At 38.9% G+C, this 141,042-nt stretch overlaps 3 protein-coding genes and 1 non-coding gene across 9 annotated transcripts in view; 1 reads left to right on the plus strand and 3 right to left on the minus strand.

Moving 5' to 3' along the window:
• Positions 1-39,694: 39,694 nt before the first annotated feature.
• SNX5 (sorting nexin 5) lies at positions 39,695-90,642 on the minus strand. Of its 2 annotated transcripts, XM_069075461.1 has the most exons (14): positions 90,124-90,312; positions 66,854-66,931; positions 60,025-60,129; positions 59,692-59,802; positions 57,706-57,827; positions 55,204-55,327; positions 54,252-54,347; positions 52,132-52,237; positions 51,953-52,028; positions 49,862-49,901; positions 49,675-49,761; positions 42,879-43,038; positions 41,466-41,551; positions 39,695-40,687 (listed from the first exon to the last, which is right to left on the minus strand). In XM_069075461.1, exons 1-14 carry the CDS (start codon positions 90,169-90,171, stop codon positions 40,637-40,639), a joined length of 1,290 nt encoding a protein of 429 aa, XP_068931562.1. In that variant the 5' UTR covers positions 90,172-90,312; the 3' UTR covers positions 39,695-40,636. The 2 variants fall into 2 exon arrangements, with proteins under 2 accessions (XP_068931562.1, XP_068931563.1); XM_069075462.1 differs by lacking the exons at positions 66,854-66,931; positions 90,124-90,312 and adding an exon at positions 90,512-90,642.
• LOC138152221 (small nucleolar RNA SNORD17) lies at positions 78,050-78,292 on the minus strand. Its single transcript, XR_011166054.1, has one exon. It is a non-coding gene; the product is annotated as a small nucleolar RNA SNORD17 (small nucleolar RNA).
• A 4-nt stretch (positions 90,643-90,646) lies between the features above and the next one.
• Positions 90,647-103,268, plus strand: MGME1 (mitochondrial genome maintenance exonuclease 1). Of its 4 annotated transcripts, none has more exons than XM_069075464.1 (6): positions 90,647-90,901; positions 91,194-91,315; positions 92,946-93,550; positions 95,424-95,643; positions 101,911-102,043; positions 102,474-103,268. In XM_069075464.1, exons 3-6 carry the CDS (start codon positions 93,037-93,039, stop codon positions 102,633-102,635), a joined length of 1,029 nt encoding a protein of 342 aa, XP_068931565.1. In that variant the 5' UTR covers positions 90,647-90,901; positions 91,194-91,315; positions 92,946-93,036; the 3' UTR covers positions 102,636-103,268. The 4 variants fall into 4 exon arrangements, with proteins under 4 accessions (XP_068931565.1, XP_068931564.1, XP_068931566.1 ...); XM_069075465.1 differs by having other exon boundaries at positions 90,741-91,024; XM_069075463.1 differs by lacking the exon at positions 91,194-91,315 and having other exon boundaries at positions 90,651-90,901.
• Positions 103,269-126,658: 23,390 nt separating this feature from the next.
• OVOL2 (ovo like zinc finger 2) overlaps positions 126,659-141,042 on the minus strand; it is a 55,729-nt gene continuing 41,345 nt past the window's right edge. For both annotated transcript variants that reach the window (XM_069075467.1, XM_069075468.1), the window contains one exon: positions 126,659-127,755. In XM_069075467.1, the coding sequence (XP_068931568.1) occupies positions 127,445-127,755 (311 nt within the window). In that variant the 3' untranslated portion in view covers positions 126,659-127,444. The remainder of the gene's footprint in view (positions 127,756-141,042) is intronic.

Genomic DNA, 141,042 nt, shown 5'->3' on the forward strand with positions numbered 1-141,042 from the left:
CACACACTTTCACAATTGACCTCTTCCTTCTCTTTAAATGGCTACCACCATGTGAGTAGTACCATTTGTATTTATTCATGCAATATATACTTTCATATATACTTTTCCCATTAGACTGCAAGCTTCTTGGTGCAGCTAGGTGGCAGTGAGTAGAGCACAGGCCCTGAAGTCAGGAGGACCTGAGTTCAAATCCAGCCTCAGACACTTGACACTTAACTAGCTGTATGACCTTGGGCAAATCACTTAACCCCAATTGCCTTGTCTTCTCCCCTCCAAAAAAAAAAAAAAGAATACAAGCTTCTTATGAATAGGGGTTGTTTCATGATTTGTACTTATATACCCAATGCCTAGCATAGCACTCATTAATAGGTGACCAATAAATGCTTGTTAATTGATAGGACAGCCTGACTGGGGTCCCCCCTACCTGGAGATCTTTAAGTCAAAGCTAGATGTCAACCTGGTAGGTATATCATAAAGGGATTCTTATTCACATCTAGACTAGATTGTCACAGAAGATACCTCCAACCTTGAGATTTATGTCTCTTTGGGAAATGACATGGGAGCTTTGCAAATCAGTGTTTGATATTATTATCCCAATGAGATTTGCATTTTAACTAGGAATCCAATCTTAAAGTACGAGGAATCTCAGTCCTGTACCAAAAGGCCTTTGAGGTAAACTGGAAGTCACTGCTTTATGGATTCATTCCTTCAAGTATTTATTGAGACCTACTGTGTGCATAGGTTTGTGCTAAAAGTTGGAACCAAATCCCACCAGGAGTTTCCTACTCCACCCACTGGGAAGTCCAACTATGAGAGTCTACTCCTACCAGGGTATAATGGAAAGAACACTGGACTTAGAACACCTTGGCTCTGTATCAACCCTACTGGAGAGTATAGTCAGCACTGTGGCTTTCAGTGTCTTCTTTTGTACAATAAGAAAGTGGGAATAAGGTATCTTCTTGTTCTAGTTCCTACATACTGGAAATGTAGGAGATGAAAGAGTTCAGAGTCTGAGTCTGAGATCAGAAAAGGTCTTTATTCTTTCTCATGAGAAAGGAGTCCCTCCCCCCCCCCCACCCCATCTCGTGGCTCAAACGGCGCCTGCCAGGGAGAGAGCAACAGGCAGAAGCAAGCCCATGGTTATGTATAACTTTCTAAGGCAGAAACCCAGCCCCCCAACTGGCTTTTGCTCTCATTGGTAGGGAGGCCAGCCCACAACCTAAGTGCCGGACTCTATCTCAGAGACAAAGGACACGGAAACATATGGGTGTCTAATGCAAGGCCAGGAAAGCAGTTTTGTCCTTATTTGGCATATCTTGTGCTGGGGTAGCACTGGGGAGGGTCTTCATTGCTCTAAGTCCCAGATTCCTGAAAGGTCAGGTGACTTCTAAACTTAGGCCTAGTGGATGCTGAAGCCATTCTAGATTTGATTTTTCAGAATGGGGAAACTTCACTGCAAATTATCCCTCAGGGAAAGAACACTAGCCCAAGAGTTAGAACATTAGTTCTCCCCAGAGTTACTTTGGGCAAGTCAAGGTTCTCACATGCATTTTAACCACCAGGTGATACTGGGGCCCAATGTTTGATCTTCAGTGGCCATTAGCCACATATTTGAAAGGTATAGTGGAACTATTGCTAGCTAAAGTGTCAGAGGACTCCAGTTCCCACATATCTCATCCCAAGAGGATCCGCCTCCAGGGATATAATATAAAGTATTTATTTGCAGGGCCTCTTTCAGACTCCTGCCCTTCTCCTTCCCCATTCCAACAAAGCACATTCCCCTTCTTTCTTCTATCCTCCCTCCTAACCCCCCTCCCCCACCCTCCATCTGCCCCAAATTTGTATATCCTCTGCCTGGCATGCAACAAGTGCATTCACATCAGACAGGGCGAGGAAGCGAAAACTATGTGGCCGACAAAACCAGACTTTAGAAAAAACACTGTGTGCAAACAGCCGCTTCTCAGGACAAAAATTGTTGTGATTTACAGTCAGAGAGTTTCCAGTGTTTTCTGAGCTGGGGCAGACTCAGGATTTCCTGTCCTCCATGGCAACAGCCGTGCACTCCCGGGGAAAGTAGACCAGGCCAATATTTGCTACAGAATCAGAGGCTGATTTTTCAGTGTTGACCTGTTTTACAGATTTAATTAGACCTTTCTTTTTTTCTTTCCTCCTTTCAACATTTTGGATGTTTTTGGTATACACAGATAGACACATACACACACACAATCTGCATTCAGAACGAGGAGAGTCTTGGCATCACGATGAAAATATAAAGATTTCAGTCTGGTTGGTATTTCAACTAACAGAAAGATTTCAGATTTAAAGCTGAGGCGCCCTGGGAGTCGGCTGGAGCTAGAAACCATTGCTCTAAAGAGAAGCCCAGAACTAAAGGCAATCAGAGGCTTGTCAATAAACATTTTATTAGGTGCCTACTGTGTGCCAGGCAACATGTTAAAAGTACAAAGAAAGGCAAAAGACAGTTCCTGTCCTTGTGGAGCTCACAATCTTATGTGTTAGATTTAGAGAAAATCTCTGGTTATCTAATGTGAAGAAGGTCCATCAGAATATCTCTGGTAATTGAGAATTGGCAGATCATTAGCATCAAAAATTTTAAATTGAATGAGAACTTAGAGGCCATCTAGTATGACCTAGTCCAACTTCATTTTATAGATGAGGACACCGAGGCCCAAAGGTTAAGTGACTTGCCTAAGGTCACACTGAAGTGGAAGAGCTGAAATTTAATTTGAGGTCCTCTGACTGCAAATCCAGTGTTGATGAATCACATGTATATAATATATATGCATGCATGTATTATTTGTGTGTTTATATACATACCAGTGAGTCATATATGTACAGGTAAGGAATATGTGTATTCATGTATATATAAAGATTGTATGTGTTAATAGATGAATATGTAAGGAATATATGTATATAACGAATATATGTGGTCATATATGTGTATTAAGGAATATATTCACACATGTGTATATAAGGAATATAATGTTTGCATTCATATATATATGTATATATATGGAATACAATAAAATATACACAAGTCAATCCTTTGATAATTCAGAATCCACTTCAGAAGCAGAGTTTCTGACCTGTTGTGGATACAAAATAGGGCCTAATGGAGAGAATGCAGGGCTTTGAGTCAGACCACCTGAGTTAAATTCCCACTCTGTCTCTCATCAGCTATGACTTAAGGCAAGTTCCATCATCTCTCTGGGCCTGAGCTTTCTCACTTCTAAATTGACTGATTCCATGAGGCAGCTTGAAGTGGTGAAAGTTGGAGGAGGCCTCAGAAGCATTTGGGTGCTATCAGAACAGAAATCTCTTAGAAACAAAACACATTTGCTAAGTTGGTCATCCAGCTTTTGTGTGGTCATTTCCAGCAGAGGGGAATCCATTACCTCCTGAGAGACACTATGCCCCTTTTGTATAGCTCTGGTGGGAAACTGTCTTAATGATACCAGTAATGACAAATTGTAACTGCTTCAAAGTTTGTGAAATTTCTTCGTTCCTTCAATAAACATTTATTAAGTACATGACAAACACTGTGCTAAGTGTATAATAATAATAATATTTCTATAACACTTTAAGGTTTACAAAGCACTTACCTCATTTTTATCCTCCCAACAAAACCTGAGAGGTGGGTGCTATTATTAAACTCCATTTATTAAATCCAGTGTTGATGAATCAAATATATGTATTATATATACATGTATGATCTGATATGTGTATATATGTATATGTATTATCTGATATATACATATCAGTGAATCGTGTATACATGTAAGGAATATATGATTATGTATATATAAGGATTGTATGTGTTAATATCTGTTATGTAAGGAATATAATTTATTCATGTTCATATAAGGAATATATGTGGTCATGTATGTATATTAAGGAATATAATATGTGTATACACCCATGTACATATGTAATGTAATGCCAAGGAAAGGCAACTTCCCAAGGTTCAGAATACCAGCATAGGTGCTCTCTATTTTATTCAGTGACAAACCAAGAACAGAGAAGATCAAAACATGACATCATTCAAAATACAGCATTTACTAAGTGTGATTAAATAATCTCCAAGTACTACCCCACCCCAGGACTTTCCAATCATTCAATCAATTACAAAGTCCCTGTTCTAAATACTACTCCACCCCTAGGCTATACCTTCATTTGGTCCACCACAAAACCCCTCTTCTCAAATGGAGATTAGTTTCCAAACATAGGTAAAGTACCTTCATTTGTCAATCACAGAGCACAATAAGGTCAAAAGTTCCCCACCCCTGGATCACAATTGAATCTACCCCAGAGTTACATCAAGTTTAAACACAGCACTTAATACCCAAATGGAGGTCTTTTCTTCATCTTGACACGAGGCAAGTTCTCAGCAATCTTAGTTCCTGGGGAGACAAGGCTTAGCAAGGCCACAAGATACATTGCCAGTCCCTTCATGAATTTATCCTCTGTCTGTAGAACAGTCCTAGAACCCCTGAACACATTAGCAAAGCCCTCTCCCAGGATTTCTGTAAACATACAACAAGAAAATCCTTCTTCAGGGCTTCTGAACCAACAGAAAGGCTCCCAGACCCCTGCAACAACAGCACTGTCCTTCACCAGTGGACAGTATTCACTCTGTCTGCAGGACAGTCTCCAGACCCCTGCAACAACAGCACTGTCCCTCACCAGTGGACAGTATTCACTCTCTGTCTGCAGGACAGTCTCAGGGCTTCTTAGCGAACAGCCAGGTTCCAGGACTTCTTCAACAAAAGGACAGTCTTTCACCAGTGGACAAATCTGGCAAAATAACATCAAAACATACAGACAAAGTACCAGCAAAACAGCCATGTTCTCCTCAGTCCTTGGCAGCTCAGAGGGCAGGTCTCAAAAGTCCAGGGCAATTCAAAGTGGCCCTCCGCAATTCTCTTAGTCTCTCTCTCTCTCCACGAGGTGCTGCTTCCAAAAAAATCTTCTGCCTCTCTCTTGTCTCTCCAAATCTACACCAGCTCCTCCCAGTTCAGGACTTTCTTTTCACATCAACAAGCCCATCCCACAGGTGGGATTAACAAACTCTGGGTTTTAACACAATCAATTTGAAAACCAAGCCAATACAGGGGAATCTTTAATTGCCATTACTATCACAACATACAAGGAATATAATGTTTGTATTCACCCACAGCAGTTGCTATGAATATGCAGGTGTATTCCCACTATACAGATAAGAAAACTGAGACAGAGGCTGTGACTTGCCCAGGGTCACACAGTTGGTAAGAGTCTAACACTGGATTTGAACTCATGTCTTCTGACCGTCCTGTCCAGTTTCACCTATCTGATTTGAGTATCACAACAATCCTATGCAGTAAGAGCAACAGGTATCACCAGTCCCATTTTATGGATGAGGACTCTTGTCATAATCAAAGCTTGGATTTGAATCCAAGCCTCCCTGACTTCAAAATCAACCCTCTATGTTTTATGTGGTAATTCCCACCCATTGTTATTAGTCTTATTTGTTACTGGATCAAGTAGAACAGGTTTAATCTTTCTTCTATGTGACAGACCTTTAAATATTTGAAAAGAGCTAATAAGTCTTCAAATACTAGAATTCAGGTATTGGCTGGTCTTATGACTTGAGCAAGTCACCCAAGTTTCTTTCTGGGTTGCTGTGGATATAATGTGGTTTAATGGAGAAAATGTAGGCTTTGAATCAGACCACCTAAGTTCTTCACATGTAAATCAGGTATAGTAATATCTGAACTCTACTTCAGAAGCTTATTATGAGGAAATGCTTTATCCACTATTAAGTGCTATATGACTATAAGTAACTGCTAAGAATTGGTTATATAGATGAAGCACTGAAGAGAGCAGGGGAGACTTGCTGTAGATTTGGGAAATCCATGACTTACTTGAAGTCACTTAATCTCTCCAACCCTCAGTTTCTTTATCTGTAAAACAGGGGAGTTAGATGACCTATAAAATCTGCATTTGGAGTTAGAAGACCTGGTGTTAATTCCTGGCTCTGATATTTACCTGGGGAAGGTTGTGTGAGCCCTCTGGGTCTCTAAACAAAGTTGTTAGACTAGGTGATCTTCAAGGTCTCTTCAAACTTCAATACCATGATTCCCTGATCCAGTTTCATATCACATGCTAGCCATCTCCCCCTTGGTGCCCCATAGGTATCTTAAATTCAGTATGTCCAAAAACACTCTTCATATCCCAGACCCAACTGTTTTCCAAATTTCTGTCAAGGGTGATGGCATACCTCAAGTCACCCAGGTCTGTATCCTCAGAACAAATTCAACTCTTCATTCTCCTTCACTGCCCATACTCAATCATTTCTTGAGTATTGATGATTCCAATTCCCATGACCTATCATAAATTAGTCCCCTTTCTCTCCACTCATAACTACTATCCCAATCCATCCCCTTATATTATAAATTTTAGTATATATTATAAATTATATACTAATTTATACCCTTATAATTTCTCACTTGATCTCCTAAGATGTTTTCTTGCTCCCAGAAACTCTCCTTTTGCTGCCATCCTCATATAGATTGCAGATACTCCTAAAGCATAATTCCAACCATGTCATTCAGAAAATGTCATTCATGAAACCTCAATGGATGTACATATATAACTATATCAGATTGCTTACTGTCTCAGGGAGGGAGGAAGGAAGAGAGGGAAGAAAGGGGAGAGAGAGAATTTGGGACTAAAAACTTTAAAGAAAATGTTAAAAATTCTTCTAACATGTAATTAGGGAAAAAAATTTTTTTAAAGAATCTTCAGTGGTTCTGTTGTGGTTTAAACCCAGGGATGCCAAAAACTTTTGAGGTGGGTCTCTGCCCACCCCAAAACTGTTGTAGTTTCATGATGTGTTGTGGTGGAACCATCTCAAAGAATTCAGAGTCAGTCCACCTCTAATCCAAGTACAGGCATTTATTGAGATTGATGCTTCTCACGAAGTGGGCTAAGTTCCAAGAGGAACCAGCAACTTTAGAGAAGGCAAGATGGAATTTTGTAGGGTAAAGATGCAATTATACAACAAAAATTTACATAGAATAGAGGAATATCATTAATATTAAAAAGGCAGGAGGGGTTTGTTAAAGGATTAGGTAATGGAGGAGGGGTCCCATCTATGGTTCTGTGGTTAAACATGCTGGTCATTCTGCCTTCCAACTGGCTAGCTCTTGTGTTACTGTCTTGAGCTAGATGGATGATGTGATTGTGATTGAATACAAGAACACACTGTTTCTGTGGGAAAGGGTCTGGGGGCAGTGGCTAGGCAGAGGCAGTAGCTAGGTTCCCATCATATGGACACACCTGCTTTTTCTGTGGGAACTAAGAGTTCAGGGACACACCTGTTGTTCCAGTGAGCAGTGAAGCATATACAAAGAAGTTAGGACATTGAGGGGAGGATAGATAGGTGCAGTGGGCCTGCTGTTCACTAGGGCCAGGCCTATAATGAAGTTAGAATATTGGGGCTGGGGGCAGCTTTATTAGGATCCCATCAGCTCCCTATAAGCTCTAGTATAAAATACAAACACTTCTATCTGGCCTTTAAATCCTTTCACAATCAGGCTCCAACTTCTTCATCCCAACTGATTTCATATTAGTCTCCATCTCATAGTCTGTGTTCCAGCCAAAATGGCTTACTTATTTTATTGCTTCTCATCCACGACTTTTCATCTCCCATCTCTCTCTTCCAAGTCATTCCTCAAACCTGAAATGTTCTCCCTCTCCATCTCCACCTTTTAAAATCTTTAGCTTCCTCCAAGACTTGTAACCTGCTGTACAAGGGTTTTTCTGATTTCCCTGGTTGTTAGTGTCATCCATTCACATTTCATATATTGTACATCTCTCATCTGCATACGTTTTGTCCACCATTTTTTAGAATGTGAGCTCTAACAGCTCAATCGTTAGCTCAGATATTAGTGTCGCCTCTCATTTATGTTGTATATATTGTGTACTGAGACTAATGAAAAGCCTGAGAGACAGTTTCTGGGTAATTAATAATCAATTTATTAATTGGGCTAGCAGATAATCAATAAATTGAGATCAGTGGTTCTCTCAGAAACCAAAGACCGGGAATGGAATGCTTGAATGTTTAAATAACTTTGGAAAAGGGGTTTTCCCTATGTAATGGGAATGTAAATTTTAAGATCTTCCCTGCCCCTAGGCTAAAGTGCACCTGGAGCCTGGGGTGGGAGGCTTGTTTTTCAGTAGATACTTCTTGATTGGCCAGTGAGTCAATAAGGTTATTACATTCTCTGAGCCAGGAGAAGGCTATATAAGCCCTGAAGTGTAGCTTTGTTTTGGGGCTCACTTTGAGAAGTGTTCTGTGATTTGATCTGGATTCTGGGAAGCTGTTGTCCAGAGTCCCCCAGCTTTGAAAAACCCAGATGTTGAAACCCAGATGTTGATTTGGTATGGATGTAATGGTTGGACAGTTTGGAAAGCTGTCTACTTGATCTGTTTCTGGCTTGATAATTCTGCCTGTATACTTTGAAGTTCAGGGTGCTGACCTTTTTCCCCTGAACAAGGTAAACAATATATGTTTGACTGATTAAAGTAAGCTTGTTAACCCATTTTGAGTTGCTTTCCTTTATCAAAGCAGATCCAAGAACCTGTGTGAGCAGCCACCCTGGGGACACTGGGGTGCTTGCTGCTACACCCTAACAGGTGGAAAGCAACTCTGATTGGTTAATAATTAATGAGAGATTGAATATTATAATGAGAGGTAGGCTTATTCCAATGGGGGGGAGGAGTGTAACTCTGATCATGTCAACACTCTTGGACAAAGAGACTCATCTCAAGCCAAACCACTCCAATCTCAAGCAATCTAGACAAAGGGATCCATCTCCACTCAGTCTTACTTGAGTAGAAAAATGGGTGAGAATTCACCTAGATTGGATTCTTTGTTGTTGTTTGTCCTTTATTCAGAGGACCATGATATCAGGGAGGTGATGTCATGACATGCAAGTGAATTGTATTTAAGTGAGGGAGGGCTGTGGAAAGTCACCAGCCTCCCTTTCTCCTCCAGAGCCATCTGAGTCCAGTGGCCAGATATAGATAGTGTAGTTGACCCTGGATGCCGTGGGAGACCTTGGCCTTGTTAGGCTAAGGTCTTTAACAGGGCCTTTACCCTTTAATCAAAAATAAGCTCTCCCAGTTGGGTTGGGTCCCACACAAGATTGAGGAGACTGTCTCATTGTCAGCCCTGTCCTTCACAAGGAAGCAAAAAGAGGAAAAAAAAGGGACAAATAACTGACCTGCTAACGACTGGTTATTTATAATCAAAAAGAGGATATTTGGGTCCCATATATAAAACTGATTATTAATATAAGAAAATAATCATTTTTCTCAGTATCTTCTTGTCCATGTATATGTTATAACCACCATGAGATTGTTAGATCCTAAAGGGTAGGGATGATTTCAGTTTTGCTTTCATATGCTTAGCATGTATAGAAGGAGCTTAAAAAATGCCTTTTGAATTGAATTGAAATGAAATGAATCTATGATCCTTTCTAGGTCTAAGTCTATGATTTATTATCAGATTTCTTTGCCTCAGTTTTCTAAGGGTAACCATCAGGGAGGAAAGCTGACTAATAAAGGACTGAGAGAACTATACAGGCCAAGAAGCAAGAAAATAATGCTAAAGGACTCGAGTTTCAGTTACCAGAAGACATCTTACTGATAAGACAATGACAGAAATTGGAGTTAATGCAACAGAGCACAGTGCCAGCCTGACAGATCCCATGTGGAACTGGGAGGAAGCTGATGCTGCTCAGAGCACACTCTGTATAGCCACGAAAGCCCTTCTTGATGGTTCTGGACATGTGTGTCAAGAGAGACCGAGGAGCTAGTAAGAAACAGATTTTACTGGCCCCACATCAGTGGATATTAATAAGTGTGTAACTTATGTCCAGGCAATAATATTTACAAAGTGCTTAGCACAGGGCCTAACACATAGCAGGTTCTAGGTAAATGCTTTCTCCTTTCCCCTTCCATATGGTGTGCAAAGAAAAGCACTGCCAACTTGTACTCCATATCTGAAGAACATAAGTCCCAGCAAACCTGACTGTATTATTTCTGGAAGGAGATAGTAAAAATATGCCATATGTTGGTAGTAACTGATCATTTTCATCAGATATACACAAGCATACCCAACCAGGAAGGAGAACATCTGTGGTTGCTAAGTGGTTTGGGGAAAAGTTGGGGCGTCTTACAGTATTTTTCAGTGTACTAAGTTCCAGCGAATGTTCATTCTTATCAAAGCAGAGGCTTTGAGAGTAAGCTACTCAAGGAAATGTTTGACAGGTATCAAAAAAATCGAAGACTATATCTTGTCACCCACAAAGAGGCCCACCATCCCACAGTACCACAATACCATGTTTCATCCATACGTTGTTGAACATATTGAGGACTCGGAGACCACAAGAAAATGGAGAGAGAGACTCAGAGACTCACTGAAAATCCAGACGTGGCATTTCTAGTAGATGCATACAGTTCCAGCAGGGAGGATGTCATAGGCTTTGTACCATATTTTCCTATGTTTCAGTGAGAACCACATCTACCCATTGCCTTGTGTTTCTGAGTTTCAGAAGAAGGAAATGAAATGAATATTCACAATGTCTTTCAACTGGGAGGGGAGCTGAAAGAAGTCTACAATTAGCTGTGACTTCTGCTCAAAAGAGTCACAACAGAAACAAACAACACAATCTCCAGGTATATCATCAACACCTTCAACAAGGAGACAAAATTTTGTTAAGAAACTTTGGCGCTCAAGAGATAAACAAGTTAGCAGATCAGTGGAAATGTAATCCATACAGAGATGTTGGCTTGGCCAAAAGAGCCACAGAGAGTGGAGGGGGTCCTATCAGCTAGAGGAAGACCTGAGTCCAAATCTGACCTCAGTCATTTACTAGCTATGTGATCCTGGGCAAGGAGCCTTACATCTCCCTGTCTCAGTTTCCTCATTTAATAAACAGGGATAATGATAACACCTACCTCACAGGGTTGTTGTGAGGATCAAATGAGGTAACACTTTTAAAGCAGTGTTTGGCACAGAGTAGATACTTCCTATCAAGACAACCACTTATTATCCATAGGAGAGTTCATCGACCTTTCTTATGAAGTGGAAAGAAGTGGCAGAGTCCAAGCAAAAGAAAACACCCAACAGTCATAGAAAGATTCTCAGAACCAGGTCTGAGCCTTCAAGGTGATGTTTCCAATGAAAGAGAAAGAGCATTATTCCCTAACAACCTTGCCCTAAAGAAAACAGAAACCTGTTGTAGACAAGGCAAGAGAACTGAATCGAGAAGTAAGTCCTTTCTTATCTAAAGCATCAGGTATAATAGAGCCGCCCCACTTGGGGTTTTCTAGTCAAAGATACTGGAATGGTTTGTCATTTCCTTCTTCAGTTCATTTTATAGATGAGGAAACTGAGGCAAATAGTGCTAAATGACTTGCCCAGGGTCACACAACTAGTGTCTGAGGCCAGATTTGAACTCATGAAGATAAGTCTTCCTGACTCCAAGACCAGTACTGTATCCACTTTGCCACTTAGCTGCCCTCCTAAGGTGTAGACACAACCAACAAAGCAAGAAAATACTGATAGCTAGCCTGATGTTTCAACAACCCTAAACTTCAAAGAGTACAGATTGGGAGAAGCAGGCCTACATCTGTAATGATGAAGATGGCTATAACACATTCCATTTAATAGCTTAGGTATAGGAGCAAAAAAGTCAGTAAGTTACAAAAGAGTTCAACCCATTTAATCAGTCTCCAGAGTCTAGACTAAGGATTCTTAATCTGTTTTGTGTCCTGGACCCCTTTGGCAGCCTGGTGAAGACTATGGACCACTTCTCCAAATAAGGCTTTTAAATGCATAAAAGAAAAGATTACAAAGGAAAATGTTTACATTAAAATAGTTATCAAAATGCTAAAAAAAAAAACTGCATTCCAGGTTATAAATCCCTGCTCTAGACTAATCTGTGATCCTATCATTGAACCCGAAGTAGTTACACACATATCCAGGTGACAATACTAGAGAAGGCCCATCTAAAGTGTGCCTTGCACATAATTGTACGTGTTTATTGATGTATAACTTAATTATGGCTCATTTTAGTATTTTACTGTTAAATTTATTTGCTTTTTTACTTGTGTTATTTTTTTTCCTTTTGGAGGGCAATTGCGGTTAAGTAACTTGCCCAAGGTTACACAGCTAGTTTTTCTGTGTTAAGTGTCTGAGGCCAGATCTGAACTCAAGTCTTCCTGACTCCAGGGCTGATCCTTTACTCACTGTGCCACCTAGCCACCCCCTTGTGTTATGTTTTAACATGTGCTTATTGATCGTTTCCCTTATTTATTTGCATATATACTAATGATTAGAAAAAAATTTTGTTTCTTATAGGTTTGTTGATATTGTTATAGCTAGCTGGTTTTAGTTTGATTGATTTGCTGTAAATTATCATTTGCTTGTGTACTAGGGAATGTGCTTGTATTATATCCTGCATATAATTTAGACATTTAGTCACTAAAGCATATTGTGCTAAGGGATGCTTTGTATAGTGCTATGCCTATGTATACATCACTGATGTATATTTGTTTTCAACAATGTAAGATGACAACTTAGGATGCCAGCAAATTATTCTTTATTTTTAAATTGTGATTTTTTTTTTAAAGCAATTGGGGTTAAGTAACTTGCCCAAGGTTACACAGCCAGTTTTTTTTTCTGTGTGGGTGTTAAGTATCTGAGGCCAGAACTGATCCTGGGTCCTCCCAACTCTGGGGCTGGAACTCTTACTCACTGCGCCACCTAGCCGCATCAATTGTGATGTTTTTACTTATGCTGTCTAATTAAAAATTCCAAGTATACTCCACCTGATTTTTGCAAGGGACTGAAAAATTTCTGGCCCCAGGGAAGACTGACTATAACCCATGTTGCCATGGAGACACAAACCTAGGATCCATCAACTTGTGATATTTTGGACCTGGAATGTCTGCAAAGGGTTTTGTGAAGATATTTGGGAGAAAGATGCTAGAAGGAGTTGAGCTGAGTCAGAATAAGAGTTCAGAGTTCATTCTCTATTTCAGAACCCTGTGGACATTACAGGGTAGAGCACTGAGCAGTATCTGTGGACTTGTACTCCTGTTATTTCCTACAAAAACCTGAAAGATGGCTATTGCTGTTGCTGTTTTTGTGGTTACCAATGCTGTTGATGCACTGCTGAGAGAAATAAGAATGACTGATGATCATTACTTCTTCCCTCACTTCCCAGTCACTGTGATAGAGACATCAAAACTTCCCTTATCTGCCCCCCTTCCACCTCTGGAGTGTTTGCTTTGACTAGTCCCCAAGAGGAAGAAGAAACATTAAGGAGGAAAAGCCAGTGCTGGCTATGTTAACTCTCTCTATCCCTTTGTTTTATTATTCTTTCATATGCTTTTGTTTATCCCCTTCTATATGAAGTATACACTTATCCTTGATTCTCAGTTAATATTAGCAGCTCAGACTGATGTTTGGGTAAGGGGATGAGCCTAGTTACAAACCTAGAGAAATATCCTACTTCAGTATGAAGCAAAGGAGGTGACAGAAATAGTGATTTCCATTGGAAAACAAAAATACTTTGGAGATAATTTAGAATAGTAGCTCTAAGTCAATTTAAACTGACAAGTAGGCATAGTTTTAACAGGAGAAATTAATAACCTAATGTATCAAAAGCCCCTAAGAATAGTAGAATGAATTTATGAGCCACCAAGGATCTGGGAAAGAGGGGAGAGAGTAAATATTTATTGACATGTAGACAATATGGGTTCTGTCTTTGGATTCTTCATAGTTGTTTTACATGAGAATATTCCTGTTCCTAATATACCACCCTACCCCATGGATTTCTTACCCCCTATTATTATTACTGGGAGTATAGTACATGAAAGTCAAAAAACCATCACATATACCCCAGCACAGATGTGGGTGACAATTTAGACCAGAGGACACCCCACATTACTCACCATGACCTGTGATAACCTTTAGTCAGTCAACTAGCCTTATTAAGGATCCATTATGTGCCAAGCACTACACTCAGCAGTAGCAATACAAAGAAAGGCAAAAATCTGTCCCTGCTCTCTAGAAGCACAGTGTAAAGGACCCCTTTGGGTATCCTCAGCTTTCAACTCTCTCAACCTTGTCAGGAGTGAGTATCTCCACCACCTTAGCATCTCTCTCTTCTTTCACTGAAACATTGTTTCTCCCACTCACTGCTACACACACACACACACACACACACACACACATTTCTATTTTAATAAGTAGTTCCATCCAACTGATAGTCAAAGAATATGAACAGGCAGTTTTCAGAGGAAGAAATTAAAGATATCTGTAGTCATATGAAAAAAAGCTCTAAATCTATTGATTAGAGAAATGCAAAACAAAACAACTCTGAGATATCACATCCTACCTGTCAGTGACCAACATGACAAAACAGGAAAATTATAATTGCTGGAGAAGATGTGGGAAAATCGGAATACTAATGTATTGCTGGTGGAGTTGTGAACTGATCCAACCATTTTGGAGAACAATTTGGAGCTACACCCAAAGGGCTATAGTAATGTGCATACCATTTGACCTAGCAATACCACTTCTAGGGCCTGTACCCCAAAGAGATCATAAAAATAAGAAAAGGATCCACATATACAGAAATATTTATAGCAGCTCTTTTTGTGGTGGCAAAGAACTGGAAATTGAGGTATGCCCATCAATTGGTGAATGGCCAAACATGTTGTGGTATGTGAATGTAATCGAATACTATTGTTCTATAAGAAATGATGAGCAGACAGACTTCAGAAAAACCTGAAAAGACTTATATGAACTGATGCTGAGTGAGGGGAGCAGAACCAGGAGAACACTGTACACAGTTACAGCCATAGTGTGCTATGACTAACTTTGATAGACTTAGCCCTTTTCAGCAATTCAAGGACCTAAGACAATTCCAAAGGACACATGATGGAAAATGCCAGTCTTATCCAGAGAAAAAACTATGGAGTTGGAATGCAGAATGAAGCAGACTATTTTCTTTTTTGTTTTATTTTTCCTTTCTCATGGTTTTCCCCATTTGTTATAATTCTTCTATGCAATATGGCTAATGTGAAAATGTGTTTAATAGAAATGTATGTATAGAACCCATATCAGATTGCAAGCCATTTGGGGGAGGAAGGGGGGAGAAAACTTAAAACTTATGGAAGTGAATGTTGAAAACTAAAAATAAATAATTTAATTTTAAAAAGAAAAGAAAGAAATGTACATACCCTTTGACCCAGCAATACCACTTCTAGGGCTATATCTCAACGAGATTGTACAAATGGGAAAAGGATGTACATCTACAAAAATATTTATAGCAGCTCTTTTTGTGGTGGCAAAGAACTGGAAATTAAGGGATGCCCATCAATTGGTGAATGGCTAAGCAAGTTGTGGTATGTGAATGCAATGGAATACTATTGTGCTATAAGAAATTATGAACAGACTTCAGAAAAACCTGGAAAGACTTATATGAACTGATGCTGAGTGAGGGGAGCAGAACCAGGAGAACATTGTACACAGTAACAGCTACAGTGTGCTATGACTAACTTTGATAGACTTTGCTCTTCTCAGAAATGCTTGAGACAATGTTCTAAGACAACTCCAAAAGACTCATGCCAGAAAATGCCGTCTACATTCAGAGAAAGAATTTTGGAGTCTGAATGCAGATCAAAACACACTCTATGAGGGGTGGCTAGGTGGAGCAGTGAATAGAGCACTGGCCCTGAAGTCAGGAGGACCTGTGTTCAAATCCTACCTCAGACACTTAACATGGAAAAAAAAACTAGCCATTTGACCTTGAGCAAGTCACTTAGCCCCAACTGCCCTGGAAAAACAAAACAAAACAAAACACACACTATGTGCTCTCTCTCTTTTTCGTTTTGTTTCTTCTTTCTTGTGGTTCATTCCACTGGTTATAATTCTTCTTTGCAATATGACTAATGTGAAAATATGTTTAATGTGAATGTATCTGTAGAGCCTATATCAGATTGCATGCTGTCTTGGGGAGGGGGAAATGGAGGGAAGGGGAGAAAATTTAAAACTCAAAAGCTTGTGGAACTGAATGTTGTAAAGCAAAAATAAATAAATTAATTAACAAAAAAATAAGTAGTTACAGTAATAGACAGGTTTAGGGTGGTAGGTAGAATTTAACACTAGAGGGAAAATATTTACTCTCTCATTTTGATCTTGTAATACCTTATCCTTGTTCCAGGGTTGCTATGCAGTCCCTCTCCACCAAAAATTCATTTTCTTCTCCTTAAAAGCCTAAAATTTTACTGCTTCCTTCCTTAATAACTTAAAATCTTGATCTTGAAAATGTAGATTTCAGCTAACATTTTAAGCTGGTATAAGATGTTTCTACCTTGGGGCAAATGAGTTTCAGAGCCTTTCCAAAGAATTGACTTTTAAATAATTGCTAGCATTTATATGGTTTTGCAAAGCACTTTACAAATATTATCTCATTTAATCCTGTCTACAATCCTGGAAGGTCTTCATTTAGCAGGGAGGAAACAGAATCAGCAGAGATTAAGTGACTTGCTTTTAAAGAGAGCAAAGGTGAGGAGGAAAAAAACAAAAAGCAGAATGTGGGATTCAAGACAGATTCCACATACTTTACCATTAGTTTGGTCTTGAACTGTCCATCCTCCCTTAGAAATTCAGAAGGGAGGGAGGAAGTTGGGGGAGGGGGGCAGGCAATAAGCTAGCAGGCCTATTAGTCAGAAGTCCTGAGATCTTTTCCTGTCACTGTGGGATCTTGGGCTTTGGTTTTCTCATTTGTAAAATAAGGAGGTTAGAGTAACCACTCTTTAAAATCTCCTTCAGATCTAACATTCTATCATTCTATAAAGTATGTAGCTGGGGGCTTCTGACTTTCAGTCTGTGTAAATCATTCCACAGAAATATAATGTTCTTCTTCTTATTAGGATTCAATAATTTAATTCAACAAGCAGATCATAACTGTGTATTATGTACAAAGTACCACAGTGAACTGGGTATTTCTTTTGGTCCAGAATTGTGATTTCATTGGTTTAGGGCATCCATTAACAAAATGATGTTTAGAGATCCAAGGGGATCCTCAAGATCCATTCAAGGAGTCTTCTGGAGTCATACTTTTCCTAATAATACTAAGATGTTTTCATTTCTAATATGCTATTTATAACTATAACCCACATGAACTAAAGCTCTTTGGAGGGAGTGGTTTTTAAACATCTTTAAGAGTACTAAGGGGCCCTGAGACCAAAATACTTGAGGACCATTAGTATGGGGAAATTTGGGTATAGAAAATCCCTCCATTGACACATTTCAGTAAATTATTTGCAATTCATGCTCTTAGCATACCTATATTACTCAAGAGATAAGAGTGTTGAACCTGAAATTAGGAGTATCTGAGTTCAGATATGATCTTGTGATCCTCTGTAAATGATTTTATGTCTACTGCCTCAGTTTCCTCAACCTGTTGTGAGAATCAAATAAGATATTTGTACAGTGTTTAGCACAGTGCCTAGAACATAATAAGTGCTTAATAAATTTTCCCTTCCCCTTCTTCCTGGTTAGTTGCTTGGGGTACAGAGAGGTGAAGTCATTTGTCCTGGTCACATAGCTAAAGCGTCACAGGCAGGGAGGTACAAAGACAAAAACAAACAACCCCTTCCACTGAGGGGCATATGACCCTCAGGGGATACAACAAAGAGATAAATAAATACAAGATAATTTAGGGAGAGAGTACCAAGAACCCATCAAGGGGATCAGGAAAAACTTCTCCACAGAAGATCACTTCCCCTCAGACTGAAATCAAAGAGGTTACTTTGGTGTTTTCCACCCAGGGCTAGTAGGGAGCAATAGTCCTCAGGCCCTCTTGCTTTGGTACTCATAATCAACATAAAGCCTGCTGAGAAGATACCTTCCCTGAGGTCTCATCCTAACTTTTATTTTTCCAGGTTGACTCAGGGCTGACCCCATAGGCTCGCTCTGAAATTACATCTCTCCTTAGCCATCAGACACACCAAACCTCCAAAACACATTTCCATAACAAAATAAGCAACTTTGAAAGTATGAAGTTATGCTTTGAGTCACTGTATTTTAAAAGTCAAAAGAATTCTGTGAGATTCCTGTTGTATGAAGATGCCATCTGGAATTACTTGAAATCTCAGTAGGAAATTTCTTTCCCCTGCTACCATAGGTACATAAAGGTTTTGGCTACAAGCAAATTATTTTAGCAGTGAAATCGTACAGGAATGTTCAGGTATGGATTTCATTAATGGGTGGAGAGCCCATGAGCCTTGGCAAATGCCTGAACTAGGTTGCCTTGGTGTGCCACCTACAGACTGAAAGTTGACAGTGCAACCAATCCCTTTTCTTTAAATAGACTTACTAATGACAAGCCTCTAGTTTAATTTCCTATACTACGTTATTTAATGAACAGATCTAGGATTTAATCAGTGTCAATATTCCCTTCATTGGTACAGATAACCACTCATCCTCTTTGTGCTGTGTTCTTGTCCCTGTTCTCCCATGTATCTTCCACAAATTATACACTAGACTTGGCTCTTTTTCATCATGGATGCTAGCATACACGCCAACTGTTCATCTTTATCTCTTCCTCTAAGCCTACTGAATGGTATTAATACGTAGCGCGGTACTACGAAGCAATGAGGTGGTTTTTTAATTGTCTCATTATTATTCCCACCAATACAGTAAAGATAGTTCAGAAAAAGAACAATATGAACTAAATGATCAGATAAAGAAAAAAAGATGGAAGAGAGCAAGTATTTAAGTGCCTACTATGTGTCAACCACTTTACAAATATCTCATTTGATTTTCAGAACTATGCCACTTTATCTGCCTTAAAAAACCATAAGAGAAAAAAATTTAAAAAATTTTAAAAACTGTAATAGCTAGCATTAATATAATGCTTTAATATTTACAAAGTGCTTTAATATGTTCTCTCATTTGAGGCAGGTGTTATTACTACCCCCATTTTACAGCTGAGGAAACTGAGGCAAAGAGAGGTTAAGTGACTTGTCCCCGAAGTATCTGGGGCTGGAATATAACTCAGGTCTTCCTGACTCCAGGCTCTGTGCTCTAGCCACTATGCTACTTAGATGTCACTGGAAGGGAATAGGAAAATCGGAGAGTTCCAGAATTTGGAGCAGAAGTTAGAAGGATCTTTCATTTATGCCAATTAATGCAAGAATTTTTTAATGATATTTTACAATTTTAATTTATTATAATTTCTCCCACAGATGCATATGTACTTTTGTGCAAATAATTACAAGCAGATACTATCATTTTATTTTGAAATAAAAATTCTTATCCTATTTTCTATAGTATGTATAGATTCACCATTAATTGACAATTTGATCCTTCAGGATACTTTAAAATTCTAGTCCTTCTAGTTAGCAGAAGATAGAGAGAACAGAGAGTTGTGCAATTTGTATTTTCTTCATCTTCTCCAACAAGGAGAATGATCTTAAAACTGAGAAAGGCACAAAAAGGATCAGGGAACTGAAGTCCTAGACAAATCAGCAGAGAGCTGGAGAGCACCTAACTGCATTAAAGGGTCCTAAATGAACTTACTGATATGATCACTGATCTACAAGAAGAAATATTTAAGGAATCATAGACTATGGGAGAGGTTCCATAATTTGAAAGATGGGTAAATATTGTCCCAATTTTCATAAAGAGGACAAAGTTAGATGACTCATAACAATTTAAAATACATTTTCTTCCCTTTTTAAAAAAAAAGATTTTTATTACTGTTTTGTTTTTATGTCACCTAGATTTCCCCTTGTATCCCTTTGCCTTCCATCTTTAAGAGAGCCATCCTTTGCCATCCTTTATAACAAATAATTTTTTTTTTATTTTTGGAGGGGGGAGGGCAGAGCAATTGGGGTTAAGTAACTTGCCCAAGGTCATACAGCTAGTGTTAATTGTCTGATGCTGGATATGAACTCAGGTCTTCCTGACTTCTGGGCCAGTGCTCTATTCATCATGCCATCTAGCAACCCTAACAAAGGATTTTTTAAAGTGATTTGCCAAAGGTCATACATCTACTACCGTGTTTCCCCGATAATAAGACACTGTCTTATTAATTTTTTTGGAAAGAAAAACACCAGAGGGCTTATTTTCAGGGGAGGGCTTATTTTAGAGGAATCTTACACAGTAAGGGGAGGGCTTATTTTCGGGATAGGTCTTATTATCGGGGAAACACGGTAAGTGTCTGAGGTCAAACTTGAACTCAGGTCCTCCTGACCCTAAGACTGATGCTCTATAGAATTTTTTAAAAAATGCCACAAAACTAATCAATAGATCACAAAGAAAATCAGACTTTATATTCAATATTCTACAAACATGGACTCTAACACTGTACAAAGGTGTAACGGGAGTTACCTTCAAATATCTCTTTTTTGGGGACTAAATTTGTTTACTATCACTCCGGGTACCTTCTGACACCTTTTTCCCCCTTCCTCTTTTTAGCTTTCTTTTGTGTATTATCTTTTTGCTATTAGAGTATAAGCCTCTTTACCAATTAATTTACCAAAAAACTACTTTATAGAGCTAGAAAAAATGGTAACAAAATTCATTTGGAAGAATAAATGGTGCAGAATATCAGGGGAATTAATGAAAAGAAATGCTAGGGAATGTGGACTAGCTTTACCAGATTTCAATCTGTACTATAAAGCAGCAGTCATCAAAACTACTTGGTACTGGCTGAGGAATAGAGGAGTGGATCAATGGAATAGATTAGGCACACGAGATTCACAAGTCAATGACTATAGTAATGTATTGTTTGATAAACCTCCAGACCCTGGTTTTTGGGATAAGAACTCACTATTTGACAAAAACTGCTGGGAAAACTGGAATATAGTATGGCAGAAACGGGGCATAGACCATTATCTAACACCATATACCAAAATCAAGTCTAAATGGGTTCATGATCTAGGTATAAAGGTTGATACTGTAAGCAGTCTCCTAAAACAAGGAATAGTTTACCTATCAGACTTGTGGAGAGGGAAAGATTTTATGACTAAACAAGAATTAGAGAACATTATAAAGTGTAAAATGAATAATTTTGACTACATGAAATTGAAAAGTTTCTGTACAAACAAAGCCAATGTAACCAAGATTAAGAGGGAGGTGGGAAATTGGGAAAGAATCTTTACAACCTATGTCTCTGACAAAGGACTCATTTCTAAAATATACGGAGAATTGAGTCAAATTTATAAGAATACAAGTCATTCCCCAATTGATAAATGGTCAAAGGATATGAACAGGCAGTTTTCAGAGAAAGAAATTAAAGTTATCTATAAGCACATGAAGAAATGCTCTAATTCATTATTAATTAGAGAAATACAAATCAAAACAACTCTGAGGTACCACATCTCACCAGTCAGATTGACTAAGATGACAAAACAGGAAAATGACAAATGCTGGAGAGGATGTGGGCAAACTGGAACACTAATACATTGTTGGTGGAGTTGTGAACTGATCCAGCCTTTCAGGAGAGCAATCTGGAATTATGCCCAAAGGGCTATAAATACTTTCATACCCTTTGATCCAGCAATACCACTCTTAGGGTTATATCCCAAAGAGATCATAGAAATAGGAGAAAGACCCATATGTACAAAAATGTTTATAGCAGCTCTTTTTGTGGTGTCAAAGAATTGGAAATTGAGGGGGTGCCCATTAATTGGGGAATGGCTGAACAAGTTGTGGCATATGCATGTTATGGAATACTATTGTGCTATAAGAAATGAGGAGCAGGCAGTCTTCATATTTACCTGGAGAGGCTTAAAAGAACTGATGCTGAGTGAGAAGAATAGAACCAGGAGAAATTTGTACACAATTACAGATACAACATATGTGTGATGACCAACTTTGATAGACTGGACTCTCCTCAGCAATGCAGTGATATGTCAATCCCAAAAGATGCATGATGGAGAGAAAAATGTGTATCCAGAGAAAGAACTAGAAAGAACTAAGTTTATATCCAGGTGGAAGCAAAATACCTGATCTTTTTCATTCTCTTATTTGGTTTTATGTCCTCTCTACCATTTTTTATTCCAGCTGGTACAATCCGTCTGTATAACCTGACCAATGTATAATGTGAAAGTATTTACAGATCCTATACTTGACTATAAGCCGCCATGGGCGGGGAGGGGAGGGAGGGGGACAAAATGTGAAATTCAAGGAATTGTAGAATTGAATCCTGTAAACTAAAAGGAAACAAACAAATTAATAAAAAAAAAAAAAAGAGTATAAGCCTCTTGAGGGAAAGCACTTTTTCTTATTTGTATCCTCAGCCTTTGCCATAGTGCCTGACACATAGTAGATACTTAATAAGTGTTTATTATTAACTAATTGATAGATTGGGGTAGCTGCCTAGGACACTGAGAGGTTAAATGATTTGTCCCGGGTCATATAATAAGTAATAGAGGTCAAACTTGAACCCAGGTATTCTTGGAGCAGAGAAAGTTCTGGACTTGGAGTCTAGAAAACCTGAGTTTTAGCCCTGCCTTCAGACCCTTACTTATTAGGTGACCTTGGAAAGTCACTTAACCTCTCGTGCTTCAGTTTCATCTGTAAAATGGGCATACAGTAATATATCATAGGGTATATGTCTACCTCACAAGTTTGTTGTGATTCTCAAATGAGATAACATATGTAAAGCACTTTGTAAACATTAAAACACTATGTTAATGCTAGTCATTATGTTTTTTTTAGGCAGCTAAGTAGTACAGTTCATAGAATATTAGACTTGGAGCCTGAAAGACCTGAGTTCCAATCCAACTTCAGATACTTACTAGTTGTGGGACCTAGGGAAAGTCCCTTAACCTCTCTCAGACTCATTTTCCTCAACTGTAAAATGTATATAATCATAATGCAGGTATTTTTGCACCCTGATCCAGGGTTTTTGAGAGGATACAATGAAATATTTGTAAAGTGTTTTGAGAAACTTGAAGCACTATATAAATGCTATTATTATTATTATTATACCCTCAATTTCTTTTTCCTGGTTTATTACTACAACTAACATTTCTACTACCATATCAAATAGCAGTAGCAATAATGGATAATATCATTTTATCCCTGATCTTCCCTGAAGTAGAAAGGCTTCTAGCTTATCTTCTTTATGTATAATCCTGGCTCTTGGTCTTAGATAGATATTACTTCCCACATTAAGGAAACTTCCATTAATTATGTTTTCTAGTTTGGGGTTGGGTTTTTTTTTTTTGACAGAAACAGGGGTTATGTTTTGTCAAAAGCTTTTTCTGCATCTGTTAAAATGTGATTTTCATTGTTCTTGTTATTAACATTTTCAATTGTATTTATAGTTGTCCTAATATTGAACCAATTCTACATTCCTGGTATAAACCTAACGTGGTCATAATACATAATCTATATGCTATGTTGTTATAGCCCTGTTACTAATATTTATTTAGAATTTTTCTATCAGTGTTCATTAGGGATATTGATCTATAGTTTTCTGTCATGGCTATCCTTGGTTTAGGTATCAAGACAATATTGTATCATAGAAAGAATTTGATAGGGCCTCTTCTCTTCCTATGTTTTTCAAACATTTTATGTAATATTAGAATTAGTTTTCTTTGAATGTTTGATAGAATTCATTAATAAATATATCTGTTCCCCTATATTTTTCTTTAGATGCTCATTTATGGCTTGATTAATTTCTTTTTCTAAAATTTAGCTATATAAATTCCTTGGTTTTTTTCTTATTAATCCAATATTCATTCATTTTTTAAAATTTAAGTTGTTAATTTATTGGCATGTAGTTAGCCAAAAGTTTTCTAATACTTTGCTTCTTTTTAATTTTTGATACTGATAATTTGATTTTTCCTCTTCCTTTTTAAAATCAAATTAGCTAATAACTTTACTGTTTTATTTATGTTCTCCCTCAAAAAAACCCGTTCCCAGTTTTATTTATTAATATAATTGAGAGGTGTTGGGATTTGTTTTTGTTTTCTTTCTTTTTTTTGCTTTCAACCAATAGCTTACATCATATAGCAAAATAAACTCCAGATGGATACATGATTCAAAAGTCTCATCACAAATAAACTAGAAAAGTAATTACCTTCCAATAGGGGAAGAGCACATGACAAGAGATAGAAGGAATAACAGAAGATAAAATGGGCAATTTTGGTTACATAAATTTAAAAGATTTTGCACAAACAATAGCAATGAAACTAAAATTAGAATAGCAGTTAACTGGGGAAAATCTTTGCAGCAAGTTTTCTTATGTTTTCATTTTCAATATATATAAGGAATTTATCCAAATATATAAGAATCCTCAGTTGATAAATCACAAAAGGATACAGACAGGTTTCAAAATAATTCCAAGCTATCAATAACCACATGAAAAATGCTATAATAATTGGAGAAGTACAAATTAAGGCAGCGCTGAAATTCCATCTCACAACCATGATGTTGACTAAGATGACAAAAAAAAAATAAAATGAAGAATGTTGGGGGTGGGGGGTGTTGGAGATACAGAAACAGGCACAAGATCACACTCTTTGTAGAGGTATGAATTAGTACAGCTATTCTGGAAAGCAATCTGGAACTATGCCCACAAAGTTACTAAATTGTACATACCCTTTGACCCAGCAATCCCACAATTCAAATGACATCCCAAAGAGAACAAAGAAAAATGACAAAAATGTAAATAATAGTTATGGTAGCTTTTTGTAATAGAAATAAATTGGAAAGTAAAGGGGGTATCTATCAATTGCAGAATGGCTAAACATATCAAAAAATTAATACAGCAGATATAATATAATAATATGCAATAAGAAATGACAGAAGATTTATAAGAGCTGATGCAAAAAAAATGAAGAGGACCAGGAGAACAATGTATATACTGAGAATGACATTGTAAAGACAAAGGGTCAGGAACTCTGATCAATACAATTACAATTCCAAGACACCAGTGATGATTCATGCTACCTACTTCCTGACAAAAAGGTGATACAACTCAAGAAGCTGAAAGAGACACAGTTTTGGACAAGGCCACATATGAATTTGGGACAACTTTATGGTGCAGTGGAGCCTGCAGTCAGGAAGACTTGAGTTCAAATCCAGCCTCAGATACTTACTAGCTGTGTGACTGGGCAAGTCATTTAACCTCTGTTTACCTCATTCACTGGAGAAGGAAATAACAGATCACTCAAATATCTTTACCAAGAAAATCCCAAATGGGGCCATGAAGAGTTAGACACTGAAACAACTGAACAACAATGTATGAATTTGTTTTGCTTGATTATGCATATTTATTGTAAAAGTTTTACTCTCAATTGTTTTTATTCTACTCATCCCAGTGATACTATTTCTCATACAGAAGATCAAACCTTCCCCTTCCCCAGCTGTCTGCTTCCACAATCCCATCCATTTCAGTCCTACCTATCCACCCACCCCCAAAGTCCCACTCCAAATCTGTCTAACCTTACCTCTGTGCCTTTTGCAACTTCCACTCCAGAATTAGACTTCTACTTCATCTCTGTTCCTTCTCCTCTCTGGTGCTCACTAAGACTGTTGACCATCTATAGCAGCAACCACAATGGCATACCCAGGATAGCTGCCAGCACAGGTTCTTAGATATGCTTTACTAGGAAAGATAAGTGGTTAAGGGGTCAACAATATTTTAAAAATTATATTCACTACTTCAGGGGAAAATTCAGCACCCTGAAATTGAGAGAAAATACAAACAGAGAAATAAAGACCAACGGAGAGATCTCTGCCTGAATCAAAGCAATATTGCTATATACTTTCCATACATCCCTGGATCGAGTGAACCTTCACATCTGAGCAGTAAGGGAGCTCTGAATCTATGGCCACTCAGAATCTTGACCAGGGAATCTCAAGATCCTTCTCATAAGCGAGCCCCCAAAGCAAAATACCAACTCAGAGTATATATACACTTCTCAGAGCCAGAAGGCATCACAGACCTCCTGACTCAGTGCCTAATTAGAAATTAGCAAAAGGTGTGAAAGCCTTCCTACAAGCAAGTCTCCCCTAAGCAAGCTTCCCTTAATGGGCTCAACTTAAGACCTATTAATGGGCAGGGAAGATCTTATATTTCATTAACATTACATCATCCTTTATAGAATTGGCTGTACTTTCTTTCACACCTACTGACTCACTGGTTCTGGTGAGGCAGTCACAATATCCCTTCTACCCCATTGCCACTTTCATATTCTCCCTTTACTACTATCACCTAGCAACTTCTGTTTTGAGGTTCAAGTTATCCAAATTTATCTCCCAATCCAGACCATAGTGGCTATTATCTCAATAGAGATATTGATGCAACTAATGTCTCTGATAAAGGTCTTGTTTCTTTATTTTTTTATTTTTTGCTTTTTTGTAGGGAGGAAGGCAGGGCAATTGGGGTTAAGTGACATGCCCAAGATCACATGGCTTAAAGGTCTCATTTCTAAAATATATAGAGAACTGAGTAAAATTTACAAGAATACAAGTCATTCCCCCAACTGATAAATGGTCAAAGAGTATGAATAGGCAGTTTTCAGAGGAAGAAACTAAAGATATCTATAGTCATATGAGAAAATGCTCTAAATCACTATTGACTAGAGAGATGCAAATCAAAACAACTCTGAGGTACCACATCACAGCTATCAGATTGGCTAACATGATAAAACAGGAAAATGATAAATGTTGGAGAAGATGTGGGAAAGTTGGAACACTAATTCATTGTTGGTGGAGCTGTGAGTTGATCCAACCATTCTGGAGAGCAATTTGGAACTATACCCAAAGGGTTATAAAAATTTGCATACCCTTTGACCAAGAAATACCACTTCTAGAGCTCATAAAAAAGGGAAAAGGACTAACATCTACAAAAATATTTATAGCAGTTCTTTTTGTGGTGGCCAAGAATTGGAAATCAAGGAGATACCTATCAATTGGGGAATGGCTGAACAAGTTGTGGTATATGAAAGTAATGGAATACTATTGTGCTATAAGAAATGATAAGCAGGTGAACTTCAGAAAAACCTGGAAAGACTTATATGAACTGATGCTGAGTGAAGTGAGCATCACCAGGAGAACATCATACACAGTAACAGCTACAGTGTATGATGACTGATTTTGATAGATGTAGCCCTTCTCAGCAACACAAGGACCTAAAACAATTTCAAAGGACTCATGATGGAAAATGACAGCCATGTTCAGAGAAAGAACTATGGACTTGGAATGCAGAGTAAAGCAGATTATTTTCTTTTTTGTTTTATTTTACTTTTTCTTTTTCCCCCTATTTCCAATTTATTTATTTATTTTTAGTTTTCAACATTCATTTCCACAAGATTTTGAGTTACAAATTTTTCTCCCCATCTTTCCCCTACCCGCCATCCTAAATAGCAAGCCTATTGAATACCCCTTCCCCCAATCTGTTCTCTCTTATATCCTCCCCCATGACCCCACTAACTTTCTAGTAGGGCAGGTTGGATTTCTATACCCCATTGCCTATATATCTTATTTCCCAGTTACCTGTAAAAAAAATTTTTTTTAAACATTTATTTTTAAAACTTTTGAGTTCCGGATTTCCCCCCTTCCTCCCTCCTTGATCACCCCCGCTGGAAAGATAAGCAATTCAATATAGGTTGTACATGTGTAGTTACCTAAATCATTTCCATAGTAGTTATATTGTGAAAGGCTCACTATATTTCCCTCCATCTTATCCATTATTATTATTCTATTTTCTCCTTTGACCCTGTTCCTTTTCAAAAGTGTTTGCTTCTAACTACTCTCTCCCCCAATCTGTCCTCCCTTCTATCATCCCCCCTCTTATCCCCTTCCTCCCTATTTTCCTATAGTGTAAGATACCCAATTAAGTATGTGTTATTCCCTTCTTAAGCCAAATTCAATGAGAGTAAGGTTGTCCCATTCCCTTTCACCTTCCTGCTCTTCCCCTCCATTGTAACAGTTTTCTCTTCCCTCTTCTATGAGATAATTTACCCTGATCTATATCTCCCTTTCTCCTTCTCCCAATAAATTCCTCTCACCTCTTATTTTTTTAGATATCATCCCTTCATATTCAACTCATCCTGTGCCCTCTATGTGAACATACATATGCCCACACTCACATCTATATTTATATACACAGACACCCTCCTATACATGCATATATATGTATGTACATATACATACATATATATACATATATATTCCCTTCAACTATCCTCATACTGAGAAAAGGCTTATGAGTTACAATTATCATTTTCCATGTAGAAATGTAAATAGTTCAACTTTAATAAGTTCCTTATGATTTCTTTTTCCTGTTTACCTTCTCATGCTTCTCTTGTTCTTGTAGTTGAAAGTCAAATTTTCTGTTCAGCTGTTTTTTTCATCAAGAATGCTTGAAAAATCCTCTATTTCATTGAATGACCATATTTTCACCTGAAACATTATACTCAGTTTTGCTGGGTAGGTGATTCTTGGTTTTATTCCTAGCTCCTTTGACCTCCAGAATATCATATTCCAAGACCTTTGATCCCTTAAAGTAGAAGCTGCTAGGTACTGTTTTATTCTGACTGTATTTTCCACAATACTCAAATTGTTTCTTCCTTACTGCTTGCAGTATTTTCTCCTTGACCTGGAAATTCTGGAATTTGGCTATAATATGCCTAGAAGTGTTCTTTTTGGGATCTTTTTCAAGAGGCAATTAGTGAATTCTTTCCATTACTCTTTATCCTCTGGTTCTAAAATGTCAGGGCAATTTTCATTGAGAACTTCTTGAAAGATGGTGTCTTGTTCTTTTTTCAATCATGGCTTTCAGGTGGTCCAATAATTTTTAAATTCTCTCTCCTGGATCTAAATTATTTCTCCTGGATCAGTGCTTTTTCCAATGAGATATTTCACATTGCCTTTTATTTTTTCATTTGTTTGGATCTGTTTTATACTATTTTGATTTCTCATAAAGTCATTAGCTTCCAATTGCTCCAATCTAATTTTTAAGGAATTATTCTCTTTAGTGAGTTTTTCAAATTCCTTTTCCACCTGGCAAATGTGACTTTTTAAGGCATTCTTCTCCTCATTGGCTTTTTGGGCCTCTTCTGCCACTTGAGTTAGTCTATTTTTTTTTTTTGCTTTTAGGAGGGCAATTAGGGTTAAGTGACTTGCCCAAAGTCACACAGCTAGTAAGTGTGTCAAGTGTCTAAGGCCAAATTTGAACTCAGGTCCTCCTGATTCCAGGGCTGGTACTCTATTCACTGTGCCACCTAGCTGCCCTAGTTAGTCTATTTTATTTTTTATAAGCAATTGGGGTTAAGTAACTTGCTCAATGTTACCCAGCCAGTTATTTCTGGGTGTGGTGCTGAGTATCTGAGCCCAGATTTGATCCCCAGGTCATCCCAACACTGGAGCTGGTGCTCTTGCTCGCTGAGCCACCTGGCCGCCCCTAAGCAATTGAGGTTAAGTAACTTGCTCAAGGTTACACAGCCAGGTGTTTCTGGGTGGGTGCTAAGTGTCTGAGCCCGGGATTCAATCCCCAGGTCATCCCGACACTGGAGCCAGTGCTCTTACTTGCTGTGCTACCTGGCCGCCCCAGTTAGTCTATTTTTTAAGGTATTATTTTCTTCAGGTTTTTTTTGGGTCTCTTTAAGCAGAATGTTGACTTGCTTTTCATGATTTTCTTGCATCCTTCTCATTTCTCTTCCCAATTTTTCCTCCATTTCTCTTATCTGGTTTTCAGAATCCTTCTTGAGCTCCTCCACGGCCTGTAACCACTTCATATTTTTCTTGGAAGCTTTTGATGCAGGAGTGTTGACTTTGCTGTCTTCCTCCCATTCCATGCTTTGATCCTTTTTGTCTCCAAAAAAGTATTCTATGGTCTGTTTGTGCTTCCTCTGCTTGCTCATATTACCAGCCAATTACTTGACTTTTGAGCTCTTTGCCATGGTAGAACTCTGTTTCCAGATTGGAGAGAGCTTTGTCCCAAATCACTGGGGTTTTTGCAGCTGCTGGAGGTATTAGGAGGGTGCCCTCTCTACAGCCCCACACGCTCTGGCATACTGGTCACATACCACAAGACCACCACCCAAGGCCACAACCCAGATCCAAGCAGGTTACAGCAAGAGTGATTACCCTCTGAATGGTTGCTTGGTCCCCCTACAATCTGCAGGCTAGAAGCTCTAGAAGCAGCCACATGGCAGCAGTTGCAGCTGCTACCACACCTCTGCCACCTCTCGCCCTGGGGACAGTCTGTCCACCTGCTCCAACAGAGCTCCACACTGACGTTTTACTTTATCGTTGGCATTTATGGGTTGAGAGGCTTAGAAACTGCCACAGCTGCTAGTGATTCACTCTCCTGAAGTCTGCTGGGGCCAGAACTGCGCATGGCAGGTCATGCGGGATTGTGCTCAGATGCCAGCTTGGTGCATTAGACCCTTCCTGTCGGCCTGCCAGGCTGCCTTTAGTGGGAGATTTGTTTCTCTCTGTCACTTTGTGGGTTCTGTAGCTCTAAAATTTGTTTAGAGTCATTGGAAGTGATTGGAGCGGGAGCTCACACAAAGTTTGTGCTTCTGCTCTGCCATCTTGGCTCTGCCCGTTTTGTTTTTCTTTCTCGTGGTTTCTCCCATTCGTTATAATTCTTCTATGCAACATGACTAATGTGAAAATATGCTTAATAGGAATGTATGTGTTAAGCCTATATCAGATTGCAAGCCGTCTTGGGGAGGGAAGGGGAGAAAATTTAAAACTTATGGAAGTGAATGTTGAAAACTAAAAATAAATAAATTAATAAATTGGAAAAAATATGTAGAGAGATGTTGATGTTCCTTCAAATACATTAACTCCTCAATCTACTCAACTCCTATGACCTGCTCCTCTATTCCACCCCAGATACATTCTGGGATGGTGATTTCCCTGATCTTGTTATCACCCCCAGGGGAGTTACCTCCATGTTTAAGAACTCTAGATTTTCTTTATCCCATGGTAGCCTACCTTTTTATCTTTTCTACCAAAGAGATATACATGTTGGGGACAAAACTCGCCGGTCAGAACAGAAATTTTCACTTTGTTTTAAACCTCTGACCATAGACAGACTAGGCTCTGTTCTTCATCCTCACCATGACCTCTAAGCCCTGGACCAGTCAGTACTTTCCCAGGCCATCATCTTTCTTCCAGCTACACTTTCCACCCTTTCCAGTCTTGACTCTTAGGAGTAAGATGTGGGGAGGGTTTGAATGATAAAAGGTCATGATCATTTAGTAGCATGTTTGTGATGTGTTGTTTGTATAAGGTGAGAAAACTTTCTAGGCTGAAGCAGGAGACAAAAGATTAGATCCTTACTCTGTCTCCCTCTGCCCCCACCCCGTTGGAACACAGGCATCACCAATCCTTCCTCCACCCTCTGGGTGTGGCTATTCATGTTATTTACCTCCCTTTAGGAATTAATGAAATATAAATCGATGATTGTCTTTCATTTTGCCCAAGAGACCCTAGCTAGAAAAAATTCCAACAATTTCTGACAGTCTATTTTTTTCTATTTCATTCTTTCCATGAAACAGCTGGCCCACTAACCCCTCTCCTTGCTATATTCTCAGTAATGAAAAACACAAATCAGACATCGATATGTTCTGCTGCACTTCTACCTTATTCTAGCTTTCAAATCTAATTGAGCAAAAATGTAAATAAACTTTTAAAAACAGGTAAACTTTGGATAGGATATCCTGGACAGGGAGAGGGAAGCAGGATGGGCAAAATTTCACTGACAGGTGTCATTCCTCCAGAAGGTAAAGTTCAGCATCAGCTGATCCCCTCAGATATGTCCCTTTCTGGGGAAAAGCTGCCCTCTGGCCACTGGGGAGGCAGTGATAGCTGCCAAGGTACAGGGAGATGGCAGCCGCACCCTTCAGCCCTCAGTATCTAGAAAATCCGGGGCAAAAAGGCTCCATTTATTCCTTCCTCCTCTAAGCCTCTCCTCTCTGGGGACTTCTCCCTCAGGGAAAGGGGAAGTTGCCTAAGGGATTTTCCTAAAGCCTGGGTCTTAGCACATCATTCCCCTACTTAATAAACACCATTTGCTTCCTGTTAACTCCAAAATCAAACAGTCTTCTGTTTGGTGGTTAAAGCTCTTCACAACCTGGCCGTTCCTATCTTTCCTGTCTTCTCCACTAGACTTGCAAAGTTCTCTCTACTCACCTCTCTCTTCCTCTTAGAATCCCTAGATTCTTTCAAGACTCAGTTCAAAAGCTACTTTTTTAGGGGCAGGTAAGTGCTCCAATGGATAAAGCACTAGCACTGCAGTCAGGAGGATCTGAGTTCGAATCTGATCTCAGACCTAGCTGATCTAGGTCTCAAATCTATCTGTATGACCCTGGGCAAGTCATTTAACCCTGCTTGCCTCAACAACAAAAGCCACTTTCTTTAGTAGGCCTTTCCCAGTCCTCTCAGCAGTTAGTGCCTTCCCTTCTAAGGCTACTATAGCATGTCTATGCCTATTTATGTTCTCCTCATTAGAATGTAAGTTTCTTGAAGAAAGGGGTAGGTTTAGGTTGGGGGTGGTGGGGTTTTTTGTTGTATTTTTTTGGAGAGGGAAGGCAAGGCAATTGGGGTTAAGTGACTCACCCAAGGTCACACAGCTAGTAAGTGTATCAAGGGTCCAAGGCTGGATTTGAACTCAGGTTCTCCTGACTCCAGAACCCGTGCTTTATTCACTTCACTACCTAGCTTCTGGTTTTGGGGTTTTCTTTTTGGTTGGTTTTGTTTTAGAGTTGATTGTTTTTGGTTTTGTATCCCTAAGCACTTAGCACAGTGACAGGGACATAGGATACATTTAATAAATCAGGAGCTTCTTAATCTTTCTGTGTGTGTGTTTCCTGGCTCTCTGTGGCAGTCTGCTGAAGCCAATGGACTCCTCAGAATCATGCTTTTAAATGAATAAAATAAAATGCACTAGACTGGAGAGAAATTTCTTTCATATATTAATAACCAATTATTGAATTAGGACCAAAGGGTTTTCCACTTCCTCATCCAGATATCAAGCATTGTGAGAAATCTTGGGCAAGACTTACTCAACCAAGAAGGCTAACAGCTAATCAAAGAGAGTAAAAAATTCTAAGTTTAGGTGAATGGGTGGATTCCTGCTCATTGTGTTTAATGAGACAGGTCTGGAGAGATGTGCATTCTCGCTTTTGTCAGACAGGTGATATGGACACTGACAAGTCTCTGATCAAGACTGGGTGCTCAGTGTCACCTACCCCTCAAGACCTTCATTGGAATAAGCCCACCTCTCATTTTAATATTCATTCTCTCATTACTTGTTAACCAGTCAAGAGTTAACTTCTACCCTAAGGTGCACCCCCTTTTCAATATAAATATTGAAGGTTTGACAGGCTTGGCCTCTTTGTTCGATGAGGGGAACAATGAGCCTATTTTGTTGACTGCTTTTTAGACATAGTTAATAAAAGTGATTATAATTTATCCAGACACTGTCTCTCAGAAATTTTCAGTCATCGAATTACAAAGGAAACAGGTTCTATCAAAATACAGTCATCAAAATATTTTTAAAGGTTCATGGACTCCAAGTTAATAATTCCTGTAATAATCATCTGTCAATTACTCGATATCCTTGTCTTTTACAACCATTTACTGCACCTCCTCCCCCCCCAACCCACTCAGAGTCAGTGGATAGATTTCAGGGGGTCTGTGAACTTGAGTAAGAAGAAAATTACATTTTTATCTTCACTAATCTTAGCATTTCTCTTAATAATATAAAATATTGTTCTGAGAAAGAGTACATAGGCTTCACCAGACTTTCAAAGGGATCCATGATACAAAGAAAGATTAAGAATACTGGCCTAGATGGAAATCTCTTTCTCCTACTGGGTCTCCCTACATTCTTATCTCTATTTATATCAATTTGACCTCTTTTCATACTCTCTATGTAGAACTCTATTAGTATGACCTTATTTTTTTTTGTTAAATTCCTCTTTTTCCTCAATCTCTTCTTCCTCCTTTCACCATTTGAAATCTGGCTTTTTCGGGTATATGTCAGATGGCCTGACACCCCTCTCCAATTCTGGTGGCTCTTCTTCTCATGTCCCATGACTCACTGGTCCAGGAAAACAAAGCATACTGTCATTGTCACTTCCAGATCCTTTTTGTCACCATTATTCAATAACCTGTTTTCTTGAATAACATACCACCTAATCCCATCACCCTGTCCTGAGCCCAATCACTGAGCCTCCAAGATACTCTTCCACCTGCCTTGGTCTTCAGCACTTGGCTTAGTCATCCACATGTGCAACATCTACAGTCACCCTTATGGTGGATGACTTCTTTGATATTAACTTTGATGACCCAACAACATGGCCGTTCAACCTAGTATCCTTGACTTCAATGACCTCCACTTCTACTCTACCTTAGACTTCACCATCACTTAAAACTGATCCATCTCCAACATCTGGATCCTTAAGGTTTCCCTCTTACTGCAATTTCCTGTTCTTCTGTTATTTATCCTTTGTTCTTGAAGAGGACCAATGACTTGAATAGGGTAATGTCTTGATCTTCAAGTGAATTGGATTTAAGTGAGGCAGGGCTATGTAATGTCATTAGCCTCACTGCCTCCACCAGTTATTTGGAGTCTAGTGGCAAGAAAAAAGTCAAGACAACTTGAAATGGTCCAGTTCCCTGGGGTCTCCCTGCCTCCAGTCTCTCCCCTCTCAAATCAATCCTCCACAGCTGCCAAGGGGATGTACCTAATGCAGTTCTACCCTTGCTCTAAAAGCTCTATGGCAAAGGGGGGGCAGGGGGAGGGTGGCAGTGAGAAGAGGAACACATCAACTGGCTGAACAAATGATGGTTTATGTGAACAGAATGGATTTTTTTACTGCAAGAAATGACAAAAGGGCAGTGAGGTGGCCAAGTGAATAGAACACCGGCACTGAAGTCAGGAGGGCCTGAGTTCAAATCCAGCCTCAGACACTTGACATTTAACTACCTGTGTGAACTTGGACAAGTCACTTAACCCCAATTGCCTTGCCTTCCCCCCTTCAAAAAAAAAAAAAAGGACAAAAAGAACGACTTCAGGAAAACCTGTTAAGAATTGTATGAACTGATGAAGACTGAAGTGAGCAGAAACTGGAGAACAAATTAAAATGTTATTTAAACTACTAAGAATTCCAATCAAGGACTGGTGATGAGACATGCTACCCACTCCCTGAGGGTCAGATCTGGCCAAGAGGATGATTTTTTTTTACCTTTACAATACCTACTTCATGTAAGAATTTTGTCTTTCAATTGGGGGGTGGAGAGGAGGTAAATCAAAGAGAAGGGGCAGTTATCAAGAATGTTACCAAGAAGGGGCCCCCAAAAATAGTCAAAGAAGCATTTAAACATACACAGGAAAGTCAGTAGGAAATATAGATGACAGATTTGAAAAATAATATATTGCATTTGTTGTATACTTGGGAGAAGCAAACTGGAGGTGGTGGAGAGGTGGATAAAACACTAGCTCTGGAGCTGACCTGAATTCAAATCCAGCCTCAGATACTAGCTGTGTGAACTTGGACAAGTCACTAAACTGCTGTTTCCTCATTTGTAAAACAGAGATAACAGTACCTGATTCTCAGGGTTGCCAAGAGGATCAAATGAGATATCTGTAGTGTTTTGCAAACTTTAAAGCATTATATCAATATTAGCTATTTAAAACTGCACATGCTTTATATGTAGAAAATGCTCATCTTATTTTAAGTTTAGAATTTAAATTTTTTTTTTTTTTTTGAAGAACTTTGGTAGTTCTCTATTGCATCTGGGATAAAATACATACTCCTGCTTGGCTTTTAAAGTCTTCCCCGATCTGGAAGCCTACATTTCCAGGCTTATCACATGTAACCTCCCTCCATGCAAGCCAAAGGGCCAACCTGATGTTCCTCATGTGCATTTCAATTCTGGTAGACTGGATTTGGAATGAGGGATGGATGGTTCTAGCCCCTCCACTTAGTGTTCTTTTGGACAAGTCACAACATCTAGGCTGAAGCTTCCTCAAATGTATCCAATGGTCTTTTCTCAATCCCCACTCTCCTTGACCATTGATGCTGTGATCACTCTCCTCCCTGGGTTTTCGGGACACTACTCTCTCCTGGTTCTCCTTCCTATCAGACTGCTCCTTCTAGATCTCTTTTGCTAGACTGTCGTCCAAAAAACACCCTATAACCTTGGGCGTCCCTCAGGGTTCAGTACTAGGTCCTTTTTTTCTTCTGTTATTTCACTTTAGTGATCTGATCAGTTCCCAAGGTTTTAATTGCCATCCCTATGCCGATTGGCAAATCTATCTATCCTGCCCCAACCTCTCTGCTCCTCCAACATCGTTATATCTAGTTGCCTTTCAGGTATCTCAAATTGGATGTCCAGTAGACATCTTAAACTCAGTGTGTTCAGAACTGAACTAATTATCTTCCCCCTACAATCTCCCCACTTCCTAACCTTCCTGACACTGGACAGGACATCACCATCCTCCCAGGACCTGAGGCTCACAGCCTAGGCACTATCCTTGCCTCTAGCTCTCCTTCCCTCACAGCCAAGCTGTTGCCAAAACCTTTCCATCTCACCTTTGCTTCCTTGATGGCAGTCACCATCCTGGTGCAGGCCCTCATCATCTCAAGCCTGGACAATTATATAGCTTCCTCATGGATCTGCTTACCCTACTCCAATCCATCTTCCATTTGGCCACTAAGAGATTTTCCTTAAGGCACAAGTTTGACCCCAACCAGTGATATTGATCACCCAACTCAAATCTCACTTGCTACATGAAACCTTTCCTTATCCTTAATTCTGGGTCTTCTCTCTCTTATTTCCTATTTATCCCATACCTATTTGATTATACATGTTTGTTTATTGTCTCTCCCATTAGATTGGGAAATCCTTAAGTGGTTCAATCCTGCCTCTTTTGTATCCCCTGGCTCTTGGTAGTTGCTTAATGGTTCTTGACTATAAAATGATGGGGGGTGTACTAATGAAATGAGGAACCTTCAGCCTTGAGGCCACATGTGGCCCTCTAGGTCCTCAAGTGCAGCCCTTTGTACACAAACTTTAAAGAATAAATTCCCTTAATAAAAGGATTTGTTCTGTATAACTTGGACTCAGTCAAAAGGCCATACCCAAGGACTCAGAAGGCCACAGATGGCTTTGAGGCTGCAGGCTCCCTACCCTGGTAGATGGACTCTTTTGAGTTTCTTTCTAGCTCTAAATCTAGGACTCTATTTCCTCTCATATAACTCCTAGCTTCACTAAAAATTAATCTCAAGTGTCACATGCTACATAAAGGCCTTCTGGATGTCACCAGCCAGTCTTGTTCTACCTCTGCTCCTAAACATTCATTGTGTGTGTACGTTTATTTATCTCTATTCCACAATACAAAGGAAGCCACTTGAAAGCAGAGATGGTTTGATTATTTTTTTTTATTCCCAGCAACTGGAGCTTAATCAATACTTGTTAATTACTTATCTCCATGTCCTGCACACCACTCCCCCAGCCCCCAATTTAACACTTTTCCATCTTCTTCACTAGTTAAATCTTTATCCCCTCATAACCTAAACTTCCAGTATTACCAAGGGTCTTTTTCTACACTTTCCCTTTGGTGATCTAGTCATCTACTCCCATATTTACAATTATCCTCTGTGTTAAAACTGTATCTTGCTCTGGTCCCCCTCACTATCTTCCCCCTTCTATAATGGTAAGTTAAGTTTACAAGCAGCCAGTTAGTCATAAAGGGACAATAGCAGGAAGATTACAAGGGGGAATCTAGAAGTCATGTACAAACCATCCCAAAGATCAAGGGAGCATAATTTATAAATCACATCATATATTAACCAAAATTCAAATCCTGGTAACATGCTGAATCGGAGGAGGCCATCGAGGCTCTGCGGTGAGGGCCTTTTGTCCTGTATGTAAATAAACCACAAATTCCAGATCTCCACAGACCAGTGCTGATCTTAAGATTATGTGGATAAGTTAAAGTTTTACAGACAACTTTGAAATGATCTGGCTATGTTAATGAACTAATCTGTGGCACAGACTAATCTACTTCCCTCTTCCTCAAAAACCACAAAAATGAGACCCCAAATTCCTATCCCACTACCCCAGCCCTCTTTCATCTAATGGTCCACATGGCTTGAGTGCTCCCAACTTTTTTTTTTTTTTTTAAGCATTTGGGGTTAAGTAACTTGCTTAAAGTTACACGGCCAAGTGTTTCTGGGTGGGTGCTAAGTGTCTGAACCTGGATTCGGTCCCCAGGTCATCCTGACACTGGGGCCAGTGCTCTTACTCGCTGTGCTACCTGGCCGCCCCTGAGTGCTCCCAACTCATATCTGTGGTTCTGGGACTCACCTCCATCCCCATCCTCACCTTGCCTGCCTTCACCACCCCATCACCAATAGTATCCATACTTACTTTTGGTACTTTTTCTTTTGCCCCCAAATCCCGTGCCTAAAGTGTGATTGCCACTTTGTTTCCCCCTACCAGTCTTGGGAAATACCACAGTATTTCCTAGCAAAGACCTAAAGAACCAGACTTGCCTGTACCCATTTTGTAACTTCTTAAATTATCAATTCATCAGCAGTACGCAAATAACCTGGGAACCTACATATTTAGCCTTACTATACCCATGAGCTCCAGTCCCATCTCCCCAACTGCCTACTGGATAATTTTTGTTCAAAGTCCTTTCCTTTCTCCTTTAAAATTCGGTCTATCTTCCGTAAAGATACCTACCCCCCTCCATTCCCTACTTATCCATTTCTGCTGATTTTATCATGGTTCAAGACCTTGGTTCCAAGTTCTTTCTTCTCTACAATCACATGGTTCTCTAAATTCCATGCCCTTCCTATTAATCTCTAATATTGTCGTCCCCTGACTGATCTTCCTGTCGTTAGCCTCTTATCCCTCTTTAATCTATCTCTTGTATTGCTTTAAGAGCAATCTTCCTGAAGCATCATACTACTCAATACTTGTCTTTACTCCAAAGCCTTCAGGAGTTTTCCATTGCCTATGGAACAAGGCACCACCTCACCCTAGAATGCAAGGCCTTCCACTCCCAGCCTTACTATACTCCTCCCCTGACTTTACAGTGAATGGCTGCTGCCTCATTCTCATCCTTCCCTCTTCTTACCTTTGGCCCTTTTCCTGTGCTCAGAATTCTCCTTGTCCCCTCCCTACCAACCCATTTTATTTATTGAGAGTTGCCTCAACACTCCCAATTCATTCACTTCTTTCCAAAGTAAGTCCTTTGGAAAATGGCAACTGGGAATATATAACTATGTGCTTGATGGAGACCCCTGTAAGTCACTGCGGCATTCAACCACTGACAAAAACGATGATTCAGAGAGCTACGCACTGGAGAAGGTTTTCTAGCAGTTATAGTTTAGCTTTTGCCACTGAATTAAGAGCAACTCATACACAACTCTCTCAATTAACATCCGGCAGTCAGCACCCTTGCCCTCTAACCTCCCCCTACACCATCGAAAACAGCCACATGTACTGACCCCTAACCAACTGTAATTAAGACAATTTCAAATCATAAAAGAATTCAAAGACTTGGATATAATTTTAACACAAAATTTAAAAACACTAAACTCCAGGAAGTATTCTCTTTATGTTTTATTATACATTTTGCAATAAACCAGTTTGTGTAAAAAAAAACAAAGCAGACAAAAAGGGAAAGAAAAAAAAGACACACACAAGCCCTCTCTTAAATGGATTTTTATGCTCCTCCATACCAAGCAGAGGAGTAGTTAAAAAAAAAATTAATACAGCCAATTATACTATATACTAGGTCACTGCACTGTTTCCATACCCTTAAGGTATCTTCCTCTCCACTCCTAAATTGGTGACACTCTAAATAGGAGAAAATTTCTCTTCTCCAAGTGTATTTGTATTCCAACTACAAAACCTGTACTGTACAAGATTACTTACAAAAATACATCTAATGAAATATCCTTGATCTCCCAATATAATATAAATACTTGAGATGGTTAAAGAACTATGGGAATGATAAGCGAAAAAAATTTGATTAAGAATGGAATGTTTGGACACCTGTCATTCAACTCTTGAGCTGAAGAATGTTTTTTTGTACACAATTGGCTCCTAATTCCAATTTTTAGTTTTTAACTGGATGGGAGCACAAGAAATGGGGCATCCTTGTACTAAATTTTCTTATGCTTTGCTCCAACATGGACGTTTTTGGGTACCTTTCTCCTTACCATTTAAAAGAATTATTTAGAATCTAGGACTTGTACTCACTGTCCACTTTGAGGTATTAAATGTATTTGACAGAAAGGTTAGCTGTGTCCAAATAAGATACATGCAAATTTAACTCATAGGAAAATTCTAAAAAAAAAAAATTAAACATGGTTATGTATTAGTCATTTCTCAGAAAGCAAAATATTTATTCATATAAATTTTTAGACCTAAAGTTTTAGTCAAAAGTAAAAATAAATCTTCCATGGCTAATGAAATTGAGTGCAATTGATGCTGGTTTTCACATTCATCTTCAGTTCATTCAGGTTCATTCAGAGAAAAGGCAACTTAGTTGTTCTTGAAAAGGTCAATGCAGCTTTGCAAGAGGGAGACATTATTCTAGAAGGAAGGGGAGAAACAGCTATGAGGCAGTCTAATAAATCACTTAGTCACCTATCTTAAAATGCTTATGCTCCAGAAGATAATTAAAATCCACTTGGATTGACTTTTCCATTAGACAAATTCAGAATCAGGTACACAGCTTGGTGTAATGAGATGCTAAATTTCAGATATCCAATTCCTTTCTAATTTATGTTGCTTCCTTCAGATCCTGAAATAGAGCCCTGGGTTTCCTAGTTTATAGAGAGACTGCCTTTCCATATTTCTATAGATAACATACAACTCCCAACTCTGAGAAAGTCATACCTGAAAGGAGTACATGTAAGACTGCATGTGTACCTGAAATTAACCATACGTTCCAGGATTCTACCTTTCAATGACTGAAGCACTGATGTTAGGTTGTTGATAATATAACAGTCTAGCCTTATTTCTGGAATGAATTATTAATACCTACACATCCATAGCTGCTTTCTCAAAAGCAACACTATTTCTCATTTGTTAGAAGTTTGGTTTTTGTAGAGAAAAACCAGTACAAACAGGTGATCCTCATGGTCAGAATACACAGGAATATAAGTTAGTGTCATGTTACTCCATGACTTTTCACAATATTGTTTTCATCAAATACTGGCATACCCTGTAAATGACCATATAATGATGGATAATGGCAAGGTCTTTAGCATGTTAAAGTTTCCAGTGAAGAAAGGGCAATCCTCTGCTTCCCAACTCATGAAATAAAAACTGGCATTATGTAATAATTCTACTTGAAGATAAAACTTACTTTTGCATGCTTTATTTCCAGCTCAGACATTTCAATTAGGTTTTTTCTAAATGCTGCCACTCTTTTCCGTTTAAAACTGATCAGTTCTACAGGAGAGACAAATGTTCAACTTGAAAAAACTGAAAAAATTTGCACATTCTCTTTATACTATTGAAATGCTAAGATTTTAAAGTTATAATCACTCACACAGGAGGTGGAAGCAGTGAATAGAGCACGGGCCCTGGAGTCAGGAGGACTGGAGTTCAAATTCAGCCTCACATACTTAACACTTACTAGCTATGTGACTAGGACAAGTCACTTAACCCCAATTGCCCTGCCCTCCCCCCTCCAAAAAGAAAAAAAAAAACACTCAAAGCAATCAGAAACTACAACTAGAAAACCAGGAAGCAAAAAATGAGTATCTTATCTCTATTCAGAACATCCCAAAGCTACCTCCCTGATAAAGAAAGCTGGTGTTTCTAGATAAAATAAAGATACAAGCCTCTCTGCTTTATAAATCATTACTTTAAAAGTCTTACAGCATCTTAACGGTGTAAATGCTGATGTAGAACAAAGCCCATATTTATAGCTAAGATGCTAAGTCTGGCGATAGGAAACAATTCCATTAACTGGAGAGAATAAACCTGAAACCCCACCACATCTGCAGTGTAACTGCTTTTAATTGTTTAGTTTTTTCTAGTGAAGCATCAACAGCAACTGGGATTTCTCCTGGCACAAAAAGTAATTTCCTAACTTTTTATAGTTTATATAATCACTGGCCTCCAAGGTACACATTTTAGTAACGTGCTTTTTTTTCTTTTCTTAAATAGTCATTTAAATGGGGGTGAAGAAAAATTAATTCCAGGGGAAACATTACAAAAAACACAACTAAAAGTGTCTGTCTACGGGGGAGAGTAATGATAAATTTTGTACTTAACATGTTCAATCATTTATAGGACTGGCTGATGATTTGTACTGTACAAGAATGCCATTTCAGTCCATTAAAGAAAATTAAGATTAGATAAAGATGCTAGTTTTAGCCACATTACTAAACATAAAAAGTCAAGTGGTTTGGTTTATGCTACATTTCATCTAGCCTTTACCTCATGGACATTTATGTGGGCATCCCCAAAACAGGCTGACTTAGAACGTCTGGTGAAATACTGCGCTAAAGTATGTCAGGAAACACATTAAGAAAAGTTTAGACAGGCTCTACTCTGTATTCCCTTCCCACGCCCACCGCAACACCTGTCTGTAATCATATTTAGTACTCAATGTGCACTAATATCTTTCAAGTTTCCTGACAACCCTGGAACAGATTAAATCCATTCCAGATCAAACACTAATGCATTTGGGGGCTGAATTACATGCTCTAATAAGAGGGTCCTATGCAGATAAATTTAGGAGACTTGCTGATAGATAAGCATCATCTACCTTCTTTTGCAGATTCAGAGAGCTGTTCAAATTTCTGACAGCATTCCTGCTGGTGTGCCTCAGCCAGCTTGACATCTTTGCTTTTTAACCGGGCCTTGTCCAGAGCTTTGTTTGAGTTTTCATAGTCAATCAGGGCTTTTGTACGTCTGTACAAGAGATCCTGGAAAGAAGACATGTAGGACAATTCAACTTTCCTTTTAAAACTCCAAGCATATACATGGAGGGAAGGAATCAAATAATGACATTGCTTTTAAGTAAATAGAATTATTCTAAACCAGGCATACTATAACGACATAAAATTAAAGTTTATGGTCTTAAAATTTCAGAAGTAAAACGGCTTAATTGTAGGTATTTTAAAAATATATACAAGATGCACTCTGTACCTTTTAGAACTGTTTTGTTAGTAATGACTGGTATATAAATCCCATGTTAGCAAAAACCTGCTATACAACTTCATTTGCATGACCTATAGCTACCTTAAATTCAACCAGTCCAAAGCAGAACGAATTTTATTTCCTCCCCCAAAGCCATCTATCTTTCCAACTTGTTAATGACACCACTGTCCTTCTGGCTATCCAAGTTCTCCTCTGAATCATCCCTTCCTCATGGCCACCACCTAAGTTATGTTGATTTAGGTATTTATCACCTCCAGATCTCTAGCCTGGACTACTGAAATATTCTAATAGCTGCCTACCTGTTTCCCTTGCCTCTCCAATCTATCCCAGGCACCAGAACAGTGTTCCTAAAACACCAAACTGACCAAACTTCCCCTCTAATCAAAATATCTTAGATAAAAGACAAACTTCTCACCCTGGCATTCAAAGCTCTCTTCAATACGGCTTCCACCTGCCTTTCCAGGCATTTCATTATCCTTCCCTTTACACAGCGTCTTTCTGGGCAAGCTGATTTGCTCACTCTTCCTGAGACTCCATCTCCACACTTACCAGAAGCACTCTCTCCTATGTGTAGGTCTCCTCTCCCTCTTCACCTCTGCCTTTCAGAATCCCTCACATATTACAAAATACAACTTATACATCCCATTTTACACGAGGTTCTTCGTACCCTGCCCCCAACCTCCCAGATATCAGTTCTCTTTTCCCCTCACATACTTTATACACACCATACCTTCCGATTCATAAAAGCAAGTCAAACTATGAGTAACTGGAAAAACGAGTGAAGGTCCTAGAGAACAGATAATGGAAGCCCCACCCCCAGAAGTGAGGGACTACTAGCATGGGATATTATAGGTGTGGTCAGGTGTTCTGAGAATTTGCTTAACCGTTTTCTTTTGTCACAAGGGAGGGTTCAATTTGGAAGGAGCATAAGGTCCCTGCAGGCAGGTAGCCGCTGGTCCTTTTGCCTATGTAGCCCTCAAGTCCTACAGAAATCTTTAGTGCTGGGGCGGCTAGGTGGCGCAGTGAGTAAAGCGCCGGCCCTGGAGTCAGAAGGACCCGAGTTCGGTTCTGGCCCGAGACACTTAACACCCACACAAAAATACTAGCCGTGTAACCTTGGGCAAGTTACTTAACCCCAACTGCCCTCCAAAGGCAAAAAAAAAAAAAAAAGAAAGAAATCTTTAGTGCAAACTGATGATTTCATCAGTATAGGGAACTCTACATGTGGAAACTCCTTCCATCAATGAAAATGAGAAACTAGTCTGTAACTTCAATCTGTTACTTAGGGACCCTGAGAAGTTGTGACTTACGCATGGTGGATCGCCCCCAAGGTCTTTCTGACTCCAAGGTCAGCCTACTATTACTGCATGCTGCCTCTCACCTTTCAAATGTCAGGTGCTTATTGTGTCCATTAAACTGAAGTAAGGATTCATCTGTTAAGTCACAATGCTAATAAATCCCTAAAAGAATTCACCCCTTCTTATTTCTCATTTAAAGATTAACCAGAACTATATAATGTTATAACTAGATGGTGCTTGAGAGATCAACTAGTCTTACAGCCTTCTCATTTTACAGATGAAGAGACAGAAGCCCAGAGCCTTGCCAAAGGTCAAAGCTAGGAAACAGCAAAGCCACCACTTGACAGAAAACATTTACAGGGATGGAAGATAAGAGAACATGCAGATGGAAAGGAAAGCTAGTAAGCTCACTCTATCAAGGGGAAATCATAAAAAAATGTTGCAGTTCAGATAATTTTAGTCAGCAAGGTCTCAGTAGCCACCTAGTCTAACCAGAACCCCCAAGACCATGACCTCTTGCCCAAGTGGTCATTCAGCCTCCAAGGCAGTCAGAGCATTCCACTTTTGGAACACTATAATGTTTAGGAAGTTTTTCCAACATCACACTACTCCTTGTTCTGCCTAAGGTGCCAAACTAAGTGTGGTCCTCCTTCCACATGACAGCTCTCTAAATGTAGTCCCTAAGGCCTTCCTTCTCTAATCTAAGCACCCCCAGTTCCTTTGCCTATCTTCACATAGGAGGAGACTCTCTACCTTCTCAATGTCCATCCCAAACTCTGGCACCCAGTACTGAACCCCACAGCGCACTGCAGCGCCAACACGATATTCACAATGCCTATGCCAGCGTAATTCTGAACAGCAAAATATAACAGACTCTCCACACTGAAAACAGAACCAATACATTTATTCAGACACCAAAAAGCCGAATGCACCATAGCAACAAAGAAATTTATACACAATAAGAATGGCAGAGGGCACCGCCACCCCCAAGCCTTCCCCCAATGAACACTCACAGCAGCTCACTGCCTGCTTCCTCTCTCTCCCTCAGCTCTAACTACTCTCACTCCCAACTTCCTCTCAGCTCTGCTCCATCCTTCCTGCTTCACCTGCTCAGCAAGCTCCTCCCACCACAGATTCATGTGACTCAAGCAAGTCACATGGGCCTATTAATGGAAGGGAGTGATCTTCCCATTAAGCAAACATACATCATCAATACACCCACACATGATCCATCTAAGGTAGAGCATGGAGGAACTTCTCAGCCTTTTCTTCCTCAAAGCTACAAATCCCTTAGTGTAGCCCTGGCTCATACTCAGTTTGCAACCCACTAAGATCCACTGCCATATCTTTTTCAGACAATCACCCAACCATGCAGGCCTATCTTGTACTTGAAGTGGATTTTTTTTAACTCAAGCAGGACTTTACATTTACCCCTACTAAATACAATCTGATGAAATGCAGCCCAATCCTTTGGTCTTTCAGGATATTTTTGAATTCAGACTAATGGAACATGCTACCTACCCATTCCAGCTTTGTCGTCTAAAAATTTGAAAAGCCTATCACATAAGCTTTTATCCAAGTAAGTAGCAACTACGCAGTGTAGTGGATAGAGTCAGAAAGACCTGAGCTCAAATTCGGCTCTATGACCTCTGGCAAATCACTTAACTGCTGCCTGCCTGTTTCCCAATCCATAAAACGAAACAATAATAGCACCAATCTCCCACAGTTGTTTGTGAGGATCAAACGAGATATCTGTAAAGTACATAGCACAGTGCCTGGCACAAGCACTTAATAAATGCTTGTTTTCCCTCCCTTCCCTTACTAATGAGAATATTAAACAACACAGGCACAATCCCTGAGCCATTCCACCAAATATATCCCACAGACACCAAACCATTAACAATTTATAAATCCAGTCATTTAATCCACTCCAAATTAATCTATTCTGACTATTAATCAGCCTCTCTTCCTTCATGTTTCCTCCAAGAATGACATATTTATTTATTTGGGAAAAGGAAGGGAGGGAGGGAGGAAGGAAAGAAGGAAGACGTCTATCATCTTATGTTGTTCATGAAGTCATATGAGCTTTCTGCGATCACTACTTCCTTTTCTACAGATTCACTATCTTCAATTCCTGGCAAAATTCTAGACCAGATCAAGTTGACAGGCTGACAGCACACAAACTCTATCTAAAGCATTTTACTGCCCTCTTGTCCTTCCAGAATGAACCCTCCCTTGTGACAAAGGAAAACAGTTAAGCAGAAATATTCAGAACACCTCACAACACATACAGTATTCCACTGAGGCAGTCGCTCATGTTTCTGATTTAGGGAGTGGAGGAGAGATGAGGTGCGTGGCTGTTTTGGTGGCACAGGATTCCATTATCTGTGCTCTCTAGGATCTTCACTGGTGTTTCCAGTTACTCATAGTCTGACTTGCTTTTATGGATTGGCTTAGTTGCATTCTTGTGGTGACGATGCATACTGTTTTCAGTTCTGCACTGGTTCAAATAAACCTCCCAGTGTTTCTCTGAATTCCTCATATTTATACAGTAATAATATTATGCTAGTCACACAGTATTTTCCAACCAACTGTCAATCAATGGGTGCCCATTTTATTTCTCGTTCTTTACTGTCACAAAAAGTGCTACTATAAACATTTTGCTATCTATTTGACCTTTGTTTCAGTTTATTTCACTGGAGTTATATATTCAGTCATGAGATTTCTGGGTCAAGGAATATAAACAGTTTAGTCACTTTTCTTCTTTTTTTAGTTACTTTTCTTATACAACTCCAAACTGATATCTAGAATGGTTGGACCACTTCACAGAATATTAATTTGTCTAACTTACCCAGCCCCTCTGACCTGGGCAAAGATGGATGACAAAATATGAGAAGAGTCAATTGACATGGTGAGAGGGGAAACCTCAGTTATTTAAACTTGCATTTTTCTAACTATCAGTGATTCAGACTCCCATGATCTTTCATATATAACTGACAATGGTTCAGCAGTTGTATCAGTTCCTTCAGAATCTGAAAATGTGGTTCAATCAAGTATTAATACCAGTTGACAAGTTCAAATGAATGAAGTTACCTCAATTCATCAAGGACGGCTTGGCATTTTCCTACAGTCTCCTTACTTTTACTGAGTATCAACTGCCTACCAGTTAAATTTCTCCTGTCATTTCCCACCCAAAGGCCATTCTGGCAGAGAAATTGGGGGGAGAAAACGAGAAATGAGCAGGTCCACCATTTGTTATCCAGCCTAACAAGTTCTTCCCTAACTAGTTCTAACCCTTCTTTGACTCCCCTCCCCACTCAAGACAGCTGACACCTCTCCCCTTTCTGTTGTCATCCCAAAGCTGTTCTGTTCATCTTGCTACCTGTCCTTCCATCTCCTATACATCTCTCCAAAAATCTTGATGAGGGGCAGCTAGGTGGCACAGTGAACAGAGCACTGGCCCTGGAGCCAGGAGGACCCGAGTTCAAAACAGGTCTCAAGACACTTAACACTTACTAGCCATGTGACCTTGGGCAAGTCACTTAACCCCAATTGCCCTGCCCTCTCCCCTCCAAAAAAAATAATCTTGATGGGTTCTCTATGTACCCACATCATTTTCTTTAGACAATTCTTATTTTTCATCAGAAAAATCACTAACTGCAGGTCTGGATAATTGGAAGTCCCTCATCAACTACTACATTATGGCTCTGTGCCAGGCATGTGACTGGTTTTCCCAAACTGCTCAGTTTCCTCTTATGGCCCAGAAGGTCTGAATATTCTTAAGACAAAAATCCTATCTGTTGCTCCCTCCATTAATCTTCAGTCAAATGGTTTCCACCACTCTTTTTACCTTTCGTTTCCTTGATTTATTCATAAATTTCTTAATAGTCAATGTTACCAACCTTATTTCTTGCCCACATTTTGCATATCCTATTCCTTCTAAATTAGAGACAGACACATTCAGCCAGAGCTAGATGTAGTCTGGGCATGGATCTTATCCCTTTAAATCTCAGTGATACCTATTAGGTCAAATTTGCCTTCCTGCATTGGACCTCTATGTCACCTTGCTTTACACCTAGCCTTTGAACATTTACTATGAATGCATGGGTGTCTCAACTGCTACGCTGCTTCTGTCACTCTAACAATCCTACAGGACAGCTAGAGCTTGGTGGGTAGGCCCAGGTTGTTTCCACCCATCATCGTTTATTGAAGGCCTTTCTGACGAGATGTTTAAAACACCAGGTACATACATTTTTGCCAGCCTTTGTGAGGTGCACTCCATCCCTCACTAACATCTTATTTTCTCCATCTTTTAGGGCATATACTTGTGTGAATCACCAGCAGTCATCCAGACTCTGAAAAGTCCCAGGAGGTTTTCTATTCTGTTTAGATATATGCTCCAGGAAAACGATTCTCATCAGGACCACAGAAGCACTTCCTTGGTACTCTCAATTCTTCTGAGTCTTTTCCTTGACAGTTTCTGTGGCCCAGGTTCAGAGGTCCTTCTTATGCAGAGTCCCAGTAAACCAAACTTGCTTTCTCTGCTTACAGTATAGGCAATCCTGCCTTCCCGCTCTTCTTTGCACAATGCCCCATTCTCTTTTCTCTCTGTGCCTCTGCCCAAGCATGCCCACACACACCACAGTCCACAATCTGTTACTTCATTCAAGACTGCCCAAGCACTACCTTCTGTATTAAGCCTTTCCCTTCAGCTTCTCTCCACCCCTCAGTGACCTTGTATCGGTTCTATATACACTTCAATTCATGCTGTCGCCTTCTAGTGGAAAGTAAGCTCATTGACAGCAGACTGTTTCATTTTTGTCTTTGTATCTCCAGGGCCTGGTATATAGTAAATGCTTAATAAATGCTTGCTAAATGACTTTGTCCTACAATGCAATATAGATGTGGAGTTACTGAAAGTGAACAAAAACCCATAGTTTGGATTTTCAGCAAAATGTCTTAATTTATGCTACAGATTGTAGATAAAACTTCTATGAATCCATCACAGGGAGGTCAAGAAGTGACTAAATTTTTAGTGTCTTTTAGATGAACTTGAACCAACCTGTCTTAGTTCAGAACTCCTGAAGTGTTTTCAACCCTTACCTTAGCAGCTTCTATGTTGAGCATATAATATCTGAGGAGCTCTGTCAGTTTTAAATCTTCATCTGACGATACTCGACCCTCCACTTTCTATAAAAAGGAACAAAAACAAATTAAAGAACAAGTCACTAATTGTCCGATGAAAAATCCAACTGGGGTGGGGAGTGTTGTTAAACATACAAACACTTACTCGTAGCTTTTCAAATAGCTCAGCAACTTTCAGTAAATATCTGGAGGGAAAAAGATATAAAAGAACAATCACCTTGATTTCTAACAGAGTATTTGCTCATTCATGAAGCCTGAACTAAATCTTTTATCATTTGATAGATGACTACTAACTATATTAAAGGCATAATTGTCCTCTGCATTTAGCAAGCACTAAAAGTCTAATTTTAAATTTGCTCTGCTATAAATTAGAGAATTTCTGTCTTGCCCACCATACACAAACAGAATGGTTCCTCCACACCTTCCAAAAACAAAAACCATGCACAAAATAAAAAGGTAAGTTTCAAGCATTTAAAAACTATCACTGTTAGTCCAAATGTTCTAGAAAGCAATTTGGAAATTCACAGTGACCAAAATGTCCATATCCTTTGACTTCCACTGGAAGGGATAAAAGAAAAATCTCCTATATGCCAAATTATTTATAGCACACCTTTTTCTGGTAGCAAAGAACTAGAAAGAAAGTAGATGCCCATTTATTAGGGAATAGCTTAAGAAATTGTGATACATGAAACAAAGGGAATATAAGAGTGGAACTTATATGAAACTATACAATAACCGATGAAAACAAAAACAATATACTCACTGACTACACAACTTTAATCAAAGAACCACAAAACAATCAAAACTGGCCACAAAATTGTAACTGCCAAAAATTTAGGCACAAAGAAAAGATCTGAGAAATCTCCCACTTCTCTGCACAGGTGATGGGCTGTGGGTTTGGAATACTGCATTAGACTTTTCTGATCTATTGGTTAGTTTTACAGAATTTTTTCTTTATTCTAAGGGATGACTCTCTACAAGGGGATGAGGGAAGGACACGGTAGAAAATGCAGACAGTATTAAAACAATATCAGTACAAATGTGTTTAAAGAAAAAAATAAACTATTACCAGCCTCAGTTAAAAAAAGTTTAACATAGCCAAGGCCTCAAATGTGAGCACAACATATTTTTCTGCACTCAAAGCCTCACGGCAACAAACCAGGGTCACCCACTCTATTACAAGCGATTTATGTCAGTTATCGGGACAAAATATCTATTTCAGACCAAACATTCTGAAAAGCTCTACTATGCTCCAAAATTTGCAATTTTATTTAATTTCACACATGAATTCTAACAGAAATAATAAGTTCACATCAACAAGTGTTATGGGGAAACAAATCAGGGGCAAAGAATTCAGTAGAAAATCTTTAACAAAACCAAAACATTGACACAAAGTTAGAGAGGTGCAAATGAATTATAAAATGTAAAGCTTATTTCTAAATCCAAACCCCTCATTTTATAGATAAGTAAACAGACTCTTTAGGAGAAATTGCTCACGGCATCTGTTCTCCATCTTATGACTCAATCCAAAAGCTACTACCATTACTAAATTAATCAAAAGCATGATTTCTTTTCACGATAAAAGAACTGATTCTCCATGTCTCTTAACTACCTTCACCTCGAGGTCACTTTCAACCTGATGTTTCCTCTAGTCAGACTGCAGACTCAGCAGAACTAGGCTTTATTCTTAACTGCCACCAATATGGAGTCAGGTGACTTAACTAGAAGGCCAAGGCACCTCGCTGGGCGGAAATGTCAAAATTTCACAAATAAATGTTTGCTGAATTGAAACAAATACCACGTGATCTACAACTACCTTTCAGGTTGTAAGACTCAAAGCGCTTGGATACTTTGATGAATATAAACTGCTAAAAAAAAAAAAAAGCTAGTCTTTAAATTCAGAAGGTCAAGAAACACTGAGTTTAACACAGTTCCAAAGAGCAAGCAAGTTTATTCACAAGAATGATATAATGGGATTCCCTAAGTAATCCTAGTCTATTTCTAATTATAATATAAACCAAAAGAATCCTTTCCAAGGAAGAATTGTGGGAGATAAAGATGATAGTCTTAGCAGTAAACAAAAAGAGGAGAGGCCAATTTAAGAGTCCAAGACTACTTCCACAGCACACAGAAACTGATCAATTGACTACTTATTCAAATTTATAATTTGATTTCAGGATCTCCCTGAACTTTCCGTGCATCACCTGTCACCTCCCCACCCTCCACATCTTCTTACTTTTTGATGACAGTCGGCTCTTCTAAAGCGAGGCTATTCAAGCAGGCTGAAGTATGGATATAGTCATCTGCTACATCTGCAGAAACAAGAATAAAATTTTCAGTTCTATTGGAACAAAGCTGAAAACATTAGCTATTTTTCTTTCTTTTTCATTAACCCAGCAAGTCTATGGTAAGTACTTTTATGGGATCTGGTCATTCTGTCGGCTTTTGCACATGAATCCTTGATCCTATTGTAATAGTTGATGAGAAAATTCTTCTCTTGGTCAAAGAAGTCATCTACCTCCTATAAAGGGGGAAAAAAAGATTTTTTTTTAAAAAAAGTATTAAGTTAACCAAACCAAGAGAGAAAACCTGGACTAGCTGAGATATTTCCATAGAATAATATCTTTGGAATTCAAAGTTCACTCTGACAGTTCCTGAGTTCAAACATTCACATTTGGGATCAGACTTTAAAATGTCTTTGCTTATCATACAACATGTTAACTGTATTACTAGGAAAGAAATTAAAATAGAATAACATGCTAGGACCTGAGTATCAATAAGCAAGAGAAAAAAGAAACAAACTGAAAGGTTCAGCTAAGTCTAACAGTCATCTCTCCAATTCCTTCCCTTGCTCCCAAGAAAAGGAACATTCATAGTAACAAGTAGTAGCTAAAAGCCTATTAAAGGAAAGACTTGGAAACAAATCTTGGAGTTCAGCATCTTTTGGAGCAGGACATGCACTGCATCTGGCACAGTGTCTTTCACATAGTAGGAACTTAATAAACCCATCTGGCAATGTTCTTTAATTTATAAAGAAACATTTCTAGTGTAATGGGTGGGGTGCTTTTTTTTTTTTTGGTCTGGGACAAAATGGTAGGGGAAAGGAAAGAATGTGGAAACAAAAATTTTATATCTGAGCTGAAAGTTTTTTTTTTTAAGAGTAAGATTAGTGGACAGGAAGGAGCTGAAAATGAGAATACTTGGCAAGGTCAGAAGAGATTTCATTTCCTGTTAAAGTACAAGGCTGATAAAGGAGTTCTTAAACGGCGATGGCATCTCTGGAGCCTAGGAAGCTTGTTACAACACAGGAAGACTGTGTTCAAGATGTTAACCCAAGGAATGCCCAAGTGGGAACATCTCCCTTCCTGTTCTCTCTCTGCAGTGTGATCCCTCTGCATTAATATCAGCTGGGGGATAAAGGCTTTCCTGACCAAGAGGAAGCCACTCAATCTGTATCACCACCGGAAAGTAACTCTTATCAAAAGGCACACTGCCTAGTTTGGCCAAGAATAATGCATTACTTGACTGGTAAAGACAGTCCTATAATGGAGGAAACAAGGGATTCATTCTGTTACTTTGAAGGTATAGGAAGAAACTATTTTCTGTGTACTTGATAATGAATATTGGTTTATTTAAACAGAATACATAAATTGAATTCATAGGGTAAGTTTAAGAGACTCAATGTAACAAATGGTCAATATGGAAGGAACTAGGGTTCAATTTTCAAAGTCTGCTTAGATTTTTCTAGTTTATAAAAACAATGGAGCATAATACTATGACCATTTCACAAGAGGAAAATGTGATACTAAAACATATTGAAACATTTCTTGTAGTGACATCTCTCAAAATTGGTTGGCTATGTTTAGTCTATTTTTGTTGGTAAGATTAGTATGCCAACTTAAGAAATATAAAGAATCTGTAAAGCCATCTGTACCCTAAGGAAAAAGGACCCTAGACAGACATATTCCAACTACAGGAAAGTTAAATTGACCCTCTACTGTTGGGCTCTCTTCTATACATACCCCAATTTTAAGCTCTCAACTCTCTTCTGGCTGCCCTTTTGTTCTCCCCTTCTGGGGTTGCTGCTTTTCTATTCGTGAATCCTTACTGCCTGCCTTTCTGTTACCGTGACCTGCATCTTCCTTCCTTGGAAGGAAGCCCTATCTACATCTTGAGAGCTCTCCCTCCAGCTTCTACTTGTTGAGAAACCTGCTTTCTTCTCCCAAGATTATCCTTGTTGTAGCTGAAGTAGGTCACTGAAACAAAAGGGATATATTAGAGACCTTTTTTGATGCTCCTATCCCTTGGCTAATACAGTAGTTACTAGTGAGTTCTATACAAAGTGCTTAGGAAAAATATGGATGTAAAAGAGAAAATCCATCTTTTTAAACAATGTTCTTGATGGGAAACATTTTCATCACTGATGTGTTATAATGCAGAATTGCTTTCCTCTTCCCTTAGTAGAAGATGTAATTGCCAACTAATACTCAGAAAATAGAATCACATTTCAGGGAAAAAAAGTTAAATTTATTTACCTTAACTCCAGAAAAAAGGACTTCATCAGCACTTTTCACCACACTTTTAAAGAAGCCACCAAACATCTCCTTAGTGTTTTTTCTCCTAACACTTAGCTGGAATTGGGGGGGGGGGGTGTGGAGAAATGGGAGGTAAAAAAAGGAGTGGAAAAAGTTTTAAAAAGATGGTTCATGGAGTACACTCTACATATTATGAACTAAGAAGAATCATGACCATGTTCTAAGCCATTTACGATATTTATTTAATGGATGTGTGGAACATCCAATTCAACTGAGCTAAGCTGGAAGATAATTTGTTACGCCTAAACACAGGTCTCCCTACTTCCTGAAACTTCAATTCTTAAGATATGGTATAACATTGCCTGATCATATATAGAGATTTTTATTCACATAAATCTGAAACCTTTACTTAGGGTGCCTACAAAAACTATGAAGGAAAAGTCATATATACATTACTGCTTATATGTTAATGTACAACCTTTATTTAGAAAAAAAAACAACATTTAATTTAGTGATATTACGGGAGTCTAACACCCATGCAGCTAACAAGAGACAAGAAACCCAAACATGAAAAATCTCTGCAGCCCCAGTCACAAAAACCTCAAGAAGCAGAGCAGACGTGGCCAAGGGCTTCTCTGAACCACGAGTAAGTGTGCACACATGACTACTCTTTAACCTTAGGACTTCTGTCCACGTGAAGGGGTGCGGCAAAGGCAGGAGTGAGTGCTTTGGGAAGAAAAAAGAAAAATGACTTTTCCTGACAAGAAAAGATAATGAGTGAGTTAGCAAAATGCTTTCTGCAATGGCTCCATTTGAAATCTGAAAGCTTTTCTTGCTAACACTGTGTCACTAGTTTGTACTACACAGTGACAATCTTAGAACCTTCTCAGCGGGTTTTGGAGTGTACAGTGTAATCTTAACAGACCCTATAAAAGAGACGTGAGTGTCTTACATCCTGATCATATTCCAGGAAAACATGAAAGTTGCGATCTTTGCTGAGGACAGGATGAGAAGAAAGTCGCTGAAGAAAAACTTCATGGGATGATACAGTCTTCTTAAAGACAGCTAGATATTCCCTGAAATAAATGTACAGCATTGAGACCTACACTCAAGTCTTTGATCATCTTAATGATCCCCACTATTGATTAACCATTGGCCTATCAAAATCTGACACTAGAATTAGTGTGACAAATGGCATTTGATTATGTTGCTGTCCTCACCTAAGTAAGCAGCAGATCAGTAAAGAACATACTGGCATTAGCAGAAACCACCAAAATAAAAAATCAAATCAATAATAAGTATCATCATGGTTACCTCCCATTGTTCAGGTGTGATTATCAAGAATCATGCTAATCTAGTACCATAATGTATCAGTACCAGAGATAAGTCAGATCTCCAATCAAAACCAGCTATGTAGCTCTGAGCAGCCATGCAATTAACCCAAGCACAAAGTCTGAAATAAGCAGGGGTTTCAGTAGATTGTATCATCATTTTTTGCACCCTACCCCCCCAATTCCTTGAGTCTGTTAATTTTTTAACTAACCCACAAATTTAAAGAATAGTCTTTGGGTAATAAAAATTTGCTAATATTTGTGCCCATTCACATATAAGCACTGTACGACCTACTATGTATGTGTGTATAGAGAGGAGGGAGTTTAGAAGAAGCTGTTTAAGATTATATCAAATATGGCCCTGATTTTTAAAAGTTTACCATCTAATTGGATGTTTAGTGTCGAATGTATTTCTACTGTGGCAAAGTAAATGTGAAATAACTAGTCCAGATCCAACATACTCACAAATAAAATTCATATAATAAAGCGTTGGGAAGACTAGGAATATTCATAGGAATCCATTCATTCTATAATAATCTAATGAAGGCTGCAATGTGCAAAGAAGCATTTTGACAAAGATACTCAAAGACATGGTACTTGCCTATGAGGCAATAACCCAGGGAGAGAAGACATATATACAAATATAAGAATATAAAATCTGAATGATTGATTGTATAAAAAAAAATACTATGAAGGCTCAGAGGAGAGAGATAACTTCCAACTGGGTAGAAGGTATGATCAGGGAAAAACTTCATGAGTAAACATTTAGCAATTCACTAAGTAAATATTCCAAAGTACAAAATCCCATGTTTAGGGAACAGCACAAGAATAGGCCCAACTCAGAAAAATATGAGATGATTATAGAACAATAATTAATTCAGTTGTGGTGGAATATGTGGTATGTGTATGACTGGAGGGAGAGAAGACCAAACAGGTAGGTGGAAGCCAGACTGTGGAGCAACTCTAATTGTTAGGCTTACAAAGTCTGGACTTTTATCTGGCAAACAATGGGAAGTCATGATCAGAACTGTGCATTAAGAAAACTGTTCTAACACTGGTGAGCAAGATAGCTTGGACAAGAGTCTAAAAATGGAACTCTGATCATAGTACTGCAGCGGTCCAGGAGTACAGTAAGGAACGGTAACAGCAGGGAGGGGCAGATTGAAGAGATGCTAAAGTGGTAAAACAGGACTTAGCAACAATGTGGAGATGAAGGAAGAAACAGAAAAGATGACTCCAAGGTTTTAAATATGACACAGATAGTATATGAACATTAACAGAAAAGGAAAAGTCATGAAAGTCATGAAGAATAAACTTGCGGGATGGCAATCAGTGTTGACATGTTTAATGAAGTAGCCAGAAGACATCTAGGCAGTGATGTTCAGTAGGCAGCTAGGGGTATGTGTGTCTGTGTGTCTGTGTCTGTGTATCTGTGTGTGCCACTAAGAAAGCAGGTCAGTCCTTGGCATATAAATGAAGGAGGTAATACCTTTATGTAGGATAAGGGAAGAAAGAGGAGCCAGAGAAAGGCCAAATACAGGAAGTGAACTAGGAAAGCAGAATATTATACATGAAGTCAATGAAAGACTTTGGAAACTGTTAAATGTAGAGGAGGAAAGACAAAGAGGAAAAACTCCAAAGTGTTTCCTAGAGTTCTGTCCTTGGTCCTCTGCCCCTCCCATATCCCGTATTTTGATTTAGGACTTTAACTGGGTTTTCTAAGGTACAGTAAAAAGAAACAGTTATGGGATAATTATGCTACTTAACAACAGGGCAAAAGCTCTTCTATGCAACCAGCCCCCAATTAATAAGGACAGAACAAAGAAAGCACTTCTTTAGGTTATGAGATGAAAGGTGGTCTATTGGTAAGGTTGGGTTTATATCACAGCTATGCTCCTGTGTGACAGACACTGGATAATTTGCTCCCCTGCTCTGAGCCTGGTTCCTCTTCTATGAAGTGAAAGAATTAGAGGAGATGGTCTATAAAGTCGAGTAGATAACAATAAACAACATTCACATATAGCCAGTAGTCACTGAATATATTCTCTACACTTGTTCCACAGCCTCTTTCCTCTAAAAGGAGTCAGTAAACCAAAAGCCAACCACCAAAACACTACACTTACGCTTCTAGTTCTTGCTTCATTTTTGCAAATTCTTCTTTTGTCATAGACCCTTCACCTTCCCCCAGCTTCTGCATCTTCTCTCTGGGGCCATCAAAGTCAGGCTTTGTAGGAGCAGGTGGTATCTGCATTTCAACACAATATTCATAAGAACTCTTGACTATGACATTAAAGTAGATTTTTAAGAAATGCTGTTTCAGGTTATATTTATTCCTTTCTATACTCTACTGTCCCATTCTGAGGTCAGTCAATCAGCTCTAGAACAAGAACTGGCAATACTTAGGAGCAGAATAAAAGAACAGCTGCAGTATCATCCCACAGGATGATGGCAGACTAAGTAGCCATGGCAAATCTTACTCCACCCCACCTCCAATTAGTAATTCAGACAAAAATCTGTGGGATCTCCCCATCTTCTGTTTCTTTAGTACCACCAATATTTACATGTAATATTGGTGGGTGGGAGGAGGGTGTCTGTCCTAGACAAACTTGAGTTTACTTACTCTAGTCCTTCAGACATAAAAGGAAATATCTATGTCTTTCTTTAATTTACTCATTTGAATATTAGACTCAACTGGTAGATTATCATTGACAAAACCGGAAGATGGGACCTCGGGGTACAAGAGTTTTTATCCCCAAGTTTCAATATTTCCAAAACTGCAGCCAGCACTGAGTCATCATTAACACTAGAATTGGTTTCTAGTCATCAAACAAAGGGACTTCATGGGAATGTTTTGTTTTGTTTTAAAGTGCTTGAAGTTTTGGCCAAGTGGACACCCCTATTCACAGGTTCAACTGCCAACTAGGATTAAATTGTCAACTAGGATTCACCATTTAGGGTGAGAAACCATTTACATTTATCAACTACTTGGCAGGTCAAACTGCATCTGGTACTCCTTTACACATCAATTCATGGATGCAAAAACCAAAGAACTACAGGATAAGCAGAATGAAGACCATGGCATGGGCCTAAATCCTTGCTTGAGCAGAGTGCTACAATACATATTAAGAAGCACCTGTCCTGTCCTATTATAATACTAAGGATGAACATTTGTGGTTGAGTTGGTCTGTACAAGTCCTTATTTTATTGAGCTCACGCTAAAGAAAGGCCAGGGTTCAAAATGAAAAAAAAAAAATCCTTCAGATAAACTTTATTACTGAACTGCTTGCAGCCAATTCTATATTAAGCAGTCAAAAAACAAAGGGGAAAATAATGCTAATCTTATAACACTGATGGTGTTTTGCAAAATCACAACCATTTGAAAGGTTTTATCAAAGTATCGCCTATCATTTAAATGGAAAAATAATCATTTTGTTTTAGAGCTGAAAGATACTAAAACAAATTTTTGCAGTAGTAAGGATGAAAAAAGGTTATTTCAAGCAAAACAAGCAATAACTGAAAAGAGAACATCTGTTGCAGCAAGCACCCCAGTGTCCCCAGGGTGCCTGCTCACACAGGTTCTTGGATCTGCTTTGTTAAAGGAAAGCAACTCAAAATGGGTTAACAAGCTTACTTTAATCAGTCAGACATATATCGTTTACCTTGTTCAGGAGAAAAGGTCAGCACCCTGAACCTCAAAGTATACAGGCATAATTATCAAGACAGAAACATCAAGTAGACAGATTTCCAAACTGTCCAACCATTACATCCATACCCAGTCAACATCTGGGTTTCCACATTCTGGGTTTTTCAAAGCCGGGGGACTCTCAACAACGGCTTCCCAGAATTCAGATCAAATCACAGAATACTTCTCAAAGTGAGTCCCAAAACAAAGCTACACATCAGGGCTTATATAGCCTTCTCCTGGCTCAGAGAATGTAACAACCTTTTGGACCCACTGGCCAATCAAAAAGTATCAACTGAAAAACAAGCCTCCCCACCCCAGTCTCCAGGTGCACTTTAGCCTAGGGGCAGGGAAGATCTTTAAAATTTACATTCTTGTTACAACATCTTAGCAGGACAATTGGCTTCTTTAAAGCCTAAGCTCTTACAATGAGTCCTGCATATTCTTCGGTTTCAGTAAGTGTATCATGCAGCCACACAAAGTCTTCATGCTGTCTTGTAACAGAAAATTCTGGACTCTGAAAAACGGACAGGGTGGTCTATAAAGGAAGAAAAAAGGTTGAGAGATAACTATCAATTTCACATAAATGCAGACCGTTGCCTATACACTGCTAATAGCATGCCATCTTTCCTTTACCAACAATCCAATAAAATTCATGGATATTTTCATATCTATCAAAAGGGTACAAAATAAGCATAACCTAGCTTTATAGCCTCTCTTACCACCGCCCACCCCCCTTTCTTTCTATATATAAAATTACCTTTGTATGCACTGTGAACTTGACCTTATCTCTTTCACTGAGGGCATCAGGGATGTCAATCTGGAGTGAAGGATCAACATTCAGGTCCACAGACACGGATCTCATCTGGAAAACATAAAAGTCACTCTTCAATTTCTGTTATCTTTTGACAATTTACAGGGTGTGAGGAAAAACCTTAGTTTAGAAAATGTATTTTTTCATTCATTAAATTCAATAAACATTTATTAAATATCTACTATGTGCCAAGCATTGTGCTAAGCAATGGCATACAAAAGGAAGGAAAAGGACAATCTCTAACCTTGAGGAGCTCACAATCTAATGGGGAAAACAACACATAAAAGGAAGATGAAAAGTGGGAAGTAGGAAGAGAAAACCAGGTGTGGAGGAACATTATAAAAACATGTAGAAGGGTGGGTAATAGTAAGACAGCTGCCTTGGGCCTCTGGGGTGTGGGAAGGGCTTTCTGATATTCATCCTCTACCCTCTCCAATCAAAGGATACACTGCCTAGCTTTCCCATTGTATCTGTCTCCCTCCCTGTCCCTGAACCATCCTTTATAACAATAAAAAAAGTTTTAAAGAAAAAAAATTCAGAAAAAACTTTTTTTTTTTTTTAAAAATCTGACATTGCACAGTATTCCAAAGCTGCTGCTCCTGATCTCTGCAAAGGGAAAGTGAGGCTTCTGTAATGGTAATGGGAATTTGAAGATCTTCCCTGCCCCCAATAGGCCAAATGTAATCACATGGAGCCTACAGCGGAAGGAGTTTACTAAATGGGTGGAGGGGAGGGAGAGGATGCTGGCAAGTGGACAGCTAGTATTATGAGTGTGTGCTTGTGCTTTGGGACAGTGCTGCTCCCTGCAGTGATAAGGTGTATAAATAACTTTGTTGCTATGATGGATTCAGTTTTCTGGTGTTGGGATTTGGCTTTCTAGTGTCTGAATAAATGTTTTGCTTCTAACTTCTATATGAAGAGTCTGTTATATTTTGTGATTCAGAATTATGCTGGCATATTCATAGTTGCCATAGGTAAATATTGCATTGGCGCTACAAATTCTCATAAGTCTTCTTTGGGGCCATGTTTATTCTTCATAATTTTACATTCGGTTTTGAGCATTTCATGGTTATCTTTCTATTTACTTGCTATAATCACTGTACATAATATTTTCCTGGATCTGCTTACTTCATTTTCTACCATTTCATGTAAACTTTTCCATGCTTTCCTGTATTCATGCTCATCATTTCTTATGACACAGTAACATTCCATTACACTCATTGTACCAAATTTTGTCAGCCATTTCCCAATTAATGGGTATCTCCCTGGTTTTTAGTTCTTCACAAAAAATACTGCTCTATATATACTGGTGCATATGGAGATGTCTTTTTGTTAATGCCTTCTTTAAAGTATATGGCTGGCAGTGTAATCTATGGGTCAAAGGGTCACTTTATTTGTACAATTCCAAATTACTGTCCATAATGATTATGCTAATTCATGTCACCACAATGCCTGTCTCTTTATAACTGTTCCATTCAACAGCCATCTTTTGTCTTCTTTGCTAATTTGCTATATATGGGGTGAAACATTGGTTATCTTGATTTTCAGTTCTCTTTTTAGTGATCTGGGGGATTCCTTCCCATAGTGGTTAATTGTTTTAATTTCTTTTGAGCTCTGTTTGTATATGGGGAAATGGCAAAACTGCAGTTGTTAATTTGCATTTCTATTATCATCCTCGATTTGGGGTATGTTTTTTAAAAACATGCCACGTTTAAGGAACTGTGGAAAGACAAGCAAACATATACTGCTGGCAAAACTCTGAATGAGAGAAGTCATTACACTGTTCCCTTGACTACTACTGGCCATAAACCCCATGGAGGTTAAAAACAACCATGAAAAGGAAAAGGTTCAGAATATACCAAAATATTCACAATAGTAAAGAAAGCAAAAGAGCAAAATGAGTGCCCACAGAGAAGTGGTTGAACAAACTGTGATATATGAATGCAAAGAATTCATCAAAAGGAAACTCCAAATAAATGAAAAACCTGTGCTTGTCCTCAAGACCAGCTACTGAATATCCGTACCATCCTCTGGGGCACATGATGCCTTGAAGATCAAGGACTGTGAAGAATATTGCCTAGGATGTCCCATGCTATCATTCTAGCAGTTTACCTCTTTTTTTTCTTGGGAGAGAAGATAACCAGAAATTACTGATGTTAAAAAAAGATTTCTTTCCCTTACAATTTAGTCACTAAAACCAACTAACCCTTAAAACTCTCTTTATTGAACAGGCAGATTAGGGCCCTAGAAGGAAAGTGAAGACAAAAGTCCATGGCAAACCAATGACTCACTTTTTAACTCATTTTATGAAATGGGTTAAAATATACTAATCTCAAATTTCGGGGTTCCCCCCAAGAATTGAATGGTCAGAATAAAAGGTGTGATCATGTGGCAGAGAGGAAAATATACTCCCATGAGTCTAAGAACCTGAGTTCTAAACTAGATTCAGTTCTAAAACAGATTCCCTCCTTTAAGCTGGCTATTACTTCTTTATCCTGGACTTCATCCTCCTCATCTGTAACTGTGGGGGGTGAGGGGAGATGACTAAATGATACTGAAGACACAGAAACTAGCATCCTTTCATTTCATATGGCAAGAATCAATTACCTTAGAAAAAACATTTGAGTAAAATGGCAATTAGGAGGAATCTAGATTCAAAATTTTTAGATGTGCTTTCCTACTTCTGACTTCTTAATGCTAGAGCAACTTACATTCAATTAGCACTTATGTGCCAGACCCTAAGCTAAGCTCAGGAGATACAAAGAAAGGGAAAAAAAGCAGAATCCTTGCTCAAGAAGCTCCCAGTCTAATGATCTGGGAGACAACAGTAAACAATGAAGCACAAGCAAGCTCTATGCAGGATCAACTGAGAGTAGTCTCACGGAAGGCTTAAGGTTAAGAATGAGAAAGGTTTCTTACCTAAAGAGTGATTTTAGCAGAATCTTAAAGAAAGCAAGGGAAACCGGCAGGCTCTGATGAGTAAAGAGAGCTCCAGGCATGGGAGAAGAGGCAGTGAAAGTGCTCAGAGTCTGGAGATGGAACATGAGGTTCGAGTAACAGCAAGGAGGAAGGGTCACTGCATCACAGACTTGTGTGAAAAGGAGTAAACTGTCAGAAAGCTGAAGAGTGGAGGGGCACAGGGCAAGTTACAAAGGTCTCTGAAAACCAAGAGGATTTTATGTGATCCTAGAGGCATGAGGGAGCCACTGGAGTTTTCTGAATTGGGGCAGAGGGTGATGAGTAAGGTGGTGAGACCTGCAATTTAGGAAGATCAACTGGAGAACTGAATGGAAGATGGATCATAATGAGGAGAGACTTGAGACAGGGATACCAATCAGCAGATTATGCAATAGTGAACATGTGAGGTGCTCAAGGCCTGGCACTACAATGGTGGCTGGGTCAAAGAAGAGAAGACAGCATAAGAGAGATGATATGAGATGTTATAAAGAGACAAGAGGGCCTTGGAAACAGACTGGATATAGGGATTGAGAGAAAGTAAAGAGTCAAGAAGGACACCTCGATTGTGAGCCTAGATGACTGGGAATATGTGGGTACCCCTGACAGTAATAGGGAAGTTAGGAACAAAGGAGAATTTGAGGGAAAAGGTAATTAGTTTAGTTTTGGACCCAAACCCTTTAACCCAGCAATACCACTAATTATGACCATACTGTCCATGGGATTTTCTTGGCAAAGATACTGGAGTGGTTATGGAAAAAGGAAAAGAACCTATATGTTCTAAAATGTTTATAGCAGCATTCTTTGTGGTGACAAAGAACTGGAAATTGCAGAGATCCTCATCAATTAGGGAACTGCTGAACAAGTTGTGGTATATAATTGTGATGGAATACTACCGTGCTATAAGAAACAATGACTAATTCAGTAATTTTAGAAAAACAAGGAAAGACTTGCATGAAATAATGAAGCACAAAATAAGCACAAACAAGAGAACATAGTATACGGTAACAGCAATATTGTTTTAAGAATGACTCTGTGGGGTGAAGAAGTGAATAGAGCACCAGCCCTGGAGTCAGGAGGACCTGAGTTCAAATCCGAACTCAGACACTTAACGCTTACTAGCTGTGTGACCTTGGGCAAATCACTTAGCCCCAACTGCCCCGCCTCCCCGCCTCCAAAAAGGTCCCCCCCCCAAAAAAAAAGACTTTGAGCAAATGAGTTATTTTGACTATTATAAATATACAAACTAACTATGAAGGACATACAATGAGACTATCTACATCCAAAGAGAAAACTGAAAAATAAAAGCATATATAGAATAATTTTACATATATTTGCAAGTGTATATACGTACACACACACTCCCCCCTACTTGTGTCCAGTGGTAGAAAAGGAAAAGCAAGTTGTGCATAGTGCAGTTCCATGTGCAATCATCTTTTTTTGGTATTATTTTATGGAAAAAAAAACCAACTATAAAGGACATAAGAAAGATGTTATCTACATCCAAAGTAAGAAATGATAAATAGAAGTATGTGTAGAGTAATTTTACATATAATTATGTGTCTTTATGGCAGCCATTGTGAGAGGGTGGGGCTAAAAAAAGAGAAATTTACATAATCCCACTGCATATTTGATAGCGGACTCTTTTTTATTGTACTGTTATATTGAAATGCTTGTTTTATTCCATAAATTAAAAATAAGATACAAAAAAGAAATGATAAATGTGATGAATACAGAGAAGTAAAGAAAGATCTCCATGAAGTGACAGCGAAGTGAGCAGAGCCAAGGAAACACACACAAAATGATTACAATAATAATAAATGACAAGAACATCCACATACACACAAAGTAAGTGTTATGTTGCAAAATTATAAAGAACAAGCATGAGTAGAATGAGGAGACAAATGAGAAGACAGTCTTACCACTCATTTGCAGGGATGGGAGGTCAATAAGCATTGCATGCACATTGCATATATTTTCAGACTTTTTTCATGTACTGATCAGGTACGCTGATTTTCTCCTCTTTTTTTTTTGTCTTAAAAAAAAATACTACTTGGTAAATGGGATGGCTCCCTGGGTAGGGCAGGGAGAGAGATACTGGGGAAAATTATGGTGATATTAAAAAAAATAAATCAACAAAGTTTATTTTTTTAAAAAGATGTCATCAGCCAACAAGTTTGAGATGTCCAAGAGGCATCTGGAGATGTGAGACTAGAGGTCAGGAGAGAAGCTAGGCTTGACAAGAACATAAGTCCCATGAACAGAGAAGATAACTAATCAAATACAGAGGAAGAGAAGAGGGTCCAGGACAGAAACACAAGGGACCCAAGCAGCAAGTAAATGAAGATCCAGCAAAGGAGACAGAGAAACAGTCACATACACAGTCTTTCTAAGATTACAGAGGATATAGGCTACTTCCTGAGCAAATTTGTTTTTCTTATGTGAACTGAAGCACAACAGACAAACCAAATGGAAAAAATACAGTAGCTGGTCTTGTCACACCTGATCCGACATTACCTTGAGTTACAGGTCACAGTGTTTAGATATCATTCGGAATAAAGTAAAAGTGTCTCTGAACAACCCAGAGCTTAAAGGGAAAAGATATGAACACTGGCAGAATGACAAGCCATCTTATGACATGGAATATTTTTAAGTTAAATTTTGAAAGGCTATAAATGTTATTTTAAAAACTGAAAACTTAGATTCTAAAATCTTTTCAATTTCTATTCTAGAGGCTTACTACTTTTTAAGTGCTTTGTGATACTTGTCTTTTCTAAGTCAATTTAGCCTTGTTAAAGTAGTAGAAACCATAAACTAAGTGATATACAAAATAAGAGCTAAGTCTAGGTATGGAATGCAAACCACTAAGTTTAAGTATATATTTAGTCATAAAAGGAATCTGTCTTTGAAAATGAAAAAGCAAATCGAGTCAACTTTTTGAGAATTCTAGTTCTGGGGAACAAGTACTCTGGGTGACATTGTGATCAGATCAGAAACAAGAGAAGACAAAGCTAGTACTGAATGAAGGGGACTCCTCTCAGGAACTTCTTGATAAAGGGATCAGTGGGGTCCCACAGAAGACTTGAGAGATCAAAAAATTAAAATTTTTTAAAACAATGGATTTCAAGGCTGAAATAAACTAGAAACTAAACATGGGGTCTTTCATTGAACACTTCCTGTGTGTGCCCAACACCTCAAAAATATGTTGCTTTAAGGTCAGAAAGAAAATGGATGGAATCAAGCAATGCCTGGAAAGCACAAACTAGTTCTGGCAAGATGAAGACAAGGGTGGAGTAAATTTCAAGACTCAGTCATAAAAGAGGATAGTCATTCTACCCACAAAATATTCTACATCTAACTCCCCTCCACCCCCAATCTATCCAGCATTCTCTCCTTTAATCCAATCTCTTGAGGGAAAGAAATAGCTTTTCTCACAAAGGTGAAACCTCTCTACTTTTGTCCTGGATCCTATCTATTCCAGGAATCTTCTCTCATCTTCAAACTCTCCTTTATCTAAAGAATTTTTCTCTTCACTATCCACAATCACTCCCACAAGCTATAGTCCTATTATCTCTTCTCCCCTTCATAGAGAAACTCCTGGAAAAAATGGCTTATCTTCACTCTTTCACCTCAAATTCATTTTTGTTTTCTAATCTCATCAAAAGAAATGGCAATGGTAACCAATGATCCATTTATTGCCAAATTTGGTGGCCTTTCCTCAGTCACTATTCTTGTCTTTCTGTGTTCTCACCTCCCTATTCCTTATACTTCTCTCTCCCCTATCTAGCTGCTTCTCAGTACTTTGATGAATTATCATTACCTTCTCTTCTTCACTCCCTTGATGGACCTCATAAGCTCCCATGGGTTCAGCTACCACCTCTTTGTAAATCTTCTGGATCTATATATGAAATAGACAGACAGACAGACAGATACCCTTCCCTGAAGCTCCAGAGCAAGATCAACAACTGATTACTCAATACCTCCAACTCAATGTCTCACAGTCATTTAAAACTCCATGTTTGAGACTGAGCTCATTATCTTTCCCCCCAAAACCACCTCTCCCTTCCTAAATTCCCTGTGTCAAAGGGTACCACCATTCTTCTAGTTCTTAGGTTCCCTGAGCCTCCCTTGACTTCTCACTTCCTATATCCAAAGGCTGCTAAATTTTGTTTCTTCTCTCTATCTCATACCCATCCCATTTCTCTACTCATATAGCTCTCCCACCCTCGCAATGACTTTGTCTTTGTGCTCTCTGTCTGTCTGTCTGTCTCTATGTATGTATATCCAGGCCATCCTTAAGATATTTTATAATTAATATTCCTCAGAGCAGAGATTCAACCAAGTTACTCCCCAATTTAAAAAGTTCCAGCTCCAGTGGTTCCCTCTTTACTTACAAGATAAAATATAAACACTTTTGTATGGTTTTTAAAGACTTTTCCAATATGGCTTCAGTCTGCGTTTCCAGGCTTACTGCATATTACTCTTACACACTATATAATCCATCTCAACTGGCCTCCCTGCTGTTCTTTATACATGACATATTCGAAATTCCATCTCTGTGCCACTGTACTGGGGCCTGAAACATACTCCCTCCCTCACCTCTACCTGGGGAATGCCTAGCTTCCTTCAAATGTCAACTCAAGCATCATCTTTAGGAAGCCCCTTCCAATCTACTAGTTACTAGTGCCCTCCCCCTCGAAATTATCTTGTCTATATTTTGAATTTAGGTTTCTCTGCACATGTTTTGTTTCCCCTAACCCCATGAGAGGTAAGTTATCTCAGGGTATGAAAGGAGGCACCATTTCATTTTTGTCTTTTTATCTCCAGCACCTACCATAGTACCTGGAACATGGTACACACTTAAAAGCAGCTTTTTGAGTGAATGAAGTTTCATGAGAGCACCTTTATTCTGTTGTACTTAAAGACATGAAAAGTATTATCTGGTCATTTATTAATTCCTAAAGCAAAGGTAGGTAACAAAGTGGATGGAGTGCCTGGCCTGAAGTCAAGAAAACTCATCTTCCTGAGTTCAAATCTGATCTCAGACACTAATTGTGTGACCCTGGGCAAGCCCCTATTTGCTTCAGTTTCCTCATCTGCAAAATGAGCTGGAGAAGGAAATAGCAAAATACTCCAAAACCTTAGCCGAGAAAACCCCAAATGGTATCACACAGAGTTGGATACAGAACAACAACAAAAGCAAAGTTGATCTCTCTGACCATTAAACTAGCTATATACAAGTGGGCACTAAGAGACTAATTTAGCTACATTTGCAATGCTGTGTTCAAGCTCTGGGTGCCTTGACATCAAAAATGTCATTGAACAGAAGAACAGCTGAAGCCTAGAAATTGTCCAAACAACTATTGGTTAAAGGAACGGGGAATACCTAGCTTAGAGTGAATACTCGGGGATGTGGGGATTGGAGAAGGCTCTGTATTAGCTGTCCACGTATTTGAAAGGCTATCCGGTAGAAGAGGGATCCTGCCAGTTCCATCCAGCCCCAGAGGGCAGAATTAGGAACAATGGATGGAAACTGCAGAGGCAAATTTTTACTCCAAAGAAGGAAAAACTTCCTAACGATTGCAGCTGTCCAAAAGTGGAATGGGCTGCCTCAGCAAACAGTGAGCATGTGATCCCTGGACATCACCAAGGGTGTAACTTGTTGAATAGACTATAAAGGGAATGGCATGGTTCTATGGACTGAGATCCCTTCCAATTCAGATGTTCTATTCTATTACTCTCCCGCCACCCTCTCTTTCACTTGTCTGCTTTCCAATTTTGTGGTTTAGTGAAATGGAAAAAATCTACTAAGATATAAAAACAAACTATGTGAGATATATTTATTAAGTGATTCTTTGAGAAGACCTAGAAAGCAAGGAACACATGCTGACACATCTAACAAGTTTTTCTAGCGAGGAACTTTGAATTTTCCTCAAGCTTATTCTAGTTACCACTCAAAAAAGGTATCTTGTTCCAACACAGGCAAACTTCCTTAATCACTGGTTGTTTCAGCACACTAATTTTTTAACAAAAGTTTTAACAATCAACAATCAATAGTCCTAGATGTGTCTCCTTTGGATTCCTTCAGCCTGGATTCTGCTTTATTCCTAGCTGTTTGCCAGTTTTGGCGTGGATTCACTGCTGTCATATGACTGTTTGTCATATGGTCACCTGATTTCAGATCTGATAGTAACTTCCTGCAAATGAAGATATGGCTAAAGAGGTCAGGGATCTCCACAGCAGGAGGTCACAGCTGGCTCTAGCATAGGCATACTTCTACTAACACTTCCTTCCTCTTTAAAAGGAATGACCATTTGTGAAAAAAGTGCATTCATCAAAAATATCCCAGTCAGCACAAATATACACTTGAATGTCCAAGTTTCAGAAAAATGACTGGGCGACACAAAACTTCTTACTTCAGCAGAGGGAACTGGGTCTATGTTTCAATATGCTTGTTGGAACTGAATGCTACAAAATTAATGACTAAGCTGGCCCCCAAGAAAAGCTATAAGAAGACATTCCCCCATTGCCTCTTTGCAGAGGCCAGGAATTATGGGTGTGGAGTACTGCTTATGATATCATATTTTTCTGATGTAGTGGTTAGTTTTGTAAAATTTTTTCTTTTCTCTTTTAAAAAAAATAATCTTTTTATAAAGGATAGTTCTCTAGGAGTAGATGACAGGAAGCATACAGTGGGACTTGCAGGTGATGTAAAAGCAGATTTATCTTAATTTATCTTAAAAATATAAATGTTTTTTAATTGAATTATTAATAGATTCAAGCCTCTGACATTAATTATACCCAACAAGAATAGTGAGATTAGGTCCATGACCTATGTACTAACATAGGTGCTTAATTAGGTTTTAAAAAATTACTGGTAGGGTGGCTAGATGGCGCAGTGAGTAAAGCTCCGCACGGAGTCAGTTCAGTTCCAGCCTCAGACACTTAACACCGACACACACAAAATAAAAATAGCTGTGTAACCTTGGGCAAGTTACTTAACCCCAACTGCCCTCCAAAAAGGCCAAAAAAAAAATTACTGGTAAACTATCAAAATTTTTCCAGGTGAGGCAGATCAAATTTGGCCAACATGCTAGACATTGTAAACCTCAAGAGAAGTCACAGAATTACTATGTAGACCTATCTTACTACAGACCCAGGAAGATTCAGAATGCCAAAAGTCCAGTATACAAGCAAACATGGAGCCTATAAGACAGTAAGTAAGGCAAGTCAGTTTTATTGAGAGGAAACAATCACAAAATGAATGAGCAGTCCAGGGCAGTCCTGATGGGGTCCTGAAGTTCAGGGCCTCCATCCCTTCACCCCAAGGCATTCTCCCTATGCCAATAAGATCTGGCAGATCTGTATGTTACCTGGTCAGGCCTAAGCACTGGAAGAAAGCAGAGATAAGCCTAGTCTGGGGACTAGGGCAGATTCTTGCTAGAGGGAGGAATGATTCCCAGGGAAGGGGAGGCTAATTAATATTCAAACTCCCTGGCTGTAGGGAAAATGGGGCTTGGGCCCAAAATTGTTATTCAAGACTAGACCAAGTGACTAAAGGTTTAGAGCTTCCTATAGAATTCACCCTGTATCTGAGTAAGAAGGCAATAAGGCCATTAGAGCCTCATTTGCACTTAGATCAGGCAAAAAGAGCAGGTTTTTTGATAGAACATACCTCAAAATCTCCCTAAGTCTTCAATTATTCTTTCACTGGGTCTCAGAAAAGGTCTACACCTCCACCTCACCAAGTTCCATGCTCAAAGGCTCAGACTGGTGAAGCAGAGTCACTGACATTTGAACAAAAGGTTGAGATAATGGAAAACAGTCAGAGGCAAAGTTTAAGTCCTAGGGCAGCTGAGGGGCCAAAGTAGAGCACCCAGTCTTCGAGTCAGGAAAACCTGAGTTCAAATAAGACCTCCAGCACTTATTGGCTGGGTAACCCTAAGGCAATTCATTTAACCCTGTTTGCATCATTTTCTTCATCTGTAAAATGCGCTGGAGAAGGAAATGGAAAATTACTTTAGTATCTTTGCCAAGAAACCCCCAGACTTTGACACAACTGAAACACCTAAACATGAAGTCCAGACCCTGCTTACTGCCTCTGAGATGTCAGTTACATCACAACCACTCTGACCTGGGTATCCTCATCTGTAAAAATAAGGCGGTTTGCCTAGATGAGCTCAGAGTCTCTTCCAATTCCAAATCTTTTAGAATCCTGAGATGTTCTTACTCTCCTAACAACTTAGGTTTAATTCCTTTCATTGTGTTTCTTATACTTTTAAACCAGGGAATTACAGTGTTTAAAAATACAAAATAAGGATTGAACAAGTTTGCTTTGCAGTAGTCTCCTAAACCACCTACATCAAACAATAAAACATTAACAACTTCACATTTAGGTAGTACTTTTTGTTTACAAAGTGCTTTTCTCAGGGGCAGCCAGATGGCTCAGCAAGTAAGAGCACTGGCTCCAGTGTCAGGATGACCTGGGGATCAAATCCGGGCTCAGACACTTAGTACCACACCCAGAAATAACTGGCCCTGTAACCTTGAGCAAAAAAAAAAAGTGCTTTTCTCACCACAACCCTATGGTAAGTAACGCAAATATTAGATCTTCCCCCATTTTATAGGTGAGGAAACTGAGGCTCAGAGACATTTGAGTGATTTATCTGCAATCATATAGCAAACATAATATGCAGGAAATTCTGGGTCCAAGCCCAGGTTTTCTGCCTCAAAATCACAATGGAAGAAGCTCTCAATTTGAAGGAATGTCTGAGACCAAGTACTCATGCAGGCCATACCCTCTTATCCCCCAAATTTCTCAAAGGCTGAAATCTGTCTCTAAGCAATTCCTAGCCTTGGATCCCAGCTCAGGCTCTTAAAGCCATGCAGAACAAGCCTATTATTTCTTCCACGTGATAGCTCTAAAATTACTTGAAGACACAAATCTGTCACCAAATCTTCTCTTTTCCAAGCTAAATGTCTCTAGCTACTTCAACCCATCTATCTTCATGTTACCAACCTAAAGCCCTTCCTGACCCATCCTGATTCTCCCTTTCCTTAACATGCTCTGCAAATAATGGTAGGTCTTCCTAAAATGTGGCTTCTGGAAATGAACACCCACAACCTTTTAAATGGGAAATAACCTAACAAGTGCACAAGGAAACCATAGCCTTTTCACTTCAGAAAGGGATCTTTCTATTTTATTCCTGGTCGTCTTTCAAGGGCAAGAACAAAACCATGGTGACAAAGACTTTGTCACTGGGTGGTGCATTGATCTGGACACCTATACCACCCTTTTCATTATCTCTTTTTGGTCCTTAATTCCATCTTGGGGGAAAAAAAAATCTGAGCTCATGATTCTTGATTACAAGTCATGCACAACAGCACGTCACCTCAATTAACCAGATAGTTGATGTAACTCTACCAAAAGCAGAGTGGCTAATAATTTAATTACCCTAAGGACAGTTTCATCCTTCAAAAGGTAAAAATACTAAAAAAAGGTAGTCTAAACAATGAGGAACTGGATTTTTTTTTGGGGGGGGGCTCTAAAGTGACCATAGAATCTTGGAATCTTAGAATCTTAAAGGAAAATTAGACATGAATCCTAAATGGTCTAAAATCCTAAATGGGAGGACCAGGAGAGATGGGAAGACATTAAATGAAATTCTGAACCCATTAGAAGATAAATAATTAGGATGAAGAAAAAGTAAAATTAGCCAAAAGACCAATATGGATGGACAGCGAAATCAACTTTAAAATTTTAAAACCAGATTTTAGTTTCCCAGTTAAGGCAGGACTATTAGGGTTAAGTGACTTGCCCAAGCTCAAAGGCTAGTAAGTGTTAAGTTAAGTGTCCAGGCTAGATTGTGTGAACTCAGGTCCTCCTAACCCCAGGGCTGGTGCTCTATTCACTGTGCCACCTAGCCACCCCTTTAAAACCAGATTTTAAAAAGGGCAGGTAACAGAAGATGAACACAAAACATGGCAGAGTACTACTATGTAAATAGCACCCTACACCAAAGCATAAAATGGGCAAGAAATCATAATGACAATAAAAAGAAAGTTTTTAGGAAAAAAGCTGAATTAGTAAAAGAAGTATTCCAAAAAGCCTAAGAGCACTTGTTCATGGCAGCTGGGGTGATAAAACAGCCAGAGAAAAGGGGGAGGGGGAGGTCCAATTCTTACATTGCTTCCTTTTTTTTTCTGTCAAGGAAAGTAACCTTTAAACTAGAAAAGACAGAATTAAAATTGCTTAAAGAAAAAATGTTGATACTCAAGATATGTAGGGAGATGGTAAGGGTACCTACATACCCTTCATGAAGTCAAACTATTTGCTCTGGGCAGAAACAATAACCAGAGTAATAAAAGAATTAGACAATGTGACTGCTAAGACACTGTTCATAATCTCTGAAAAAAAAAATCACGGAGAAAAGTGGCCAAAAGACTGGAAAAAGCAAAAATAACATTATAAATATATTTTTTTTTTAAATAGCAGAGTTGGCTGTAACTCCCCACCAGTTCCTCACTCAGAAAAGGAGGCCCTTTCCTGGATCAGCCTTCTGGGCTCCACTATCCAATGAAATCAAGTTTTACACTAAAGATGTCACCTCCCGACTCTAAAGTCTTTCACTGTACATCCCCCATGCCTGGAACGATCTCCCTCTTTGACTTTCCTTAAGTCTCAGTTTAAATCACACCTTCTGCAAGAAACCTCTTACTTCTTTCAATTTATCATGTGTATATTTTGTTTGCACATTATCTCACCCATTAAACTGTGGACTCCTTGAGAGCAGCAACTGTTTGTTTTTTGCCTTTCTCTGTATCTCCAATTAGCACAAAGTAGATAATGTTTAACAAATGCTTGCTGATCTGACTCTACAGACTATAGGTTAGTGAACTTGGTTTTCATTCCTGGTATCATCATTCTAAGATACTTTATTCAGTGCTCTTTTTAGTTTTGGAAACTGCTGAAATATTTCAGCAGATTCACAGCTGGGGAATCTTCAACTCTAATTTGGTAGACAAACTTCACAATGTCAAAAAAAAAAAAAAAAAGCTAACACTTCACCTGTATACTATATGGCCCCAAATCATAGGAGGCTGACTTATAGTGGCAGCACAGATACACATGCCAACACCCCACTAGTCTGAAAAAATCCCCATGGTTCTCATATAGCAGGCCTGTACAACATACCGCCTTCTAAAGGATTTCAGGCAGCCCTCGAAGAGCTTAGCCTATTTTAATTTTGGCCCCTAACTAAAGTTGTGCAGGTCTGTCTTACAGCAATTCCAGTTAAAAAATGTTATGGTTATATAAAAGCATGATCTGCAAGTGAGGAAGGAAAAAAAAAAGCTCTGTGAAAGTCAGGCTTGGTATCTCCCTTTAAGATATAACAGAGGTGGCAGCTAGGTGGTGCAGTGAAAGTCAGGAAAACCTGAATTCAAATCCAGACACTTAACTAATGTGTGACCTTGGGCAAGTCACTTAACCTCAAATCATCTTGCCTTCCCCCCTTCAAAAAAAAAAGATATGGCAGAGAGTTCAAAGGAAGAGGAATTAGCAATAAGATCTCAAACTACATTACAAAGTAGTAGTAATCATTAAAACTATTTCATACTGATTAAAAATAGAAAAGTTAAGCAGTGAAACTGATCAAGTATACATCTACAGATGCAGAGAGTTCAATAAAACTAAAGACCTCAACTACTAGGGTAAGAAATGACAATTCAACCAACATCTCTGGGATAACTACCCAAAAAATAGAAATTAAGTACAGACCAACATCTCACACTATATACTAAAATAAGCTCCAAATGGACATACTATATACAAGGTCGTATCACAAAGTAGAGAAGCAAAGAATACATTTTTTTTTTTTGCAACTATGGAAAGAGTTCATGCCCAAAGAAAGGAGAGGATCAGAAGGAAAAAAAAAATTAGACAAATTTGTTTACAAACAATTTAAAATTTTTGCAAAAAAGCCAAAAGCAGTCACACTTAGAAAGGAAACAGTTTATTTGGCACAAACATCTTTGCAATAACTTTTCCTAATTAATTTCTCACACCCAGGATGTCATAGGATACTGGCTTAAATTTATAACAAGAGGTATTGCCTAATAAATGAAATATCAAAAGGACAGAAAGGAATTCAAGTTATCAACAACCATAATGCTACAAATCACCAATAACAGAAAGGTAAATTAAAGCATTGTGAAGATTCACCTCATACACATCAATATGGCAAAGATGATAAAAAAAAGGAGTAATAATCATAGGGGATGGGAGGTGGAGGAAGAAAACAGGCAAAACAATGCTTTATCGACATAGCTGTGAACTGATACAGAAATTCTGTTAAGTAATTTGGAACTATGACCCCAAAGTCACTAAACTATCCTTTCCCTTTGACTCAGTGATACATACTACATACTACTATTAGGTCTATTCCTCAAAGAAAGAGGAAGAGAACCTATGTGTACAAAAATATTTATAGCATCTTCATCTCTTTTTGCTGTGACAAAGAACTTTTCAGTTTTCACAACTGGGAAATGGCTGAAGAAATTATAGCATGTGAATAGAATGATATAATCTTATTGAACTACACAAAAGATATATCTGAGGCTGGATTTGAACTGGGAGTTTCTACACTAGCAACCCAAATTATATTTCCCAAAATCATAGTGGGGAAAAAAATTAAGTGTTTACATGTCAATGTTGCTTTTTTCCACTATCAAAACAAAAAAGATGTGTATTAAGTGATTCCTAAATACAATTATATACTTGAATTCTTAGAATAGCAGACAAATTAGAAAATTCAGTTAAGAGATCTAAATATATAATCCACATCTCATATTGTTACATATTAGTTTTCCAAAAAGATATACCCAAACTGAACAGCTGTACCAAAATCCTCTATAAACCAAGAAAAACAATGATTTATTTCCCCTTTTACTACCCCTTCTACAACAACTAGTAAGTTAAAAGTCAACTAGATTTGCAGCACTTGTGCAATTTTATTGTAACCTTCTGTAATGGCAAACAAAATAAGGGTTTTTTTAAAATTGAGTTTTAGCTAATCAAGCGCCTTTGAGCCTCCTCACCTTTGAGTATATAAAGAGTTTTTGATTGGAAATAGTACACATTGTATTGCCCTTAATAGGCCTAAGGGAATTTGAACAGGAAGGAGCAGATAAGAACACTAGCAGAGCTGGGGGCAAGCAGAACTGAGAGACAAAAGGTTTGTGATGTTGGTGCTCTGTCAGTTGATCTGTGTTACTTTCTCAGATATAAGTCCTGTCTATTGTTCTGTGTTGATTTCTCAGACAGAAGCCTTGTCTATTATTTTGTGTTGATTTCTCAGACAGAAGTCTCGTCTGTTGTTCTGTATTGGCTTCTCAGACAGAAAGTGAATTGAGATGATGGTGCTGGTAATGTGTGTAAATACTGTTATAGCCTTGTTACGTTTTGTTTCCCTAGAAACAGAACCTGCGAAGAGCTTGGAGTGGAGCAGTCCCTGTGAGCTGAGATATGGGACAGCAGCAGAGAGCTGCCTGCATGTGAATCTAGGCAAGAGTTGGGATCCATCAGCTTGTGGAGGAGGAGCCATGGGGTTTGGAAGCCAGCCTTCAATCAAGATGAAAAAGGATTTTACTTTAGGATACTTTGTTTTGATTGATGAGATTTGTAACTTACTGAGACCAAGGGGTAGAGGGCCTTTGTACTTTCTGCTATCCCTTAAGGATGATTGGCTTAAGAATGATTAGAAGCCAAGCTCCAGTCAAGCTGAAAGAGGACTTTCCTTAGATACTCCATATTGAATGAGGAGATTGTAACTTATTGTGACCTAGGGATGGTTAGTATTTGTACTTTCTGCTACCCCTTAAAAATAACTATAAGATATACTGAATGGGGATGGAGGGGTGGTGGCAGCTAGGTGGCACAGTGAATAGAGCACAGGCCCTAGAGTCAGGAGGACCTGAGTTACAATCTGGCCTCTGACACTTAACACAAAACTAGCCATGTGACCTTGGGCAAGTCACTTAACCCCAATTGCCCTACCTTCCCCCCTCCAAAAAAAAAGAAGGAAGGAGATATGCTGAATGACATGTTTTGTTAAAGACTATGTGACCGCCTTAGTAATAAGTTGTTACATTATGCTGTTGTGAATGTTATGCTTTAGTTTACTGCTGAGTCTATGGTCTATGCAATTTGACCCTTAAAGTCATTCACAGTAGCAGTCCTCAGGAGAGAGCTGCTCATGATTGACTTTATACCTTACTAAAGCATAATAACAAGCAACCCAAGGTAATACTACCAGGAACCCCTTTTAGTCAGCCTACTAATTAATGCATGTTTATTTAATCTTCTGGTCCCTTTATTCTCCTGTGGATTAGTGGCTCAAAAACTGAATGGGCCTTAGTGATCTTCTCCTCCAATCTTTTCATTCTACAAATGAAAGACAATTACTTTACAATTGAAATTTTGCTCAACATCAATCAGTAAGTTAACAGAGATGGCACTAAAATTCAGGTCTCCTTCACTGAGTACTGGTGTAACACTTTCTCTACTAATTCACCCAACCTTCTAACCATTTTCCTCCATCAATCAGCAATAATTTATTAAGAGTCTACTATGGGGGCGGCCAGGTAGCACAGCAAGTAAGAGCACCGGCTCCAGTGTTGAGAAGACCTGGAAATCGAATCCCGGAATCCCGGGCTCAGACACTCAGCACCACACCCAGAAATAACTGGCCGTGTAACCTTGAGCAAGTTACTTAACCCCGATTGCTTAAAAATAAAAAATTATAAAATTAAAAAAAAAAAAGAGTCTACTATGTCTAAGCATTAAAGATACAAACATTAAAAAAAAGGCCCCTCTGTCACTAGTGTCATCAAAGACCTGCTGTAGGTATGGAGGATCCAAGATGTATGACCTAAAACTGACCACTGACTGTCCATAATTTATCATAGTTCAGTTGGTGAGCCAATAATCAAAGAAACAGCTTAAAGGTTGCAGCATGTGATCAGACATCAGTCATTCGTCTTGGGTGGGGCCCTTAATAGATAGGGTCCCACCCCTGCTGACACCATCCCTTCCTACTAGTAAGACCACCAGACACACCTGCCAAGGACAGCAGAACACTGCAAGCCTGGAGGGCATCTGGAGGTTACATAACTCAGAGTTCCTAGAACAGGAGCTGAGAGCTGCAGGAAGAGGAGAGCAGCACATTCAGAGAATGGATAAACTTCATCATCATTTCACATATGTTGCAATCCAAGGACACAAATCCAGATGTGGAACCAGAAATAGAAAGATGTCCTGATCTACCTCAAGGAACATAATCAGCTAAAAATTACTTAACCTACACAGAGTAATCTGCCATCTAAGGTATCCTGATTTAAATTCTTTCCTAGAATGGTAAAGGATCACAGATCTAGATCTGGAAGGAACCCTAAGAATCTTCTAGTCTAATGCCTTCATTTTACATATAAAGAAGTGAATGCCCCAGAGAGTTTCAGTGACTTACCCGAGGTCACAAAGAAAACAAATAGCATAGCTAGGATTTTAAGTCCTCTCTTTCAGTTCCCAATATAGCATTCTTCCCTGTTTTAAGGAAAAGATACAAAACACTGACCCTGGATATAGGAAAACCTAGAGTCAAATCCTTCCTTCAATATCTACTAGCTAAATGACCATGGTCAAGTCACCTAGTCTGAACCTAAGTTTCCTTATCCATAGAACAGATATAACAATGTCAGTAGTACCTAACTCACAGAATTATTTACATGACCAAATCAGAATTTTTGATAAGTGCTACTTGCAGACCTTAAAACATGCCACTTATTTCCTCCCTATTCCCCAATTAAAAATATTTTCAATATTGCTTTTAAAACTAGTTATGCACCCTGACCCTAATGTGCCTAAATTCCAATTACCTACATCCATGTTCAGTTATGTTGATGTTTATTAAGTCCATAATAAAAGAAAATAAAAAAAAAAAAGTCATAATACCACCTCTGCTTAAGCAGCTCCTCTGTATAATTCATTACTTACCAACAGACAGTGCTGGTCTTGGAATCCTGCCTCAGAAACCTACTAGTGATGTGACTCAGGGTAAATCATTTAACCTCTCCAAGCCTCAATTTCCTCTTGGTAAAATGGAATAAAAACAGCACTTACCTTATAGGGAAGTGATAAGGATCAAATGAGATAATGTATGTAAAGCACTTTGCCAACCTTAAAAGCCCTATGTAAACGCTAAATATTATTATTACCACCTCTAACTCTGGTCAACAGATAATATCTTATAATAGGAGGTTTAAGATGCTCTTTAATATTTAAAACATGTAAATAACTACTTCTCCAGGTCGTGTCCAGTCCAATCCAAAGTTAACTATACTATACATACAAGATATTGTGTCAGGGGCCAGTGATGAAAAGATAAAATGTATAGAGTCTCCCTCCTCAAGAAGCTAGCATTCGGTAAAATTTAGAGGAGTTGGGCAGCCAACCACTAATGCCTTGAGACCTTGGGCAGGTCTCTTGATCTCTAATGCCCCTTCTAGCTCAATAATTCTATTACTATCTTATTAGCAGCAATGATGAGTAAAAGAAACAATCAGGAATAGGAAAGCAGTTCCTTCAAAATTAGGTCTCCACCCACTAAGACTCCATTTGAAATCAATGCATACTTAAATGGAAATACAAAGATGCCAAAATCATATTATGAAATAAAAAATTTGACTGGCAGTGTTCATTAAAATAAATTAACTATCCAAGTGAAACACGAAGCGTCAAATGTGACATTCCACATTCATTAGTTCCTTTTTTTCTTCCTTCAGCAGTAGTTTCACTATATCCCAAGGGTGAAATTTAGGGTGTGTCTCGACAGTAACTCAAAATTATAGGTTTGAGGCAGCTATGGGGTGCATAGGAAGAACACAGAAAGAGGGAGATCAGACCCCAGAGAAGGGAGAGGTCTTTTCATGGCTCCAACAAGTTCTCCAAGTGATTTGCTTAAGTTCACAAACTCTATGGGACTTTGTTTCTTCAACTGGAAAGTTAAATGGTAGCACGACTTTGCTACCTTCCAGCTCTAACATTTTATAATTCTAAATTCACTAATTCATTAAAAAATGAGACTACGAATAATTTAAGAGATTCAAAATTAAAGTTATTTTAAAAGGCTAAGCAAAGCAAATTATTTCCTTATACTTATCTTCCTAGACCAAACAGCAAAACCTGACAAAACAAATTGATGAGTTTGTGAAGGAAGATAAGAAAGTATTCCCTCCTAAAACTGGAAAGGTATTAACACATGAAGAGATGTTGATGCAATAAGTTTCTTTTGGGTGAAAACACTTCCTCTGTAGAAAACTTAAGATGGGACTTAGTTCTTTGGACTAAGAATTCAATAGCTAAATAATGATGACAAGTCGCAGCACATTTTTGTTATTAGCACCCACAATTTCAATGTCAACAATAAAAAACTAAGGGTTTTTCTAAACAAATCTTTATGGGTTCAATACTTTAGTTGGCACGTTAGTAAATAAAATTATTACTTTAACAAAGGGTTCAGGTAATATTGATCTCTTTCCCTCCCTCTCATTTCAGACCAAAGTGACCAAGAAGTTTTAAGCAGGGATTGTTTATTTACAGGTTTGCAACAGAGTAAAAGAACGTGAATTTTCAAAGTCACTTGATTAATGAATTGTTGGCCAATTTTAAACTTCCTATTCTAGATGGTCGCATCTAGAAATTTATATTTATATACCAGACACTGTGATAAGCACTGAGAGGATGTAAAGGAAAACAAAAGATGGTCCCTGCTCTCAAAGAGCTCTCAGTTTACTGAAGAGATAACATACAAACAACTACATAAAAACAAGATAAATACAGGGTAAATTGAAAACAAAAAAAATCAACAAAAGGAACACATTAGCATTAAGGGATGTTGGCAAAAAGGCTTCCTTTAGAAAATCAAAGCAGAATTGAGTAGAAAGGAACAAAAAGAGCTCTCAAGCAAATACCAAAACCCTCATGCACCAAGCACAAGACCCTCAGAACTCACAAATTAAGTTTATGAGATTATTGCTAAGAGAAAATAGTAGTTGTCCAGGAACTCAAAATCCTGACTGTGCTTCTTAGCTACCTTCGAGACCCTCAGAAAAGTGATTTAAACCCTCTGGGCCTCAGTTTCTTCCTGAGAGGGGATGGGCCTAGATTAGAAAATGATCTCTAAGGCTCTAAGGTTTAGAACCTATGATCCACTTTTCACTAGTTTTCTTTCAAGAAGAATTTTAAGCACTTATTCCTCCCAGCAAGACCTTCATTTTGCATGGGTTAAAAATTACCAACCAAAGAGATGAAGAAAACAAGGAAGAATCATGAATAGTCAGAGAATCTAAACTGGAAGGGATCTTAGAGGTGACTGGTTCTATTGTCCACATGGCCAAAATGGCTTTCCTTCAATATAGATCTGACAAAGTCATTTCCCTAATTCAATAAATGCCCAGAGGTTCCCTACCTATTGTCACTAGTATCAAATAAAACTGTGGTGTTGTTTTAATTTGTTTAGTTTTTAAAGCCCTTCACAACCTGGCAAGAACCTATCCATCCTCATTAGAAGTTGCTACCTCCCACATTGTTCAATCCACCTGAACTGCCCCCCTTTCTGTTCTTCACAGTGTGGTTTCTGTGCCTTTAAACTATTCGTCTTCCATTCCTGGAATGGATCTCCAATACACTCAATCCCTCCCTTCCTTCAATAGACAGCTCATGCACCACCTTGTATTTATTCTCTTATATATGTAAATATTCTTGTGTCACAATTAGAATGTAAGCTCCTTAGGAGAGGGATTGTTTCATTTACTGAGTTTTTAGCTCAATGTTTTGCACATAATAAGTTTTTAATAAATGTCTGTTGATGATTATCTTTTAAAGACTAAATTTCCCTTAAAACATCTTGGGGGGGGGAGGGGGGGAGACAGTCAATAGAGAGCACCGGCCCTGGAGTCAAGAGGACCTGAGTTCAAATCCAGCCTCAGACACTTAACACATACCAGCCGTATGACCTTGGGCAAGTCACTTAACCCCAATTGCCCTGCCCTCCCCCCTCCAAAAAAGCATACCAAAAAAACCCCATCTTTGATGAAAGGTCCAACCACCCTCAGAATTAACAGAGAACTTCTCTTAGAGGTTCACTCCAACAACAAATTCAAATTGTTAAATTTTTACAATAAGCAAATGCTAATTAATCTCCTCCTACCTTAGGTACAAGTTTTGGCTCTGGAGCCCCACAAAGTCTAACCCACCTAGCTCTCTTAATGTTTAAAGACAGTTATCACAGTCCATCCATCCCTCAAGTATTCTTTAGTTCCTTACTGCTCATGGCATAGTTATTTTTTTTTCACATTTAACTGAGCCAAATCACATTACATAAAAGAATCTCCAGTTTCTTCAGAAATTCATTCTGAAAAAAGTAAGCTCTTAAAGAAACGTGGCTTCTCTTGCTTATGAATCTTATTTGTTTAATTGTATAGAACATGAATTCTCAGATAATTACAAAGTTAGTACATCTAACAGTAGTCAAGTAGCCCTTATATCCAAAAGGATTCAACTGATCTTAAACCTAAGATTTGTTGAGATGCTTTCCTTCTTGTTGCATGCGATGGGTTTTTGTTTTTGGCTAAATATCCAACTACGAAAAGAATTCTTGCATTTTACTAAGAAAGCAACAGGGAGAAGTGTCTGAGATATTTTAGATCCAACCCTACAGTTAGATCTAAGTGATAGATCTAAGTGATCTTCCTTTCATTTTCATCCTCAGCTTCCCATTTAATATCATGTAGCTCATCTGGTTCTGCATCAACAAACTATCTTAATATAGAAAAATATAAAAATTATTTTTTGTTACATAGAAAAGAAGCACAGAAATTTCTTGACCAAATTCTAGGCTAGACTTAAAAAAAACAACAATACTTCATCATCACAAAGCAAATGAGGCTTTTTCTTCCCCCTTAATGAGCAAACCCTGCAACTTAATGTTTCAAACAAAACTTTAAAGCACATATGAACTTGTGAGATGGTGTGCTCATCCCAATTATTTCAAATCTCTACTGCCCCAAAGGACTTTAGTATATTTAACTTCCTAGAATATAATTAAAAGAAAAAACCCATACAGATGAAGTATTAGAATACTCTAATCAACTTTTGAGAACCTGCTGGACAAGAAATTATTACTCCTGGTCCAGAGACCTGACTTTATTTATTTGTCGAAATAGGCTCTCCTTTAGGCAGTGTGGTCAAGTCTATGGACTCCTCAGAATCATGTTCTAAAAGGTATAAAATAAAATAGAGAAGATTACAAAGGAAACCAATTATACTGTTAATAAAAATTTGTTAAAAGTCAGAGCCCAAGTTAAAATCCTCTGTGCTAGTCTGACTTCTCTATAAAGAGCCTCATACTAGAAATTCTGAAAGCCTAGGCAAAAAAACAATATCCTTTGACTTATCTTTGCATTTAGTTCCATAGATTTTTATTTTTATTTATTTATTTTTTTTTTGCTTTTTGGAGGGCAACTGGGGTTAAGTGACTTGCCCAAGGTCACAAGGCTAGTTTTTGGTTAAGTGTCTGAGGCCGGATTATAACTCAGGTCCTCCTGACTCCAGGGCCGGTGCTCTATTCACTTCACCACCTAGCCGCCCCAAACCTTTACATTTTTACATATGTGATCTTGTAAGACAAATCTATAAAGTCTTTTTTTTGTTTGTTTAAAGTAATACAGAAAGCCCAGAAATAAAAGCAAATATACACAAAAAGGGGAGACATGACGTGGCAAAGTAGTCTAAAAATAGTAGCTGGAGTCAGAGGACATGGGTTTTAATCTCAGCTTTCTTATTACCTGAAAGTGACCTTAGGCAAATCATGTAACATTTTCGTGCCTCAGTTTCCTCATCTGTAAAATGAAGAGGTTCAATACAATTTAATAAGCATCTACTTTGTATGAACAGTGCCTATCACACAGTAGGTACTTAAGTTTTTGACTGATTAAAGCACTGAGTATACAAAGAAAAAGTAATTTTATACTCTACTAGAAAACTAAAAATGTGTACACAAATCAATCAAATTAAATTGGTAAGGAACTAGAGAATCTTGGAGGCAGAAATAAAGAGAGGACATCCAGGAAGGGAGGATACGGGAGATAGAATGTCAAGTCTGAAGAACAAAAAACAGACTAGTTTGGCTGGAACATACAACACACAAAGAAAGGGTTATAAGATGAAACAATCCTGGAAAAAGCAGGCTGCAGCCAGATTAGAAGATTTGAAAAGAAAGCCAGATTTGAAGAGGCTTCAAATACCAAGCAGGGAAATTTTTATTTTATCCCTGAGGCAACAGGTAATTGCTGAAGGTCCTAGAGCAAGAGAGTGATATAGTCGGACCTATCTTTGCTTTGGGAAGATTATTTTGGCAGCTGTGTGAGTGATAGATTAGAAAGAGGAAGGCAGAATCGAGAAGACAGATTTAAAGAGAACTGCCATGGTTCAAGGGAGAGGTTACTTTAGAGCAGTGGTGTCAAAGTTAAAGAGAAATGCAGTCCATTAGTGACTTAGAAAACCCAAATTAATATCATTAGTCATACCTTTATTATTTAATTAATATAATTAGTCATACATTTTTACTTATTTTGTTAAACATTTTCCAATTACATTTTAATCTAGTTCTGTCACCCTCAGGCTGCACTCCTGAGTTTTGCAGGTAGCCACTGTTTGACCACTCTGCACGAGATCATCTCACTCTAAACTGTGTAATTTAGGAACTGTAGGTTTTGAAAGGAAACACTTCAGCTTTCCTCTAAAGACAAAAACACCAGGCTGAGAAGGGGTCCCTCTTTTAACTCATAGTTCATTCTTAATAATAAAAAATGTGCCACACCAATTTGGTCATGAATGTGGGGCTTAAAATATATTCTACCACACATAAATGCTGGTCTGGGGAAGGGGGAACTGAAAGTTCCAAGGATATTGGGTACAATATAGAAAAAGTTGAAAAAATGCTATATATACATTTATTATTTTAGCAAGGAAAAAACTGTTTACCAAAATTTTCACAGAACCTTTGTTCAAACAGACAAAATGCAATTTAGGAAAGCTGAGGTAAAGAAGCTTTAGTTCATATAATCACCAAGTTGATGAATCTTTAGGGAAGATCAGAGAAAAATCAGGTCAATAAAATGTTCAAGAATTTATCTTATTGACAATATCTAACAAACATGATAGAAAAAATGTGAAAGCAAGTATAAGTTTAAGTATTCAACAAGCTGATTTAAGATACTGATTGAGCAGTAAAGGCCCCAGGTCTTCTCAAAGACAAATATTTCAAGACAAATATCAGTGAGTCAATCAACCAATCTGAGGGATGCCAGTCACTACCTGTCCATACTACACTGAATAGAGGATTAAGGTTGGTCTGCTGTGGTTGTTTTGTTGCAATGATGGAAGAAAAGGTTTAAGTGTTCAAACTATGCCATAGCTTAGCTATATTTCAATTTGTTCTGACCCCTTCCCTACTACTCCCAACCACCTATTCATACAAGTAGCAGTTTTCCCACTCATTCTAGCAACATGATATGCATCTTCCAAACCCTTTAAATATATGCTGGAACCCATCAACACCAGTCAATGAGGATCTGAAGGAATAAAATACCATGAATATAAAGAAAAGATAAAAGAAATTTGGAAGTAAAATAAAGTTGAAAAATGCTAAATATAATATTTTAGAGGAAAAAAAATTATTCTCACCTATTCAGTATCATTTTTATTCTTCTCCTCTCTTACAACCCTATCTGTACAGAAAAAGTTAACAGCTGTCCCAGACCCCTCCCAAGAAATCTTTCTCAGGGAGAGGAAAATAATAGTCTTTTATGGGGTTAGATTTTGAATGTGGTTCCAATATGGCCAGGAAGACTTTTTTCTTCTTCCTACTCTCCCTTTCATAGTTTGTTTGACTTTTCTTTTGTGGGGGAAAAGGCACAAGGTGGGAAGAGGGTGAGGGGGAAAAAGGTATCAGGACAAGAATATTAAAGCACTTTTGGTCGTTTGCAATTAGCTTAAGTACAGAGCTACAGTGGTGATCCCAACAGTCTGAGAAATCCCTTAAGATAGAAACCAGAAAAGGCAGTCTCACAACACGGAAGAACCTGCTCCCAACTACTTCAAATCCTTTGTTTCTTGGGAAAAAGAGACATGTAGATGCAAAAAAACAAGAATACTCTGGGGCAAGACAGGGGAGCCAAATAAGTATATCAAACAACTTTATGATTTCAGCAGCACATCTTACTATTTTTTCAGTGAGGTAGTACTGTCTTTGTGGTATTTTTGTGGGACTACCATCATTTTATTTTCTTGAAATATTAGCAAAGAATTTTAGTGTAAAACAAACAAGTTAATATTTTTCCCATTATAGTTACAATTGAGTATGAGGACCACAGACTTAGTTCTAAATATGCAGTCCTACAGGAATGTAACCCCCTTTAACAAATATTTATTGTTAATAGCTGATATTTAAATTAATAAAGTATCCAAAACACTATAATCTCATTTCACATTCACAACAACCCTATGAATAAATACACTCAGTATATAAGTGGATATGGGTCTTATCCCATATTTTAGAAATAAGGATGAGGCTAAGGTTAAGTGACTTGCTCATGTAACAGCTAGTAAGGGTCAGAAGCTGATTTCTCCTGGTGGCAAGTCCAGCACTCTCAACTTTTTGTTCACCCCAAGTAGAAAGAAGGTTAAAAGATAGCATTAATCCTGGGATTTCTATTTGCCATGGGAGTCACTCTTTAAGAAAGAGGCAAATCACTACTACACAAACTTTTATCAGTTTTATTCAAAATACAACCTGTAGGGTACATCCAAGGATCAATACAGATTTCATCCAATCTCATACAACAAATTATTGATGTAATATCCCAAAGGAAAGGGCAACTGTTTCTTATTCTTTGATGTAATGAAGATAACTGTCATTTTAGCAGTATTTCTAATAATGGTGGAAGCAAGTTTAACAGGAAAGCAAAAAACAAAGATGTAATTTTAAAAAAGATTCAAATAGAAAACCCAATGTTCCCCAGGCAATCCATTTGGTAACATTTATAATGAATACAAATAGCAACAGAAATTGCTTGAATTACCTTTTCATCTATACCCTAGGACCAAAAAAAGCAAGGCAAAAACAGTGTTTCATTTCCTAAAGGACAGTTATCCTCCCTACAAAGTGGGGGGGGGGGGGAGACTGGGTAAAGAGGAAACAGAAAACCGAGGAATGTTGCAATGTTAGCTGAACCCTCCCCTCCCACTCTTTAGCCAAAAAAAAAAAAAAAGCATCTCCTTGTTAGAATCTTTAAGATTTCCAAATGCTGGCCTCAAGAGAATAATAAATAAAATAAACAGACGGGGGAAAAGAGAAAAAGAGATACTACAGAAAAAAGTTGGTTCCGAAATATTTATCCATAAATATGTGGATAGCTTTCATGCACTATCAAAGAACAATCTATTAACCCTATCTCTAATACCACCACACAAAACATCAGTTTATTACACCTACTACGCCACACATACAAAATGCACAGCAAACCAAGATCCCTGCAATACAAAGTAGCATTTCAATAACTCATACAGGAAACAATGACCCTCTTGTTGAAATAATCAAGCTCTGTTTCATTGAGCCAAAAGTCATGTTAAAAATGCAGGAACCTGACCAATGAAATCAAATTTGCTCAATAATCCATAGAATAAGAACTTAGTATTAATGGAAAACATGGTCATTACTTTTTAAAAGAAAATCTCCACTTAATGGAATTTACCAATTCACTTTCAAATACTTGCCTGTCTAGTAAATAATTTTAATGTAGTTTTTTATGTGAGATTACAACCAAATACTTATTCTTAAATTTCTACTAAGAATCAAAATTGCAGATAACTCAAAGGAAAATTAATGGAAAAGATGAAAGACTTCAGCAAATAGGAACATAAAACAAAACTTATCATCAAGGACACATGACTGGAAGAGGAGGTAAGATAAGGGAGGCATCCAACCCAAATTCCACATTAGTATTTTGGATATGCCCTCCAGTGCATTGGGACTGATACTTCATATAAATTTAAGGGAAGATATGGTAAAGAATCACAAATTAAGGGGGGGGGGGGAGTTTAAATCATATGCCAGTAGACTTCATATGTATATAATGAGTACTTTTGCCTTCTCAAAGGGTAGGGGAAGAGTAGAGGGAGAAAGAAAAATCGGAACTGAAATTAAAAACTAAATTTCAAAAATTGTAGACTAAAATAATCATGTACTAGTGGGATGATTACACATATTGAAAAAAAAATCTTTGATCCAGAATATATAAGATTTTTCATATTGCACCCACATACAACTGTCACTTTGGGAGTAAAAAGAGTTGGAAAGGAGGATATAGTTCACATTCCAAAACTCTTTCAATGCATTTTAAAATTGGCCAATATTATCCAGATTAGGTTCTTTCAAAATTTTCAGCATTTGTACAAAAAAAGAGTTGGTTTACACAATCCTTGACAATGGAAGTTGTGTAAGCCCCATGCTTAACTCAAGTGTTTGAGCACCTGCCATGTGCAAAATCTATGTACTAAAGTGTATATAGTACGTAATTTTTCTTAAATTTATTGGAATTCTCCCAATCTGAAAGGTAAAGTCAAACAAAGTTCTGCCCAGGAGAAAATAAACTCGGGAACAAAACAAAGTGAAGAATATAAACAAGAGCGATTCTTGTTTTTAAAAAATTGACAAATTCAAAATGGGGAGAAAATTTGTAACTCAAAATCTGGCGGAAATGAATGATGTAAACCATAAGTCAATAAAGCATTTTTAAAAAATTTGAAAAATTCTCGACAATTATTACACACACAAAAAAGCCAAAGGCAAAAATTCCAAAAGACAATACTGAGTTTCTTTTATAGTCCTTTTATTGTACTGTCAATAAAATAGCTGTAGACTCTCTGGGGGACTATTAACTAGACCTTGGGGAAACCATCAGAGGAACTGTTCCGAACAACATGTACACACAACACCACGGTACTTACTCGGTTGAAAGCCACTTTCAAAATACAATTCACCACACGATTTTGTTCAGCAAATAAATATTTATTAAGTACCTACTCTGTGCAAGGAACTCTGAGACAAAAGTGCTCTAACGTAGCTTACAATCTACTGGTAAGATACAACAGCCTTGCAGGGTGCGTCGAGGGCTAGCCTATACGCGTTCAAATCCTACCTAAAAACACAAAACCAGCATTACGTCTAAGAAGTCATTTAACCTCTCTGGCCTTTTTCTTCATCTGTAAAATGAAAATCGCCTACCTCACAGGGTTACCTGACAAACATCTAAGCATAGTGTTCAGCAAACCTTTCAAAATCGTTAAGCCGTTCTTTATTATCTTTCCACTAAGAACGAACACACACACACACACACAACCTTAAAGTGCAAAAAAAAAATTGTCATCCCACTGAGAATACACAAACACACGCTCCACCAACTACCTGGGGGGCAGGAGGTAAGATTTCCTTTCACCCCTCCCTCTGAAGAATATGTAGAGAAGCTCGGAAAAGCAGCTTTCAAGAGGAATGCAGAGTCAATGGGGGGGGGGGGGGAAGGAGTGTTGGGAAAAGGTATACATCCTGTTAATTTCAATCGGTCTGCCGGCCTGTCAATTAACAAGGTGCAGGTTTCGGGCGCTGGGAGAAACGGGGGTAAAGGAAGCGAGTCAATTTCAAGAGGCATAAATATAGCGTGTCAATTTCAAGGGATAAGAAACGCCAGAGAAGGGATGTGCCCAGGAGAAAATAAACGAAGAGAAGGCGCAGGGACCGATGTCAGGCTAGGAGGATAGGGAAATCTTAGCTAGAAGAAACGTGGCGGCAGTGAGCAACAGACAAAGGAATAAAACGGCTTCTCGGAGGCTCTCGACAGAGATCGAGGAAGATAGAGTGGGTGAAGAAAGCAGCCAATCTACGTGGATAGAGCGGCCACCTCTTCACCTGTGCTCACCTTGCTGCGATCGTCTTCCTGCTTCAGCAGCTCTGGAACAGAGGCCATAGCGAAGAAGGTTGGGAATGGAAAAACTGCGACTGCGGCTCCTCTCGCCCCCGCCCCCGCTAAAGTACCTACTCTCGGTCGGGCCGTGGCTCCGCCCCTGCCTCTCCACGCCGCTGGACTCCTCCACCATCCCAGCAACGCCCTAGCGAACCGCACGTGGCAGCTTGCAAGGCCAGGCCCGGTTCCGGGCCCGCCGCCCGCCCACCATTTTGGAGCCGGGCAGAGGAACTCGTCCTAAATCTAATCCCCTTCCTTGAGGTCTCTGTCCTAGGCGCCGATCTCAAGTTTGGAGAAAGAAGAAAGGAAGGAGGGAGGGAGTTGAGGATGCTATCTGACCCACCCCTGGGAGAAGTCTGCTCTTCCTGCAGGACAAGGCACTGCGCAGAGCCCACTGTTCATGCCAGAGCCCTAACTCAAGATGGCGGCTTGGAGGCTCGCTTGAAAGGAAAAAGAATCGAGAGCCGAGGCTGGCCACGTGACCACTCTCCCGCGCCTCACTCAATTTTTAGGGGCCACAGCCCATAAGGACGAAAGGGAATGAGGGGAGGGGCGGAACGGAGAATGTCAGCCGCAGAGCATGATGGATACCGTCGCTCCGTCCCGCCAACCTTCTGCTAGGTCCGGTACGTTGGAAGCGATAAAACTACGGGTGGAGAGAAGTCTCGCGGGAGCTGCCGCCGCCAAATCTTGGCGCTGCAAGGAACTATCTAAAGACTGCAGCCCGCGAAAGGTACAAACAGGACCCTGCCTCCCGTCCGACGCTCCCTCTAGCCTTCAGCTGCTTCGAGAGCTTTAAATCGACCGCACTGTCAGGGCGCACGCTGTGACCCCATTTCCTCCTAGTCTGCTTCAGGTCGGACTCCTTCCCCTGTCTCACGTTTCTGTGTCGGCACGCGCGCAAATTGCGCGCACGTTCCCCTGCGGAGACGCGTGCTCGCCCATTGGGCGGCAAATTCTTCCTTCCCGCCACCTCCTAATCCTAGGCTCTCTCTGTAAATGCTACCTATTCTTATTTTTTATAGTCATTCACGTTGTCGTAAGAAGGTCTCCTGCATGCCGTCAGCGGCCGCTGAGTCCTCTCCCAGGATTGGGGCCCATATTTGTAGCTGGCGCCATAGCGGTGAGGGACGATTCCCACCCCCAGGTGTGTTTAATTTTAACCACGACGTTCCGTCTGGTGCCTCAGTGCGGTTTAGAATCCCCTTCCTTTCCACCTCCCTCGGAATATAGCACCTTGCAAAGAGCCGCGCAGGTGCCACCACCCCAGCTCTTGGCGTGCTGTCCCTCTTGAAATTACTTTGTAGAAACTTTCTTTACTTAGCTGCGTATATACTGTATTCTCTGAATAGAATGTAAAGCCTCCCTTTGGGAGCAAACTTTCCTTTTTGTCTCTGTTTTCGTTGCTTTGCACAGTCCTATTAATCATTGCTTTTCATGATAAATACCTTTTATATGACACTTTTAAGGTTTGTAAGACGCGATACAGATATCTCATTTTATCCTCACAACAGCCGTGAGAAAATAGGTGCTATCATCCCAAAACTCAGGCTGGGAGATTTTCAGTAACTTGCCTGGGGTAAAATAGCTAGTGTCTGGGACTGACAGGTACGTCTGATCCTCTGGTCCAGAGGGCGGAACCACCTGTCTGCATCCTAACTTATGTAACTGGCACAAAGTGCTTTTATGCAGCAAATGGTGTGATTTGAGCCTCACCAACAATCCTGTGAGTTAGCTACTCTACATATATATTGTCATCCTCAATTTATGAATAAACTGAGGCTCAGAAATGGTCAGAGTGCTAGTGTCAGAAGTAGAATTTAAAACCCAATTCCAAGGCCATTGTGCCTAGCACTATATAATTGTTAGCTCTTGTCATTTTAATTATTATTATTTCAAACAGATTTTCTGGTTAGCAGTTTCACAGCTCATTGTCTCTCAACTCAACCAAATATCAAGTACTTGCTATGTACAAACTGGGTTTCTTTCTGTTCCTCATAAATGGCACTCTATCTCCTTTCTCCACACTTTTGCAGTGGCTGTTTCCCATGGCTTGAATGCATTCCTTCCTCTCCTATGCCCCCTGTTTCCACCAGAACTCTCCTCAGCCACCACCTTATATATGAAATCTTTCCTTTCCCAGTTCCTCATGCCCTCTTTCCACCCCGCCAAATAAAAATTTATCTTCTATCAGTTTTGTATATACTCACAAGTTGTCTCTCTCATTAAATCTAAGTTCCTCAAAAAGGGCAGGAACTGGGTTTTGTTTGTTTGAGGGGAGAGGCGAAGATCAAAGGATTAGAGTTGGAAGACAGGTTAGAGCTCATCTCCCTCATTTTAGTTAGTGCCACTTTGTCTTAAACTCTACTAAAATGTATTTGTTGTTTACTCATACATAAAACTCAGAAGATAGATCGTATAATCTATGATCTAGCTTTGAAATTCTATGATTCTGTGAGTATTGGAAAATTCATTTCATGTACTCTAAGAACCAAGGGGCAGCTGCCTGCTAATACTGAAATTTCCCCAGTGATCAAAGAGCACTCTCCGGGCATGTCTTTTTTGCGTGATTTGCAGAGGCAGGATCAACTGGATGATCAACATAAATGGTTCAGTGCCCTGAAAAGTCAAGTACAAGTTTTGTTAAGTAGGAGTGCTGGCATGGAAAATTACTGGGGAAAAAAATATTAAACTGCTTTGTTGAATCTTACTTTCTTCAACTTCTATTTCTGTTGGTCAAAATACTGATCACTAACATTACCTTTTCTCTTTCATAGGACACCCCCCAAAAAAAACATTGACATTTGAAGTGAAAGAGGGAGAACTTTGGACCAAATTATATTCCATGTAAATTTAGAGCCCCCAAAAATGCAGTCACTGTCAAGCATATGCAAGAAACTTGGAAGATCAAGTAGGTTTTTCGTAGAACTAGCTCCTTCTGTGGGTTTCTCCAATTCATGTTACTTTTGTAGCCAGAAGAAGAAAAAAAATCCTTATCAAGAAGTCGACCAGGATAAATACTCTAATTTAATACGTTCTATTATATCAACCAAAATTAGTTCTCAGACACCAGAATCATTGTTTCAAGAAGATGATTTATTATATGGACCTGTGAGTAAATGTAAGGTCCAAGAGCAAGAATCAGGATCAGTAGTTACACAAAATACAGTTCTTCTCCTCAATCCAGAAAAAAGAAGTGGATCGAGCATTGTAACTGATTTGTCAGTTCCTTTGAAAATACCTTTGCAAAATAATAAAATGCCTAGTGTTACTCGAATCCTTCAGCAAACCATGACAGCAAAACAAATCTTAAATCTCGAGAGGTGGAAGCAGCAAATGATTCTGGAGCTGGGAGAGGATGGCTTTGCAGAATATACTTCAGGTAATTCACTTTATTTCTGTACAAGTTATATTTTCTAGAATATATAGTGCTATTATATATCAAATATAAGAATTTTTTATTCTGTGATGATGAGAAGGGAACCATTTTTTAAATGTTGCTTAAAATCCACTGCAAATTTCCATATTAGAATTACTTGTTTTCCATGATTAGGGATAGGAACTGGACATATGACTTCATTTTTACATGCAACTACCAGTTAAGGAAACTCCTATTAATGCAGTTTGGTGCCTTCTTTTCCACATGTAATCTTAAAGCAAAAGTCAAATACCCAGCCCACAACACTCCCAAATACTGCCCAAATCAGGTTAAAATGTAGTCCGTATCTGATTTTAATGTGTTGATGTATTAATAAAAAAAGAAAGATGTGGTTTTCTAAGTCAATATGCAGCCCACAGGGTTCCTTATGTGGCCCCATTTCTATTTGAGTCTGACACCACTGTCTTAGTTTCTAGCACTCAGAGGTTAATTGACATCCCCAAGATCTGCCACTGTCAGAAGCAGAGACCAGTGACTCCTGGCTATGAGGCCAGGATGCCGTTCTCTGATTAAAAGAGAAATTTTTTTCTACTGTTCACATTGCATAATATTGAAGATAATAGAAAATAAACCTTTTAAAATTCTAGTTAAATTGAATATAATATTGAAAACACTGTCAATAAACCATAACACATAGTCTGAATTCAGATCTTGGTAAAACCATGCTAACCTGTCAAATCTAACATCTTATTGAAAATAAGTAAACTAACTTACAATATTACTGTCTCAGGGCCTAGGGCCTATTTTGAATGCTAAGTATCAAACTTCGTGGAATTTTGTAGGCAAAAGTATCTTTCAGCAGCAGAAATTCCCTTCAGATAAGTGGATACCCCAGCAAATAATAACAATGGTAGCAGAGAGAAAACTGGTTGTCAAACCACTAGGGAGGCAGCTATAAAAGAAACCAAGAATCATTGAGGTCATCCAGATTTGGAAGTGGAGGGAACCTTAGAGAGCCACAAATCCAACCTTCTTCTCATTTAACAATTTAGGAAATGAAATGGAGAACTTAAGTACCTTGCCTGAGGTCACAGTGAGTAGATGCAGGATTTGTACACAAGTCCTCCGACTCTGAACCCAGGGTTATTTATTTATACTCTGCCTTGCTAGCTTTCTGCCTGAGTCTGAATGACCTTTTAAATGGTCTTCATCCTTCTCCAGGTGACACTAATGACTCATATCTCCCTGGGACTTTCTCTACCTACCACTACAAATTTTGTCACCCTGAAAGCTCACTCCACCCTTGGACTGCTTCTCACCCTGGAAGTACTTTTTGTCCCTAAGGCCTCACCTTCTGACTAACTAGTTCCTCCCAGGGAAAGTTTGGCCTTCTTAAAATGAACTCTTGTCAAGAAGTCGAACCCAACAAATATTCTTAATTTAATTCATTCTGTTGTGTCTACCACAATAAGTTACCTTATACCAGAATCACTGTTGTAAGAAGTTGATATATTTTATGAAACTGAGTAAAAGGTCAAGGAGCAAGTTCTTCTCCTCAGTCCAGAAAGAAGAAATGAACCGAACACTCTAACAGTTAGTCGAACTGATTTCTCAGTTCCTTTGAAAAAGTTGTTTGCCACTAGCAGAGGCCTATTTAGTTCACAGTAGAGTGTTCTCATTTAAACTATTTTTATCTTCAAACAGTTCAAAATAATTATAATTTTGAAAATATTCAAAAAATTATAATTGGAAAAATGTTCAGAAACTATTTTAAAGAAAGTATTTCTGTGATAATTGTGGTTTTGAAATTGAAATTAGGGATTTTCTTAGTGCCGGTTTTGAGGTCTTATTTTTTTCTGCTTTTTTTTTCTCTTAGACATCTTTTTGCAAGGAAAACACTTCCATGAAGCGTTAGAAACCATGCTTTCATCCCAAGAGCAATTAAAGGAATTAGATGAAAAAACTGTTAGCTCTGGCTATGTAGCAAGTGTCCAACACGTCCTAAAAGATATAAGTGGAGTAAGAGCTCTAGAAAGTGCAGTTCATCATGAGACCCTTAAATACCTGGGCCTAATGGACTGTGTAGCTGAATATCGGTAAGTGCTACCTTATAGATATCCATAGCAGCTGGATGAAAATTAAGTCATATGGATAGCATCATCTCTGCCAAATATTACCTTTTACTTTGTTCATTGTTCCCAAGGCGCTACTCCTCTTCTCCAGGCTTGTCTCTACCATTCCTGAAAACTGATTATTTAAGGTAGAAATGAGCATGATCCATAACAGGATGTTATTCTGTATTGACTTCCCTTTGTTCAAAGCCAAATTTTTTAAAATCAAGGTAATACCTCAGTAGCCCAGAGCATTAACCCATTCCTTAGCTCTTTCCTCCTGTCTACCAAGCACAATACTATATCTGAGGTAGTCTACTGTTCCCTATAATGCCCAAAGTTTAGAAAGAACTAATTTTGACAGCACCACCACTATCTGTTAGCTGTAGCTGTGTGACTCAGAAAAATCACATAATCTTTCTAAGTCTCAGTTTCCTCATCTGCAAAATGGAAATATCAATAGCATCTAATGCAGGGTTGTTGTTAGGATCAAATGAGATAATGTAGGTAAAGCATTTCACAAACTTTAAAACACTGCATTAATGTCATTTATTAACCTTGTTATCCATCATCAGCTGATTAAAGCTATTGTTCTGAGATTTTAAAATACAAATGGTTGGTTCTGCCCAGTGCAGACAGAAAAACTTATTTCTCCATGTCTTTCCTATTTTCCTAAGGATAAAACTATGATTTATTGACCTTAAAAGTCTTCTGTTCTCGGTTGTTCTTCATTTTGTGACCTAGGCAAATACCCTGGGCACTACAAAAATTTCCTCTGCCAAATTTTTCACTATCTCCAAATTCCAGAGATAATTTATCAAAGATCTGCATCTGTGACCTGATAAAACTTCCAGTCCCTCTTTTTTTCTAGCAAAATATATTAATGAAAAGCAATGGACAGGAGACAAAGTAGTACATACTGGGGTATACCCTGATGATAATCTTAAAGTACAGTTTGGTGCTTTTTCTTTTTGCTTTCTTTTGCTTTTATTTCTGGTGCGGGGAAGATAGGGCAATTGGGGTTAAGATCACATAGCTAGTAAGCGTATGAGGCCAGAGTAAGGTATAAGATCAGATTTGAACTCAGGTCCTCCTGACTCCAGGGCCGCTGCTCTATTCACTGTGCTGCCTAGCCACCCCAGTTTAGTGCTTTTTCTTAAAAATTTGAGACAGGATGGTAAGTTTGTTATTCAACAGCTAAAAGACTAAAAGAAGATACTAGCTCCTCCTCTCTCTCTAGAGATTGCTTCTTTCAACCACTTACCAAGTATGTGCTTCAATTGTTTCATCTGCAAAATAATAACCATTGCTGTTATTCATTCATTTCAGTCATGTCTTATGCTTTATGACCCTATTTGAGGTTTTCTTTGCAAAGATATTATCATTTACCTTTTCCTTTTCTAGCTCATTGTACAGATGAGGATCTGAGGCAAACAGGGTTTGGTTACTTGCCCAGGGTCACAAAGCTAGAATGTATTTGAGGCCAGATTTGAACTCAAGAAGACGAGTCTTTCTGACTCCAGACTCAGTACTCTATCTACTCTACTACCTAGCTGCCCATACATTGTTAATTATTTCAGTGGGATATTAAGAAGATTAATTAATAAAAGTTAGCAAAAAAACTAAGGCCACACCCAAGGCTAAAATCTCATAAATTTTTAATAAGTTCATACACTATAGGTGTATTTTAAATTTTTTTTACCATGTCATGATCATTGTGAATAGGGAAGTAGAGCAATTTTTATGGGTAAGATAGTATATTTCAATGTCATGACAAAGTTATTTTCTGAAAAGAGCTTTATAAAGTTTTACAATCCAAATACTATAACAACACACACTAGTATTGACAACAAAAATCCCCTTATTATAGCAGTCAACAATCTTTTAAAGGTGGCATGCTCTATTTTTATCCATCCTTCCCCCCATCTTGAGAAACCATTGAAGTATGAGATGGGAACTTTGAGGAACCCCGCCTCCACAAGAGAAAACTCCCCTAAATCTCATGATCACATGGTTGGAGGGAAAGAAGAGTGCAGTGAGGTGCCTCGACCCCCAGACAACTCTCATCTCAGTAACCCTTGAGAGTTCACAAAGAGCTTTCCTCACAAGCCTAAGAGGTAAATAGTACACGTATTGTTTTACACAATCTGTAGGTGAGCAAATTGAGGCTCTGAGAAGTTAAGTGATTTACTCAAGATCACAGCTCATGAAATGGCAGAGCTGCTGTTTCAACTAAGTCCTCTGATTCCAAATCTAATGTTGTTTCCAGACAGTGTACTGCCTCAGTGTACATTCCTATATTTTACTCTAAAATTCTGGCCCCTATGCCCAGGACCACCCTTAGGGAAGGAAGTAAAGTGCCCCAACATAAGCCCAACCCCTATCAGGCTCCCATTAAAATTTCTTTTTCTTTTTTAACTTTAAAAGCTTTCATGTCTCCAGGCAGTCCCTTTGAAAATAAAAATATCCTTAGATATAGAATACCTTAGCTTTTAAAACCTTAGTTAAAAATCAGAAATAGAGAAGATGAAGACAGCTAGACATTTTCTCTGATCCTCATGACCTCTCCAACCTCTCTAAAATAGAACTTAAGTGTGAGGAGTAAAATTACTTTAATTTCAGCTATCTCCATGGTGCAGGACACCAAGGACGTTAACAAGGTGAAAACTAATGAACTAATAATAGCATAGAAGGCTAATCCCTAACCCCTAATTCACTCACTCATCTCTTTTCCCCCTACTCCCTATCTTGTTCAGACAGAACTACACAAGCTTATAGGCTTTCAAGAGCACAGCTCTACCTTCCTCTCAGTGCTGTGGAAAACCAAAAGGCAGAAGCTTGCTCTGGCTGGAACAACAGCTTGGCAGCTCAAACAGGACAGAGGGACAGAAGTAATGTGAAGCCCTCTACCAAGCCTGAGGAAAAGACCCCAGCATCCAACTGGGGCTAGTTCTATCCAACGAGAAGTCACTTAGGACAGAAACTGAGGTAGATGAAATGTGAATTGCCCAGTATGGGAGGAGGCTAAGATGGCTTTGAGATCCAGCTCCTAGGGAAACTACCCTCAAAGGGGAAGGAATCAAAAAGTGGGGAAGAGGGGAAAAATAAAAAAATAAACACTGAAATTTCCAAAGATCTCAGGAGGAAGAAAACTCAATTAAACACTTTGAACATAAGTAGATAAACCAATAGGGAAGATATTAATAACAGAAAGTAAAATGGCCTCCAGGTCAGGGGAAAGAACATAGGATCTATGAATAAATATCTCAAGACAAAGGAAAATAAATCAGTACCTGATAAAGCAAATGAACCTACAGATCAAAAGAACATGGGACCACAGCAGGATATTCCTGAATGGCTTAAAGGAGAAATAAGCATCATGAAAGCAGAATTTAGGGCTTATACAATACAGCAGAAATAATTAGCAGAACAGAAAAACTTTAATACGTGGTGATGAGTCTTACCAAAGAAACAGAGAGAATAATTAATTGGGAATGTAAGTGCACAGAAGTAAAGGACAAGCTAAGAGAGGAGAAGCAGTAAAGTTAAAAGGAAAACATGAACTCTATACAAACAAAATATATTGATCTATAAGCTCAATAGATACGATTTAGGGATTATGGATCTCCCAGAAGGAGCACAAGTGAAAAAACCTGAACATAATACATGAAGGCTGTCCGGAATTTCTGAATATAGAAAACAAAGTGCCAATTGAAAGAATCCACAGGTTGCCTCCCGCAAAAAATCTGTGCATCAAACTATAATTTATATAGTTGTTAAACTTAACAATTCCAATGACAAGCAAAAATTCTTCAGGCAACCAGGAGAAAGGCCTTCAAATATTAAGGAAAGGAAATTGGACTGATAGAAAACCCACCAGAATCCATAGGAGAAAATGGAGTAACAGTTTTTTAAGAACTTTAATTCATAAGAACTCGAAATAAAGGAAATTTGATTGATTAGAGAATGGCTAACATTGTGAAACACAAATATAATGAAGTATTTCTGCCCCATATGAAACAATTATGAGAAATCTAAAGACAAATAGGAAAATGTAAATGAATTAATAAAGAGCAAAGGAAATAGAACCAGGAAAACAACATATGCAAGCCCTACAACAATATAAATGGAAAGAACAGAAGAAAAAAAACTAAATGCTAGGTGAACTAAATTAAAATGACCAAGCTTGACCTAGAAAAGGAGAGGAGAACATGTACTGCCTTCTCTTTGTAGAGCTTGGGGAGGATGGGAACAGGACAATGCATATATTGTCAGACTCACTTGACATGTTAGTTTGGATGAACTGTTTTTTCCCCTCTCTCTTTCTCAGTTCTTTGTTAAAAGGGATGGCTCTCCATGTAAGGAAGTAGGGGAGGAATATGTTTGGAGATGAAGGTGATGTAAAAAGAAAAGATGTCAATAAAAAAAATTTTTTTTTAAGGACCCTGGTGCACTGTAAGTATGCAAGGTATTTTGAATTTGGGGAGACTTTGCCCTTTTTTTCAAATTTATTTTTTACTTTGAACTTAACAAATACCACATAAAATAGACATTTCCATATATGTAATTGAACAGAAAAAGACTACTAGAAATGGCAACTCTTGATTATGTACAGCTTGCTTTTCTTTTTAAATATATAATAAATTCAACATGTAACTTCCAAAGCTGTCATACTTGTCAGTAATTTTTTCTGATTGTGCATTTTTTTAAATGCTTCAATGACTATTTTCTTTCTATTTTTAGACAGCTGTTTTTCTGTACACCGTGACTATGGCAACATAAATAGAAAGAACAAAAAAATAGTCAAAATTAAATACTATGTAATTAGAATGACCAAGCTTGACCCAGAAGAAGAGAATTAATAATCTACCTCCCATCTTTCTTTGCAAAGGTTGGGGGCACATAATGTCACATATAGTTGAAGTATTTATTTTTGCAGAATTGCCTTTTTTCTCTTTTTCATTTTTATTCTTTTGAGTTTGAAAAAAAAAAATTGTACTTCTATTCCCCCCCATTTGGAAAAATAATAAAATGAAAAATAAAACCATAATAACAAATACGCATTGTTCAGCAAGAGAAAGCCTTACATTGGTAATGTTTTTCACATCAGGGAATTCACTCAGCACATAGTGCTCAGTAATAATAGCTAGCATTTATATAGCTAGAAAGTTTGCAAAGTGCTTTACAAAAATCTCATTTTATCCTCAGAACAACCCTGGGAATTAATTACTATTGTTATTCCCATTTTACAGATGAGGAAACTGAGGCACGGGGCAGTCAAGTGACTTGCCCAGGTTCACACTCCTAGGAAGTATCCAAGGAAGGATTTTAATACAGGTCTTCCTGACTCCAGGCCCAGCACTCCATCCACTGTGCCCCCCCCCCCCAGCTGTGTCAGTAAATTTCATTGATAATGATGGACTTTTTCTCTTTTTCATTTCACACAAGAAATACTTCCTCGTCATCATTTTTAGTTTGTAATAATAGAAGTTGTGTTTTTTAATTATTCATTCCAATGGAAACCTGAAGTAGACTATAATAACTAACCTGTAGTGGGTACTTTAATGTTTATCAAGTAATTTACATACTTTATCTCATTTGATCTTTTAACAGCGCCCTTTGAGGAAGACACTCCAGGTATCATTATCCCCATTATACAGATGAGAAAACTAAAGGCTAGAATATGACATACCTATCAGTCAAATCGCTGTTAAGTACACAAGTAATATGTCAAGTTGGATCTCTGTTGCTCTTTTTTTTCTCACCCTTTGTGTGAAAATGAGGCCACACAGAAGAAGTGTTAAGGAAAGAGTAGAGAAGACAATGAAGAGAATGAGGACTTCAGGGAGCAGATGCTGTTACTGTAGCTAGTACTCACATGTGCCCCCCCTGCCTGAGGTACTCACCATAGCACCACAGGAAGCAAATTACATTGTATGCCCTGAAAGGCAGCAGCTAATAATTACTTTGAATTAGCGTGTCAAGGAAAGGTTAAAGAGCTTCTCACTGAGAAAAAGGAGCTGACAAAGTTATTATTAGCAGTGGTGTCTTTCTTCTCCTAAAAGGATTAAAAACCCAAGGGGGAGAGTCTTTTAAAATGGAATGCACCTTACTGTGAAGTATTGAGACAGACTTCGAAAATGTCATGAGTAATATATAGCAAAGGGCATGTAGTAAGGGCCTTCACTCAACTATTGTTCTTGCTTAGCAGCTTAACCTGAAAGTCAGGCTTTTGTATTGTTTTCATTGTAGGGGTAAACTGTGTGTGATCGATTGGAAGACATCAGAGAAACCAAAACCATTTATCCGGAACACATTTGACAACCCCTTACAAGTGGTAGCATATGTTGGAGCCATTAACCACGATGCCAACTATAACTTTGAGGTCAGTCTTTTGACCTGAACTTTAAACTTTGCTTGTTTTTGTTTAAGGACCTTGCTTCATTTGTGCTTTATTTCTTCCATCTTTGTGGTCCCTTATGCTTAATCTCTCTCTTGCCCCTCAGTCAATCTGAAAAGGATTTTCTTTCATTCTTCATCCTCTCTGGACTTCTCTACTTATTGTCCTCCATTTCAGTCCATCAAGCATTTATTGCTTTCTGCCTATTGACACTCCAGAGCCATACCATTGTCCTTTATGGTGGATGGTAGCTTGGTCCAGAGTCTTATGCCAAATGCACCTTGGTAAACATGAAAACAACTTGTAGATTGCTTTATTCAAAGGTTAGGTTTTTTTACCTAGAAGGTGAAGAAAATGTACCAGAACTCTAAGCCTATTTTAGAACTTGCTGAAAGTACTATGTGTTTTTCCTCAGGTTCAGTGTGGTTTAATTGTGGTGGCCTACAAAGATGGATCCCCTGCTCACACACATTTCATGGACTCAGAGCTCTGTTCCCAATATTGGTCCAAGTGGCTACTTCGACTAGAAAAATATACAGAAAAAGAAAAGAACCAAACTACTCCGAATCCAGACTAGGATATGGGATACTGTTCAAGGCCAGTTTACCCTTTCTCACAGTTTGGGGAAAAGGGTGCTTCAGTAATTTAATGAATCCATGATCTTATTGTGGGAGTGCTCCCTCCACCTCATCCACCTCTCTGCTAAATAAAGAAATCTACAAGTGGTCATGCTTAAATGTTGATATTGATAATGGCTACCTACCACACTATCACCAGCAAAGGCATCATTGACTTTCAGTTGTGAAAACATGGATTTCCAGTCAGTTCACTGAAACCAAAATGAATGAAAACCTAGAAGACTTTTCAGTTGAAGAGCTATCCATCAATAACAGGAAAAAACAGCTGTATCAATTTGTCTTACATTAGTGTGGCAATCATTATTTCCCTGAAAAGAAAGAAAATAGATTGAACAAAGACTCTAAAAGAAAGAAAATAGATTGAACAAAGACTCTAGGTAATCTTGGACTATATTGTAAAACTTTTTATGTCGTTTTCATTCTGAGCATTAAAGGACTATATCCTAATGTGGCCAGATATAGGAGCTCAAGAAGTCTTTGTTGATAGAATTTAGTGAACAAAGCCTATGCCTAGGTAACATTTGTATTTTTCCCAACTACAAATGACCACTAATAAAACTTGTAAATTGTAACCTAAGTGTGATCAATTACATGTGTGTATGCATATGTTTGTATAAGTTTATATACATGCAATATGTGTATAAATATGTACATATAAATATGTATTATATATATATATACTTCATTGTATTCACTGGCAAATCACTGGGGCAGAGCACAATCCATACATGCCTTTTCACCCTATGTAATTCTTGTCCATCAATCAATCAATAATAACATCCAGTATCTTCCATGTGCCAAGTGCTTGAGATACAAAAAGAGGCAAAAGACAAGCTCCAACCCTCAAGGACCTTAAATGAAAAGGGGTAGAAATCATGCAAACAGATACATACAGAGCAAGCTAAGTAGAGGAGAAATAGGAAATAACAGAGGGAAGACACTAGAATTAAGAAGGGTTGGAAAAGGCTTCCTAAAAGATGAGATTTTATGTTGGGACTTAAAGGAAGTCAGGAAAGGTGGAGTTGAGGGAAACATTCCAGGCATACAGGACAGCCAGAGAAAATGCCTAGATCCAAGAAATGGAGTATCTTATTCATGAAACAACCAAGAGGTCAGTGTCACTAGTACACTGATAATTTCTCCATAGCATTTAAAGTGTATCCAATACCCAGTGCACTAGAGGCCTTTCTCTAGAATTTTTTTAACTTTTTGTTAAATTATATATCCTAGAAAAATTATCAAAAAGGCTACCAGTTCAAGTATTTATTTAGCAAAGTAAGAAGTATTTATTCACTTTTTTAAAAATTTTGTGTGTGTCAAAATATTACCAAGAAGTAGATGGAGTTGCTTATACTGAATTATCTATTAAACGAACATATATGTAGATGTGTGTGTGTGTGTGTGTGTGTATATATATATATATATATATCTTACACAAATTCTTAAACATTTCCTTTGGCACTAGGTAACAAACTGTTCCAAGGATTGCTATTTTTTTTTTTAAGCAATTGGGGTTAAGTAACTTGCTCAAGGTTACACAGCCAGTTATTTCTGGGTGTGGTGCTAAGTATCAGAGCCCAGATTCGATCCCAGGTCATCCCGACTCTGGGGCCAGTGCTCTTACTCACTGAGCCACCTGGCCGCCCCTTGCTGGTGCTCTTTTAGAGCAACAAAACCTTTATACTTATGGCTGAGGACTCTTGAGAAACTCTGCAACCTTCATACCTTAATATCCAAAAACAAAAAAAAATGTATAGTGCCTTGTTTTGTGTACAGTTTATATACAGAAAAGTTTGGGTCTTCGTTTTTGAAGATGGTTTGGAACATTATCTACAATTTTACTTTACAATGACAGGAGTTAAAAAAAAATTTTCAGTTTATAATAGTTGTAAACACAAGATTCCAAAGTAAAAGCTTTAGAATGAAATTTTTGCAATGAAAAGAAAATGGCTACTGGTCTCAAGGAAATCTAGATAGCAACTGTGGCCCTAGGAGCTCATCCTCTTTGGGGCAAATCTAACAGTTTGATTTATAAGTAAGTTTTGCAAACATTTCAATAGATACAAAATCAGAAACCACACAGACATTCCCTAACCTGAATGGCTTCAATGACTGAAATTGATTTGACAGTTAAAGGAAGATTACCAAAGAAATATGAGAAGACTGTTCCATGATCTTATAGAACTTTGCTTCTTAGAGCTCTAAAACTACACCCAGAAGGAAATAAATTGTTCTGTGGGTTTCATCACAAACCTTTAGACACCATCATTCAAAACTATTATATAATCCTGTAAACTATAATCCTGACAACTCTGAAGCTCAATCATGGCAAACTGAGTTTTTTTTAAATTTGAGGACTTCATAAAATAACCTTGCCAAAAAAGACCTAAGAAACCAATAACCAATTTCTAAATCTGTTGGGAAACCCTTCCCTATAAAATTCTATCTACAATTATTTATATAAATTGAATTTCTATATAGATAATTCACAGCTTTTTTGGAGACGGTACATTTATGTCATTGATTTGGGAGGTGGCCACCTCTATTAAGCATAGATTGTGAGTTTTACAAAAGCTCATGATTAATTTGTGGCACTAGGAACTTTATTTTCCATTTAAAATACAGGCCTCTTGCACAGCTTTATTTAAATTATGCGTCACATCCCATCCAGCCATCTCTCCTGCTAGTATCCCACTTCTCCCCACCTAGAATAGCACATCTAGACCAAACATGCCTGAGGGAGTTACCTACTCATCTCTGAGATTTCTCATGCCAGGCTGAGTTATCTTGTTCCATGACTAAGTGAGTACTTAGCCAACTAGCCTACTTTTATCCAGCCAATCTAGACCAGACTGCCTTCACATCGCATCCATCAGTCCACGCTGGCCATCTTGCCATTCACCCTATCCCATGATCATCTCCTCCTTCCCTCTTGTTCAAATCAATTCTACTAATCTATTTATCTATATGTACTTGCACTTAGAGCTCTAAAACTACACCCACTTATCTTCTCTATCATTGCTCCTTATTGGTTTTCCTGTGGATCAACTCGCCATTAGTGTTCCTCCCCAGCCTATTTTTAGCCTGCCCAATACTCCCCTAGATAGAATGGTCTTCTTTCATTAAAATAGATCCCTGAAGGCAGAAACTATCTCATTAATATCCCCAGTGCTTAGCATATAGTAAAGACTTAAATAATTTTTCATAAATTTATTAAGACCTGAAGATATTTGTCTCTATAAGTATATTATTACGCAGAGAAAAATTAGGCTATTTATGTCTTCCCAGGTAACTAAATTTGCCTGTCAGACCCCAAAGTGGCAAGAGATTGATAAATTCCTGCATTATTTTGTTTCAGAGCAGCTGCAGTTTATGGGACAGCAAGTGTTGTAGTGAATAAAGTGCCAGGCCTGAAATCAGGAAGATTCATCTTCCTGTAAGTTTGACCCTGGGCAAGCTACTGAACCCTGTTTGCCTCAGTTTCCTCATCTGTAAAATGAACTAGAGAAGGAAATGGCAAACCACTTTACTATCTTTTGCCAAGAAAACCTCAAATGGGGTCACAAAGAGTCATACAACTGAAAAAACTGTTCAACAAAACAAGAATAACAGAGCTACAGTTTGCCTAGGCATGCCCTTGGCGGTCCAGTTCTCTAGAGGCCAAGCCTACTTTCAGTCTCTCATGAGCAGGCAGGAACCCCATGAGGACAAGGGGAAATCAAGGGAAGAGCCATGTTCTACAATTGCTTAGAGATGATAAAAATGAAAACTACAGCTGCCTTATGCAAATTGGATGGTAACAGCAGGGGTTTAAGAGAAAAGACCAATTAACTAAATGAAATTTAAAATGGAATTCTTACCATACTGCTTAGGGCTAAAGCATGAAGCTTAGAGGACAGAGAAGGTGGGCAAGAAAAATATAGTAAGAAAGCTTACCTGCAGAAGTCAATCATTGTAAATAAATGAAGAAATGTGAGAGAACCTTAGATCAATAAAGCCTTGTGCTCAATATCAGAGGGCTCAGAAGGCTGGCTTAAATCCTACGTCTCTATCACTTGTTACCTAAATAAATAGGTCCCAGCTTTCCTCTTCTGGAAAAAAAAGGTAGGGGTAGTAATAGATTGCTACCCTTTTAGTCTCTAAAGCCATGCCTTGAAGTGGGCTAAGTAAGTGGACTTACCCAAGGTCTCTCACATAAGTAGGCAGTGTCAGAGGGATGAGATTTGAGCCTGGATATTCTGATTCCAGGTCTCTTGCTTCCTCTAGTACAACCCACTGCCTTCTCAGAGGGGGCACTCAATTGTCAAATGAAGATGCTTCTCTGACAGTGCAGTCATCAAAAATGTGTTTCAGTCAATAAACATTAAGAGCCTACTTTGTGCCAGGCACTGTGTTAAGGGCTAGAGACATGAAAAAGAGATAAAAGACAGTCTTTACCCTGAGGAGCTCACAGTCTAATGGGGGAGACAGCATACAAACACAATGCTGTATAGTCTATATACAGGATAAATAGGAAATAAGAGAGGGAAGGGAAAGGCTGTGGAAGATGGGATTTTGGTTGGGACTCAAAAGAAGCCAGGGAAGGCAGAGATGAGAAGGGGAAGAATTCCAGGCATGGGGTGGGGAGGAGATCGGGAAGGGGAGAGCTGGGAGAAGGAGGAAGCCAGAGGAAATGCCGGGATGCAAAAGACAGAATGCCTTGTTTGAGGAACAGCAAAGAGGCCAGGCCAATTTCACTGGATTGAAGAGAACCTGCCTGGAGTTCATTGCTCTCCCCAAAATGATAAACTTCTTACCTTCTCTTTAAATACCCACTTTCTAAAACGAATCTTGTTTAAAAAAAACTTCAAAGACTCGTGTGTGCCATCTAGTGGTAAAATAAGCACAATGTAGATTAAAGGATGATTATTACAAATAATAATTACAAATCAGTATGTTGTAGGTCATTCAGACATTTAAGTTGCGGTAGTCATTTTAATTAAGATATAGATTTTCTGAACTGGGTTGAGTTAGTTGTAAGAACCTATATTATCTATTTCCCATCTTCAATCAGTAGTTTTCAGGTTTTTTCTATCCTCATATGGTAATATCCCTAGCTAATTTTTTAAAGGGGTCAGTGATTAGAACTACAAGAAACCTTGGAAGTCATTTGGTATACACGCTTTAAATATGTGTGTGTGTGTGTGTGTGTGTGTGTGTGTGTGTGTGTAAAGGAAACCGAGGTACAGAAAGTAAAAAGTATAGTGGGAAGAGCCCTGGATTCAGAGTTAGAGGATCTGGCTCTATCATTTATTATCTGAATGACCTTGGGCAAATCACTTAATCCCTCTGGGCCTGAATTTCCTCCTCTGACAAGGGAAGGTAAAAGGAAGTGAATTAACTCCAAGGCACTTTTACCAAGAAATCTATCATCCCCATGAACTAAGTAGTAAGTGATTACTAGGACTAGAAGAACCTAGCTCTTTTTGTAAGAAAAAATGTTTTTCTTTTTATTATCATGAACTTAATAAATATGAACAAACATGAACATCTCTCTCTGCAAAGAAGAACAGACAAAGGGGACCGAACATGAAGTTGTGAATCTTCACTACATACATCTCTCCGGTTTGGCTTTTTTGGATATACTTCCAATTTAACATGGTAATCAAACCAGCCTCCTGACTCAGTCCAGGGAATTTTCCTCCACACCAGAGGTATTAAACACCTTACCTGCATGGAAATCCCAGCTTTAAAGCACAGCCCAAACCAGATTAAGATTTAATTAGGAAATATATTTTTAATTTTAATTTTTTTCACTTTTTGGAGGGGGAAGGCAGGGCAATTGGGGTTAAGTGACTTGCCCAAGGTCACTCGGCTAGTAAGTGTTAAGTGTCTGAGGCCAAATTTGAACTCAGATCCTCCCAACTCCAGGGCCGGTGCTCCATTCACTGCTCCACCCGAAATATATAACAAAATAAAAAATGTTAAATTTGTGGTTTTCTAAGTCAACATTTAGCCCCCAGGGATCCTTATGTATGGCTTAGTGGCACACTGCTTGAGTGTGATACCACTGCTCTACAAAGCACTACATGGCTTCTTCTGAAAGGAAAGTCTCCTGTAAGGAAAACTGCCCTCAGAACCCTGATCATTTCAAGTTGTTCACAGTAGATTTGCAGTTTCATGTACAATCACCTTTTTTATTGTACTCTGTTATGGAAATAATTGTTTTGTTCCATAAATTAAAAATAAAATTTAAAAAACTGATAGGGAAGTTAAATTAGGAGTTAAAATCAGTCCAGACCGATATACTTATTAAGCACCTACTGAGTATTAGGCATTAGAAAGTAAAAGTGAAAACCTGCCTTCATTGGGCTTACATTCTACTGGGGGGGTAGCAGAGCTGATATGGGAGGAAACTCTCCCAATGCACATCCACAAAAATTCTTCAGTTTATAATCTTTGAGAGTTACTTGTGGTGAAGAATAGGGTGACACAGACAGAGTTGGGATTTCAACCCCTCTTCCTAATTCCAACTCCAGCTCTCTCCTTCTCTCTCTCTCTCTCTCTGCTGCCTTCATGAATCAGGACTACTACCTATAAATAAGGAATTATATACATGAAAATTTGAGGGAGATTGAGACTCTTAACAATTACGGGTATTAAGAAGGTCTTCCCACCAGAGATGATGTTTGAGCTGAGCCTTTGAAGGAAATAAGAAATTCTAGGAAGTAGAAGTGAGGAGGGAGTGCATTGAAGGAATGGAAGACCAGCTCTTCAAAGGCACCAAGGCAAAAGACAGAGTGTTGAGTATTGACAATAGCAAATTATGGCAGTTTGGCCAGATTGCAGGTTGCATGAAGGAAAATAATATGCAATAATCGGGGGCGGCTTGGTGGTGCAGTGAATAGACCACCGACCCTGGAGTCAGGAGCACCTGAGTTCAAATCCAGCCTCAGACTCTTAGCACTTACTAGTCGTGACTTTGGGCAAGTCACTTAACCCCAGTTGCCCTACCCTACCCTCTCCAAAAAGCAAAAAAAAAAAAAAAATGCAATAATCCCTATAAAGTAAGTAGGCTGGAGCCAAGTTGTAAAAGACTTTAAATACCAAGCCTTTTTTTTTTCATCCGGGAGGCAATAGGCAGCAACTGTTAACAAACATTATTAAGCACTGAGTGCTAGGTACTCTGCTAGCCCCGGGAGATACAAAGGCAAGGACAAGGTCACTGCCCTCAAGGAGTAAGCAAAAAATCTACCTTCTTTCCTACCTTTCTTGCCTGTGATGTGGCTGTTATAGTGATAAGTGCTACCAAAAAACCCCTGCAAAAACAAAGTCCCTCAAGGAACTCATATTCCAGTGGGAGAGACAATATGCCTATGAATGACATACTTGTATGTAAATATACAGGGTAAATGAGAGGTAATCTCAGAAAGAAGGCACTAGAAGTGGTGGTCCTCTCTCTGGAGGTAGACAGCATTTTTTCATCACAAGTCCTTTGAAAAGTCTTTCACAGTTGATCATCATTACAACATTGCTGTTACTGTGCACAATGAATTCCCAGTCCTTCTCACTTTACTTTGTATCAGTTCATATAATTCTTGCCATGTTTTTCTGAAACCACCCCCCTTGTCATTTCTTATAGCACAATAGCACTCGAGCACAATCATAAGCCACAGCTTGTTCAGCCATTCCCCAGTTGATGTGCAGCCTCTCAGTTCAAATTCTTTGCCAACATAAAACAAACTGTTATAAATATTTCTGTACATATAGGTCCTTTTCCTTTTTTTTTATTTATTTCTTTGGAGTACTGACCTAGTAATGGCACTGCTCAATCAGAGGGTATGCAGTCCTTTGGACATCATTCTAGAACAGTTGGACCAGTGTACCAACAGGGCATTAAGGTACGTTTCCCCTGTTTACCTCTACCCAGATCACCCCCAACTAGGGCAATCTAGACAAAGGGAATCTGCCTCCATTCAGATCTGTCTGAGTAGAACACAATAGGTCAGAATTCACTTGGACTAGAATCTCTTTACCTTTTGGTCAGATCTAAGCTTTCTTAGTTGAACAAATCTCACTCAAGATTTCACCATTTAGCCTACCCTTCAGAGAACTAAGCTTTGACCTAAACTCCAAATGAAGAAATAGGAAGGGAAAAAATCCTGGATCTCCCCAATATTAACTATTGGTAATTTAATAATCATTTCTCTCAAAAAATACATATCCTAAGCCCTCTATTCCTTTAACATGGAAGCTGCTAAATCTTGTGTGATCTTGACCTATCTACACAATATTTGAATGGTTTCCTTCTGATTGCTTGCAATATTTTCTCCTTGATTTGGGAGCTCTATGAAATTTGGCTATACTATTCCTGAGAGTTTTCATTTTGGACTCTCTTTAAGGAGGTGATTGGTAGATTCTTTCAATTTCTGTTTTATCCACTGGATCTAAGATATCATGGCAATCTTCCTTGATAATTTCTTGAAATATGATTTCAAGGCTCTTTCTTTGATTATGGCTTTCAGGTAGTCCACTAATTCTTATATTTTCTCTTCTGAATTTATTTTCAAGGTCAGTTGATTTTCCAATGAGGCATTTCGCATTTTCTATTTTTTTCATTCTTTTGACTTTGTCGTATTGTTTCTTGATGTCTCATGGGGTCATTAGCTTCCACTCGCCCAATTCTAATCTCAAAGAAATTATTTTCCTCAATGAACTTTTGTACCTTTTTCTATTTGGCCAATTCTACTTTTTGTTTTGTTTTGTGTTTTTTGAGGGGGGAAGGCAAGGCAATTGAAGTTAAGTGATTTTCCCAAGGTCACACAGCTAGTATGTCAAGTGTCTGAGGCATTTGAACTCAGGTCCTCCTGACTCCAGGGCCAGTGTTCTATTCACTTCGCCACCTAGCTGCCCCAGCCAATTCCACTTTTTAAAGTGTTATTTTCTCCAGTAATTTTGTGCCTCTTTTACCAAACTGTTGATTTTCTTTTCATATTTTTCTTGCATCATTCTCATTTCTTTTCCCAATTTTTATTCTCCACCCTTATCTCTTTCTTTAACTCTTCCAGGAATTCTTGTGTGGCTTGTGTCCAATTATTTTTCTTTAAGGCTTTGCTTGTAGCTGTTTTTACATTATTGTCTTCTTCTGAGTTTATGTCTTTGTCTTCTACCATGGTGTCATAGACCTCTCCTGTTGACCTCTTAAGTTTTCCCAGTCTGGAAAAATGTCTCATTTTGACCTTTTATTGGTTCTACTGCCCTAAAATTTCATTTGAGATATTATTTTATAGTTGTTTGGAGGGGAATATTAAAAGAGTTGAGATAGGTTGCTGCTTCTAATCCACCATCTTGACTCTGCCTCCTATTTTCCCAAATCTTATGGTATTCATTGTCTAGAATAAACAATTTTGCCCTTAAGTAACAAGAATTATAATAACCTTGATTAAATTCATTGTTTTCTCAGTGTTTCTTGCATTTTTATCTTGTTTCTCCAAATAAATTGTTAGGAGCCATATCTTCTCCTTTTCTGACCTCCACAGCACAGAAATAGTACATAGGAGATACTCAATAATGATCTAGGACTGAGCAATGGACAATTCTTTCATCTCATCTCATTTGATAGCCCTATATGAGCAGGTCGGTTTCTCAGACTTATGAAGGGAGGTGGCTAGTAGAATGTAGGAGAAGCAGCAGTAATATGTAAACAGTACTCTCAAAGGGCTATAAGATCCAGAATTCACCTTACTGGGAAGCTATGTACCTCTCCCATAACTGTGGGGTGAGCTTGATACCAAAGGAAGAGGACAAGAGGCTCCAGATTGATTATAGGAGTTTAATCAATCATTATAAATACTTACAAATACGGCCAGTCTGGAATGGCTGCTAGACAATTCAGTAGATCCAAGCCCAGGACCCTAGGAAAGTCCAGTGATGATTATAGAAATCAGACAAAGGAAGGAGGAACCATAGGGTGTTTCACTGAAGATTGGTGAATATTTTGGGTTTTTCTACTTAGAAATTGGCATTAAGCCAATGTTATGCCCAAACACAGGTTTTGTGTATTGATCATGTACCAGTCCCATATGGGTCATGATATTCTTGTTATGGCTTTCATCAGTCATAGTATCTAAGCTATGACTCAGTGTCAAAATTATGATTCAGTATCTAAGTTATGATTTTTTAACAAGTTGCCATGTCTGGGTTTCTACCTTTCACAGAGCTTAAGTTAATGACTTTTCACTTCTTGCTGTGTATTATGGCTTTTCCCCAATTGGGAAGGGCCTACATTCTATTTGGTGGGGAGTAGGGATGGGATGAAGGGGTCCAGATGTGAGGACACTCCCTCTCCCAAAATAGATCTGTAAGACTTCTGTAATTTAAAATCTTAGAGTTACCTGGGGTAACTTTTTTTTTTCCTTTAAAACACTTAATATACCATACCAATTCCTTTTGCTTATGGAAGCAACAAATTGGACAAAAATACTTTTGCAGAGTTTCTTTGGGCTAAAGTCATTTGCTTATAAGTCAAAATCAAGGAACACAAAGTTGAAAAGCTCTAATGTTGAAAAATAAATAGCCAATTGTCAAATTATTCCATTATCTTAAAATAAATTCCAGCAACTGAATATCCTAAGAGAATGAAAAAGAATAACATGCTTCTATTGAGAAGCTAAATGAAAGCTGGATATTGAACCCCCCCCCTACCTCCCTTTCAAAATCTTAACCAAAAAGAGCCCTGTGAGTGCTTGCTCTGTCACTGGAAGATAGGTGTGCTGTGTAGAACCAATAACAATGGTATCCTCTGAGTCTGACTTCTGGTGAAAAAGAAAAACTTGAAACCCAAAAGACAAAACCAGTAAAATATGGGTGAAAATGTCTAAATGGCACTACTCCCCTTGCGGAATGTCTGATAGACAGTGGAAACACTGAGCATCACAAATGCTGTTGCTATCTTGGGAGCAGGAGCCTTGTGTGTTAACACCCCACAAAAGTATTTTTTGCAAACTGCAAACTATATTCCAGTGTGATGGTCACAGAGCCTTTCGGGGTGACAGCTGTGCATTTTGGGGTTACATCACCAAGTCACATCATCCTTACAAACAGAACACCTATTTAAACAGCCAACGTTAAACTTAAAATGATACTCTGTATTTATACCTATTGTCCAATTGTTGGCTTAGTTTCATAATCACCACATACACTTGACCTGACTGTATTTCTCTTGCTACCTACGTTATTTTTACCAACCATTTTACTTTCCTAAAACTTCTTGGATGACAGTGGTGAAGATGGCTGCAAAACACATGCATTGTGCAGCTTTTTTACAGCCCTTGTGAGCTAGGATGGTTGTAAATGTGTGATTTTGTGTGGGAAAAGCACACAAGGCTAATTTTAAGTGTGCAGGCAAAGCACTGAAAGCAACCCATGCAAACAGATACACGTGAAATAATCAATGATCAAGCTTAGTCTAGACCAGGGATTGGGAACCTGTGGCATCAATGCCACATGTGGCCCTCTAGGTCCTCAAGTGCTGCCCTTTGGCTGAATCCAAACTTCATGGAACAAATCCCCTCAGTAAAAGGATTTGTTCTTTAAAACTTGGACTCAGTCAAAAGGCTGCACCCAAGGACATAGAAGGCTACATGTGGCCTGGAGGCTGCAGGTTCCCCACCCCTGGTCTAGACTAAAGCTATTAGGCTGCCCTGGTAGAGCTCTGTGTGTCAAAACAGCATCACACAGCTACAAGTTGTAGCATCAAGGCCAATTAGACTTCATAATCATGTCAATGGTGACCTCTCCAAGATTCTATGAGTTAGAATGAAGAGCTAATTAATTTGCATGACTGTCTCTTAGCTGCAGGCCTGGATTATATATAGCAGGAGATTTGTTTATGTGAAATCAGAATCCAAGAAAGCTGGTGATGCAAAACTGGAGGACAGGAGAGAGTCTAAGCCTAGATAATAAGATCTGAGAATCACCTATGTAGAGAGGGTAACTGAATTCATGGGTGTTAATGAGATAGCCAAATGAAATAATATAGAGGGAGAAGAAAAACGTGACAAAGATATAAGTGGTGATGACCTGGAAGAAAATCCAGCAAAGAAGCCTGAGAAAGAATAGTCAGAGAGATAGGAGGAAAACCGGGAGGGCTCAGTGTCACAAAGAGAGGACAGTGTATCCAGGAGAAGAGGGTGATTGATAGACAAAGGTTACAGTGAGATCAGTAAGGATGAGGATTGAGAAAGCCTACCAGATGTGGCAATTAAGACATCACTGTTAACTTTAGAGAGAACAATTTCAGCTGAATGATTTGATCTGAAGCTAGATTACAGGGATTTTAGAAGAGATTGAGTAGAAGAGGAAATAGAGGCAGCAAATGTAGATGGCCTTCTTCTTGAGTGAAAAGGAGGGATATAGAATGACAGCTGACAGATGAAATGAGGATTTTTGAGTGTGGGGGAGATACAAGCATGTTTGTAGAGAAGGAACCAGCCAATAGACAGAGACTGAAGATGGGTGAGAAAGTGATAATAACAGAGGGGGCAATGTGCTGGAGAAGATAAGATGTAATGGGATCAAGGGTTCATGTGGAGGGGTTTGCCTTGGCAAGGAGAAAGGACAAGGGTGAAGGAGGAGACAATGGGGAGAAACATCTGAGTGACACAGGATGAGGAGGAAAAAAAGAGGGAGCTTCTGCCTCAATTTTTTCTATGAAGTATGAGGCCAAGTTTTCAGCTGAGACAGTGGGTCAAATGTAAAATATTCTAAAGCCTTTCATAAGCTGGTCTCTTCCCATGTTTGTAGTCTTCTGGCACACAGATCTCTCTCTCTCCTGACTCCATGTGTTTTCATTGGCTGTCTGCCCCTCATGTCTACAAGACTCCGTCTCCTCTGGCCCTGGCTTCCTTCAGTTCGGAGCTAAAATTCCCCCTTCTGCAAGAAGGCTTTCCTGGTCCTCCATCTTAAATCTTTTCTTCCCCCAGCTGTCCCTATACAGAACTTGTTTGTACATAGCCGTTTGCATGGTGTCCTCCCCATCGGACAATGAGCTCCTTGAGAGCGAGTCTTTGCTTTTTTGCTTCTCCCCGTGTCCCCAGTTCTTCCCTCAGTACCTGACGCACAGCAGGAGCTCAATAAATTCAAGCTGACTGACTGACTGGGGGGGAAGAGTGGCATGGGAGGCCTTAGAAGGAATAGAGAGATTTGGAATGGCCAGTATATAAAATGGGATAGTGAATCAATTACAGAGGTATGAAGGGATTGCCTTGCTGCAGCCAGGAGAACCCAGCAGGTATTATATAACAGATATCTGTAGCAGACCCAGTCAGCATGGTTTTGTGATCTTCTCTGGCTCTATTGTACAAGTGGAATCAATCAAGAGTTGTCAACTAATTGGATATAGGAAGTATGGGGGAAAGCATCAAGGTTACACACCTGGGTCATAGGAAGGACAGTGGTGGTTTCAACATAAATGAAGGAAGCTTAAAGAAGTGAGTTTAGGGAAGAAATAATGAGTTCCATTTTAGACATGTAAGTAAGAGATCTATGAAACATCCATCTGGAAATGCCCAAAAAGCCTCTGGTGAGGTGGGACTGAAGCATAAGAGAGAAACTAGGGTTGGATATTGTTAAACATGGGAATGTTCTGTGTGAAGATAATTGAATCTATGGGTACTAATGAGATCACCAAGAGAGGAAGCTGTAAAAAAAAAAAAAAAGTCCTGGAAAGAGTGCTAGGAGTGGGTAGGAGCTGGGACATTTCTAATGATTCAGCAAAAGAGACTAAGAAGGATCCGTCCAACAGGCAGGAGGAGAACCAGGAAAGAGCATTGTCAGGAAAATTCATGGGAGGATGAGCATGGTTAAGGCTCTCAGATACTACAGAGAAGTCAAGAAAGGGGCAGGGCTGAGAAAAGGCGACTGGGCTGAGCAAATAAGAGGTTTTTAAACCTTTAAAGAGCGGTTTCAGTTGAGTGAACTTCCATACTGGAACAGGTTGAGAAGTTAGTGGGAGGAGAGGAAATAGAAAGGTTCCTTTTCACTTAATATCATCCTAGTTAGAAATCTAAAGGAGATTTTCTTAAGCAATACTAATATTCCAAGGGGAAAAAACTGTGAGATAAATGCATTAGTCTAAGATCTTCTATTATATACCTTTAACAGGAATGAAAGTGTTAAAAATAACCTCCCCTTTTAAATTCTTTATTATAAGAAATGTTTCTCTGGGTGGGGCAAAGGGAAGGTATATATTGGGAAATGAAGGTGTTAAAAGAAGAGGTAACAATAAAAATTATGTTTAAAAATAATCTGCCATGCCTAGTATATTTTTTAAAAAATAATCTGTCAGTAGAGCCCTGAGTCAGAAGGACCTGAGTTCAGAGCCGGCCTCAGACACTTAACACACACACCAAAAAAAAACTAGTCGTGTGACCTTGGGCAAGTTACCCCCAATTGCCCTCCAAAAAGCAAATAAATAATCTGCCTATAAAGATAGGATCGCTGTGCCAGTGGTACTGATTTGAGTCATGTTACTAGAATTAATTAATGCCTCTGACTTCAGAGGACTTGGATTCAAATGATGACTCTGAGGCTTCCTACTTGTGTGACCTTGGGAAGATGGGCTATTCATCCATCCATCCATCCATCAATGGCCTTTGATTAGCTCTAGATCTCTGATCCTACAGTTGAGTAGGATAGACAAGCTTGGCATGTCACTATGCAAAACACCAGATTCATTCTTGAATCCAAAACTTTGCTCATATCCTCTCTTCTTCCTTCTGCCTACCATTCCAACCTACCCACTCTTCAAGACTCAGTCAAGCCCAGTCCAGGTCTTCTTCATCTCTGGACACTTTTGTCTATACCATTCATCTTGGCAGTTAATTACATTTTTCAGAGACTCATAACATTTAGAGCTAGAAGACACACTAGTAATGTATTATGTACTGCACTAGTACATCTGGTCTAACACCCTCATTTTACAAAGGAAGAAACTGAAGCCCAGAGAAGGTAAAGGACTTGCTTGAAGTCACACAGGTAATAACTGGAAGAGCCAGGCTTCAAATAGAAGTCTTTGGACACCACGATTTTTTCCTATTGGACCACACTTCCATTACTTACGTTTCATAGGTGATTTATGATAGTTCTCCAAATGTATTATAAATATTGGGATAATATCTTAGTTCTTTGTATCACTCTGAACCCTTCTAGCACGGTACTGTGCACAAAGGAGCATTCAATAAATATGCCATTTGTTGAATGAATTATCCAAGACTTTAATAATTAAACTTAAAAATTTTCCTTAACCTCAATACCATTGATAATAAAGAACTGCTAGGTTTTTATTCATGACCTGGGTAGTAATGACAAAGCATGCTTGTCAAGTTTATCAAAAATTCTTTAGCATCATTATAGATTACAGTTTAATCCCAAGCCCTCATTTTACGAATGAGGAAATCCAGGTCTAGAGAAACTAGACTTAAAACTAGTTCTTAAATGATTTACTCAAGGTCACACAGATAGTAAATGAAAGAACTGGAATTTGAGCCCAAGTACTCTGACTTCAATTTTCGTGCTTTCTCCTGTATCATACAGCCTATTTGGATTAGAATTCAAAAGCTTTGAAAAGTGGGAAAAATCATAGAAGCAAAAAGAGCAAGGTTTCAGTTGAGTAGAAATGCAGTAAGACAGCAAAATAGGGAAAAGTGGTAGGGGCTTCTTGATCAGTTCCCTTGGAAGGTGCTGAAATCCTGTCCTGGGCTGTCACTGTTTAGGATGTTTAATTTTCCTGGTGTAAATGAGGAAAAACAGGGGAGCTGTGTGAGATTGTATAATACAGACAGAATCTAGTCCTCTTAGCTCACTGTGTGATCAGGGTTCCTGATCTTCAAGATGATGAGATCGGATGTGTTCTATTTCAAATCACTTCCATCTCCCGCATGCTATGACTAATGCCCAGCTAGGCACATGCTACTAATTTCACAGAACATGCCTGAAACTGTGTTTAGTACACGTGGATGGATGGCCACCACATAAGTCTCCCAAAGGTACAGGAAAAAGCAATTCTCAGCTCTAACCACCATCCTGCTATTTGTCATTCCATCCATCTGCTGCCCCCTTGAAATGCTCACCCACGTCAACTAAAACGGTAAGGAAGCGGTACCCAGAATCTGCCTGGTAAATGTCAGGCCAGCCAACTAACAAGATGTGTACAATGAAGAAAACCAAAATAGCAATTGGGCAGAAGTGCGGGGCTACCGATCTGTCCATTCATGGGAAAGCCACAGAGCGTCAGATTATTGAACCATTATCTGACCAGGCCCTAGTATTAGTTTAGTCAGGGAATCCCATATATTGGTTTCCATTCCCTCTCCCATATAGAGCCTTCTTGGTACATGTACTTCTGCTGCTCCTACCTCTAATTGGCTTTAAATCAGGCTACAGTTTTAAGAGCCCTGATCTGTGGGGCACAAGGACATAAGCAGTATCTTTTCTACAAAGATTTGGATCCCTTGACTTCCCAATAGCACTTTGCACATCATAGAAAGGCAGCCTGGTAGAGGTTTTCAGCACTTTCATGCTGGGCTTGAAGTGAAATTTAACTCCTACCTTCTATACTTGTGAAACCTTGGATAAAGTCACAATCTCTAAGCCTCACTTTCCCCAACTGAAATATGGGTTTACTTCACAGGATGGTTGTGATGATCCAAGATATTGTAAACCAAATATTTTGAAGTCCCAAAGCATAAGTCTGACCATGTCACTCCTCTATTCAAAAAGCTTCAGTGAATCCCTATTGACTTAATGATGAAATACAAACTTCACAATATGGCTCCAACTTTTTTTTCCAGATCAGTTTCACCCACTATACCTTCTAGCCAAGCTTGTACTTAATTATCCAGGACATTCTACTCTCTACCTCTACCTTTGCTGCTCAGAACTGTAACAGGCTCTCTCCTCACCTTCACCTCTTCTAACCCTAAACTCCTTTCAAGACTAAGCTCAAGTACCAACCCTGACATTTCATATTTAGTAAGGCAGCATGGTTGGTCAGAGAGCTGGTTCTAAGTCAGGGAGATCTAGGCTCAAATCTTATCTCTGAGGACCTTAGATGTTCTCAACTTTCTAAGTTAAAAATAGTGGGTGATCTGCAATGGTAGAGAGAATTCCCTCCCTGGGTCCTATACCAATGGTAAGGAGTCAGCAACTATGGGCCAAGAAATTAGCACTAAAAATTCTGTAATGGTGCCTTAAGGAGTAAATAAGTACAGAATATTATGAGTAGTAATTAAATTCCCCGGGAGTGGTCCACAACACATTTTTGTTATAGTTATTGTAAAGGGTCCAAAGAACAAAAAACACTGAGAACCACCATAACTTACACCAGGGAAATCAGTGGTCTGAAACTACATTTTCAAAGGATTCCAGATTAAGTATCCTATCCATCTTCTGAAAAGACATGATGGACTCAGGAAGCAGACTGAGGCATATATTTTTTGAGCTTGACTGACACAGAAATTGGTTTTACTTAATTATATATATTTATCACAAGTTTTTTTTTTAATGGGTAGAGGTGAGAGTGAAAATAGATTTTCTGTTCATTGAAAATAAATGAAATTTTTAAGAAATAAATCACAGGTCTGAAAAAAATTATTTTGTATTGAATTTACCTGCCTACATGTAGTTTCCATTCAAGTGAGCTTAAGATACTCTAAGGAAGAAGTTGTTCAACTTGTCTTTGTATCACCAGCACCTTGTATAGGGGATACTTGAATGGTCAGCTCTTATTTTATGTGCCTCATGAATTTTTTTTTATTTTTATTTTTTGCTTTTTGGAGAGGTTAGGGCAATTGGGGTTAAGTGACTTGCCCAAGGTCACACAGCTAGTTTTGTGTTAAGTGTTTGAGGCCAGATTTGAACTCAGGTCCTCCTGACTCCAGGGCCAGTACTCTATTCACTGCATCACCTAGCTGCCCCTTCATGTATATTTTTTATTTGACTTCCTAAGAGTAACTGCAGGATCACTTTTTTTAGTAGACAAGGACCCAGAAGTTCTTTCTCTATTGCAATAAATACTCCAAAATTTGAAGATGTTCTCTCTACTGATGTAGTTTACAAACTTCTAACCTGAGAGGTAGTTTTCAAAGTTGCCATGGCTGAAAAATGTATCGCCCTGATGCTGGACTTCTCCTGAACTTAGCAAGACAGCTGATGGACAGCCCATCATCTCCATTTCATGCTGGGAGTTGTAAATCTTTCTGGCTCACTCTAGGATGTCTCTTCTAGAGCTTATGTTCTATCGATACATCAGCAGCCTTTGGGAGGCCAGGTTCCCCTCCACACCACGATGAGGCTTCAGAATGATGGCCTGAGTAAAATGAGGGTAAAAGTTTTGCCCCTTGGCAGGTGTTCAAGATGCTTTGGGTGTGGAAAGTCATTTAAATACCATGAGTTACTCCTTTATCTTCCCCAAAACACAAATTCAGACTTAGAAGGGGTGTTAGAGAGCCCCTAGTTCAACCTCCTCGTTTTTCAGATGAGGGAGTTATTGAGTCCCAGAAAGGTTAAGTGATTTGTCCAATGTCACACAATTTGAATTCAGGTCCCCTGACCCTCACAATGCCTCCCTCAGTCCATTCCCTTCCATGTCTGATGCACTTTCTCATGTTTAAGGGGTCTTGGCTCTGTATTTTTATGTAAAAATCTTGGTATTCGTAATTAAGGTCCTGAACTGTAATGAGGTAGGATTTGAACCCAAGTCTCGAGTCCAGAACCAGTACTTAATCATCATCATCTTGGCTCACATTTCCATAGTGCTTTAAGGTTTACAGAAGGCCATAAAGAGGTTAAATTATAACTATAAATTGTTTGGAGTGTAACTTCATTTTTGTTGATGGTTGTTAACAATTATTTTCTTTCAAAGAAAAGGTCAGTTTCTGTTCAGTACACTGTGTCAGAAGGAAAGGGAGAGGCTGACATATTTTAAAATAATGTCCATTTCCAGGAGCAGAAGCAGGGTGGAGTAGGCGGAGCTAGGCCTGGCACCATTTTGAGGAAGGGCCCAGACCAGTCACACTCACTCAATGGACTTTGATACCTGTTTCTGCTGCCTCCTCCCTCCTTCCAGATTAGCCTTCCTTCACTCACTGAACTTTGCCACTGGCCTCTAGAAAACTTCTCCTTTCTGCCCTACCCTCAAAACTCCCATTTATGTGTTGCCACCTCCATTAAAATGTAATGTCTTTGAGGATAAGGATGTCTTTCTTTTTGTTATTATTTGTCTCTGCAAGGTTTAGCACAATGCCTGGTACATGATAAGTGCTTAATGTCTGACTTGGAGCCAGGAGAACCTGAGTTCAAGTCCCATTTCTGAGACAAACCAAATCGCAACCTTTCAGTGTCCTAGGCCAATGGTGTCAAATTCAAATAGAAATGGGGGGGGGGTGCCCACTAATTTGTACAGGATTCTTCTGAGACACATACTTAAGTTTTAAAATATAATATTAGCTATATTTTATTGAATTTTCATTTGTTTTGTCAAATATTTTCCAATTACATTTTAATCTGACTCCCAGGGTTGGCAGCCTTATCTTTGATACACCAAAGTTGTCTCTGGGCAACTGTTTTGAGATTATCCTTGGAGTGTTCCTCATGAAGAGTTCCCTCAATGATGAAATCACATCACAGGTCCAGTCTCTATCCTTCCATCCAAAATGGTTGTGTTCTTTTGAATGTTGCTGAGACCATTTTTTCTGATTTCTAGTCTAGTGCTGTAACCAACAACAGCCGCCCAAACATCTCCTTCAAACACTAACCCCCCCCCCATTTCCATATTTACAAAGACAGATTCATAGTTTGAGCTCTGGCCTTGATTAAAATATATATTAAAAAAAAAATAAACCCACACCTCTAAGAAGTTTAAGCCTAAACCAGCTTAACTGATCCCTTAAAAGTTTGTTGACTGACTGACAGTAAGTATCTGAGGCTGGATTTAAATTCAAATCTTCCAGACTCCAGACCCAGCACTCTCCACTGTACCACCAGCTGCCTCTAGATTAGTGATCTGACTTTAGGGCAGGCCTCAGACTCTAAAACCACTGCTCTTTCTAGTCTGTCTTGCTGTCTTGTTTATCAGTGTTCATCAAGAACTGCTACTGAATGTTAGTACCAGTAACACCATTTTTCCCCCTTTAGCCTTAGGGAGATTTTTTGGAGGCACTGTAATCTAGTCTTTATGTCATTGCCTCTTGGGCAGTGTTCTCACACTGGAAGTGTCTGAGGTCCCTAGAGTTACTTTCAAGGATTAGCTCTTATCTGGGAACTTTGGAGCAAAAGTCCTCAAACTGCTCTGAGGAGGCAGACTGCTGTAGAACAGGACACCCCTAACAACTTCAGCAGCACATAGTAGGCATTTTACAAATGGTTTTTGACTTGAAAGGGGAGAATGCCCAGGAGCCCTCTCATCCTCCCTCTAGATCTTCTGCACTGCCAGTAATGTAATGCCAGTCCATGAGCCAGAGTGAACCTGTGGGTTAACTTCCAGTCCTCTCACATTTGCCCATCTGAGCTCACCTGAGCCCCGAGAAGTTTCTAGGAACCTTGGCAGTCAGTCTAAGGCTAGGAACTGGAGCTTGTTGCAGCCTAAATACACCTACAAGGACAACAGGGGCCATAGGCCTACTGTGGGATGATTGGGAGCTCTGGTAATCGATGAGCCACAGCTGATCACCCCAGATGACAGATCATAGGTCAAGACACCCCTTTCCCTAAATTAGTCTTACTATTCTGGATTATTTACTGTTACCTATTCCCACAAATCTTTTCCTTTTACCGATTTTCCTATCCTGTAGAGGGCACCACCATCTTCCCAGTGTCATTCATATTACCTGCCCCTGGCCCACCCTCCCATTCCAATCTGTTGTCACATGTTCTCATTTCTACCTTCAAATCACATCCCCTTCTGTCCCCTCTTACAGTCACAACCCTAGTGTAGACTGTCCCCACATCTCTCCTGGTAGAATGCAAACTCTTTGTTGTCTAGGATTTTATTTCCCTTTTGTCTCTGAATCCACTGCACCAATTATTCTTTGGTATACAGTAGGCAATTAATAAAGATATCAATGAATAAATCCCTTCAGACCTTCCTCCATTTAACTAGCTGTGTTACTTTGTATTAGCATCTTGAACTCTCCCGACCTGTTTCCTTAGCTAAAAAATGAAGGAGCTGGACTAAGGTTCCTTTCTTTCTAGCTCTAAAATTCTGTGATTTATAAGGTAAAGATTAATTTTATGAAGGTAAATATCTCTACCTGACCTTTTCATTTAGATGCTGGGGAAAGGGAGTCAAAATATGTCAGTCAACCAACCAAACAAAAATCTGTTGTTTTTGCTGGAATTGACCCAACTGTAAATAAAACAAGATTTGGCTTAATTATCCATCATCTTACCAGTCTTGGCACCATCAAGATTTGACCATATTTTGTAGTGTTCTGAGCACCAGTACCCTTGACTGCAAACAGAAACAACCAAGCAACATGGCAGGGGGGAAAGGTCCCTGCTCTCAAGCAGCTCCCAATCTAATGGGGGAGATAACATACAAGCAGCTAGTTACAAACAAGGTCCACACAGGATAAGTTGGTAGTTTCCAGTAACTTTAAGGAAGATAATGAAAGTCTTCTTTCAGAAAGTGGGATTTCAGTGGAGACTTGAAAGAAGGCAGGGAAGCTAGAGATAAGGAGGGAGAGAATTCCAGGCATAGGAGACTTGAAAGTAACTCTAGGGACCTCAGACACTTCCAGTGTGAGAACACTGCCCAAGAGGCAATGACATAAAGACTAGATTACAGTGCCTCCAAAAAATCTCCCTAAGGCTAAAGGGGGAAAAATGGTGTTACTGGTACTAACATTCAGTAGCAGTTCTTGATGAACACTGATAAACAAGACAGCAAGACAGACTAGAAAGAGCAGTGGTTTTAGGGTCTGAGGCCTGCCCTAAAGTCAGATCACTAATCTAGAGGCAGCTGGTGGTACAGTGGAGAGTGCTGGGTCTGGAGTCTGGAAGATTTGAGTTTAAATCCAGCCTCAGATACTTAATGTTAGTCGGTCAACAAACTTTTAAGTAAGCACCTATACTGTGCTAAGCACTAGAGATACAAAGAGAGGCCAAAGAGAGTGGGTGCCCTCCAGGAGCTCACAGTCTAACAGGGGAGACAAGCAAACAAACAGGTATAAACAAGCCCAGTACAGGAAAAACAGGAAATAGGAGAGGGAAGGCACTAGATTAAAGAGGGGTTGAGAAGGGCTTACCATGGGGTTTAGTTGGGTCTTAAAGAAAGCCAGAGAAGACAGTACAGAGAAGAGGAGGGAAAATCGGGGGGATAAACAGAGAAAACAGGCAGAGTGGAGAGGTGGAGTGTCTTGTTTGTGGAACAAGGGGGCCCAGTGTCACTGGATCAAAGATCTCACAAGGAGTACAAGAGTGCGAGACCCTGGGCAAGTCACACAACCTATCTGTCTCATTTGCAAAACAGTAATCATAGTAGCACCTATCTCCCAGGGTTGTTGTGAGGATCAAATGAGATATTTGTAAAGTGCTTAGCACAGTAGGTGCTTAATATATGCTTCCCCCCCTTCCCCCTCCTTTTATGAGTTAATATTTGTAAAGTATTTTGTAAACTTTAAAGCACTATATAAATGCTAGTTAATCATTATTATTATTCAGCTACTTTACTCATCACTGTGATCTTGGGCAAGAAATCTACCTCTCTGGGTCTTAATCTCCTCCTCTATAAAATGATGGGGTTGCACTAAGTCCTCTTAATAAAAGGATTTGTTCTGTTAATTTTGGATTCAGTCAAGGGACTGACCCTGAAAGCCTAGAGGGCCACATGTGACCTGGAGGCCCTGCACTAGAAAATGCCAAAGGCTTCTTTAGCTCTAAATCTGATTCTTCTCTTCTACCAGTCTCCCTCTTAAATTGTGAATTCTGGAGATTTCCAAAGACTTGAATCCTGGTTCACAGTAATTGCCCAACAAATATTGATGGAGATTGAGACCACCCAGCCTGGGGCCATTAGCACTTCTCACTTTGTCTGGGTTAAGAAATGCTTAATTTGTTTTTCCTCACAAAGTGGGTTGGCCTCATTCTGGGTACAGAAAGTTGTAGACAAAGGTCAATTAACACACAGGCTAGTGGTAAGATTCCTAACCACGTGTGGATACCTCCCACCCCTCCCCACCCCCCACCCCAGTTGTTTAGTCACAGAAATGGGCTTTAAAGTGGAACTTTTTTAGAAGAGCACTAGCTTTTGAGCTCCAGGAATCCTCATGAAGTTCACCTCCTATATCTCCAAATCTCAGTGGGGTGCCATATGGTCAAACCACTGACCTTTTCCCCAGCCTTCCTGCCAATCCCCGTGGAAGGGAAGCTTGAATGGCCTGAATGGCCTTCCCATCCTGAAGTTCAGATTCACTCCTTCCCTCCCAGTAGTGAGGGCTGGGCCCCTCCATGTGCCCCTCCCTTACCGGCCAAAGGAAGTCACTCAGATCTATCTACCACCCTTCTGGCAAAATGGAGGACCACCAAGCCTAACCATCTGCCCTGCTATCACAGCCTCCAGACCTCCAAAGACTGCCTCCCCCAACAAGAATAGAAATTCCACAAGAACAGGGACTGTCTCAATTTCCTTTCCATAACCCTGGAATTTAGCACGCAGTACTAACTTAAATGCTTTTTCATTCCTTCCTTTCCAGATGAAGAAACTGGAGCCTAGGAAGAATAAGTCAGTTAACCCAGATCACACAGGAAGTATCAGACTTTAGCCATGTCTAGGAACTCTAAGATATCCTGGCCTCCATAACAGGTAAAGAGAATTAAGCTCCATCCTGCCTACCTGTGGGATAGATAGTACAGAGACTATGAATTCTCAACAATAATTTATGTATATTGTGGAGTTGCCTCCATGACAATAAAGCAAAATGAAGGGTTTGTGAATTTACCTTCTTTTATTTTATTTTTTACAGTTGCAGCAATACTTTGCCAGTGTGCCAACAAGGTGCCCACACTACTGCCAAGGGAAGGTGGGGGATCTTGAAGATCTGAACTTTGGATGCTGCACATTTAGCTCTGATTTTTTTTGCCCGTTTTCAACTGCCCCAATTAAAAAAAAAACTCCCTCCCCAACCAATCACAAAAACAATCAAAAACATAATCTGAAGTCAAAGTTCACACCATAAAGCCTGACATGAAAATATAGTTGGTCTCTTCTTAGAAAAAAAAAGGTTCATAGGGCCATTTCATTTATTAAAATAATTTCTGTAAACTTGCTTAGAAAGGAAATAATCCCAATCTCATTTTAACAACATTTGAGTGAGGATACTTTCCTTCAAGATACCAGTAACCCAGGATCTTGTAGAATAAAAATGGTAATGTCTTTAAGAAGACCTTTACCCCTTTCAACTGACTCCTAGCAATAATTGTACAAAACACAACAGTGGCCCCTGTTTAAAAAAAATATATCTTTTTGCAAGTCTTGCTTCAATTTCTCTCAGTTTCAAGACTAGACACAAACATTACAAGTGGTAGTATCATAAAGAATCAAAGGTGAATGAGGCCACTATCTTAAGGGAACCAGAAGGGACAGAGAGATCTCTGAACTTTCCTTAATTAAAAAAAAAATCTACAAAGAGAGGGGGACAAAACCAGCACACGGAACTTATCAAACATGTAAACTTCATAACATTCGTCCCTCTCTTTTTCTCCTTCCTTCCCCTCATTTGTCCTCCTCATTTAGTTTAGCATTCCTCTGGAGAACAGAAGTCAGCTTCGTCTGTAAAATGGCAGCCAGTTTTTTCGATGTCTTTTTAAGGAAAGCGCTTCCTGGGTGGGCATTGTTTACATGCAGGTACAAGTCCTCTTGGGTAGGGCCTGTATAGCCGCAGTCCTCACAGACGTACAGCTTGTCCCGACGTTGTTTGTAGGCATATTGCTGCTGCACCCCGTGGATCTTCTTCAGATGAGATTCCAAAGAACAGCGCTGGGTGAAGGCTTTGTTGCAGATCTCACATTTGTAGGGGCGGATACCTATAAGAACAGAAATCAGAAAAAGTATGAAATCCATCAGCCACTGTTTCGGAAATGGAGCCAACTTCTCAGTTAATGTCCGACTTTGAGGAAACCAAGCCAGGCTGAGTATCTGAGTTCCTGAATACTCGATACTGAATATATACTTGAATATGCCTAAATATATACTTTCTTTATTGGGGGTTAGTTTTTTCATCTTATATGCATTATTTATTTCATTGAATATTTCCTAATTAAATTTAAAATTTTTTTTAACATTTATGCACCCACTAAAACTGAATTCCAACTTCTCCTCCTTCTCCTGCCACTCCCCCGCCCCTTGAGAAAGCAAGCAAATATGATCTTGATTATACATGTGAAATCATGCAAAACACATTTCCTTATTACCGATGCTACAAAAGAAAACACACAAGAAAAATCGAAAAAGTGAAAAAAATATTTCATTGTACACTCAAACAAAGTTCATCAGTTTTCTTCTCTCTCTGGAGGTGGATAGCATTTTTTATCATGGGTCCTTTGGAACTGTCTTCGATATTGACTTGATCAGAGTAACTAAGTCACTCACAGATGATCACTATACAATGTTGCTGTTAGTGTGTACAAACATTCTCCTGGTTCTGTACTCTTCATTTTGCATCAGTTCATGCAAGTCTTCCCAGATTTCTCTGAAACCATCTTGCTAGTCATTTCTGGTAGCACAATAGTATTTCATCCCAATCGTTTATGACAACTTGTTTAGCCATTCCCCAACTGAGGATACCTCCTTAATTTCCAATTCTTTGCTACCACAAAAAGAGTTGCTATAAGTATTTTTGTACAAATACATCCTTTTCCCTTTTCTTTGATCTTTTCAGGATACAGATCTAGTGTGGTTAAAGGGTATGCACAATGTTATACCCCTTTGGGCATAATTCCAAATTGTTCTCCGGAATGGCTGGATCAGTTCACAATTCCACCAAGAGTATATTAGCGTTCCTATTTTTCCAAATCTCCTTCAGCATTTGTCATTTTCCTTTTTCTGTCATACTGGCCAATCTGATAGGTGTATATTAGAGTTGATTTAATTTGCACTGCTCTAATCAGCAGTGACTTAAGAGTGGTTTTTCATACAATTATTGAAAACTAATTTTTCTGAAAATTGTTCATATCATTTTACCATTTATCAATTGGGAAATGGTTCTTATTTTACAATATTGGCTCAGTTACCCCCATATATTTAAGAGATGAGGTTTTTACCAGAGAAACTTGCTGTAAAATTTTTTTCTCCAGTTTCCTGCTTTTCTTCTAACTTTGCCTGCATTACTTTTGTTTCACACATATATTTTCAATTTCAGTTTAAGCTCAGGTTCCTAGCACTGAATCTTCATGGGGCTGGCATCTTAACTGACATCTACTGAATTGAACTGACAGTATAGGGTATCAGCCCTGTGTTATTAAGGGACAATCAATAACCAAAAAAATCTCAGGCTGAGGGGAACCTCAATGTCCATCTCCAACTAATCCAGCCTGTACCTGAATGAGAATCCCTTACAGTGGATAAAGTGCTAGGCCTGGAGTCATGTAGACTTAAGAGTTCAAATCTGGCCTCAGATACTTACTAGCTGTGTGACACTGGGCAAATCACTGAACAATTAGCCTCAGTTTCCTCATCTGTAAAATGAGCTGGAGAAGGAAATGAGAAACCACTCCAGTACCCTTTTCAAGAAAATCCCAAATGGGGTCATGAAGAGTTGAAACAAGTGAACAATAACAATACCCTCAATTGTAACAGGAAAATTGGGAAGAGAAAAAGGTTTGCAGGAAAAGATAATGAGTTCTATTTTGGATACATTGAGGCCTCTAAAACATCTAATTCAAAATTTAAAAAAAGATATTTTGGCAATATGACACTGAAACTCAGGAGAGGATTAGGACTGAATACATAGATCTGGGAATCATTAGCTATAGAAATAGTAGTTGAACCCATTGGAGCTGATGAAATCATCAAATGATCTAAGATACAGGGAAAAGATGAGAGGCCTAGTACAGAACCTAGGGAGGGGGGGGTCACTCAGAATTAATGAACATACATTACAGGAATATCCAGCAAAGATGATAAAGAAGGAACAGTTAGGTAGGAAGACAACCAGGATAGAACAATGTCACGAAAACATAGAAAGGAGAGGTTGATGGATAGTGTCAAAGGGTTTCAGAAAGGTCAAGAAGGACGAAGACCTATTAGGAAAGACCACTGAATGTGGCAATTAAGTGATCACTGGTAACTCTGGAGAGAGCCTTTTCAGTTGAATGGTGAGGTCGGAAGCCAGACAGCAGAAGCTTTAGAAGAGAATGAGAGGAGAGGAAGGATAGACACTCATTATAGATAACTATAGATCAGGACTTCTTAAATGTTTTCCACTCTGGACCCCTTCAGCGCTTCTTAAACTGTGAGGTCATGACCCACAGTTCAAGAAGTGCATTATAGACAGCCTTTTAAATGAATTTAGCAGAGAAGGGAAGGAGAGCTATAGACAATGACAACCAGTAGACATGACAGGACCAAGTGAGGGATTTTAAGGATAGGGGAGACATGGAAATATTTTTGGGCAGTGGGGAAGGAGCCAAAAGATAGGAGGAGACTGAAGATTAGAGATGGAGTGAAGATCACAGTGGGGGCAATCTGCCAAAGAAGGTGGAGGTAAGGGATCAAGGGTACCTGTGGTAGAGGGGGGGTTTGCCCCCTGCAAAGAAAAGACCCATATCAGGTCCTTGTCCCTACTAAGGTTTCTTCTTCTAAACAGCCCCAATTCCTTCAACCAGTCATCAGATTGCATGATTTTTAGGCCCTTCACAATCCTGATTACTCTCCTTTATAAGAGTGTAAATTTATCCGTATTTTTACTAAAATGTAGCACTGAATATGGTGCTGCAGATGTGGTCTCACTAGGAAAGAGGTGAGAAAGAGAGAGGACACAGTCCAGCAGAAAGATAATTTAATCTGGAATCTGGGGAACTCTTCTTACACCATCTCTTCCTGTGTCATCGTAGGCAGGTCCCTTTATAAGAGCTTTTGGGGTCCCTTCTGGTGCTTCATTTATGATGCTATGAATGATTACCATCTGCTAATTCCTGAAAACTATGTCTCTTAATTTATTTTTTTGTGGCTTCCATATTAGATTGGTGATTTGAATTGAGCATGCAGTGCATTCAATTTTTCAGGTGAAAGGTCATTTGACCACATCTCATTCATCTTGTATGTGTGAAGCTGATTTTTTTTTGAACCAAGTATAAGACTTTACATCTATCCACATTAAATTATCTTCACAGATTCAACTCCAGGAACAAAAGACAACAAGCCCAGTCTAGAGTTCTTGGGGTACAGAGAGGGGTCCAGAGGATTAAAGAGAAAATGATCATTAGAAAATGGTGTTGGGCAGAGCCAAGCTGGTGGAGTAAAGGCAGGGATTCACCTCAGTTCTCCCCCAGGCACCCCCAAACAGACAGTGAAGGGACTGGAAAATGGGTCAGAAGGATATTTGCAAGAGTCCCTTTGCTAGCACCAGGGGCTTAGTCCCCATGCAAGCAGGAGCACTAACCCACCAAAGTTGTGATGGAAGGGGAACAGCGATCCTGGTCACAGTTTCAGGACTGAAAGAGTGCTTGTGGTCACTCACAAAGCAGCGCATAGTACAGGAGAGTAGTAAACACACCTCTCCCTAGATCATACCACCTTGGAAGAGTTGAAAATTTACAGGTCCCTAGAAATACCTCTGAAAATACCTCACAAAAAACCTGAGGCTTGAGACAGTGTTCCCTCCACTTAGGAAGCAGAGCCCTATTTTAGCACAGAGTTAAAAGTCAAGAAATAGGCTGGAAAATGAGCAAGACCACAGAAAGTTACTATGGTGACAAAAAAGATCAAAACACACATTCAAGAAGACAACAAAATCAAAATTCCTGAATCCCAAGCCTTAAAGAAAAAAATGAAATTGGTCTGAGGCCATGGAAGAGCTAAAAAAGGATTTTAAAAATCAAAGAGAGACAGAGGAAAACTGGGAAGAGATGTGAGAGTGATGCAAGAAAATCATAAAGAAAGAGTCAATAACTTGGTAAAGGAGGCACACAAAAAATACTGAAAATAAGACCTTAAAAAACCAGAATAGACCAAATAGTAAGAGGCACAATAAAATACAATGATGAGAATGTTTTGAAAAGCAGAATGGATCAAATGGAAAAGGAGGTACAAAATCTCACTGAAGAAAATAATTCCTTAAAAGGTAGAATTGGACACCTGAAAGCTAATGACTTAAGGAGACATCAAGAACGAATCAAACAAAATCAAAAGAATGAAAAAAAAATGGAAAATGTGAAATATTTCATTGGAAAAATAACTGAGGGGCGGCTAGGTGGCTGTAATAGTAATGGAACTTAAAGATCCCCCTGTCTTGGCTTGGTTTTTGGTTTGATTGTGTTAAAACCCAGAGCTTGTGGGACTTGTTGATGTGAAAAGAGAGGGCTGAACTGGGAGGAGCTGGTGACGTAGATTTGGAGAGACACAAGAACTTTTTGGAAGCAGCATCTTGGAGGCAGAGAGAGACAGAGAGGATTGCTGAGGGCCACTTTGAATTGCCCAGGATTTTTGAGAGCTGCCACCCAGAGTTGCCAAGGGCTGAGGAGACATGGCTGTTATGCTGGTACTTTGTCTGTTTTGATGTTGTTTTGCCAGATTTGTCCACTGGTGAAAGAAAGTCCTGTTGCTGCAGAGGTCTGGGAACCTTGCTGTTAGTTCAGAGCTCCTGAGACTGTTCTGCAGACAGAGTGAATTCTGTCCACTGGTGAAGGACAGTCCTGCTGTTGCAGAGGTCATAGAACCTTGCTGTTGGTTCAGAAGCCCTGAAGAAGGATTTTCTTGTTGTATGTTTACAGAAATCCTGGAAGGGGGTTTTGCTAATGTTTTCAGGGGTCCTAGGGCTGTTCTGCAGACAGAGAATGAATTAATGAAGAGACTGGCAATGTATCTTGTGGCCTTGCTAAGCTTTGTGAAGAAAAGACCTCCATTTGGGTATTAAGTGCTGTGCTTAAGCTTGTAACTCTGGGGTATATTCAATTGTGATCCAGGGGTGGGGAACTTTTGACCTTTTTGTGCTCTGTGATTGAACAAATGAATGTACTTTACTTATGATTGGAAACTAAATCTCCATTTGAGAAGAGGGGCTTTGTGATGGACTAAATGAATGTACAGCCTAGGGGTGTAGTAGTATTTAGAAGAGGGACTTTGTAAGTGATTAAAATGAATGTAATGTCCAGGGGTGGGGTTGTACTTGATTAAATCAGGTAGTACTTAGAGATTATTGAATCACACTTAGTAAATGCTGTATTTTGAATGATGTCATATTTTGATCTTCTCTGTTCTTAATTTGTCACTGAATAAAATGGAGAGCACCTATGCTGGTATTTTGAACCTTGGAAAGTTGCCTTGCTTTACATTACAGTGGCACAGTAAATAGAGCACTGGACCTGGAGGCAGGAAGACCTAAGTTTAAATCTGGCCTCAGACACTTAACACTTACTAGTAGTGTGACCTTGGGCAAGTCACTTAACCCCAATTGCCCTCCCCTCCCCCCTCCAAAAAAGGGGGGGGGGAACAAATGACCTGAAAAATAGATCCAAGAAAGATAATTTTTTCCTTTTTCTTTTATTTATTTAATAAGTTAATTTACTTATTTTTAGTTTTCAACATTTACTTATTCACTTCCACAAGTTTTAAATTTTCTCCTCCTCTCTCTCCCCTCCTCAAGAAGACATACAATCTGATACATGTCAAGAAAGATAATTTAAGAATCACTGGACTACCTGAAAGTCACAATAAAAAAAAAAAGAGCCTAGACATCATTTTTCAAGAAATTATCAAGGAAAACTTCCCTGAGATTTTAGAATCAGAGAATAAAACAGAAATGAAAACAATCTACCAATCACCTCCTTAAAGAAATCCTAGGGGTGACTAGGCGGTGCAGTGAATAGAGCACGGTCCTGGAGCCAGGAAGACCTGAGCTCAAATCTGGCCTCAGACACTTAACACAAAAACTAGCTTTGTGACCTTGGGCAAGTCATTTAACCCCAACTGCCCTCCAAAAAAAAAAATGCCAAAATGAAAACTCCCAGGTATATTATAGTCAAATTTTAGACCTCCCAGGCTACAAGCAGTCAAAAAAAATTCAAATATCATGGAACTACAGTCAAGATATCACAAGATTTAGTAGCTTCTATATTAAAGGATCACAGGCCTTGGAATATGAAATTCTGGAGAGCAAAAGAGCTAGTATTATAATCAAGAATTACCTTACCCAGCAAAACAGTATAATCCTTCAATGGAAAAAATGGACATTCAATGAAATAGAGGACTCTGATAAAAGATCAGAGCTGAATGGAGAATCTGACTTTCTAATACAAGATGCAAAAGAAGCATAAAAAAGTAAACAGGAAAGAGAAATCATAAGGAATTCACGAAGGTTAAACTGTTTATATTCCTAGACAGTAAAATGATATTTATGACAAATGCTGAAGGGAACGTGGGAAAATTAAAACATTGGTATATGTACTATTAGTGAAGTTGTATACTGATTAAATCATTCTGGAGAGCAATGTTGAACTACACCCAAAGGGCTATAAAAGTATGTGTATATACCCTTTGACCAAGCAATATCACTACTAGGTCTGTATTCCAAAGACAAAAAAAAAAAAAAAAAAAAAAGGAAAAGGATCTCCCATGAGTACAAAAATATTTATGGTAGATCTTTTAGTGGTAGCAAAGAAGTGAAAATTGAGGGGACATCCATTAATTGGGGAATGGCTGAACAAGCTGTAGCATATGATTATGCTTTAGGAAATGATGAGCAGGATGCTCTCAGAAAAACATGAAAAGACTTACATGAACCAATGCAAAGTGAAATGATCAGAACCAGAGAACATTATACACAGTAACAGCAATAGTGTACGATGAAAGGTGCTGTCCATTTCCAGAAAAAGAACTGTCAGAGCCTAAATTCAGATCAAAGATGCTTTTTCTTCACTTTATTTTTCTTGGGTTTTGTCTGTTTTCTTTCACAGAATAACTTATGTGGAAATGTGTTTTGCAGGACTATACATGTATAATCCTATGTCAAATTGCTTGCCTTCTCAATCACGGGGGGGGGGGTGGAGGAAAGGGAGGGAAAGAACTTGAAACTCAAAATTTGAAAGAAAAAATATTTAAATTGTTTTTACACGTAATTAGGAAAAAATGAAATTTTACCTAACAACAACAACAAAATAAAATGGTGTTTCCCTGCTTACTTGCTTACAATAGTAACCCCAGCTGAAATCTTGGTCAGATCCTAGATGTAAAAAAGGGGGATGGGGTTGCAAAGGAGAGAAAATGAGCTGACTCCATGGAAAATAACTTGAACTCACATAAGCCAATAGCTTGGAAAACATGGGCTTTGCACAGAATTGACAATACTAAAAGTACAAAATTTAACAATGCCTTCAAGGATCAAGCACATTTTTGCCATCATTGGTCTTTCCACTGGCCTACTGCCTTCCCTTGACCTCTTCCTACCAATACCCCACTTTACTTCATCTCAGGGCTCATCTTTTCTTCCCAACCCTTTGGAGAAACATACAAACCAAAAAAGGCAGGAAGAGACCTTGCTCCCTCCTCCATACCAGAACCTGGAACAAAGCCACAGCAACTCCACCCTCACTGCGGCCATCACCTCACTTCCTCAATTCATTATTTTTTTGCTTTTTGGAGGGCAATTGGGGTTAAGTAATTTGCCCAAGGTTACACAGCTAGCTTTTTTTTGTGTGTGGGTGTTAAGTATCTGAGGCCTGAACGAACTCCGGTCCTCCTGACTCCAGGGCCAGCACTTTACAGCATTTCGCCACCTAGCTGCCCCCCCCCCATTCACTTTTAAGTTCCTAGGGGGCAGAGACTCTTAATAATATTCTTCTAGGGGTGGCTAAGTGGTGCAGTGAATAGAGCACAGGCCCTGAAGTCAGGAAAACCTGAGTTCAAATCTGACCTCAGACACTTAACACTTGCTAGCCGTGTGACCTTGGGCAAATCAATTAACCCCAATTGCCCTGCCTTCCCCCTACAAAAAGAAATGAAAAAAAAAAAAAAGAAATAAAAAAAAACTTCTAAGGGCTTATGCTGGGCACAGTATTACATGATAGACCTACATACTGAATTGAATTAGAATAAAGAATTTGTGTTTCTCTGTGAATGCCGGAATCCTAAGCTGACTTCACTACAGTATGATTCCTGAATTCCAGACATAAATCCTTTCAGACTACTTGCCAACTGTCTGTAAGGTGGGTAACAACTGAGCCAAGTCTCCAGCTCATGGCTATGGTCTCCAAACACTAAGCTGTGGGCAGCATGTGGTCCCCTCGGCTGCTTCAGGTAACTCACGAAACCTTCTGTCACCTCCTAGTCTATGAGAGGAGTCAGGGCATGTAAGAAACTAGATAATGATATCCCCTATGAAATATAAAATGGGAAAGCATCATATTCTGCCAGAAAACATACAGTTTGGGCTGTAGATTCCTGCTCAGATACTGAGGGACCGTTAGTTTAACACAATTAAGAAACCTGAGACAAGAGCCCAGATCTCCAGACAGCTTGAACTGTTAGAAAGGTCTACTATATAATAAGGAGCTAAAATCTTCATCCAAACTCTTTAGAGCCAGAAGCAAGTCAGGAAGCATTAAAAAGCATTAAAAAGGCCAGCTAATGTGCTAAGTGCTAACAAAGACAAAGAGAGGCAAAAAAACAAAACAAGGCCTGCTGCTGTCTTTTTTCTTTGTATCCTCAGCATTTAACATACTACTTGGCACAGTAGAGGCCATATAAATGCTTATTCCCTTACCTTTCTCTCCCTCATACACAATCTGAATATAAAATAGTGCCATAAACCGTTCACATCACCAAAAAGGTAGCAGATTTTGAAAACAGAGCAATATCCCAATTAAATAAACCATAATTGTTGTTTCTTCACATTATCTTCATCCCATCTTTTAGACACCAGTCTTTTTTGCTTTAGACCACCCTTAAGGAAGGAGTCCAAAGGACTATAAATATATGCATACCCTTTGACCCAGCAACATCACTAGTAGCTCTATATCCCAAAGCAGTCAAATAAAAAGATCTTATGGTCTTATGTGAACACAAATATTTATAGGAGCCCTTTTTGTGGTGGTAAAGAACTGGAAATTGAGGGGATGCCCGTCAATTGGGGAATGGCTAAACAAATCATGGTATATGATTGTGAAGGAGTATTACTGCACTGTGGGAAATGACAGGGGAGATGATTTCAGTAAAACATGGCAAGACCTGTATGAAATGATGTAAAGTGAAGGGAGAAGAAGCAGGAGATCGCTGTGCACAGTAACAGCAATGCCATAATGATAATCAACTGTGAGGCAGTTCTGATACAAGACAATTCCAAAGGATTCATGATGAAAAACTGAACTGACTATAAATTGAAGTATAATTTTTTTCACTTTATTTTTTGCAATATGGCTAATATAGAAGTATGTTTTACATTATTTCACATGAAGAATTAATATATTGCTTGCCTTCTCAGTGGGTAGGGGAGGGATCGGAAAGGAAAAGAATGCTAAAAATAAGGTGGGTTTTTTTTAATATAAAGGAAGGAAGGCCTCTCAGATTATGAGATAGCAAATTTACACCTTAGTTCTACCAGATTTTGTTTTTAATCTGGTTTCCCACGTAATATACTCTGGCCAGAAAATTCTTTACATTCAAGGCTTAGCATTCAAAAAAAGAAGAAGAAGAAGAAATGAATAAGCTATCAATACACTTTAAAACCTATCACTTTCCCTCTTTAAAAAAAAGGATGACATTTATACAGCACTTTAAGGTTTGCAAATCGTTTTATATATTATATTATTAAAGCCTCACAACAGCATATTCTCACTCTCATAATTCCTATCTGAATTTGAGGCTCACAGAGGCTAACTTCTGTTAGTCAATAAGCATTTATAGAGCACTTACTGTATGCCTGGCACTTTTCTTAAGCACTGGAGATACAAAGAGAGGTTAAAAGCATTCGCAACCTCAAGGAAGCTAACAGACTGATGCAGGATGGGACGACAGCATATATGGGAGTAGTTGGGGATAGTACCACAGAGAAGTTACTAAAATTAAGGAGGCCTGAAAAGGACTTCTTGCCCCAGATAGGACTTTCGCTGAGACTTGAAGGAAACCTCTTTGCCTTTCCTCTCAGCTGAGTATCTTGCCTCAGAATTGTATTAAACAAGAAACCATCTCTAAGGAGTTCCCTTCCTCCTGTCCCCTTCACTTTCATCTTTTTTTTTTCTGGTGTTTTTGGAGTGGTGAAGGCAGGGCAATTGGGGTTAAGTGACTTGCCCAAGATGACAGGGCTAGTGCTAAGTATCTGTGGTCGCATTTGAACTCAGGTCCTCCTGACTCCAGGGCTGGTGCTCTATTCACTGCACCACTTAGCCATCCCTTGCCCCTTTATTTTCATCTTGACATCATCATTGCTCAGTAGCTCCATTAACAAACACTTATTGAACACTTAGTACATGGTTAAACGAGAGATGTGTAGATAACTTCCTTCTATCCTTTACAAGGGGGCAGCAAGGTGGCACAGTGGATAGAGTACTGGCCCTGGAATCTGGAAGACTGATCTTTCTGAGTTCAAATCTGGCCTCAGATACTTCCTAGCTTTGTCACCCTGGGCAAGTCACTGACTCCTGTCTGCCTCAGTTTCTTCATCTGCAAAATGAGCTGGAGAAGGAAATGGCAAATCACTTTGGTAATTTTGCCAAGAAAACCCCAAATAGAGACACAGAGAATTAGACAGGACTCAAAAAATGACCCAACACCCTTCACACAGTTTACACAAAAAAAACTTCAACCACTATTTCCATAAATTCATTTGGAATCACAAGGTCATCTAGTCCCATTCTCTTGTTTTATAGGAAAGGATTCTCCTCATCATCACTCTAAATTATATATTTTCCATGATTTCCAAAAATAAACTCCTAACAGACTTACTCTGACCTTTATATGACACAAAAGTTTTACCTGGTTTCATGGTTTCAACCCATAAAGGTCTACAAGTAACATAGGGTCTGTCTTAAGATTAGTTTAGAAAAAGAGACTGTGCAATTTTCATTGTGGAAGGTTTAAGACAATCATGCACTTAGTAACTGCTTTTTTATGAGGTTCATGATGATAGACTTAGAGTGGAAAATACCCTTAGAGGTGATCTAGTGACTAGATTCTAGATTGGACTAGATTATCATCCAATCTTTTCATTTGACAGATAAAGAATCTGAGGACAGAGAGGTTTAAGTTTACTTGCCTATGGTCACAAAGGTATTCAGTAGCAAAGCCAGGACCTGAACTAAGGTCCTTAGATTCCAAATCTCTCTACAGGTGTTCTTAAAAAAAAAAATTCTTATCGCTGTCTTTGGCTTTTTTATATTACCGTGTTTCCCCGATAATAAGACCTATCCCGAAAATAAGCCCTCCCCTTACTGTGTAAGATTCCTCTAAAATAAGCCCTCCCCCGAAAATAAGCCCTATTGAGATTGCTACTGTAGTTAAGGTGATCCCCTGTGCTACACGCTACATTACGGTACCCTCTGTATGCACCGTCCTCCCCTCCCCCCCCGAAACGCACGCCGCGCTCCGAGCTGCATCCAATCAGAGCTGCAGCAGTGAGCATGTCATCCTGTTCTTCCCCAGTGATTTGCTTATTGAATAAAGGTACATTTTTTTTGTTCACATTTACCTGTTTATTAAAATTGCTGTCAATGTTCATTAAAATAAGCCCTCCCCTGAAAATAAGCCCTCTGATGTTTTTCTGTCCAAAAAAATAGGACAGTGTCTTATTATCGGGGAAACACGGTACCTCCCCCACCCAGAGTGTTTTCGTGGAGTCAGGAAAATCTGAGTTCAAATCCTGCCTCAGACAACTTAGTAGCCATATGACCTTGGGCAAGTCACTTAACCTGTCTGCCTCAGCTTCTACACAGGTAAAATAAGGATAATCCTTCCCTCTGTATCTTTATCCACTCTCCTCTAGATATATTATATTACATAGTCCCCTCTCCCCTTTATGCTCTTTCCCATTCAGTAATTAATTCTTTCCTACAAAAATATATTGACTTCCCTTTAGGTGAGTCATGGTAAGGTTTAGTCCATAATGTTTTAGACCTATTTGCCTTCTGCTTTCATCCTAGTCTCCTGGTATACTTTTGAAAAGAAACCTCTAAATGGTCTCTCTGTCATTGTTTTGTTGTTGTCCTTGGCTACTGTATTTGCATTTCAATTATCTGGGGTATCTGCAAAGCAAATAATTTGTTCCGGTCTCATTTTATTTTTAGAGATGCTTCAAAGGCCTATTTTTTTAACTGAACATCTCACTTTTTTCATTAAAGGTTAGATTCAGTTTTGCAGGGTAGGTCACTCTGGGTGGCATATTGAATTTGCTCTTCCAAAAACATTACTTACTTCATCCCCTCTAGGGTGGGTACAGAATAGTTTTATGTTATTCCAATTAAGTTTCTATTATATTTGAAGGTCTTTCTCCAGATAAGCATAATTTGTTGGTAGGCATTGGATATGTTAAATTTAACCAACCTGGGTCTTGGAGTTTGTAGCATAAGGTATTTTCTTGAAGGTGATCTGTGGTTTCTTTCAATTTGCTTTCTGTGCTCAAAAAGTCTGAGCATTTTTCTTCTATTACTTCTTACCGGTGTTATTACGCTGAGGTTTAGGCTTTCTTTTAACATTATTGTTTTTTGTTTCTTTTCTTCTATTTGCATTCTCAATAAATTATTCTCTCTTTGAGACTTACTACTGTGGATTCACATTTTTCTATTCTGCAAATTACTTCAGCTATGTAATCCATAACTTCTGTCTTCACAATTCTGATTTCTCTTTTAAACCAGACTTCTGGGGGTGGAAGAGTAGAGGAAGCATCCAGTTGAACTCTCTCACCATTCCCCTCCAAACAAATTTAAAATAATGCCTTAATTTGAATTCTGGGATGGCAGAGCCAACACAGTCAGGGCAAGATATGATTCCAGACCAAGAAAAGTCAGAAGTGGGGTGGCCAGGTAGCACAGCGAGTAAGAGCACCGGCCCCAGTGTCGGGATGACCTAGGGATCAAATCTGCGCTCAGACACTTGGCACCCACCCAGAAACACCTGGCGGTGTAACCTTGAGCAAGTTACTTAACCCCAATTGCTTAGGGGCAGCCAGG

Source organism: Petaurus breviceps, unplaced genomic scaffold (assembly GCF_028583685.1).
Source record: "Petaurus breviceps papuanus isolate PSGF00001 unplaced genomic scaffold, PetGlider_PUasm1.0 90919, whole genome shotgun sequence".
Taxonomy (NCBI): Eukaryota; Metazoa; Chordata; class Mammalia; order Diprotodontia; family Petauridae; genus Petaurus; species Petaurus breviceps.

Coding starts and splice junctions, on each gene's coding strand:
- SNX5 (XM_069075461.1), bottom strand. CDS start 90,171: ATGGCCTCTGTTCCAGAGCTGCTGAAGCAGGAAGACGATCGCAGCAAG. Junction 52,238..54,251: donor TCCTTTTTTCTGGAGTTAAG/GTAAATAAATTT, acceptor CCCCCTTTATAG/GAGGTAGATGACTTCTTTGA. Junction 49,902..51,952: donor GAGCCGACTGTCATCAAAAA/GTAAGAAGATGT, acceptor TTTTCCCTCCAG/ATATTTACTGAAAGTTGCTG.
- MGME1 (XM_069075464.1), top strand. CDS start 93,037: ATGCAGTCACTGTCAAGCATATGCAAGAAACTTGGAAGATCAAGTAGG. Junction 93,551..95,423: donor CTTTGCAGAATATACTTCAG/GTAATTCACTTT, acceptor TTTTTCTCTTAG/ACATCTTTTTGCAAGGAAAA. Junction 102,044..102,473: donor ATGCCAACTATAACTTTGAG/GTCAGTCTTTTG, acceptor GTTTTTCCTCAG/GTTCAGTGTGGTTTAATTGT.